The sequence below is a fragment of the Scylla paramamosain genome, chromosome 2 (assembly GCF_035594125.1).
Source record: "Scylla paramamosain isolate STU-SP2022 chromosome 2, ASM3559412v1, whole genome shotgun sequence".
Classification (NCBI taxonomy): Eukaryota; Metazoa; Arthropoda; class Malacostraca; order Decapoda; family Portunidae; genus Scylla; species Scylla paramamosain.
Genome location: NC_087152.1, coordinates 22482028 through 22626206, shown reverse-complemented (window position 1 = coordinate 22626206; position 144179 = coordinate 22482028). Strand labels below are relative to the sequence as shown.

Here is a 144179-nt window from a genome sequence, read left to right as displayed (position 1 = left end):
TCTACGTAAAACACGGAAAAGACACGTTTTTAGTAATTTTGTTTTGGATTCCCATATAGATTGACTTCCATGTTATTTATCGTGTTGGTTCCCAAGATGCTGAAAAACACTCATAAGACCGTTTTCTGGCAAAGACGTTTAATTTACCGTTATAGGTGGCTTTGCATGCACTTTACGGGTTTGGTACATAACAGTTTGAAAAAAAAGCTAAGTTTAACTTTTTTGATAATGTTCTTATTTCACATAATTTCCTGAATTTTGCTCGAATTTTGGCATATCGGTACTTGTGATGATGAATAAGAAAGAAAAAAAATATCGTATTTTTTTTATTTATTTATTGTTTTCTCAATAAAGAGTTTTATTTGTGGCTCTTAGCTTTTTGGTAATAATTATTAATGAACATAAAAACACTCATAATACACGTTCCTCGTAATCTCCTTTCGTTTCCCAAAAATAGTGTTCTTTGCATTTGGTTAAAGCGTTTTTATTGGTAACATGATCAGAAACACTCAAAATACATGTTTTTGGTAATGTTATTTTTTCACCATAAAGACTGTTTTGCATGCAAAAACACTTAAAGGCAAGTTCTTGGTAAAACTTCGTTTTCCTCCAATGTTATATGATTGCCCTCCTTTTTCGTGCTTTATTTTCTATCACGATCAAAACACTCAAAAGACACTTTTCTGGTAAAGTCTTTTTTTTCCCCACAAATCTATTTTCGCATGCAATTTGGGGTTTTGCTAACTAAGAATGTGAAAAGCACTCAAAATACACGAATTTATTAAGGTTGTTCTATTTCTCAATTAGGAGTGTTATACATGAGTTTTAGCATTTCTGCATCTAGGAAACCTCTCCATATACACGAGATTTTGCGTTTTTTGCCTTTTGGTTCTTTTGAACTATAAAACACTCATTATACACTTTTCTTGCAATGTCCTTTTGTTTCCCAATATAGAGTGGTTTGAATCAATTTTCGCGTTTTTAGTAGGTAACAAGCTCACAAACACTCAAAATATACCTTTTTAGTAACGTTTTTCTATTTCTTGATATTCGTTGCTTTGCATCCGTTTTATCGTTTTTCTACGTAAAACACTGAGAAGACACGTTTCCAGCAACTTTTTTTTGGATTCCCATATAGAGTGAGTTCCTTATTATTTATCGTTTTGGTGCCTAACATGCTAAAAAAAAAACACTCAAACCACATATTTCTGGTAAGGTCGTTTAATTTCCTCATATAAGAGTCTTTGCATGCACTTTAAGGTTTGGTACATAACAGTCCGAAAAAAACAAAGCTGAAATTAACTTTTTTGATAATATTATTTTATCATATGATTGCCCTGAATTTTCCAGGAATTTTGGCAACTCGGTTCCTATGAATATAAATAAAAAAAAAAAAAAAAAAAAAAATTCCTATATTTTGTATTTTTTTTTATTTGTTATTTTCTAAATAAAGAGTGTTATTTGTGGGTTTTAGCTTTTTAGTACTTAAGGAACTTAAAAAAAAAACACTTATAATACACATTTCTCGTAATGTCCTTTTCTTTCCCAAACATAATGTTCTTTGCATGTATTTAAGCGTTTTTATAGATAACATGATCAAAAACACTCAAAATACATGTTTTTGGTAATGTTATTCTGTTTCTCCATAAAGTTTGTTTTGTATGCGTTTTAGCGGTTTGGTATATAAGTAGATGAAAAACACTTAAAGGCAAGTTCTTGGTAAAAATTCGTTTTACTCCAATGTAATGTGATTGCCCTCCTTTTTAGTACTTTATTGCCTATCACGCTCAAAAACACTCAAAAGACACTTTTCTGGTAAATCATTTTTTTTTCCCACAAATCTATTTTCGCATGAAATTTGGAGTTTTGGTAACTAAGAATGTTAAAAGCACTCAAAATACACGCATTTAGTAAGGTTGTTCTGTTTCTCAATTAGGAGTGTTATACATGAGTTTTAGCATTTTGGTATCAAGGAAACCTCTCCATGTACACGAGATTTTGCGTTTTTTGCCTTGTGGTTCTTTTAAACTATAAAACACTCATTATACACTTTTCTTGCAATGTTTTTTTGTTTCCCAATATAGAGTGCTTTGCATCAATTTTCGCGTTTTTTGTTGGTAACAAGCTCAAAAACACTCAAAATATACCTTTTTAGTAACGTTTTTCTATTTCTTGATATTGGTTCCTTTGCATCCGTTTTAGCGTTTTTCTATGTAAAACACTGAGAAGACATGTTTTCAGTAACTTTGTTTTGGATTCCCATATAGAGTGAGTTCCTTATTATTTATCGTTTTGGTGCCTAACATGCTAAAAAACATTCAAAACACATATTTCTGATAAGGTCGTTTAATTTCCTCATATTGGAGGCTTTCCATGCACTTTAGGGTTTCGTATATAACAGTCGGAAAAAAAAAGAGCTGAAATTAACTTTTTTGATAATATTCTTTTATCACATAATTGCCCTGAATTTCCCCAGAATTTTGGCATCTCGGTACCTATGAAGATGAATAACAAAAAAAAAAAAAAAAATCGTATTTTTTTTATTTTTTTTTTATTTTTCTTATTTTCTAAATAAAGAGTGTTATTTGTGGGTTTTAGCTTTTTGGTACTTAAGGAACTTAAAAAAAAACACTCATAATACACGTATCTCGTAATGTCCTTTTGTTTCCTAAACATAATGTTCTTTGCATATACTTAAGCGTTTTTATAGATAACATGATGAAAAACTTGTTTTTGGTAATGTTATTCTGTTTTTTCCATAAAGTTTGTTTTGCATGCGTTTTAGCGGTTTGGTATATAAGGGGTTATAAAACACTTAAAGGCAAATTCTTCGTAAAAGTTGGTTTTATTCCCATGTAATGTGATCGTTCTGCTTTTTAGTGCTTTGTTGTATATCACGCTGAAAAACACTCAAAAGACACTTTTCTAATGTCATTTTTTTTTCAAACATGAAGCTACTTTCGCATGTAATTAGGTATTTTCTTAACTAAGAATGTGAAAAACACTCAAAATACACAATTTGGTAAGGTAGTTCTGTTTATCGATTAAAAGTGTTATTCAAGCATCTAGTCATTTTGATATGTAAGAAATTTCTCTATATACACGAGTTTTTGCGTTTATTGCCTTGTGGTTCTTTTAAAACTATAAAACACACATTATATACGTTTCTCGTAATGTCCTTTTGTTTCCTAATATAGAGTGCTTTACATCCATTTTTGCATTTTTTTGTAACAAGCTCAAAAATACTCAAAATATATTATTTTTGGTAATGTTATTCTATTTCTTCATATAGAATGGTTTTTATCCACTTTTACGTTTTTCTACTTAAAACACTGAAAAGACACGTTTTCAGTAATTTTTTTGGGGGGGGATTCACATATTGACTGACTTCCATATTATTTATCGTTTTGGTGCCTAACATGAAAACATATACACGTATATGTTACGTGTATACGAAAACGTATTTGTTAATGTTCTTCTGTTTCTCCATAAAATGTATTTAGCATGTGTTTTAGCGTTTTGGTATGTAAGGAGCTCAAAAACACTTAAAGGCCAGTTCTTGGTAAAATTTGGTTTTATTCCCATGTAATGTGATTGCCCTGGCTTTTAGTGCTTTATTGTGTAACACGCTCAAAACACTGAAAAGACATGCAAAGCCTCCTATTGGAGGAAATTAAAGACCTTACTAGAAATCTGTCTTTTAAGTGTTTTTCAGCATGTTAGGCACCAAAACGATAAATAATAAGGAACTCACTCTATGTGTGAATCCAAAAGAAAATTACTGAAAACGTGTCTTCTCAGTGTTTTACGTACAAAAACGCTAAAACTGATACAAACCAACCAATATCAAGAAGCAGAAAAACATTACCATAAATGTATATTTTGAGTGTTTTTGAGCTTGTTACCTACAAAAAAACGCGAAAATGGATACAAAGCTCTCTATATTGGGAGTCAAAGGGACATTGCGAGAAAAATGTATAATGAATGTTTTATAATTCAAAAAACCACAAGGCAAAAAACGCAAAAACTCGTGTGAATGCTGAAACTCATAAATAACACTCTTAATTGAGAAACAGAGCAACCTTACTAAATGCATGTCAAAAACACTAAAAGGCAAGTTCTTCGTAAAAGTTGGTTTTATTCCCATGTAATGTGATTGCAATGCTTTTTAGTGCTTGATTGCCTAACACGCTCAAAAACACTCAAAGACACTTTTCTGGTAATGTCATCTTTTTTCTCACATAAAGCTATTTTCGCATGAAATTTGGGGTTTTGGTAACTAAGAATGTAAAAAAAAAAAAACACTCAAAATACACGCATTTAGTAATGTTGTTCTGTTTCTCGATTATGAGTGTAATTCATGAGTTTCAGTATTTTGGTATCTTAGAAACTTCTCCATACAGTTGAGTTTTTGCGTTTTTTCCTTGTGATTCTGGTGAAACTATAAAACACTCATTATACACGTTTCTCGTTATGTCCTTTTTTTTTTTCCTTATATAGAGTGCTTTGTATCCATTTTCGCGTTTCTTTTCATGTAACAAGCTCAAAAACACACAAAATACACTTTTTTGGTAATGTTATTCTGTTTCTTCATATTGGTTGGTTTGCATCCGTTTTAGCGTTTTCTACTTAAATCTTTTAAAGGACACGTTTCCAGTAATTTTTTTTTTTTTTTGGATTTCCATATAGAGTGACTTTCATATTATTTATCGTTTTGGTGCCTAACATGCTTTTTGGTGCCTTTTACTTCCCAATATAGAGTGCTTTCCATCCATTTTCGCGTTTTTTGTGGGTAATAATTTCAAAAACACTCAAAATATACCTTTATGATAATGTTATTCTATTTCTTCATTTTGGTTAGTTTGCATCCGATTTAGCGTTTTCTACGTAAAACACCGAAAAGACACGTTTTCAGTAATTTTGTTTTGGATTCCCATATAGATTGACTTCCATGGGTTTTATCGTGTTGGTTCCTAACATGCTGAAAAACACTCATAAGACAGTTTTCTGGCAAAGACGTTTAATTTCCCCATATATGTGGCTTTCCATGCACTTTAGGGGTTTGGTACATAAGAGTCCGAAAAAAAAAAAGATAAATTTAACTTTTTTGATAATGTTCTTATTTCATATAATTTCCTGAATTTTGTATGAATTTTGGCATTTCGGTACCTGTGATGATGAATAAGAAAGAACAAAAAATATTGTATTTTTTTTATTTATTTATTGTTTCTCAATAAAGAGTGTTATTTGTGGCTTTTAGCTTTTTGGTAATGAATGAACTTAAAAACATTCATAATACACGTTCCTCGTAATCTCCTTTCGTTTCCCAAAAATAGTGTTCTTTGCATTTGGTTAAAGCGTTTTTATTGGTAACATGATCAGAAACACTCAAAATACATGTTTTTGGTAATGTTATTTTTTCACCATAAAGACTGTTTTGCATGCATTTTAGTGTTTTGGTATAAAAGGAGCTCAAAAACACTTAAAGGCAAGTTCTTGGTAAAACTTCGTTTTCCTCCAATGTTATATGATTGCCCTCCTTTTTCGTGCTTTATTTTCTATCACGATCAAAACACTCAAAAGACACTTTTCTGTTAAAGTTTTTTTTTCCCCACAAATCTATTTTCGCATGCAATTTGGGGTTTTGCTAACTAAGAATGTGAAAAGCACTCAAAATACACGAATTTATTAAGGTTGTTCTATTTCTCAATTAGGAGTGTTATACATGAGTTTTAGCATTTTTGCATCTAGGAAACCTCTCCATATACACGAGATTTTGCGTTTTTTGCCTTTTGGTTCTTTTGAACTATAAAACACTCATTATACACTTTTCTTGCAATGTCCTTTTGTTTCCCCATATAGAGTGGTTTGAATCAATTTTCGCGTTTTTAGTAGGTAACAAGCTCACAAACACTCAAAATATACCTTTTTAGTAACGTTTTTCTATTTCTTGATATTCGTTGCTTTGCATCCGTTTTATCGTTTTTCTACGTAAAACACTGAGAAGACACGTTTCCAGCAACTTTTTTTTGGATTCCCATATAGAGTGAGTTCCTTATTATTTATCGTTTTGGTGCCTAACATGCTAAAAAAAAAAAACACTCAAAACACATATTTCTGGTAAGGTCGTTTAATTTCCTCATATAGGAGTCTTTGCATGCACTTTAAGGTTTGGTACATAACAGTCCGAAAAAAACAAAGCTGAAATTAACTTTTTTGATAATATTATTTTATCATATGATTGCCCTGAATTTTCCAGGAATTTTGGCAACTCGGTGCCTATGAATATAAATAACAAAAAAAAAAAAAAAAAAATTCCTATATTTTGTATTTTTTTTATTTGTTATTTTCTAAATAAAGAGTGTTATTTGTGGGTTTTAGCTTTTTAGTACTTAAGGAACTTAAAAAAAACACTTATAATACACATTTCTCGTAATGTCCTTTTCTTTCCCAAACATAATGTTCTTTGCATGTATTTAAGCGTTTTTATAGATAACATGATCAAAAAAACTCAAAATACATGTTTTTGGTAATGTTATTCTGTTTCTCCATAAAGTTTGTTTTGTATGCGTTTTAGCGGTTTGGTATATAAAGAGCTCAAAAACACTTAAACGCAAGTTTTTGGTATAAATTGGTGTTATTCCAATGTAATAAGATTGGCCTGCTTTTTAGTGCTTTATTGCATATCACGCTCAAAAACAATTAAAAGTTACTTTTCTGGTAATGGCATTTTTTCCTCACATAAAGGTGGTTTTGCATCCAAAGATGGGTTTTGATAACTAAGAATGTTAAAAGCACTCAAAATACACGCATTTAGTAAGGTTGTTCTGTTTCTCAATTAAGAGTGTTATTCATGAGTTTCAGCATTTTGGTATCTAGGAACCTTCTCCATATTCACGAGTTTTTGTGTTTTTTGCCTTTTGGTTCTTTTGAACTATGAAAAATAATTATACATTTTTCTTGCAAAGTCCTTTTGTTTTCTAATATAGAGTGCTTTGCATCAATTTTCGCGTTTTTTGTAGGTAACAAGCTCAAAAACACTCAAAATATACCTTTTTGGTAATGTTTTTTCTATTTCTTGATATTGGTAGGTTTGCATCCGTTTTAGCGATTTTCTACGTAAAACAAAGAAAAAACACGTTTTCAGCAATTTTGTTTTGGATTCTCTTATAGAGTGAGTTCCTTATTATTAATCGTTTTGGTGCCTAACATGCTGAAAAACTCTCAAAAACAGATTTCTGGTAAGGTCGTTTAATTTCCTCATATAGGAGTCTTTGGATGTACTTTAGGGTTTGGTACATAACAGTCCGAAAAAAAAGCTAAAATTTACTTTTATGATCATTTTTGTTTTATCATATAATAGTTATGAATTTTCCCAGAATTTTGGCATCTCGGTACCTATGAAGATTAATAAAAAAAAAATCCTGTTGTTTTATTTTTTTACTTTTTTTTCTAAATAAAGAGTGTTATTTGTGGGTTTTAGCTTTTTGGTACTTAAGGAACTTAAAAACACATATAATACACATTTCTCGTAATGTCCTTTCGTTTCGTAAACATAAGGTTCTTTGCATATATTTAAGCGTTTTTTATAGATAACATGATCAAAAAACTCTTAAAATATATGTTTTTGGTAATTTTATTCTGTTTCTCCATAAAAGGTGTTTTGCATGCGTTTTAGCGTTTTGGTATGTAATGAATTAAAAAACACTTAAAGGCAAGTTCTTGGTAAAAGTATTTTTTATTCCCATGTAATGTGATTGTCCTGCTTTTTAGTACTTTATTGCCTAACACGCTCAAAAACACTCAAAAGACACTTTTTTGGTAATATCTTTTTTTTTTTCCCACATAAAGCTAGTTTTGCATGGAATTTGGGGTTTTGGTAACTAAGAATGTGAAAAAAAAAATTCAAAACACAGGCATTTAGTAAGGTTGTTCTATTTCCTAATTAAAAGTGTTATTCATGAGTTTCAGCATTTTGGTATGTAAGAAACTTTTCTAATACACACATTTGGTAAGGTATTTCTGTTTCAAAATTAAAAGTGTTATTCTTGAGTTTCAGCTTCTCTCTATAAAGAGTTATTTGTGGGTTTTAGCTTTTTGGTACTTAAGGAACTTAAAAACACTCATAACACACGATTTTCGTAATATCCTTTCATTTTCCAAACATAGGGTTCTTTGCATGTATTTAGGCGTTTTTTGGTTAACATGATCAAAAACACTCAATATACATGTTTCTGGTGATGTTATTCTGTTTTTCCATAAAGGGTGTTTCGCATGCGTTTTAGCGTTTTGGTATGTAAGCTCAAAAACACGTAAAGGCAGGTTCTTGGTAAAAGTTGGTTTTATTCCCATATAATGTGATTGCCCTCTTTTTTAGTGCTTTAGTACCTATCACGTTCAAAAACACTCAAAAGACACTTTTCTGGTAATGTCATTTTTTTCCCACATAAAGCTAGTATCGCATGCAATTTTTGGTTTTGGTAACTAAGAATGTGAAAAGCACTCAAAATACATGCATTTGGTATGGTTGTTCTGTATTCTTAATTAAGAGTGTTATATATGAGTTTCAGCATTTTGGTATCTAAGAAACTTCTCCATATACACCGAGTTTTTGCGATTTTTGCCTTGCGGCTGTTGTGAAACTATAAAACACTCATTATACACGTTTCTCGTAATGTCCTTTTGTATCCCAATATAGAGTGCTTTCCATCCATTTTTGCGTTTTTTTAAGGTAAGCTCAAAACACTCAAAATATACCTTTTTGGTAATGTTATTCTATTTCTCCATATTCGTTGGTTTGCATTCGATTTAGCGTTTTTCTTCGAAAAACACTGAAAAGACACTTTTCAGTAATTTTGTGATGGATTCCCACATTGAGTGACTTCCATATTATTTATCGTTTTGGTGCCTAACATGCTGGAAAAAAAAGCACAAAAGACAGGTTTTTGGTAAGGACGTTTAATTTCTCCATATAGGTGGCTTTGCATGCACTTTAGGGTTTGGTACATAACAGTCCGGAAAAAAAGCAATAATTAACTTTTTTCATAATGTTCTTTTTTTCACATAATTTCCCTGAATTTTGCCAGAATTTTGGCATCTTGGTACCTATGAAGATGAATAACAAAAAAATGAATAAATTCCTATCTTTTTATTTATTTATTTTTTTTCTATAAACAGTGTTATTTATGGGTTTTAGCTAAATGGTACTTAAAGAACTTAAAAACATTCGTAATACATGTTTCTCGAAGTGTCCTTTAATTTCATAAACATAAGGTTCTTTGCATGTATTTAAGCGTTTTTATAGGTAACATTATCAAAAACACTGAAAATACATGTTTTTGGTAATGTTATTCTGTTTCTCCATAAAGGGTGTTTTGCATTCGTTTTAGCGTTTTGGTATATAAGGAGCTCAAAAACACTTAAAGGCAAATTCTTAGTAAAAGTTAGTTTTATTCCCATGTAATTGGATTGCCCTGCTTTTTAGTGCTTTATTGGCTATCATGCTAAAAAAAAAAAAAAACATTTAAAAGACACTTTTCTGGTAATGTCATTTTTTTCCCACATAAAGCTACTTACACATAAAATTTGGGGTTTTAGTGACTAAGAATGTGAAAAACACTCAAAATACACGCATTTGGTATGTTTGTTCTGTTTGTCAATTTAGAGTGTTATTCATGAGTTTCAGCATTTTGGTATCTAAGAAACTTCTCCATATATGTGAGTTTTTGCGTTTTTTGCCTTGTGATTCTTGAGAATCTATAAAACACTCATTATACACGTTTCTCGTAATGTCCTTTTGTTAACCAATAGAGAGAGCTTTGCATCCATTTTTGTGTTTTTTGTAAGTAAAAAGCTAAAAAAACACTCAAATTATACCTTTTTGGTAATCTTATTCTATTTCTTCATATTGGTTGGTTTGCATCCGTTTTAGCGTTTTTGTACGTAAAACACGAAAAAGACACGTTTAAAGTAATTTTGTTTTGGATTCCCACATAGAATGACTTCAATATTATTTATTGTTTTGGTGACTAACATGCTCAAAACACTAGAAACACAGGTTTCTCGTAAAGTCGTTTAATTTCCCCATATAGTTGGCTGTGCAGGCACTTCATGGTTTGGTACATAACAGTCCGAAAAAAAAAGCTGAAATTAACTTTTTTGATAATTTTTTTTACACATAATTTCCCTTAATTTTGCCAGAATTTTGGCATCTCAGTACCTATGAAGAAGAATAACAAAAAAAAATCCTATTTTTTAATAATTTCTTTATTTTTTCTCTATAAAGAGGTTTTAGCTTTATGGAACTTAAAAACACGCATAATACACGTTTCTCGTAATGTCCTTTTCTTTCCCAGACATAGGGTTCTTTGCATGTATTTAAACGTTTTTAGAGGTAACATGATCAAAAACACTCAAAATACATGTTTTTGGTAATGTTAATCTGTTTCTCCATAAAGGGTGTTTTGCATGTGTTTTAGCGTTTTGGTATATAAGGAGTTAAATAACACTTAAAGGCAAGTTCTTGGTAAAAGTTGGTTTTATTCCCATGTAATGTGATTGCCCTCCTTTTTAGTGCTTTATTGGCTAACTCTCTCAAAAACCCTCAAAAGACACTTTTCTGGTAATGTCATTTTTTTTTCCCACATAAAGATAGTTTCGCATGCAATTTGGGGTTCTAGTAACTAAGAATGTGAAAAACACTTCATTTACACGCAATTAGTAATGTTATTCTGTTTCTTAATTAAGAGTGTTATTCAGGAGTTTCATCATTTTGGTACCTAAGAAAATTCTCCATATACACTAGTTTTTGCGTTTTTTGCTTCGTGGTTCTTGTGAACCTATAAAATACTCATTATACACGTTTCTCGTAATGTCTTTTTATTTCCCAATATAGAGTGCTTTGCATTACTTTTCGCGTTTTTTTTTTTTTTTTTTTGTTGGTTACAAGCTCAAAAGTACTTAAAATATACCTTTTTGGTAATGTTATTCTATATCTTCATATTGGTCTGTTTGCATCCGTTTTAGCGTTTTTTACGTAAAACACTGAAAAGACACGTTTTCAGTAATTTTGTTTTGGATTCCCATATAGAGTGACTTCCATATTATTTATCGTTTTGGTGCCTAACATGCTTAAAAACACTTAAAAGACAGTTTTCTTTTAAAGTCGTTTAATTTCCCCATATAGATGACTTTGCATGCATTTTAGGGTTTGGTACATAACAGTCCGAAAAAAAAGCTAAAATTAACTTTTTCGATAATGTTCTTTTATGCACATAATTTCCCTGAATTTTAACAGAATTTTGGCATCTCGGTACCTATGAATATGAATAACAAAAAAAACAAAAAAATTTTATTTTCTTTTATTTCATTTATTTATTTGTATTTTTTTTTCTTTCTTCATAAAGAGTGTCATTTGTGGGTTTTAGCTTTTTGGTATTTAAGTAACTTAAAAACTCTTATAATACACGTTTCTCGTAATGTCCTTTCGTTTCCCAAACATAGGATTCTTTGCATGTATTTAAGCGTTTTTATAGGTAACATGATCAAAAACACTCAAAATACATGTTTTTTGTAGTGTTATTGTGTTTCTCCATAAAGGATTTTTTGCATTCGTTTTAGCGTTTTGGTATGTAAGGAGCTCAAAAATATTTAACGGCAAGTTCTTGGTAAAAGTTTGTTTTATTCACATGTAATGTGACTGCCCTTCTTTTAAGTACTTTATCGCCTAACACGCTCATAAACACTCAAAAGACATTTTCTGGCAATATAATTTTTTCCTCACATAAACCTAGTTTCGCGTGCAATTTTGTGTTTTGGTAACTAAGAATGTGAAAAACACTCAAAATACACGCATTTCGTAAGGTTGTTCTGTATCTCAATCAAGAGTGTTATTCATGAGTTTCAGCATTTTGGTATCTAAGAAACTTTTGCCTTGTGGTTGTTGTGAAACTATAAAACACTCTTTATATAGGTTTCTCGTAATGTCCTTTTGTTTCCCAATATAGAGTGCTTTGCATCCATTTTCGCGTTTTTTGTAGGTAACAGGCTCAAAAACACTCAGAATATACCTTTTTTGGCAATGTTATTCTATTTCTTCATATTGGTTTGTTTGCATCCGTTTTAGCGTGTTTCTACTTAAAACACTGAAAAGACAAGTGTTAAGTGATTTTGTTTTGGATTCCCATATAGAGTGACTTCCATATTATTTATTGTTTTGGTGCCTAACATGCTGAAAAACACTCAAAAGACAGGGTTTTGGTAAAGTCGTTTAATTTCCTTATAGAGGTGGCTTTGCATGCAATTTAGGTTTTGGTACATAACTGTCTGAAAAAAAAAACTAAAATTAACTTTTTTTTATAATGTTCTTTTTTCCACATAATTTCCCTGAATTTTGCCAGAATTTTGGCATCTCGGTACCTATGAAGAAGAATAACAAAAAAAAAAAAAAAAAAAAAATTTTTTTCCTCTATAGTATTATTTGTGGATTTCAGATTTTTGGTGCTTAACGAATTTAATAACATTCATAATACACGTTTCTCGTAATGTCCTTTCGTTTTCCAAACATAGGGTTCTTTGCATGTATTTAAGCGTTTTTATAGGTAACATGATCAAAAACACTGAAAATACATGTTTTTGGTAATGTTATTCTGTTTCTTCATAAAGGGTGTTTTGCATGCGTTTTAGTGTTTTGGTATGTTAGGAGCTCAAAAACACTTCTATCTTCTTCTTCTAAAGACTTCTATCAGGTCCACTCTTAAGGGGAGCGCCCACCTCCACCTGCAAAGTGGCTGATTTTAACCGTAGACTTTTTTCCCATTGTTTCATCTTCTTTGTCATTAAAAATATAATACTCGTTGAAATTTTTATTAATCTATAACGAACTGCGCATGTGCAGTGAATTCTTTTCAAAGTTGTTAAAAAAATTGGATAAAAAATTTTAGAGTCGATGGATCACATTGAAATCGTGCATGGTAGCAGCTAGAAAGATTATGCAGGTTCGGTAAGAAGGTTTTGTCCAAATCTATATTATAAAGTAATCAAAACATTAGTCAAACATAGAGGAAATTTTTTTGTGCATAAGAAAAATCACAAGAAAAAAACCTACTTGAAAAATGAAAATTTCTTCTTACCGATCGTGTGTCACAGTCCCGTCTACTTACATGACAAAAATGGTGATTATGGGACAATAAATAACCCAGTCATTACAGGAAAACCTCAAAAAAGCATGTTTTTCAGGAGAGGCAAAAATAGATCAACTTTCAATAAGATGCCCAAAAATCAGTAGAAACAAGGCTAGCTACCCCTAAAACTTTTTCATTTTCTTTCTTGCTGAGTCAGAGAGAGAGCAGGATTTATAGGGGTTTCATTTATATATTGTTATATTTGTAAATCATTGCTATTAGAGGCTTTCTATGCAATGCTGAAACATTGCAAGGCTCAGCGTGTGGTGCCTATAGCTTTTATCGCCTTTTTATACCCTTCCCTGTACTTTGATTTTATTTGATCAGGTTAGTGATGTAAGTGAAACATAAAAGTATTGCTGAATATCTAGTTATTTATTTATTTATATATTTTTGGCCTTTACCGACTAGATAGTCTCACCCCTGGGGTATCATGGAAGTAGTTGCGTCATCGGAAAGGGATATATATTTTTCCTTTTTTCTTTCCAGCATAGATTTTGCTGTAGAGAAGGACAAATTGTAAGCCATTGATAGAGAAATAAGCAATTCTCTCTATGGCAGCTTGTCGCGCGCGGCCATCGAGACGCCACCACAACACGGCGAAAATCAGAGGGGGGGGTGGGGAAACCGCTCTCTACCTAAGGCTAAGCTTGTCAGATCCGTGATTATTGTATACCAAACGTTTCCCCTATCATGTGGGATGAATTTAAGCCAAAAAAAAAAAAAAAAAAGTGAAAAAAAAATAATTTTCAATGGAATTGGAGGTGGGCGCTCCCCTTAACCTACGTCTCTCTAAAGAATGTAAATTTAACAGCTTGAATCTCGCTTCGTAAGGAATACTCCTCATCTTCCTGTATCCTTTTAGTCATTCTCCTTTGAAGTGATTCTAATAGACTTTTATTCTTCCTGTGATGTGGTGACCAGAATAGGACAGCGTAGTCTAGATGAAGTCTGACCAGCGCTAAATGTAACTTTAATATTACTTAGGGGATTTTACTTTTAGCACTCCTGAAAATGAATCATAATACACTATTTGCTTTGTTTCTGGCCTCTTTGCATTGCTTTCTTAGACGGAGTTCAGAGCTAACTTTAAATCTCAAATCTTTTTCTAACCCTGAACCTACCAGAACTTGGTTGTTCATTGTGTAACTACTGTGTGGGTTTCTTCTACTTACGCTAAGTGCTTTGCATTTGTTGATATTAAACTGCATTTGCCATCTTTCTGTCCATTCGTTCATCCTATCCAAATCTGCCTGCAAGGCGATGGTATGCGATTCTGACCTAATTAATCTACATACTCTCGTGTCATCCGCAAATTTACTAACAACACTACTAATTCCACTATCCAAGTCATTGACATATATTACAAACAACACCGGCCCTAATACTAATAATCCCTTTGTCACCCCACTAATTACTTGACCCCACTCGGAATTAGAGCCGTTTATTACAACACTCTGTCGCCTGCCGTTTGGCCATGACCTTATCCAGATTACTTATAACCTTTTTCCAATTCTTAAATACTGTGGAATATATTTCATCTGGTCCTGGTGACTTGAACTTTTCAGCTTATCTATCTCCCGTTCCACTATCTCTTTAGTTATGGTAATATCTGTCAGCTTCTCATTTTCTTCTACTCTAAATATCTTGTCACTATTCGGCAAATCCTGCATGTTTTCCTGGGCAAAGACAGTTAAGAAATACTCGTTCACAATTTTACTAATCTCCTCCCAACAACTATGCAGGTCCCATTCTGCTGTCTTTAAGGAACTATTGTTTCTCTATTCTTCGTCTTATATGCCTGATAAAATCCCTTGGGGTCCATCTTCGCATGGCTGGCTACCTTTAATTCATAACTATTTTTAGCTTTCCTTGTTAAACTCCTGACTTTTCTAATTCATTATATTATGGCCTTAAAACCACTTCCCCTGTCTTTAATCTCATATATACTTCTCTTTCGCCCTATGTAATATTTTAACCTCAGTCATCCATTTAGGATCATTCTTCTGCGATCTTATTCTTCTGTAAGGGATATTCCTTAACTGTCCTGAATGTAATTTATCAACGAAATATTTATTTCGCTTCTCTATAAAGGGTGTTTTGCTTGAGGTTTAGCGTTTCTGTACATAAGAACCTTTAAAACAGATTTTTAATAATGCTATTTTGTATTTCTTTATGGAGCGCTTTCCATGCTTTTCAGCGTTTTGGTGTCTAACACGTTCAAAAACACTCAAAACACACGTTGATGATAATGTCGTTTCGTTTCCCGATAAAGGTGGCTTCCAATGCATTTTGTCTTTTGGTACTTAACAATATAAAAAAAAACAAGTTTAAGTAAAAGTTTTCGGTAGAGTTATTTTTCCATATAAAGTTCTAATCATGTGTTTTTGAGTCTGGGTACCTAAAAAGCTCAAAATCTCTCATAATACACTTTTCTCGTAATGTCCTTTCTTTTCTCCATGTAGGATGCTTTGCGTGTAATTTGGCACTTTTATACTTAACAAGCACAAAAACAATCAAAATACCAGTTTTTGGTAATGTTAATTTGTTTCTCCGTAAAGGTTGTTTTGCACGCTTTTCAGCGATTTCGGATGTAAGAAGGTGAAAAACACTCTAAAGACACTTTCTTGGTAATGTTATTTTATATTGCCAAATAGGGTGCTTTCAATGCTTTTTAGCATTTTGATTCCTAACACTCAAGTAAACACTCAAAAGACACGTTTCCTGTAATATCGTTTTGCTTATTCATATAGGGATCTGCATGCATTATGATGTTTTGCTACATAATGTGAAAAACGCTCAAAATAAAGATTTTAGATAATGTTCTTTTTCTCTATATAGGGTGCTATTCATCCTTTTTAGCGTTTTGGTACTTAGGAAGCTTACTTAGGAAGCTCAGAAACAGAAATAAAACTTGTTTCTCCAAACGTCTTTCCATTTCCTCATATAGGATGCTTCGTATGTATTTTGACGTTTTGATACATAAAAAAAAGAGAAAAAAAACACTCAAAAACACGTTTTTGGTGATGTTCTGTTTCTCTATTAAGAGATATAGAATATATTTAATTTTCATTCAGGCGGTTTAGTGTTTGGTACCTAAGAGACTCAAAACTCTGATAATGCACGTTTCTCGTAATGTCCTATCGTTTCCTCATACAGGGTGCTTTACATGCATTTTTAAGATGATGTACGTAACAGACTCAAAAAGACTCAAAATACACGTTTTTGGTAAGTTTTTTTTTTTTTCTGTTTGGTAAGATTATTCGTGTTTGTTGCACGTGTTTTAGCGTTTTGGAACGTAAAAAGTTTAAAACACTTAAAAGACATGCTTATTATTTTGCATTTCTGTATAAGGTGCTTTCCATGCTATTTAGCTTTTTCGTGCCTAACACGCTGAAAAACACATAAAAACACATTTCTTACATTGTTGTTTAATTTTCTCGTATAGCGAGCAAACATTATAGTGTTTTGCTACCTGACAATGTGAAAAACATCCAAATTACACGATTTTGGTAATGTTTATTCTTTCTCCTTTTTTGTGTTTTGGTACCTGAGAAGCTAAAAAAAAAAAAAAAAAAATCATAATACACGTTTTTTGTCACGTCCTTTCGTTTCCTCATATAGGCTGTTTTTGCTGTTTTGGTACCTAGCAGGGTGTTTGCATGTATTTTGACATTTTAGTTCGTAAGAACCTAAAAAAAAACACTCTAAAGACACGTTTTAGTAAAGTTGTTTTGTATTCCCCTATGGGGTGATTTCGTTGCTTCTTACTGATTTGGTGCCTAACACGCCCAAAAAAAATAACAAAAGAGAAGTTTCTAGTGATTTCGTTTCGTTTCTTCATATAGGTTGCTTTACATGCATGTTGGCGTTTTGGAAATTATCAATGTAAAAAAATACCCGTTTTTGGTAAGTTTGTTCTTTTTCTTCAGAGCACTATTGAAGTACTGATTTGGTACTTAAGAAAGTAATAAAAAAAAAAAAACACTACAAACATTTCTCGTAATGTCCTTTTTATTTCCATATCCAGGGTGATTTGTTTGATGACAGGCGATTTTGTACATAATAAGCTAAAAAAATATTAAAAAAAACACAAAATATACGTTTTTGGTTAGTGTATTCTGTTTCTCTATATATTGTATTTTCATACGTTTTTAAAGTCGTTTCATATATCTATATATGGGTCTTTGCATGAATTTTGGTTTTTTGGTAAGTAACAATGTCATGCAAACGTGCAAAATGCACGTTTTTTTTTTTTGGCAGTATTGTTTTGTTTCTCCATATAGAGTGTTTTTCATGCGTTTTACCCTTTTGATACTAAGAAAATAAAAAAAAACACTCATAATACACGTTTCTCGTAATGTCTTTTAATTTTTCTCATATAGGATATTTCCGATTCATTTAGGCGTTTTTTTACGTAACAATCTTACAAAAGACTCAAAAAACTTGTTTTGTATGTGTTTTAGCGTTTTCGTACATAAGAAGCTTAAAAACACTTAAAGACAAGTTATTGGCAAAAGTTGGTTTTATTCCCATGCTTTTTAGTGCTTTATTGCCTAAAACGCTCAAAAAAACTCGACACTTTTCTGGTAATATATTTTTTTTAACACATAAAGCTAATTTCCCATGCAATTTGGGGTTTTGGTAAGTAAGAACGCTAAAAATATTCAAAATACACCCATTTGGTAATGTTGTTCCGTTTCTCAATTAAGAGTGTTTATGAATTTCAGCATTTTGGTATCTAAGAAACATCTCCATATACACGAGTTTTTGCGTGTTTTGCCTTGTGGTTCTTGTGAAACTATAAAACACTCATTATACACGTTTCTCGTAATGTCATTTTCTTTCCCAATATAGAGTGCTTTGCAACTATTTTCGCGTTTTCTGTAAGTAACAAGCTCAAAAACACTCAAAATATAACTTTTTAGTAATATTATTCTATTTCTTCATATTGGTTGGTTTACATACGTTTTAATTTTTTTCTAAGTAAAACACTAAAAAGACACGTTTTTAGTAATTTTGTTTTGGATTCCCATAAAGAGTGACTTCCATATTATTTATCGTTTTGGTGCCTAACTTGCTGAAAAACACTCAAAAGACAGGTATCTGGTAAAGTCGTTTAATTTCCTCATGTTGGTGGCTTTGCATACACTTTAGGGTTTGGTACATAACAGTCCGAAAATAAAAAAAAAAGCTAAAATTAACTTTTTTCATAATATTATTTTTTTCACCTAATTTCCCTGAATTTTGCCAGAATTTTGGCATCTCGGTACTTATGAAGATAAATAACAAAAAAAAAATCCTAGTTTTTATTTATTTATTTATTTTCTCTATAAATAGTGTTATTTGTGGGTTTTAACTCTTTTCGTACTCATGAAACTTAAAAACACTCAAAATACACGTTTCTCGTAATGTCCTTTCGTTTCCCAAACATAGGTTCTTTGCATGTATTTAAGCGTTTTTATACGTAAGAGATCAAAAACGCTGAAAATTCATGTTTTTCGTAATGTTATTTTGTTTCTCAATAAAGGGTGTTTTGCATGCATTTTAGCGTTTTGGTATGTAAGGAGCTGAAAAACACTTAAAGATAAGTTCTTGGTAAATGTTGGTTTTATTCCCATGTAATGTCATTGCCCTGCTTTTTTGTGCTTTATTGCCTAACACGCTCAAAAACACTCATAAGAAACTTTTTTTTCTGGTAATGTCATTTATTTCCAACATAAAGCTAGTTTCGTATGTAATTTCGGGTTTTGGTAACTAAGAATGTGAAAAACACTCATTTGGTAAGGATGTTCTGTTTCTCAATTAAGAGTGTTATTCATGAATTTCAGCATTTTGGTATCTAAGAAAAATCTCCATATACACGAGTTTTTGCTTGTTTTGTCTTGTGGTTCTTGTGAAACTATAAAACACTCATTACAAACGTTTCTCGTAATGTCCTTTTGTTTCCCAATATAGAGAGATTTGCATCCATTTTCCCTCAAAAACACAAAAAATACCTTTTTGGTAATATTATTCCATTTCATGATATTGGTGTATTTTCATTCGTTTTAGCACTTTTCTACGTAAAACACTGAAAAGACACGTTTTCAGTAATTTTGGTTTGGATTCCCATACAGAGTGACTTCCATATTACTTATTGTTTTGGTGCCTAACATACTGAAAAACAGGCAAAAGACAGGTTTCAGGTAAAGTCGTTTAATTTCCCCATATAGGTGGTTTAACATGCACTTTAGGGTTTGGTACATAACGGTCTGAAAAAAAGCTAAAATTAACTTTTTTGATATTCATTTTTCACATAATTTCCCTAAATTTTGCCAGAATTTTGGCATCTCGGTACCTATAAAGATCAATAACAAAAAAAAATTTTTTTTTTCTCTTTCTCTTTCTCAAATTTTTTTCTCTATAAAGAGTGTTATATGTGGTTTAAGCTTTTTGGTACTTAAGGAACGTAAAAACACTCAGAATACTCGTTTCTCGTAATGTCCTTTTGTTTCCTAAAGATAAGGTTCTTTGCATGTATTTAAGCGTTTTTATAGCTAACATGGTCAAAAACACTCAAAATATACCTTTTTGGTAATGTTATTCTATTTCTTCATATTGGTTGGTTTCCATCCGTTTTAGCGTTTTTCTACGTAAAACACAGAAAAGACACGTTTTCAGTAATTTTGTTTTGGATTCCCATATAGAGTGACTTCAATGTTATTTATCGTTTTTGATGCCTAACATGCTGGAAAACACTCAAAAGACAGGTTTCTTGTAAAGTCGTTTAATTTCCCCATATAGGTGGCTTTGCATACACTTTAAGGTTTGGTACATAACAGTCCAAAAAAAAAGCTAAAATTAACCTTTTTCATAATATTCTTTTTTCACGTAATTTTCCTGAATTTTGCCAGAATTTTGGCATCTCGGTACCTATGAAGATCAATAAAAAAAAAGCTATTTTTTTTTCTCCATAAAGAGTGTTATTTGTGGGTTTTAACTTTTTAGTACTTAAGGAAGGAGGCAGTAGACACCTGCCGAAACGATAATTACTCCCAGTGAGGTCTAAAGCACTGTTCAGGGGGTGCTGTGAACTTATCATTAAACCCAGCTGTGACCTCACTGAACGTTTCCCTTTGTGTCTCACAACACAAGGGGGTAGTCACAGCCTGCCCTCTAAAGACAACTCTCTTCCTCCACACAAAACTACAAGCACCTAATAACACACACACCCTTCACTCAAAAAATTTTAAAATCATGGCGACTCCTACACCAGCCTCGGAGTCCCCATCTGGGGAGGGGACCATAAATGTCCCCAGGTCGGACTGCCTTTCCGTCGACGACCCTAAGTGTCTTGACACCCCCCTCAACTTTTTCTTCATTAACTTCTGCAACATTCGCGGTCTAAGATCTAATTTTCAATCTGTAGAACACCACCTCTCCTCTTCTAAACCTCATCTTCTTTTCCTCACTGAAACTCAGGTGTCTGAGGCAACTGACAGTAGCCCCTTTTCTGTTCCCTCCTACTTTCTCTATCCTCATTTTCGATCCAAAGCTGGATGCTGCGTTTATGTGCGCAATGACTTAACCTGCTCTCGTGCCCACGCTCTTGAATCTTCCAAGTTTTCCACCATCTGGCTACGACTACAGAGTCATTCTCATACTAAATTTATCTGTGCTGTATACCTCTCTCCTAACTCCTCTGACTATAAGAAATTCTTTGACTACTTAACTTCCAAAGTGGAGCACATTCTGACCCTCTTCCCTTTTGCAGAGATCTCCATTCTTGGAGACTTCAATGTTCACCACCAGCTTTGGCTTTCCTCTCCCTTCACTGACCATCCTGGTGAACTAGCCTACAACTTTGCTATCCTCCATGACCTAGAGCAATTGGTGCAATACCCTACTCGTATTCCTGACCGTCTTGGAGATACGCCCAACATTCTTGACCTTTTCCTGACCTCTAATCCTTCTGCTTATGCTGTCACCCTTTCTTCTCCGTTGGGCTCCTCCGATCACAATCTCATATCTTTATCTTGTCCTATCACTCCAATCCCTCCTCAGGATCCCCCTAAGCGAAGGTGCCTCTGGCGTTTTGCCTCTGCTAGTTGGGGGGACCTGAGGCGGTATTTTGCTGATTTTCCTTGGAATGACTACTGCTTCCGTGTCAGAGACCCGTCTTTGTGTGCTGAGCGCATAACAGAGGTGATAGTGTCTGGCATGGAGGCGTACATTCCTCACTCTTTTTCTCGTCCTAAACCTTCTAAACCTTGGTTTAACACAGCTTGTTCTCGTGCTATACATGATAGAGAGGTGGCCCACAAAAGGTACTTAAGCCTTCCTTCACCAGAATCTCATGCACTTTATATTTCTGCCCGGAACCATGCCAAGTCTGTTCTCCAACTAGCCAAAAACTCCTTCATTAACAGAAAATGTCAAAACCTTTCAAGATCTAACTCCCCTCGTGATTTCTGGCATCTAGCCAAAAATATCTCCAATAACTTTGCTTCTTCTTCTTTCCCTCCTCTACTTCAACCAGATGGCACCACTGCTATCACATCTATTTCTAAAGCTGAACTCTTTGCTCAAACCTTTGCTAAAAACTCTACCTTGGACGATTCTGGGCTTGTTCCTCCCTCTCCTCCACCCTCTGACTACTTCATGCCTCGTATTAAAATTCTTCGTAATGATGTTTTCCATGCCCTCGCTGGCCTAAACCCTCGGAAGGCTTATGGACCTGATGGGGTCCCTCCTATTGTTCTCCGAAACTGTGCCTACGTGCTTGCACCTTGCCTAGTCAAACTCTTTCAGCTCTGTCTGTCAACATCTACCTTTCCTTCTTGCTGGAAGTTTGCCTACATTCAACCTGTTCCTAAAAAGGGTGACCGCTCTAATCCCTCAAACTACCGTCCTATTGCTTTAATTTCCTGCTTATCTAAAGTTTTTGAATCTATCCTCAACAGGAAGATTCTTAAACATCTATCACTTCACAACCTTCTATCTGATCGCCAGTATGGGTTCCGTCAAGGCCGCTCTACTGGTGATCTTCTGGCTTTCCTTACTGAGTCTTGGTCATCCTCTTTTAGAGACTTTGGTGAAACTTTTGCTGTTGCCTTGGACATATCAAAAGCCTTTGATAGAGTCTGGCACAAAGCTTTGATTTCCAAACTACCCTCCTACGGTTTCTATCCTTCTCTCTGTAACTTCATCTCAAGTTTCCTTTCTGACCGTTCTATTGCTGCTGTGGTAGACGGTCACTGTTCTTCTCCTAAATCTATTAACAGTGGTGTTCCTCAGGGTTCTATCCTGTCACCCACTCTCTTCTTATTATTCATTAATGATCTTCTAAACCAAACTTCTTGTCCTATCCACTCCTATGCTGATGATACCACCCTGCACTTTTCCACGTCTTTTCATAGACGTCCAACCCTTCAGGAGGTAAACATATCACGCAGGGAAGCCACAGAACGCCTGACTTCTGATCTTTCTAAAATTTCTGATTGGGGCAGAGCAAACTTGGTATTGTTCAATGCCTCAAAAACTCAATTCCTCCATCTATCAACTCGACACAGTCTTCCAGACAACTATCCCCTCTTCTTCAATAACACTCAACTGTCCCCCTCTTCTACACTGAACATCCTCGGTCTGTCCTTTACTTATAATCTGAACTGGAAACTTCACATCTCATCTCTAGCTAAAACAGCTTCTATGAAGTTAGGTGTTCTGAGACGTCTCCGCCAGTTTTTCTCACCCCCCCAGCTGCTAACTCTGTACAAGGGCCTTATCCGTCCATGTATGGAGTATGCTTCACATGTCTGGGGGGGTTCCACTCATACTGCTGTTCTAGACAGGGTGGAATCAAAAGCTTTTCGTCTCATCAACTCCTCTCCTCTAACTGACTGTCTTCAGCCTCTCTCTCACCGCCGCAATGTTGCATCTCTAGCTGTCTTCTACCGCTATTTTCATGCTAACTGCTCTTCTGATCTTGCTAACTGCATGCCTCCCCTCCTTCCGCGGCCTCGCTGCACAAGACTTTCTTCTTTCTCTCACTCCTATTCTGTCCACCTCTCTAACGCAAGAGTTAACCAGTATTCTCAATCATTCATCCCTTTCTCTGGTAAACTCTGGAACTCCCTGCCTGCTTCTGTGTTTCCACCTTCCTATGACTTGAATTCCTTCAAGAGGGAGGTTTCAAGACGCTTATCCACCAATTTTTGACCACTGCTTTGACCCTTTTAAGGGACTGGCATTTCAGTGGGCATTTTTTTTTATTGGATTTTTGTTGCCCTTGGCCAGTATCCTTCCTACATAAAAAAAAAAAAAAAAAAAACACTCATAATACACATTCCTCGTAATGTCCTTTCATTCTCAAACATAGGGTTCTTTGCATGTATTTAAGCGTTTTTATTGGTAACAAGCTCAAAAACACTCAAAATACATGTTTTTGATAATGTCATTCTGTTTTTATATAGAGGGGGATTTGCATGGGTTTTAGCGTTTTGGTATGTAAGGAGCTCAAAAAACTTAAAGGCAAGTTCTTGGTAAAAGTTGGTTATATTCCCATGTAATGTGATTGCCCTGCTTTCTAGTGCTTTATTGCCTAACACGCTGAAAAATACTAAAAACACACTTTTCTAGTAATTTCTTTTTTTTTTCCACATTTTCGCATGTAATTTGGGGTTGGACCACTAAGAATGTGAAAAAAAAACACTCAAAATACACTCATTTCCTATTATTGTTCTGTTTCTCAATTAAGAGTGTTATTCATGAGTTTCAGCATTTTGGTATCTAAAAATTCTTCTCTATATATACGAGTTTTTGCGTTTTTTGCCTTATGGTTCTTGAAAACTATTAAAACATTCATTATACAATTTTCTTGTAATATCCTTTGTTTCCCAATATAGACTGCTTTGCATTCATTTTATGCGTTTTTTTGTAGGTAACAAGCTCAAAAACACTCAACTTTTTTGTAATGTTATTCTATTTCTTCATATTGGTTGGTTTGCATCGTTTTAGCGTTCTACGCTAAAACTGAAAGGACACGTTTTCAGTAATATTGTTGAAATTGCTGAAAACACCCAAAGACACGTTTCTTGTAAAGTCGTGTAATTTCCCCATATAGGTAGCTTTGCATGCACTTCCGGGTTTCGTAAATAACTCCGGAAAAAGCTAAAATTATTTTTTTTATGTATTTTTCACATAATTTCCCTGAATTTTCTCAGAATTTTGGCATCTCGGTACCTATGAAGATGAATAACAAAAAAAAAAATCTATTTTTTTTTTCTCCATAAAGAGTGTTATTTATGGGTTTTAGTTTTTTGGTACTTAAGGAACTTAAAAATACTCATAATACTCGTACACGACTTTCGTAATGTCCTTTCGTTTCACAAACATAGGGTTCTTTGCATATATTAAAGCGATTATATTAAAGGTAACATGATCAAAAACACTCAAAATACATGTTTTTGGTAATGTTATTCTGTTTCTCCATAAAGGTTGTTTTGCATGCGTTTAGCGTTTTGGTATGTAATGAGTTAAAACAACACTTAGAGGCAAGTTCTTCGTAAATTTTGGTTTTATTCCAGAGTAATGTGATTGTTCTGCTTTTTAGTGTTTTGTTGCATATAACGCACAAAAACACTCAAAAAACACTTTTCTGGTACTGTCATTTTTTTTCGCACATAAAGCTAGTTTCGCATGTAATTTGGGAATTTCGTAACTAAGAATGTGAAAAACACTCAAAATACACACATTTGGTAAGGCAGTTCTGTTTTTTCAATTAAAAGTGTTATTCATGAGTTTTAGCGTTTTGGTATGTAAGAAACTTCTCTATATACACGAGTTTCTGCGTTTTTTGCCTTGTGGTTCTTGTGAAACTATAAAACACTCATTATACATGTTTCTCGTAATGTCCTTTTCCTTCCCGATATAGAGTGCTTTTCATCCATTTGCGCGTTTTTTGTAGGTAAAAAGCTCAAAAACACTTTTTGGTAATGTTATTCTATTGCTTCATATATGTTAGTTTGCATCCGTTTTAGCGTTTTTCTACGTAAAACACTGAAAAGACACGTTTTCAATAATTTTGTTTTGGATTCACATATTGACTGACTTCCATATTATTTATCGTTTTGGTGCCTAACATGCTCAAAAACACTGAAAAGACAGGTTTCTGGTAAAATAGTTTAACTTCCTTATATAGGTGGCATGCACTTTAGAGTTTGGTACATAAAAATCCGAAAAAAAGAGCTATAATTAACTTTTTTATAATGTTCTTTTTTTCCCATCAATTCCCTGAATTTTGGCAGAATTTTGGCATCTTGGTACCTATGAAAATCAATATAAAAAAGATATTTTTTTATTTATCTATTTTTTCTGTATAAAGAGTGTTATTTGTGGGTCTTAACATTTTGGTACTTAAGGAACACTTAAAAACACTTAAAAACACTTAAAACACATGTTTTAAGTAATGTTATTCTGCTTATCAATAAAGGAGTTTTCTTCCATGCGTTTTAGCGTTTTGGTTTGTAAGGAGGTCAAAAACACTTCAAGGCAAGTTCTTGATAAAAGTTTATTTTATTCCCCTGTAATGTGATTGCCCTGTTTTTTTTTTTTTTTTTTTGTGTGTGATTTATTGCCTAACACGCTCAAAAACAGTCAAAAGACACATCTAGTAATGTCATTTTTTTTCTAACATAGTTTCGCGTGCTATTTGGGGTTTTGCTAAGAATGTGAAAAATACTCAAAATACACGCATTTGGTAAGGTTGTTCTGTTTCTCAATTAATATTGTTATTCATGAGTTTCAGCATTTTGGTATCTAAGAAACTTCTTTATATACACGAGTTTTTGCGTTTTTTGCCTTGTGGTTCTTGTGAACCACAAGTTCTTTTGTTAAAAAATAATAAGACCTACGTTTCTCCTAATGTCTTTTTGTTTCCCAATAGGGAGTGCTTTGCATCCATTTTCGCGTTTTTTGTAGGTAACAAGCTCAAAAACACTCAAAATGTACCTTTTTGGTAATGTTATTTTATTTCTTCTTATTGGTTGGTTTACATCCGTTTTAGCATTTTTCTACGTAAAACACCAAAAAGACACTTTTCAGTAATTTTGTTTTAGATTCCCATATAAAATGACTTGCATGCACTTTAGGGTTTGGTACATAACAGTACGAAAAAAAAAAGCTAAAATTAACTTTTTTGATAACTGACTAATAATTTCCTGAATTTTGCCCAAATTTTGGCATCTCGGTAACTGTGAAGATGAAAAAGAAAGAAAAAAAAAATTTTATTCATTTATTTATTTTTTTCTCAATAAAGAGTGTTATTTGTTGCTTTTAGCATTTTGGTAAATAATCATTTTAAAAACACTGATAATACATGTTTTTCGTAATGTACTTTCGTTTCCCAAAAATAAGGTTCTTTGCATGTATTTAAGCGTTTTTATTAGTAACATGATCAAAAAACACTCAAAATATATGTTTTTGGTAATGTTATTCTCTTTCTCCATAAAGTGTGTTTTGCATGCGTTTTAGCGTTTTGGTATATAAAGAGCTCAAAACACTTAGAGGCAAGTTGTTGGGAAAATTTATTTTATTTCCATGTAAAGTGATTTCTCTGCTTTTTAGTGTTTTATTGCCTATCACGCTCAAAAACACTCAAAAGACACTTTTCTGGTAATGTCATTTTATTCTCACATAAAGCTGGTTTCACATGCAATTTGGGAATTTGGTAACTAAGAATGTGAAAAGCACTCAAAATACACGCATTTAGTAAAGTTGTTCTGTTTCTCAATTTAGAGTGTTATTCATGAGTTTCAGCATTTTGGTATCTAAGAAACTTCTCCATATACACGAGTTTTTGCGTTTTTTGGCTTGTGGTTCTTTTGAACTATAAAACATTCATTATACACTTTTCTCGCAATGTCCCTTTGTTTCCCAATATAGAGTATCAATATAGATCATCAATTTTCGCGTTTTTTTTTTGCAGGTAACAAGCTCAAAAACACTCAAAATATACCTTTTTCGTAATGTTTTTCTACTTCTTGATATTGGTTGGTTTCCATCTTTTTCAGCGATTTTCTACGTAAAACACTGAGAAGACACGTTTTCAGTAATTTTGTTTTGGTTTGCCATATAGAGTGAGTTGCTTATTATTTATCATTCTGGTGCCTAACATGCTGAAAATCACTCAAAACACAGATTTCTGTTAAGGTTGTTTAATTTCCTCATATGGGAGGCTTTGCATGCACTTTAGTGTTTGGTACATAACAGACCGAAAAAAAGCTAATATCAACTTTTTTTTATATAATTCTCTTATCATATAATTGCCCTAACTTTTCACAGAATTTTGGCATCTCGGTACCTATGAAGGTGAATAATAAAAAAAAAAGAAAAATCCTTTTATTTATTTATTTTATTCATTTTTTCTTAAAAACGAGTGTTATTTGTGGGTTTTTAGCTTTTTTGTAATTAAGGAACTTAAAAACTCATAATACACGTTTTTCGTAATGTCCTTACGTTTCCCAAACATAACGTTGTTTGCATGTATTTAAGCGTTTTTAAAGATAACATTATAAAAAAACACTCAAAATACATGTTTTTGGTAATGTTATTCTGTTTCTCCATAAAGTTTATTTTCCGTGCGTTTTAGCGGTTTGGTATGTAAAGAGCTCAAAAACACACATTGGTAAGTTTTTGGTAAAAGTTGGTTTTATTCCCATGTAATGTGATTACCCTGCTTTTTAGTACTTCATTGCCTAACACGCTCAAAAACAATTAAAAGACACTTCTGGTAATGTCTTTTTTTTCCGTCATTAATCTAGTTTTTTATGCTATTTTGGGTATTGCTAACTAGGAATATGAAAAACACTCAAAACAGGCATTTGCTAAGGTTGTTCTGTTTCTCAATTAAGATTGTTATTCATGAGTTTCAGCATTTTGGTATCTAAGAATCTTCTTTATATACACGAGTTTTTGCGTTTTTCTACGTAAAACACTTAGAGGATACATTTTCAGTAATTTTGTTTTGGATTCCCATATAGAGTGAGTTCCTTATTATTTATCGTTTTGCTGCCTAACATGCTAAAAAAACACACAAAAGACATTTCTGGTAAGGTCGTTTAATTTCCTCATATAGGAGGCTTTGCATGCACTTTAGGGTTTTGTACATAACAGTCCGAAAAAAAAGCTAAAATTAACATTTTTGATAATATTCTTTTGTTCATATTATTTTCCTGAATTTTCCCAGAATTTTGGCATATCAGGACCTATGAAGATGAAAAAAAAAATTCTTATTTTTTTTTTCTAAATAAAGAGTGTTATTTGTGGGTTTTAGCTTTTTGGTACTTAAGGAACTTAAAAAAAAAAACACTCATAATACACGTTTCTCGTAATGTCCTTTTGTTTCCCAAACATAATGTTCTTTGCATGTATTTAAGCGTTTTTATAGATAACATGATAAAAAACACGCAAATTACATGTTTTTTGGTAATGTTATTCTGTTTCTCCATAAAGTTTGTTTTGCATGCGTTTTAGCTGTTTGGTATATACCAAACCGCTAACATGCATGCAAAACATTTAAAGGCAAGTTCTTTGGTTTTATTCCAATGAAAAGTGATTGCCCTGCTTTTTAGTGCTTTATTGCCTATCACGCTCAAAAATACTCAAAAGACATTTTTCTGGAAATGTCATGTTTTCCAACATAAATCTGGTTTCGCATGAAATTTAGGTTTTTGGTAACTAAGAATATGAAAAACACTCAAAATACACGAATTTGGTAAGGTTGTTCTGTTTCTCAATTAAGAGTGTTATTCATGAGTTTCAGCATTTTGTTATCTAGGAAACTTCTCCATATACACGAGTTTTTTTCGATTTTTGCCTTGTTGTTCTTTTGAACTATAATACACTCATTATACACTTTTCTAGCAATGTCCCTTTGTTTCCCAATATAGAGTTCTTTGTATCAATTTTAGCGTTTTTTTTCTAGGTAACAAGCTCAAAAACACTCAAAATATACCTTTTTGGTAATGTTTTTTCTATTTCTTGATATTGGTTGGTTTGCATCCATTTTAGCGTTTTTTCTACGTAAAACACTGGGAAGACACGTTTTCAGTAATTTTGTTTTGGATTCCCATATAAAGTGAGTTCCTTATTATTTATCATTTTGGTGCTTAACATGCTGAAAAACACTCAAAAGACAGATTTCTGGTAAGGTCGTTTAATTTCCTCATAAAGGAGGCTTTGCATGCAGTTTAGGGTTTCGTACATAACAGTCCGAAAAAAACAGCTAAAATAAACTTTTTGGATAATATTCTCTTATCATATAATTGCCTTGAATGTTCCCAGAATTTTGGCATTTCGGTACCTATGAAGATGAATAGCAAAAAAAAAAAAACCTATTTTTTAATTTTTTAATTTTTTAATTTTTTTTTCTAAATAGAGTGGGTTTTAGGTTTTTGGTACTTAAACTTAAAAACACTGATAATATACGTTTCTCGTAATGTCCTTTTGTTTCCCAAACATAAGGTTCTTTGCATGTATTTAAGCGTTTTTAGAGATAACATGATCAAAAATACTCAAAATACATGTTTTTGGTAATTTTATTCTGTTTCTCCATAAAGTTTGTTTTGCATGCGTTTTAGCAGTTTGGTGTATAAGGAGCTCAAAAACACTTAAAGGCAAGTTCTTGATAAAAATGGTTTTATTCAAATATAATGTGATTGCCCTGCTGTTTAGTGCTTTATCGCCTATCAGGCTCAAAAACACTCAAAAGACTTTTTTTTCTGGTAATGTCATTTTTTTCTCACCTAAAGCTGGTTTCGCATGCAATTTGGGGTTTTGGTAACTAAGAATGTGAAAAGCTCTCAAAATACACGCATTTAGTAACGTTGTTCTGTTTCTCAATTAGGAATGTTATTCATGAGTTTCAGCATTTTGGTATCTAGGAAACTTCTCCATATCCACAAGTTTTTGCGTTTTTTGCCTTTTGGTTCTTTTGAACTATAAAACATTCATTATACACTTTTCTTGGAATGTCCTTTTATTTCCTAATATAGAGAGCTTTGCATCAATTTTCGCGTTTTTTGTAGGTAACAATCTCAAAAACACTCAAAATATACCTTTTTGGTAATGATTTTCTATTTTTTTATATTGGTTGGTTTGCATCCGTTTTAGCGTTTTTCTACGTAAAACACTGAGAAGACACGTTTTCAGTAGTTTTACTTGGATTCCCGTATAGAGTGATTTCCTTATTTATTTATCATTTTGGTGGCTAACATTCTGAAAAACACTCAAAAGAAAGATTTATTTTAACGTCGTTTAATTTTCTCATATAGGAGAAGGGTTTGCATGCATTTTAGGGTTTGGTATATAGTGCAAAAAAAAAGCTAAAATTAACTTTTTTGATAATTATCTTTTATCATCTAATAGCCCGGAATTTTCCCAGAATTATGGCATCTCGGTACCTATGAAGATGAATAACAAAAAAAAAATAAAATCCTATTTTTTTATTTTTTTATTTATTTATTTTTTTCTAAATAAAGAGTGTTATTTGTGGGTTTTAGCTTTTTGGTACTTAAGGAACTAAAAAACAATCATAATACATATTTCTCGTAAGGTCCTTTCGTTTCCCAAACATAAGGTTCTTTGCATGTATTTAAGCGTTTTATATAGATAACATGATCAAAAACACTCAAAATACATATTTTTGGTAATGTTATTCTGTTTCTCCATAAAAGGTTTTTTGCATGCGTTTTAGCGTTTTCGTATGTAATGAGCTCAAAAACACCTAAAGGCAAGTTCTTGGTACAAGTTGGTTTTATTCCCATGTAATGTGATTGCCCTGCTTTTTAGTGGTTTATTGCCTAACACGGTCAAAAACACTCGAAAGACATTTTCTGGTAATATTATTTTTTTCCCACATGAAGCTATTTTCGCATGGAATTTTGGGTTTTGGTAACTAAGAATTTGAAAAACACTCAAAATACAGGCATTTAGTAAAGTTCTGTTTCTTAATTAAAAGTGTTATTCATGAGTTTCAACATTTTGGTATGTAAGAAACTTCTCTAATACACACATTTGGTAAGGTAGTTCTGTTTCTCAATTCAAAGTGTTATTCATGAGATTCAGCATTTTGCTATGTAAGAAACTTCTTTATGTACACGAGTTTTTGAGTTTTTTGCCTTGTGGTTCTTGTAAAACTATAAAATACTCATTATACACGTTTCTCATAATGTCCTTTTCTTTCCTAATATAGAGTACGTTTCATCCATTTTCGAATTTTTTTGTAGGTGACAAGCTCAAAAACACATCAAAATATGTCTTTTTGGGAATGTTATTCTATTTCTTCATATTGGTTGGTTTGCATCTGTTTTAGCGTTTTTCTACGTAAATCACTGAAAGGACACGTTTTCAGTAATATTGTTAAAATTGCTGAAAAAACACTCAAAAGACAGGTTTCTAGTAAAGTCGAGTAATTTTTCCATATAGCGGCTTTGCATGCACTACAGGGTTTGGTACATAACGCCGGAAAAAACTAAAATAATTTTTTTTATAATGTTTTTTTTTATTTGTCTGAATTTTTCCAGAATTTTGGTATCTCGGTACCTATGAAGATGAATAACAAAATTTGTTTTTTTCTCTATAAAGTGTTATTTGTGTGTTTTAGCTTTTTGGTACTTAAGGAACTTAAAAACACTCATAATACACGATTTTCTTAATGTTTTTTCTTATACAAACATAGGGTTCTTTACATGTATTTAAGCATTTTTATAAGTAACATGATCAAAAACACTCAAAATACATATTTTTGGTAATGTTATTCTGTTTCTCCATAAAGGGTGTTTTACATACGTTTTAGCGTTTTGGTATGTAAGGAGTTAAAAAAACACTTAAAGGCAAGTTCTTATTAAAAATTGGTTTTATTCCAATGTAATGTGATTGCCCTGCTTTTTAGTGCTTCTTTGCCTAACACGCTCAAAAACACTCAAAAGACATTTTTCTGGTAATATCTTTTTTTTCCCACATAGAGCTGGTTTCGCATGCAATTTGGGGTTTTGGTAACTAAGAATGTTAAAAGCACTCAAAATACACACATTTAGTAAGATTATTCTTTTTCTCAATTAAGAGTGTTGTTCATGAGTTTCAGCATTTTGGTATCTACGAAACTTCTTCATATACAATAGTTTTTGCATTTTTTGCCTTGTGGTTCTTTAGAACTATAAAACACTCATTATACACTTTTCATGCAATGTCCTTTTCTTTCCCATTATAGAGTGTTTTGCATCAATTTTCGTGTTTTTTATAGGTAACAAACTGAAAAACACTCAAAATATACCTTTTTGATAATATTTTTCTATTTCTTTATATTGGTTTGTTTGCACCCGTGTTAGCGTTTTTCTACGTAAAACACTGAGAAGACACGTTTTCAGTAATTTTGCTTTGAATTCCCATATAGAGTGAGTTCCTTATTATTTATTGTTTTGGTGCCTAACATGCTGAACAACTCTCAAAAGAGAGATTTCTGATAAGGTCGTTTAATTTCCTCATATAGGAGGCTTTGCATGCACTTTAGGGTTTGGTATATAACAGTCCGAAAAAAAAGCTAAAATTAATTTTTTTGATAATATTCTTTTATCATATAATTGCCCTGAATTTTCCCAGAATTTTGGCATCTCGGTACCTATGAAGATAAAAAAAATAAATAAAAAAAATTCTATTTTTTTAAATTTTTTATTTATTTATTTATTTTTTCTCAATAAAGAGTGTTATTTGTGTGATTTACCTTTTTGGTACTTAAGGCTATTAAAAACACTCATAATACACGTTTCTCGTAATGTCCTTTCGTTTCCCAAACATAAGGTTCTTTGCATGTATTTAAGCGTTTTTATAGATAACGTGATCAAAAACACTCAAAATACAAGGTTTTGGTAATTGTTTTCTGTTTCTCCATAAAGTGTGTTTTGCATGCGTTTTAGTAGTTTTGTATATAAGGAGCTCAAAAACATTTAAAGGCAAGTTCTTGGTAAAAAAAATGTTTTATTCCAATGTAATGTGATTGTCCTGCTTTTGAGAGCTTTATTACCTATCACGTTAAAAAAAAAATACATTCAAAAGATACTTTTCTGGTAAAGTCATTTTTTCCCCACAAAGCTATTTTTGCATGTAATTTGGGTTTTTTAGTAACTAAGAATGTGAAAAGCACTCAAAATACACGCATTTAGTAAGGTTGTTCTGTTTCTCAATTAAGATTGTTATTCATGAGTTTCAGCATTTTCATATCTAAGAAATCTCTCCATATACACGAGTTTTTGCGTTGTTTGCTTTGTGGTTCTTTTGAACTATAAAACACTCATTATACACTTTTCTTGCAATGTCCTTTTGCTTTCCAAGTATAGAGTGCTTTGCATCAATTTTCGCGTTTTTGTAGGTAAAAAGCTCAAAAACACTCAAAATATACCTTTTTGGTAAAGTTTTTCTATTTCTTGATATTGGTTGGTTTGCATCTGTATTAACGTTTTTCTACGTAAAACACTGAGAAGACACGTTTTCAGTAACTTTGTTTTGGATTCCCATATAGAGTGAGTTCCTTATTATTTATCGTTTTGGTGCCTAACATGCTAAAAAAACACACAAAACACAGACTTCTGGTAAGGTCGTTTAATTTCCTCATATTGGAGGCTTTGCATGCACTTTAGGGTTTGGTACATAACAGTCCGAAAAAAAAAAGCTGAAATTAACTTTTTTGATAATATTCTTTTATCACATAATTGCCCTGAATTTTCCCAGAGTTTTGGCATCTCGGTACCTATGAAGATGAATAACAAAAAAAAAATAATGGTATTTATTTTATTTTTTATTTTTTATTTTAAATAAAGTGTGTTTTTTGTGAGTTTTAGCTTTTTGGTACTTAAGGAACTTATAAAAAAAAAACTCATAATACACGTTACTCGTAATGTCCTTTTTTTCCCAAACATAATGTTCTTTGCATGTACTTAAGCGTTTTTATAGATAACATGATCAAAAACACTCAAAATACATGTTTTTGGTAATGTTATTCTGTTTCTCCATAAAGTTTGTTTTTCATACGGTTTAGCGGTTTGGTATAAAAGGGGTTAAAAAACACTTAAAGGCAAATTCTTCGTACAAGTTGGTTTTATTCTCATGTAATGTGATTATTCTGCTTTTTATTGTTTTGTTGCATATCACGCTCAAAAACACTCAAAAGACACTTTTCTGGTAATGTCATTTTTTTTTTCCCAAATGAAACTAGTTTCGCATGTAATTTGGCATTTTTGTAACTAAGAATGTGAAAAACACTTAAAATACACAATTTGGTAAGGTTGTTCTGTTTTTTGATTAAAAGTGTTATTCATGCATTTCATCATTTTGGTATGTAAAAATTTTTCAATATACATGAGTTTTTGCGCTTATTGCCTTGTGGTTCTTTTAAAACTATAAAACACTCATTATACACGTTTCTCGTAATGTCCTTTTGTTTCATAATATAGAGTGCTTTACATCCATTTTTGCATTTTTTGTAGGTAACAAGCTCAAAAGCATTCAAAATATATCTTTTTGGTTATGTTATTCTATTTCTTCATATAGGATGGTTTATATCCGCTTTAACGTTTTTCTACGTAAAACACTGAAAAGACAAGTTTTCAGTAATTTTGTTTTGGATTCACATATTGACTGATTTTCATATTATTTATCGTATTGGTGCCTAACATGCTGAAAAACATTGAAAAGACAGGTTTTTGGTAAAGTCGTTTAACTTCCCTATATAGGTTTTGGTACATAACAATCAGAAAAAAAAAGCTATAATTAACTTTCATGATAATGTTCTCTTTTTCACATAAATTCCCTGATTTTTTGCAGAATTTTGGCAATTCGGTACCTATGAAGATGAAAAACAAAACAAAAACAAAAATTCACTTTTTTATTTTTTTATTTATTTTTTATTTTTTTCTAAAAAGTGTTATTTGTGGGTTTTAGCTTTTTTGATACTGAAGGAACATAAAAATCACATAATACACGTTTCTCGTAATGTTCTTTCTTTTCCCAAACATAAGGTTCTTTGCATGTACTTAAGCGTTTTTTTTAGATAACATGATCAAAAACACTCAAAATACATGTATTTGGTAATGTTATTTTGTTTCTCCATAAAATGTATTTTGCATGCGGTTTAGCGTTTTGGTATGTAAGGAGCTCAAAAACACTTAAAGCCCATTTCTTGGTAAAATTTGGTTTTATTCCCATGTAATGTGATTAACCTGGCTTTTAGTGCTTTATTGCGTAACACGCTCAAAGACACTGAAAACACATGCATAGCCTCCCAAATGAGGAAATTAAAGACGTTACCAGATATCTGTCTTTTGAGTGTTTTTCAGCATGTTAGGCACCAAAACGATAAATAATAAGGAACTCACTCTATGTGGGAATCCAAAAGAAAATTACTGAAAACGTGTCTTCTCAGTGTTTTACGTAGAAAACATTGCGAGAAAAATGTATAATGAATGTTTTATAATTCGAAAAATCCAAAAGTCAAAAAACGCAAAAACTCGTGTAAATGCTGAAACTCATGAATAATATTCTTAATTGAGAAACAAAGCAACCTTACTAAATGCGTGTCAAAACACTAAAAGGCAAGTTCTTCGTAAAAGTTGGTTTTATTCCCATGTAATGTGATTGCCCTGCTTTTTAGTGCTTTATTGCCTAACACGCTCAAAAACACTCAAAGACACTTTTCTGGCAATGTCATTTTTTTCCCGCATAGAGCTAGTTTCGCATGGAATTTGGGGTTTTGGTAACTAAGAATGTAAAAAAACACTCAAAATACACGCATTTAATAAGGTTGCTCTGTTTCTTGATTAAGAGTGTTATTCATGAGTTTCAGTATTTTGGTATCTTAGAAACTTCTCCATACTGTCGAGTTTTTGCGTTTTTGGCCTTGTGATTCTAGTGAACTATAAAACACTCATTATACACGATTCTCCTTATGTCCTTTTTTTTTTTCCTTATATAGAGTGCTTTGCATCCATTTTCGAGTTTCTTTTTATGTAACAAGCTCAAAAACACACAAAATATACTTTTTTGGAAATGTTATTCTATTCCTTCATATTGGTTGGTATGCCTGCGTTTTAGCGTTTTTCTACGTAAATCTTTTAAAAAACACGTTTCCAGTAATTTTGTTTTGGATTTCCATATAGAGTGACCTTCATATTATTTCTCGTTTTGGTGACTAACATGCTTTTTTGGTGCCTTTTGCTTTCCAATATAGAGTGCTTTCCATCCATTTTCGCGTTTTTTGTAGGTAACAATTTCAAAAACACTCAAAATATACCTTTTTGGTAATGTTATTCTATTTCTTCATTTTGGTTAGTTTGCATCCGTTTTAGCGTTTTCTACGTAAAACACCGAAAAGACACGTTTTCAGTAATTTTGTTTTGGATTCCCAAATAGATTGACTTCCTTGGGTTTTATCGTGTTGGTTCCTAACATGCTGAAAAACACTCATAAGACAGTTTTCTGGCAAAGACGTTTAATTTCCCCATATAGGTGGCTTTGCATGCACTTTAAAGGTTTGGTACATAAGTCCGAAAAAAAAAAAAGCTAAATTTAACTTTTTTGATAATGTTCTTATTTCATATAATTTCCTGAACTTTGCCCGAATTTTCGCACCTCGTTACCTGTGAAGATGAATAAGAATGAAAAAAAAATCGTATTTATTTATTTATTTTTTCTCAATAAAGAGTGTAATTTTGTGGCTTTTAGCTTTTTCGTAATTAATGAACTTAAAAAAACACTCATAATACATGTTTCTCGTAATGTCCTTTCATTTCCCAAAAATAGTGTTCTTTGCATGTATTTAAGCGTTTTTATGGTAACATGATCAAAAACACTCAAAATACATGTTTTTGGTAATGTTATTCTAATTCACCATAAAGTGTGTTTTGCATGCGTTTTAGTGTTTTGGTATATAAGGAGCTCAAATACACTTAAAGGCAAGTTCTTGTTAAAAATTGGTTTTATTATAATGTAATGTGATTGCCCTGCTTTTTAGTGCTTTATTGCCTAACACGCTGAAAAACACTCAAAAGACATTTTTCTGGTAATGTCATTTTTTTTCCCACAAAAAGCTGGTTTCGCATGCAATTTGGAGTTTTGGTAACTAAGGATGTGAAAAGCACACAAAATACACGCATTTAGTAATATTGTTTTGTTTCTCAATTAAGAGTGTTGTTCAAGAGTTTCAGCATTTTGGAATGTAAGAAACTTCTCTATATACAAGAGTTTTTACGTTTTTGCCTTGTAGTTCTTGTGAAACTATAAAACACTCATTATACTCGTTTCTCGTAATGTCCTTTTGCTTCCCAATATAGAGTGATTTCCATCCATTTTCGCGTTTTTTATAGGTAACAATTTCAAAAACACTTAAAATATACCTTTTTGGTCATGTTATTTTATTTCTTCATATTGGTTGGTTTACTTCCGTTTTAGCGTTTTTCTACGTAAAACACAGAAAAGACACGTTTTTAGTAATTTTGTTTTGGATTTCCATATAGATTGACTTCCATGTTATTTATCGTGTTGATTCCTAACATGCTGAAAAACACTCATATGACCGTTTTCTTGCAAAGACGTTTAATTTCCCCATATAGGTGTCTTTCCATGCACTTTAGGGGTTTGGTACATAACAGTTCGAAAAAAAAAGCTAAATTTAACTTTTTTGATAATTTTCTTGTTTCACATAATTTCCTGAAATTTGCCCGAATTTTGACATTTCGGTACCTGTGAAGATGAATAAGAAAGAAAAAAAATATTGTATTTTTTTTTATTTATTTATTGTTTCTCAATAAAGAGTGTTATTTGTGGCTTTTAGCTTTTTGGTAATTAATGAACTTAAAAACAGTCATAATACACGTTTCTCGTAATCTCCTTTCGTTTCCCAAAAATAGTGTTCTTTGCATTTATTTAAGCGTTTTTATTGGTAACATGATCAAAAACACTCAAAATACATGTTTTTGGTAATGTTATTCTGTTTCACCATAAAGAGTGTTTTGCATGCGTTTTAGTGTTTTGGTATATAAGGAGCTCAAAAACACATAAAGGCAAGTTCTTGGTAAAAATTCGTTTTCCTTCAATGTAATTTGATTGCCCTCCTTTTTAGTGCTTTATTTTCTATCACGCTCAAAAACACTCAAAAGACACTTTTCTGGTAAAGTCTTTTTTTTTCCACAAATCTATTTTCGCATGCAATTTGGGGTTTTGCTAACTAAGAATGTGAAAAGCACTCAAAATACACGCATTTATTAAAGCTGTTCTGTTTCTCAATTAGGAGTGTTATACATGAGTTTTAGCATTTTTGTATCTAGGAAACCTCTCCATATACACGAGATTTTGCGTTTTTTCCTTGTGGTTCTTTTGAACTATAAAATACTCATTATACACTTTTCTTGGAATGTTGTTTTGTTTCCCAATATAGAGTGCTTTGCATCAATTTTCGCGTTTTTTTTTTTGTAGGTAACAAGCTCAAAAACACTCAAAATATACCTTGTTGTTAATGTTTTTTCTATTTCTTGATATTGATTGCTTTGCATCCGTTTTAGCGTTTTTCTACGTAAAACACTGAGAAGACACGTTTTCAGTAACTTTTTTTTAGATTCCCATATAGAGTGAGTTCCTAATTATTTATCGTTTTGGTGCCTAACATGCTAAAAAAAAAACACACAAAACACATATTTCTGGTAAGGTCGTTTAATTTCCTCATATAGGAGTCTTTGCATGCACTTCAAGGTTTGGTACATAACAGTCCGAAAAAAAAAGCTGAAATTAACTTTCTTGATAATATTCTTTTATCATTTCATTGCCCTGAATTTTCCCAGAATTTTGGCATCTCGGTACCTATGAATATGAATAACAACAAAAAAAAAAAAATCCTATTTTTTTAATATTTTTATTTTTTATTTTCTAAATAAAGGGTGTTATTTGTGGGTTTTAGCTTTTTGGTACTTAAGGAACTTAAACATTCATAATACACGTTTCTCGTAATGTCTTTTTGTTTCCTAAACATAATGTTCTTTGCATGTAATTAAGCATTTTTATAGATAACATGATCAAAAACACTCAAAATACATGTTTTTGGTAATGTTATTCTGTTTCTCCATAAAGTTTATTTTGTATGCGTTTTAGCGGTTTGGTATATAAGGACCTCAAAAACACTTAATGGCAAGTTTTTGGTATAAATTGGTGTTATTCCAATGTAATATGATTGCTCTGCTTTTTAGTGCTTTATTACCTTTCACGCTCAAAAACTCTTAAAAGACACTTTTCTGGTAATGTCATTTTTTTCTCACATAAAGGTGGTTTTGCATGCAATTTCTAGTTTTGGTAACTAAGAATGTGAAAAGCACTCAAAATACACGCATTTAGTAAGGTTGTTCTGTTTCTCAATTAAGAGTGTTATTCATAAGTTTCAGCATTTTGGTATCTAGGAACCTTCTCCATATACACGAGTTTTTGTATTTTTTGCCTTTTGGTTCGTTTGAACTATAAAAAACTCATTATACACTTTTCTTGCAAAGTCCTTTTGTTTTCGAATATAGAGTGCTTTGCATCAATTTTCGCGTTTTGTGTAGGTAACAAGCTCAAAAACACTCAAAATATACCTTTTAGGTAACGTTTTTCTATTTCTTGATATTGGTAGGTTTGCATCCGTTTTAGCGTTTTTCTACGTAAAACAAAGAAAAAACACGTTTTCAGCAATTTTGTTTTGGATTCTCATATAGAGTGAGTTCCTTATTATTTATCGTTTTGGTGACTAACATGCTGAAAAACACTCAAAAAACAGATTTCTGTTAAGGTCTTTTAATTTTCTCATACAGGAGTCTTTGGATGCACTTTAGGGTTTGGTACATAACAGTCCCCCCAAAAAAAGCTAAAATTTACTTTTTTGATAATTTTTGTTTTAACATATAATAGCCCTGAATTTTCCCAGAATTTTGGCATCTCGGTACCTATGAAGATGAATAACAAAAAAAAAATCCTATTTTTTTATTTTCTTAATTTTTTTCTAAATAAAGAGTGTTATTTGTGGGTTTTAGCTTTTTGGTACTTAAGCAACTTAAAAACACTTATAATACACATTTATCGTAATGTCCTTTCGTTTCTTAAACATAAGGGTTTTTGCATGTATTTAAGCGTTTTTATAGATAACATGATCAAAACCACTCAAAATATATGTTTTTGGTAATTTTATTCTCCTTCTCCATAAAAGGTGTTTTGCATGCGTCTTAGCGTTTTGGTATATAATTAGCTCAAAAACACTTAAAGGTAAGTTCTTGGTAAAAGTTGTTTTTATTCCCATGTAATGTGATTCCCCTGCTTTTTAGTGCTTTATTGCCTAACACGTTCAAATACACTCAAAAGAAACTTTTCTGGTAATATCATTTTTTTCCCCACATAAAGCTAGTTTTGCATGGAATTTGGGGTTTTGGTAACTAAGAATGTGAAAAAAAAACTCAAAACACAGGCATTTAGTAAGGTTGTTCTATTTCTAAATTAAAAGTGTTATTCATGAGTTTCAGCATTTTGGTATGTAAGAAACTTTTCTAATACACACATTTGGTAAGGTATTTCTGTTTCAAAATTAAAAGTGTTATTCATGAATTTCAGCTATTTGATATGTAAGAAACTTCTTTATGTACACAAGTTTTTGAGTATTTTACCTTTTGGTTCTTGTCAAACTATATAACACTCATACACGTTTCTCGTAATGTCCTCTTCTTTGCTAATATAAAGTGCTTTCCATCCATTTTTGCATTTTTTGTAGGTAACAAGCTCAATATATCATTTTGGTAATGTTATTCTATTTCTTCATATTGGTTGGTTTGCATACGTTTTAGCGTTTTTCTACGTAAATCACTGAAAAAACATGTTTTAAGTAATATTGTTGAGATTGCAGAAAAACACTCAAAATACAGGATTCTCGTAAAGTCGTGTAATTTCCCCATATAGGTGGATTTGCATGCACTTGAGAGTTTGTACATAATTCCAGAAAAAAAAAGCTAAAATTATTTCTTTTATAATGATTTTTTTTACAAAATTTCCATGAATTTTGCCATCTCGGTACCTATGAAGATGAATAACAAAATTTTTTTTTCTCTCTATAAAGTGTTATTTGTGGGTTTTAGCTTTTTCGTACTTAAGGAACTTAAAAACACTCATAATACACGATTTTCGTAATGTCCTTTCATTTTCCAAACATAGGGTTCTTTGCATGTATTTAGGCATTTTTATAGGTAACATGATCAAAAACGTGCAAAATACATGTTTCTGGTAATGTTATTCTGTTTCTCCATAAAGGGTGTTTTGCATGCGTTTTAGCGTTTTGGTATGTAATAAGCTCAAAAACACGTAAAGGCAGGTTCTTGGTAAAAGTTGGTTTTATTCCCATATAATGTAATTGCCCTCCTTTTTAGTGCTTTAGTGCCTATCACGCTCAAAAACACTCAAAAGACACTTTTTTGGTAATGTCATTTTTTTCCCACATAAAGTTAGTTTCGTATGCAATTTTTGGTTTTGGTAACTAAGAATGTGAAAAGCACTCAAAATACATGCATTTGGTAAGGTTGTTCTGTATTCTTAATTAAGAGTGTTATTTCTGAGTTTCAGCATTTTGGTATCTAAGAAACTTCTCCATATACACCGAGTTTTTGCGATTTTTGCCTTGTGGCTGTTGTGAAACTAAAAAACACTCATTATACACGTTTCTCGTAATGTCCTTTTGTATCCCAATATAGAGTGCTTTCCATTTATTTTCGCGTTTTTTTGAGGGTAAGAAGCTCAAAAACACTCAAAATATACCTTTTTGGTAATGTTATTTTATTTCTCCATATTCGTTGGTTTGCATCCGATTTAGCGTTTTTCTACGTAAAACACAGAAAAGACACTTTTTCAGTAATTTTGCGAGGGATTCCCACATTTAGTGACTTCCATATTATTTATCGTTTTGGTGCCTAACATGCTGAAAAAAAAAACACAAAAGACAGGTTTCTGGTAAGGTCGTTTAATTTCCCCATATAGGTGGCTTTGCATGCACTTTAGGGTTTGGTACATAACAGTCCGAAAAAAAAAGCTAAAATTAACTCTTTTTCATAATGTTCTTTTTTCACATAATTTCCCTGAATTTTGCCAGACTTTTAGCATCTCGGTACCTATGAAGTTAAATAAAAAAAAATCCTATCTTTTTATTTATTTATTTTATTTTTTCTCTATAAAGAGAGAAAGGTTTTAGCTTTTTGGTACTTAAAGAACTTAAAAACACTCATAATACACGTTTCTCGAAATGTCCTTTCGTTTCCCAAACGTAAGGTTCTTTGCATGTATTTAAGCGTTTTTATAGGTAACATGACCAAAAACACTCAAAATACATGTTTTTGGTAATGTTATTCTGTTTCTAAATAAAGGGTGTTTTGCATGCGTTTTAGCGTTTTGGTATATAAGGAGCTCAAAAACACTTAGAAAAAACACTTGGTAAAAGTTGATTTTTTTCCCATGTTATGTGATTCCCCTGCTTTTTAGTGCTTTATTGCCTATCATGCTAAAAAAAAAAAAAACACTTAAAAGACACTTTTCTGGTATTCATTTTTTTTTCCCACATAAAGCTACTTTCACATGCAATTTGGGGTTTTGGTAACTAAGAATGTGAAAAACACTCAAAATACACGCATTTGGTAAGGTTGTTCTGTTTCTCAATTAAGAGTGTTATTCAGGAGTTTCACCATTTTGGTGTCTAAGAAACTTCTCCATATATACGAGTTTTTGCGTTTTTTGCCTTGTGCTTCTTGAGAATCTATAAAACACTCATTATACACGTTTCTCGTAATGTCCTTTTGTTAACCAATATAGAGAGCTTTCCATCCATTTTCGCGTTTTTTTTTTTTTTTTTTTTTTGTAAAAAGCTCAAAAATACTCAAAATATACCTTTTTGGTAATCTTATTCTATTTTTTCATGTTGGCTGGTTTGCATCCGTTTTAGCATTTTTCTACTTAAAACACAGAAAAGACACGTTTTCAGTAATTTGTTTTGAATTCCCAAATAAAATGAATTCCATATTGTTAATTGTTTTGGTGACTAACATGCTGAAAAACACTAGAAAAACAGGTTTCTCGTAAAGTCGTTTAATTTCCCCATATAGTTGGCTTTGCATGCACTTTAGGGTTTTGTGCATAACAGTCCGAAAAAAAAGCAAAAATTTAATTTTTGATAATGTTCTTTTTTCATATAATTTCCCTGATTTTTGCCAGAATTTTGTGATCTCGGTACCTATGAAGAAGAATAACAAAAAAAAATCCTATTTATTTATTTACTTTTTTTTTTCTCTATAAAGAGGTTTTAGCTTTTTGGTACTTATGGAACTTAAAAACACTCATAATACACGTTTCTCGTAATGTCCTTTCGTTTCCCAGACATAGGGTTTTTTGCATGTATTAAAGCGTTATTAGAGGTAACATGATCAAAAACTCTCAAAATTCATGTTTTTTGGTAATGTTAATCTGTTTCTCCATAAAGGGTGTTTTGCATGCGTTTTAACGTTTTGGTATATAAGGATCTCAAAAACACTTAAAGGCAAGTTCTTGGTAAAAGATGGTTTTATTCCCATGTAATGTGATTGCCCTCCTTTTTAGTGCTTTATTGCCTAACACGCTCAAAAACACTCAAAAGACACTTTTCTGGTAATGTCATTTTTTTACCACATAAAGCTAGTTCTGCATGCAATTTGGGGTTTTGGTAACTAAAAATGTGAAAAACAGTCAAAATACACGCATATCGTAAGGTTGTTCTGTAGTCTCAATTAAGAGTGTTATTCCTCAGTTTCAGCATTTTGGTATCTAAGAAACTTATCCATATACACGAGTTTTTACGTTTTTTGCCTTGTGGTTCTTGTGAAACTATAAAACACTCATTATACAAGTTTCTCGTAATGTCCTTTTGTATCTCAATATAGAGTGCTTTCTATCCATTTTCGCGTTTTTTGTAGATAAGAAGCTCAAAACACTGAAAATATACCTTTTTTGGTAATGTTATTCTATTTCTTCATATTCGTTGGTTTGCATCCGTTTTAGCGTTCTTCTGCGTAAAACACTGAAAAGACACTTTTTCAGTAATTTTGTGATGGATTCCCATATTGAGTGACTTCGATATTATATATCGTTTTGGTGCCTAACATACTGAAAAACACTCAAAAGACAGGTTTCTGGTAAATTCGTTTAATTTCCTCATATAGGTGGCTTTGCATGCACTTTAGGGTTTGGTACATAACAGTCCGAAAAAAAAGCTAAAATTAAATTTTTTTCATAATTTTCTTTTTTCACATAATTTTCCTGAATTTTGCCAGAATTTTGGCATCTTGGTACCTAAGAAGATGAATAACAAAATAAATAAATAAATTCCTATCTTTTTATTTATTTTTTTTTCTATAAACATTGTTATTTATGGGTTATAGCTAAATGGTACTTAAAGAACTTAAAAACACTCGTAATACATATTTCTTGAAATGCCCTTTAATTTCCCAAACATAAGGTTCTTTGCATGTATTTAAGAGTTTTATAGGTAACATGATCAAAAACACTCAAAATACATGTTTTTGGAAATGTTATTTTGTTTCTCCATAAAGGGTGTTTTGCATTCGTTTTAGCGTTTTGGTATAAAAGGAGCTCAAAAACACTTAAATGCAAGTTGTTAGTAAAAGTTAGTTTTATTCCCATGTAATGTGATTGCCCTGCTTTTTAGTACTTTATTGCCTATCATGCTAGAAAAAAAAAAAAAACACTTAAAAGACACTTTTCTGGTAATGTCATTTTTTTCCCACATAAAGCTACTTTCACATAAAATTTGGGGTTTTGGTAACTAAGAATGTGAAAAACACTCAAAATACACGCATTTGGTAAGGTTGTTCTCTTTCTCAATTTAGAGTGTTATTCAGGAGTTTCAGCATTTTGGTATGCGTTTTGGTATATAAGGAGGTAAAAAACACTTAAAGGCAAGTTCTTGGTAAAAGTTGGTTTTATTCCCATGTAATGTGATTGCCCTCCTTTTTAGTGCTTTATTGCCTAACTCTCTAAAAAAAACCCTTAAAAGATACTTTTCTGGTAATGTCATTTTTTTTCCCACATAAAGCTAGTTTCGCATGCAATTTGGGGTTCTAGTAACTAAGAATGTGAAATACACTCAAAATACACGCATTTAGTAATGTTATTCTGTTTTTTAATTAAGAGTGTTATTCAGGAGTTTCAGCATTTTGGTATCTAAGAAACTTCTCCATATACACTAGTTTTTGCGTTTTTTGCTTCTAGGTTCTTGTGAAACTATAAAATACTCATTATACACGTTTCTCGTAATGTCTTTTTTATTTCCCAATATAGAGTGCTTTGCATCCATTTTCACGTTTTTTTTTTTTGTTGGTCACAAGCTCAAAAATACTTAAAATATACCTTTTTGTTAATGTTATTCTATTTCTTCATATTGGTCTGTTTGCATCCGTTTTAGCGTTTTTTACATAAAACACTGAAAAGACACGTTTTCAGTAATTTTGTTTTGGATTCCCATATAGAGTGACTTCCATATTATTTATCGTTTTGGTGCCTAACATGCTGAAAAACACTCAAAAGACAGTTTGTAAAGTCGTTTAATTTCTCCATATAGATGGCTTTGCATGCACTTTAGGGTTTGGTACATAACAGTCCGAAAAAAAAGCTAAAATTAACTTTTTCGATAATGTTCTTTTATCCACATAATTTCCCTGAATTTTAACAGAATTTTGGCATCTCGGTACCTCTGAAGATGAATAAAAACAAAAAGTTATTTTCGTTTATTTCATTTATTTATTTTTATTTATTTTATTTTATTTATTTTTTTTTTTTTCTTCATAAAGAGTGTTATTTGTGGGTTTTAGCTTTTTGGTATTTAAGTAACTTAAAAACACTAATAATACACGTTTCTCGTAATGTCCTTTCTTTTCCCAAACATAGGATTCTTTGCATGTATTTAAGCGTTTTTATAGGTAACATGATCAAAAACACTCAAAACACATGTTTTTTTAATGTTATTGTGTTTCTCCATGAAGAATTTTTTGCATTCGTTTTAGCGTTTTGGTATGTAAGGAGCTCAAAAATATTTAATGGCAAGTTCTTAGTAAAAGTTTTTTTTTATTCACATGTAATGTGATTGCCCTTCTTTTAAGTACTTTATTGCCTAACACGCTCATAAACACTAAAAAAAACATTTTCTGGCAATATAATTTTTTCCCCACTAGTTTCGCATGCAATTTCGTGTTTTGGTAACTAAGAATGTGAAAAACACTCAGAATACACGCATTTCGTAAGGTTGTTCTGTATCTCAATCAAGAGTGTTATTCATGAGTTTCAGCATTTTGGTATCTAAGAAACTTTTGCCTTGTTGTTGTTTTTGAAACTATAAAACACTCATTATACAGGTTTCTCGTAATGTCCTTTTGTTTCCCAATATAGAGTGCTTTGCATCCATTTTCGCGTTTTTTGTAGATAACAGGCTCAATAACACTCAAAATATACCTTTTTTGGCAATGTTATTCTATTTCTTCATATTGGTTTGTTTCCATCCGTTTTAGCGTGATTCTACGTAAAACACTGAAAAGACAAGTGTTAAGTGATTTTGTTTTGGATTCCCATATAGAGTGACTTCCATATTATTTATTGATTTGGTGCCTAACATGCTGAAAAACACTCAAAATACAGGTTTCTGGTAAAGTCGTTTAATTTTCCTATAGAGGTGGCTTTGCATGTAATTTAGGTCATGGTACATAACTGTCTGAAAAAAAAAGCTAAAATTAACTTTTTTGATAATGTTCTTTTGTCCACATAATTTCTCTGAATTTTGCCAGAATTTTGGCATCTCGGTACCTATGAAGAAGAATAAGAAAAGAAAAAAAAAGAAAATTACTTTTTTTTTCTCTCTATAAAGAGTGTTATTTGTGGATTTTAGCTTTTTGGTGCTTAAGGAATTTAATAACATTCATAATACACGTTTCTCGTAATGTCCTTTCGTTTCCCATACATAGGGTTCTTTGCATGTATTTAAGCGTTTTTATAGGTAACATGATCAAAAACACTCAAAATACATGTTTTTGGTAATGTTATTCTGTTTCTTCATAAAGGGTGTTTTGCATGCGTTTTAGTGTTTTGGTATGTTAGGAGCTCAAAAACACTTAAAGGCAAGTTCTTGGTAAAAGTTGGTTTTATTCCCATGTAATGTGATTGCCCTGCTTTTTAGTGCTTTATTGCCTAACACGCTCAAAAACACTCAAAAGACACTTTTCTGGAAATGTCTTTTTTTTTTTTCTTTCCACATAAGCTAGTTTCGTATGCAATTTTGGGTTTTGATAACCAAGAATGTGAAAAACACTCAAAATACACGCATTTGCTAAGGTTGTTCTGTTTCTCAATTAAGAGTGTTATTCATGAGTTTCAGGGTTTTGGTATCTAAGAATCTCAAAAACACTTATAATGCACGTTTCTCGTAATGTCCCTTTTTTTCCTCATTTAGGGTGCTTTGCATGCATTTTGGCATTTTTTTTTCACGGAATACCTGAAAAACATTGAAAATACACCCTTTTGGTAATAAGAACATAAGAACATAAGAAATAAGTAAATATGCAAGAAGGCATCAGGCATACACGTGGCAGTACTTGTATGAAATATGCCTACGTATTTCCACCTATCATCCCCATTTATAAATGTGTAATTTTCTCTTACAGTTGCCAAATGTCTCAGCACTAACAGCTTGATTACTAAGTCCGTTCCAATCATCTACTACTGTATTTGAAAACCAATTCCTTCCTGTTTCCTTTTTGAACATCAAGTTTTCAGGCTCAAGCCTGAAAACTTGATGTTCTATTTTTCTTGTTCTATCATGGTTACAGATTCTAAGAATTTTCATTATGTTCCCCTTGTTATAACCCATATACCACTTAAAGACTTCTATCAGGTCCACTCTTAACCTACGTCTCTCTAAAGAATGTAAATTTAACAGCTTGAATCTCGCTTCGTAAGGAATACTCTTCATCCCCTGTATCCTTTTAGTTATTCTCCTTTGAAGTGATTCTAATAGACCTTTATTCTTCCTGTGATGTGGTGACCAGAATAGGACAGCGTAGTCTAGATGAAGTCTGACCAGCGCTAAATGTAACTTTAATATTACTGGGGGGTTTTTACTTTTAGCACTCCTGAAAATGAATCATAATACAAATAAAATTAACTATTTGACTTTGTTTCTGGCCTCTTTGCATTGCTTTCTTAGACGGAGTTCATAGCTAACTTTAAATCTCAAATCTTTTTCTAACCCTGAACCTACCAGAACTTGATTGTTCATTGTGTAACTATTGTGTGGGTTTCTTCTACTTACGCTATGTGCTTTGCATTTGTTGATATTAAACTGCATTTGCCATCTGTCTGTCCATTCGTTCATCCTATCCAAATCTGTCTGCAAGGCGATGGTATGCGATTCTGACCTAATTAATCTACATACTCTCGTGTCATCCGGAAATTTACTAACAACACTACTAATTCCACTATCCAAGTCATTGACATATATTACAAACAACATCGGCCCTAATACTAATAATCCCTTTGTCACCCCACTAATTACTTGACCCCACTCGGATTTAGAGCCGTTTATTACAACACTGTCGCCTGCCGCTTGGCCATGACCTTATCCAGATTACTTATAACCTTTTCCAATTCTTAAATACTGTGGAATATATTTCATCTGGTCCTGGTGACTTGAACTTTTCTGCTTATCTATCTCCTGTTCCACTATTTCTTTACTTACGGTAATATCTGTCAGCTTCTCATTTTCTTCTACTCTAAATATCTTGTCACTATTCGGCAAATCCTGCATGTTTTCCTGGGCAGACAGTTAAAAAATACTCGTTCACAGTTTTACTAATCTCCTCCCAACAACTAAGCAGGTCCCATTCTGCTGTCTTTAAGGAACTATTGTTTCTCTATTCTTCGTCTTATATGCCTGGTAAAATCCCTTGGGGTCAATCTTCGCTTGGCTGGCTACCTTTAATTCATAACTATTTTTAGCTTTCCTTGTTAAACTCCTGACTTTTCTAATTCATTATATTATGGCCTTAAAACCACTTCCCCTGTCTTTAATCTCTTATATACTTCTCTTTCGCCCTATGTAATGTTTTAACCTCTGTCATCCATTTAGGATCATTTTTCTGCGATCTTATTCTTCTGTAAGGGATATTCCCTAACTGTCCTGAATGTAATTTATCAACTAAATATTTATTTCGCTTCTCTATAAAGGGAGCGCTTTATGGAGCTTTCTTTATGGAGCGCTTTCCATGCTTTTCAGCGTTTTGGTGTCTAACACGTTGAAAAACACTCAAAAGACACGTTGATGATAATGTCGTTTCGTTTCCCGATAAAGGGGGCTTCCAATGCATTTTGTCTTTTGGTTCTTAACAATATGAAAAAAAAGTTTAAGCAAAAGTTCTCGGTTGAGTTATTTTTCCATATAAAGTTCTAATCATGTGTTTTTGAGTCTGGGTACCTGAAAAGCTCAAAATCTCTCATAATACACTTTTCTCGTAATGTCCTTTCTTTTCTCCATGTAGGATGCTTTGCGTGTAAATTGGCACTTTTATACTTAACAAGCACAAAAACAATCAAAATACAAGTTTTTGGTAATGTTAATTTGTTTCTCCGTAAAGGTTGTTTTCCATGCTTTTCAGCAATTTCAGATGTAAGAAGGTGAAAAACACTCTAAAGATACTTTCTTGGTAATGTTATTTTATATTGCCAAATAGGGTGCTTTCAATGCTTTTTAGCATTTTGATTCCTAACACTCAAGTAAACACTCAAAAGACACGTTTCCTGTAATATCGTTTTCCTTCTTCATATAGGGATCTGCATGCATTATGATGTTTTGCTACATAATGTTAAAAAAAACGCTCAAAATAAAGATTTTAGGTAATGTTGTTCTTTTTCTCTATATAGGGTGCTATTCATCCTTTTTAGCGTTTTGGTACTTAGGAAGCTTACTTAGGAAGCTCAAAAGCACAAATAAAACTTGTTTCTCCAAACGTCTTTCCATTTACCTATATAGGATGCTTCCTATGTATTTTGACGTTTTAATATATAAAAAAAGAAAAAAAAAACACTCAAAAATACGTTTTTGGTGATGTTCTGTTTCTCTATTAAGAGATATAGAATATATTTAATTTTCATTCAGGCGGTTTAGTGTTTGGTACCTAAGAGACTCAAAACTCTGATAATGCACGTTTCTCGTAATGTCCTATCGTTTCCTCATACAGGGTGCTTTACATGCATTTTTAAGATGATGTACGTAACAGACTCAAAAAGACTCAAAATACAAGTTTTTGGTAAGGTTTTTTTTCTGTTTGGTAAGATTATTCGTGTTTGTTGCACGTGTTTTAGCGTTTTGGAACGTAAAAAGTTTAAAACACTTAAAAGAAATGCTTATTATTTTGCATTTCTATATAAGGTGCTTTCCATGCTATTTAGCGTTTTCGTGCCTAACACGCTGAGAAACATAAAAACACATTTCTTACATTGTTGTTTAATTTTCTCGTATAGCGAGCAAGCATTATGGTGTTTTGCTACCTGACAATGTGAAAAACATTCAAATTACACGATTTTGGTAATGTTTTTTTCTTTCTCGATTTTTGCGTTTTGGTACCTGAGAAGCTAAAAAAAAAATAAAACTCGTAATACACGTTTTTTGTCATGTCCTTTCGTTTCCTCATATAGGCTGTTTTTGCTGCTTTGGTACCTAACAGGGTACCAGTGTTTGCATGTATTTTGACATTTTAGTTCGTAAGAACCTAAAAAAAAAAAAACTCTAAAGGCACGTTTTAGTAAAGTTGTTTTGTATTCCCCTATGGGGTGATTTCGTTGCTTCTTACTGATTTGGTGCCTAACACGCCCAAAAAATAACAAAAGACAAGTTTCTAGTGATTTCGTTTCGTTTCTTCATATAGGTTGCTTTACATGCATGTTGGCGTTTTGGTAATTATCAATGTAAAAAAATACCCGTTTTTGGTAAGTTTGTTCTTTTTCTTCAGAGCACTATTGAAGTACTGATTTGGTACTTAAGAAAGTAATAATAAAAAAAAAAAAAAAAACATTTCTCGTAATGTCCTTTTTATTTCCATATGCAGGGTGATTTGTTTGATGACAGGCGATTTTGTACATAATAAGCTCAAAAAAAAAAAAAAAACACAAAATACACGTTTTTGGTTAGTGTATTCTGTTTCTCTATATATGGTATTTTCATACGTTTTTAAAGTCGTTTCATATATCTATATATGGGTCTTTGCATGAATTTTGGCTTTTTGGTAACTAACAATGTCATAACACTCAAAATGCACGTTTTTTTTTTTGGCAGTATTGTTCTGTTTCTCCATATAGAGTGTTTTTCATGCGTTTTACCCTTTTGATACCAAGTAAATAAAAAAAACACTCATAATACACGTTTCTCGTGATGTCTTAATTTTTCCCATATAGGATATTTCCGATTCATTTAGGCGTTTTTTACGTAACAATCTTACAAAAGACTCAAAATAATTGTTTTATATGCGTTTTAGCGTTTTCGTATGTAAGGAGCTTAAAAACACTTAAAGGCTAGTTATTGGTAAAAGTTGGTTTTATTCCCATGTAATGTGATTGCCCTGCTTTTTAGTGCTTTATTGCCTAACACGCTCAAAAAAACTCAAGACACTTTTCTGGTAATATATTTTTTTTTCACACAAAGCTAGTTTCGCATGCAATTTGGGGTTTTGGTAAGTAAAAATGTTAAAAATATTCAAAATACACCCATTTGGTAAGGTTGTTCTGTTTCTCAATTAAGAGTGTTCTTCATGAATTTCAGCATTTTGGTATCTAAGAAACATCTCCATATACACGAGTTTTTGCGTGTTTTGCCTTGTGGTTCTTGTGAAAAATATAAAACACTCATTATACACGTTTCTCGTAATGTCCTTTTCTTTCCCAATATAGAGTGCTTTGCAATTATTTTCGTGTTTTCTGTAGGTAACAAGCTCAAAAACACTCAAAATATAACTTTTTAGTAATATTATTCTATTTCTTCATATTAGTTGGTTTGCATCCGTTTTAATGTTTTTCTAAGTAAAACACTAAAAAAACACGTTTTCAGTAATTTTGTTTTGGATTCCCATAAAGATTCCACATTATTTATCGTTTTGGTGCCTAACTTGCTGAAAAACACTCAAAAGACAGGTATCTGGTAAAGTCGTTTAATTTCCTCATGTAGGTGGCTTTGCATACACTTTAGGGTTTGGTAATGTCCTTTCGTTTCCCAAACATAGGGTTCTTTGTATGTATTTAAGCGTTTTTATACGTAAGATATCAAAAACACTGAAAATTCATGTTTTTCGTAATGTTATTTTGTTTCTCAATAAAGGGTGTTTTCCATGCATTTAGCGTTTTAGTATGTAAGGAGCTGAAAAACACTTAAAGACAAGTTCTTGGTAAATGTTGTTTTTTTTCCTATGTAATGTCATTGCCCTGCTTTTTTGTGCTTTATTGCCTAACACGCTCAAAAACACTCAAAAGACACTTTTTTTCTGGTAATGTCATTTATTTCCAACATAAAGCTAGTTTCGCATATAATTTCGGGTTTTGGTTACTAAGAATGTGAAAAATACTCAAAATACACTCATTTCCTAAGATTGTTCTGTTTCTCAATTAAGAGTGTTATTCATGAATTTCAGCATTTTAGTATCTAAGAAAAATCTCCATATACACGAGTTTTTGCGTTTTTTGCCTTATGGTTCTTGAAAACTATTAAAACATTCATTATACAATTTTCTTGTAATATCCTTTTGTTTCCCAATATAGACTGCTTTGCATTCATTTTTGCGTTTTTTGCAGGTAACAAGCTCAAAAACACTCAACTTTTTTGTAATGTTATTCTATTTCTTCATATTGGTTGCTTTGCATCCGTTTTAGCGTTCTACGCTAAAACTGAAAAGACACGTTTTCAATAATATTGTTGAAATTGCTGAAAACACCCAAAGACACGTTTCTTGTAAAGTCGTGTAATTTCCCCATATAGGTGGCTTTGCATGCACTTCCGGGTTTCGTACATAACTCCGGAAAAAGCGAAAATTATTAGCTATTATTAAAATTTATGTTTTTTTTTCACATAATTTCCCTGAATTTTCTCAGAATTTTGGCATCTCGGTACCTATAAAGATGAATAACAAAAAAAAAAAAATCTATTTTTTTTTTATTTTTTTTTTCTCTATAAAGAGTGTTATTTGTGGGTTTTAGATTTTTAGTACTTAAAAATACTCATAATACACGATTTTCGTAATGTCCTTTCGTTTCACAAACATAGGGTTCTTTGCATGTATTTAAGCGATTTTATAGGTAACACGATCAAAAACACTCAAAATACATGTTTTTGGTAATGTTATTCTGTTTCTCCATAAAGGTTGTTTTCCATGCGTTTAGCGTTTTGGTATGTAAGGAGTTAAAAAACACTTACTCGTAAAGGCAAGTTCTTCGTAAAATTTGGTTTTATTCCAGTGTAATGTGATTGTTCTGCTTTTTTAGTGTTTTGTTGCATATAACGCTCAAAAACACTCAAAAGACACTTTTCTAGTAATGTAATTTTTTTCCCACATAAAGCTAGTTTCGCATGTAATTTGGGATTTTGATAAGAATGTGAAAAACACTCAAAATGCACACATTTGGTAAGGTAGTTCTGTTTTTCAATTAAAAGTGTTATTCATGAGTTTTAGCGTTTTGGTATGTAAGAAACTTCTTTATATACACGAGTTTTTGCGTTTTTTGCCTTGTGGTTCTTATGAAACTATAAAACACTCATTATACACGTTTCTCGTAATGTCCTTTTGCTTCCCAATATAGAGTGCTTTCCATCCATTTGCGCGTTTTTTGTAGGTAAAAGATCAAAAACACTTTTTGGTAATGTTATTCTATTTCTTCATATTTGTTGGTTTGCATCCGTTTTTGCGTTTTTCTACGTAAAACACAGAAAAAGACACGTTTTCAGTAATTTTGTTTTGGATTCACATATTGACTGACTTCCATATTATTTATCGTTTTGGTGTCTAACATGCTGAAAAACACTAAAAAGACAGGTTTCTGGTAAAGTTGTTTAACTTCCTTATATAGATGGCATGCACTTTAGAGTTTGGTACATAAAAACCAAAAAAAAGAGCTATAATTAACTTTTTTGATAATGTTCTTTTTTCCACATAAATTCCCTGAATTTTGGCAGAATTTTGGCATCTTGGTACCTATGAAAAACAATATAAAAAAAAAGCTATTTTTTTGTTTATTTATTTTTTTCTCTATAAAGAGTGTCATTTTTGGGTTTTAACGTTTTGGTACTTAAGGAACACTTAAAAACACTTAAAACACATGTTTTTAGTAATGTTATTCTGCTTCTCCATAAAGGAGTTTTTTGCATGCCTTTTAGCGTTTTGGTTTGTAAGGTCAAAAACACTTCAAGGCAAGTTCTTGGTAAAGTTAATTTTATTCCCATGTAATGTGATTGCCCTGTTTTTTTTATTTTTTTTTTTTTTGTGATTTATTGCCTAACACGCTCAAAAACACTCAAAAGACACTTCTAGTAATGTCATTTCTTTTTCCAACATAGTTTCGCGTGCTATTTGGGGTTTTGCTAAGAATGTAAAAACACTCAAAATATACGCATTTGGTAAGGTTGTTCTGTTTCTCAATTAATACTGTTATTCGTGAGTTTCATCATTTTGGTATCTAAGAAACTTCTTTATATACACGAGTTTTTGCATTTTTTGCCTTGTGGTTCTTGTGAACCACAAGTTCTTTTGCTCAAAAATAATAAGACACTCATACACGTTTCTCGTAATGTCTTTTTGTTTCCCAATATGGAGTGCTTTGCATCCATTTTCGCGTTTTTTGTAGGTAACAAGCTCAAAAACCCTCAAAATGTACCTTTTTGGTAATGTTATTTTATTTCTTCTTATTGGTTGGTTTGCATCTGTTTTAGCGTTTTTCTAAGTAAAACACCGAAAAGACACTTTTTCAGTAATTTTGTTTTAGATTCCCATATAGAATGACTTGCATGTTATTTACCGTTAGGGTGCCTAACAAGCTGAAAAACACTCATAAGACAGTTTTCTGGGAAAGACGTTTAATTTCCCCATATAGGTGGCTTTGCATGCTCTTTAGGGTTTGGTACATAACAGTACGAAAAAAAAGCTAAAATTAACTTTTTTGATAATTGACTCATAATTTCCTGAATTTTGCCCAAATTTTGGCATCTCGGTACCTGTGAAGATGAAAAAAAAGAAAAAAAATATCGTATTTTTTTATTTAATTATTTTTTTTTTTTTTCTCAATAAAGAGTGTTATTTCTGGCTTTTAGCTTTTTGGTAAAGATCTTAATAACACTGATAATACACGTTTCTCGTAATGTCTTTTAGTTTCCCAAAAATAGGGTTCTTTGCATGTATTTAAGCGTTTTTATTGGTAACATGATCAAAAACACTCAAAATATATGTTTTTGGTAATGTTATTCTCTTTCTCCATAAAGTGTGTTTTCCATGCGTTTTAGCGTTTTAGTATATAAGGAGCTCAAAACACTTAAAGGCAAGTTCTTGGTAAAAATTGATTTTATTTCCATGTAAAGTGATTCCCCTGCTTTTTAGTGCTTTATTGCCTATCACGCTCAAAAACACTCAAAAGACACTTTTCTGGTAATGTCATTTTTTTCCCACATAAAGCTAGTTTCACATGCAATTTGGGATTTTGGTAACTAAGAATGTGAAAAGCACTCAAAATACACGCATTTAGTTAAGTTGTTCTGTTTCTTAATTAAGAGTGTTATTCATGAGTTTAAGCATTTTGGTATCTAGGAAACTTCTCCATATACAGGAGTTTTTGCGTCTTTTGGCTTGTGGTTCTTTTGAACTATAAAACATTCATTATACACTTTTCTTGCAATGTCCCTTTGTTTCCCAATATAGAGTGCTTTGTATCAATTTTCGCGTTTTTTTTTGTAGGTAAGAAGCTCAAAAACACTCAAAATATACCTTTTTTGTAATGTTTTTCTACTTCTTGATATTGGTTGGTTTACATCCGTTTTAGCGTTTTTCTTCGTAAAACACTGAGAAGACACGTTTTCAGTAATTTTGTTTTGGTTTGCCATATAGAGTGAGTTCTTCATTATTTATCGTTTTGGTGCCGAACATGCTGAAAAACACTTAAAACACAGATTTCTGGTAAGGTCGTTTAATTTCCTCATATGGGAGGCTTTGCATGCACTTTAGTGTTTGGTACATAACTGTCCGAAAAAAAGCTAATATCAACTTTTTGATATAAATTTCTTATCATATAATGCCCTAATTTTTCCCAGAATTTTGGCATCTCGGTACTTATGAAGGTGAATAACAAAAAAAAAAAAGTAAAAAAGAAAATCCTTATACTTATTTATTTTTTTATTTTTTATTTTTTTTCTAAATAACGAGTGTTATTTGTGGGTTTTAGCTTTCTGGTAGTTAAGGAACTTAAAAACACTCATAATACACGTTTCTCGTAATGTCCTTACGTTTCCCAAACATAAGGTTCTTTGCATGTATTTAAGCGTTTTTATAAATAACATTATCAAAAACACTCAAAATACAGGTTTTTGGTAATGTTATTCTGTTACTCCATAAAGTTTGTTTTCCATGCGTTTTAGCGATTTGGTATGTATGGAGCTCAAAAACACATATTGGCAAGTTTTTGGTAAAAGTTGGTTTTATTCCCATGTAATGTGATTGCCCTGCTTTTTAGTACTTCATTGCCTAACACGCTAAAAAAAAATTAAAAGACACTTCTGATAATGTCATTTTTTTCCCTCATAAAGCTAGTTTCTTATGCTATTTTGGGTATTGCTAACTAAGAATACGAAAAACACTCAAAATACAGGCATTTCCTAAGGTTGTTCTGTTTCTCAATTAAGATTGTTATTCATGAGTTTCAGCATTTTGGAATCGAAGAAACTTCTTTATATACACGAGTTTTTGCGTTTTTCTACGTAAAACACTGAGAAGATACATTTTCAGTAATTTTGTTTTGGATTCCCATATAGAGTGAGTTCCTTATTATTTATCGTTTTGGTGCCTAACATGCTGAAAAACACTCAAAAGACAGATTTCTGGTAAGGTCGTTTAATTTCCTCATATAGGAGGCTTTGCATGCACTTTAGGGTTTGGTACATAACAGTCCGAAAAAAAAGCTAAAATTAACTTTTTTGATAATATTCTTTTGTTCATATAATTTTCCTGAATTTTTCCAGAATTTTGGCATCTCGGTACCTATGAAGATGAAAAAAAAATCCTATTTTTTTTTTTTATTTTCTAAATAAAGAGTGTTATTTGTTGGTTTTAGCTTTTTGGTACTTAAGGAACTTAAAAAAAACACTCATAATACACGTTTCTCGTAATGTCCTTTTGTTTCCCAAACATAGTGTTCTTTGCATGTATTTAAGCTTTTTTATAGATAACATGATAAATATCACCCAAATTACATGTTTTTGGTAATGTTATTCTGTTTCTCCATAAAGATTGTTTTGCATGCGTTTTAGCGGTTTGGTATATAAGGAGCTCAAAAACATTTCAAGGCAAGTTCTTGGTAAAAATTGGTTTTATTCCAATGAAAAGTGATTGCCCTGCTTTTTAGTGCTTTATTGCCTATCACGATCAAAAACACTCAAAAGACATTTTTCTGGAAATGTCATGTTTTCCCACATAAATCTGGTTTCGCATGAAATTTGGGTTTTTGGTAACTAAGAATATGAAAAAAACTCAAAATACATGAATTTGGTAAGGTTGTTCTGCTTCTCAATTAAGAGTGTTATTCATGAGTTTCAGCATTTTGATATCTAGGAAACTTCTATAATACACTCATTATACACTTTTATAGCAATGTCCCTTTGTTTCCCAATACGAGTATAGAGTGCTTTGTATCAATTTTAGCGTTTTTTTGTAGGTAACAAGCTCAAAACACTCAAAATATACCTTTTTGGTAATGTTTTTTCTATTTCTTGATATTGGTTGGTTTGCATCCATTTTAGCGTTTTTCTACGTAAAACATTGGGAACACACGTTTTCAGTAATTTTGTTTTGGATTCCCATATAAAGTGAGTTCCTTATTATTTATCATTTTGGTGCTTAACATGCTGAAAAACACTCAAGACAGATTTCTGGTAAGGTCGTTTAATTTCCTTATATAGGAGGCTTTGCATGCAGTTTAGGGTTTGGTACATAACAGTCCGAAAAAAACAGCTAAAATCAACTTTTTTGATAATATTCTCTTATCATATAATTGCCTTGAATTTTCCCAGAATTTTGGCATTTCGGTACCTATGAAGATGAATAACAAAAAAAAAATCCTATTTTTTTTTATTTTTTATTTATTTATTTTTTTCTAAATAAAGAGTGGGTTTTAGATTTTTGGTACTTAAACTTAAAAACTCTCATAATATACGTTTCTCGTAATGTCCTTTTGTTTCCCAAACATAAGGTTCTTTGCATGTATTTAAGCGTTTTTATAGATAATATGATCAAAAATACTCAAAATACATGTTTTTGGTAATTTTATTCTGTTTCACCATAAAGTGTATTTTGCATGCGTTTTAGTGTTTTGGTATATAAGGAGCTCAAAAAGACTTAAAGGCAAGTTCTTATTAAAAATTGGTTTTATTCAAATGTAATGTGATTGCCCTGCTTTTTAGTGCTTTATTGCCTATCAGGCTCAAAAACACTGGTAATGTCATTTTTTTCTTACATAAAGCTGGTTTTGCATGCAATTTGAAGTTTTGGTAACTAAGAGTGTGAAAAGCTCTCAAAATACACGCATTTAGTAAGGCTGTTCTGTTTCTCAATTAGGAATGTTATTCATGAGTTTCAGCATTTTGGTATCTAGGAAACTTCTCCATATCCACAAGTTTTTGCGTTTTTTGCCTTTTGGTTCTTTTGAACTATAAAACACTCATTATACACTTTTCTTGCAATGTCCTTTTATTTCCTAATATAGAGTGCTTTGCATCAATTTTCGCGTTTTTTGTAGGTAACAAGCTCAAAAACACTCAAAATATACCTTTTTGGTAATGTTTTTCTTTTTTTTTTTTTAATTGGTTGGTTTGCATCCCTTTTAGCGTTTTTCTACGTAAAACACTGAGAAGACATGTTTTCAGTAGTTTTGTTTGGATTCCCATATAGAGTGAGTTCCTTATTTATTTATCGTTTTGGTGCCTAACATTCTGAAAAACACTCAAAAGACAGATTTCTTTTAAGGTCGTTTAATTTCCTCATATAGGAGGCTTTGCATGCACTTTAGGGTTTGGTATATAACAGTCCGAAAATAAAGCTAAAATTAACTTTTTTGATAATTTTCTTTTATCATATAATAGCCCTGAATTTTCCCAGAATTTTGGAATCTCGGTACCTTTGAAGATGAATAACGAAAAAAAACAAAATCCAATTTTTTTATTTTTATTTATTTATTTTTTCTAAATAATGAGTGTTATTTGTGGGTTTTAGCTTTTTGGTACTAAAAAAACACTCATAATACATATTTCTCGTAATGTCCTTTCGTTTCCAAAACATAACGTTCTTTGCATGTATTTAAGCGTTTTTATAGATAACATGATCAAAAACACTCAAAATACATATTTTTGGTAATGTTATTCTGTTTCTCCATAAAAGGTGTTTTGCATGCGTTTTAGCGTTTTGGTATGTAATGAGCTCAAAAACACCTAAAGGCAAGTTCCTGGTAATAGTTGGTTTTACTCCCATGTAATGTGATTGCCCTGCTTTTTAGTGGTTTATTGCCAACACGCTCAAAAACACTCGAAAGACATTTTCTGGTAATATTTTCTTTTTTTCCCACATAAAGCTAGTTTCGCATGGAATTTGGGGTTTTGGTAACTAAGAATGTGAAAAACACTCAAAATACAGGCATTTAGTAAGGTTGTTCTGTTTCTTAATTAAAAGTGTTATTCATGAGATTCAGCATTTTGGTATGTAAGAAACTTTTTTATGTACACGAGTTTTTTATGTACACGAGTTATGTACACGAGTTTTTTGCCTTGTGGTTCTTGTGAAACTGTAAAACACTCATTATACACGTTTCTCGTAATGTCCTTTTCTTTCCTAATATAGAGTGCGTTTCATCCATTTTCGCATTTTTTTGTAGGTGACAAGCTCAAAAACACATCAAAATATATCTTTTTGGTAATGTTATTCTATTTCTTCATATTGGTTGGTTTGCATCCGTTTTAGCGTTTTTCTACGTAAATCACTGAAAAGACACATTTTCAGTAATATTGTTGAAATTGCTGAAAAAAAAAACACTCAAAAGACAGGTTTCTGGTAAAATCGAATAATTTCTCCATATAGGTGGCTTTGCATGCACTTCAGGGTTTGGTACGTAACTCCGGAAAAAAGCTAAAATTATTTTTTTTATAATTATTTTTTTTTACAAAATTTTCCTGATTTTTTCCAGAATTTTGGTACCTATGAAGATGAATAACAATTTTTTTTTTCTCTATAAAGTGTTATTTGTGTGTTTTAGCTTTTTTTGGTACTTAAGGAACTTAAAAACACTCATAATACACGATTTTCTTAATGTCCTTTTCTTATACAAACATAGGGTCCTTTACATGTATTTAAGCGTTTTTATAAGTAACATGATCAAAAACACTCAAAATACATATTTTTGGAAGTTATTCTGTTTCTCCATAAAGGCTGTTTTACATGCGTTTTAGCGTTTTGGTATGTAAGGAGTTTAAAAAAACACTTAAAGGCAAGTTCTTCGTAAAAGTTGGTTTTATTCCCAAGTTGTGTGATTTTTCTGCTTTTTAGTGCTTTGTTGCATATCACGCTCAAAAACACTTAAAAGACATTTTTCTGGTAATGTCATTTAAGCGTTTTTATTGGTAACATGATCAAAAACACTAAAAATACATGTTTTTGGTAATGTTATTCTTTTCACCATAAAGTGTATTTTGCATGCGTTTTAGTGTTTTGGTATATAAGGAGCTCAAAAAGACTTAAAGGCAAGTTCTTATTAAAAATTGGTTTTATTCCAATATAATGTGATTGCCCTTCTTTTTAGTGCTTTATTGCCTAACACGCTCAAAAACACTCAAAAGACATTTTTTTCTGGTAATGTCATTTTTTTCCCACATAAAGCTGGCTTCGCATGCAATTTGGGGTTTTGGCAACTAAGAATGTGAAAAGCACTCAAAATACACACATTTAGTAAAATTGTTCTGTTTCTCAATTAAGAGTGTTGTTCATGAGTTTCAGCATTTTGGTATCTACGAAACTTCTTCATATACACTAGTTTTTGCAATTTTTGCCTTGTGGTTCTTTTGAACTATAAAACACTCATTATACACTTTTCTTGCAATGTCCTTTTCTTTCCCATTATAGAGTGCTTTGTATCAATTTTCGTGTTTTTTATAGGTAACAAGCTCAAAAACACTCATTGTTATCGGTGGTATTGGAATTTTAGATTTATCAATTTATCAGTTATTGGTTATTGGGCAATAAATTTATTGCCAATTATCAGTCATCACTGATAAGGTTATTGTTACCGATTTATCAGTTATCATGATTAATTTTTTTTGTCATCACGACCTGCTATATATATATATATATATATATATATATATATATATATATATATATATATATATATATATATATATATATATATATATATATATATATATATATATATATATATATATATATATATACACCACTTTCAAATTTTTCAACATTTATTTAGTTCTTGAAGTAATCATATTCATTTCTCTAGTGCTACTTCCAAGTTTCTCTCACTCTATCACTTTGTTCTACGACTACCCATCTTTGTTTCTTTATCCTCTTGTCCCATTTCCAACATATGCTATTTCTGAGCTCCATTTGTCAATCTTGACTCCGTCATATTCATGTTAATAATCAGATTGGCTCCATTATATTCAGAATTTTCTGATAATTCTCCACTTTTCATTTTGCATGATTATCTTCATGACTGTAGCATCATTTACAGACATATATTTTTTTTGGTCATTTAGCATATAATTTACATAAAATGATATACAAAATTAGAGCTAGTGTGTGTGTGTGTATATGTGTGTGTGTGTGTGTGTGTGTGTGTGTGTGTGTGTGTGTGTGCAGTTGATAAAGACATGCTGTTGCTACAATGAGACAGATCATTTGTTGTGGGGGCTGTTGAACCACACTTAACAAGCTGAGGGAAGTGTAAAATATGTGGTCATTTATATATTTTGGTTGTGTGCAAGTACTGTGAGACAAGTCATAAAGGTTCACATGACTGCTGTACTGACAGGTGTGACCCTTTTATTCAGTGTGGAGCCTGCAGGGGCTGACAGATGATATGGAGTGTTTAAGTCACTATAACAGCAGTTTTGTTTTGTATCTGATGAAATTTTTAAGGATGCTAATGAAGGTCAGTATTGACTTTTTTTTAAGGAGGCAAGATAAAAGATATTTTGTAGCTTTATTCATCCATATACAGTATGTACAGTATTAGTAACAAGGGGAACCCACCAACCTCCTTGTAATCTCCTAAATTTCATTTTCATCTTCCTTTTTCCATTCTCCCTTTATTGCATATTTTCAGAAGTTCTTATATCCTTACCCACTGTCTTTTTTCTCTTCACCTCCCCTTTCCTTCTGTTCCATTTCCTGGTGATGGCACAGAATTATCAACAACAAGCTTTTGATGGCTGAGGATGAAGCCCGAATGAACCAGATATAGGCCAGGTCATTAGCAGCAGGCATGGCCGCCGTGCCCTCCAAGCCCGGGTGTTGAACCTGAGACCAAGCCAGGTAGGTGTGTGGCCTGTACACCTAGCCACTTGTACTTCTTGTGCTTCACTTCCTATGCTGTCACATGAAACATATTTATTCCTTGTTTTCACAATGTTTCACTCTTAATTTTTGTACTTGTGTTTTGCTATGTATGTATGGCAGCATGTCCTCAAAACACTAAGCAACATAAGAGGAAAGGAAATGAGGTGGTGATTTATTATTTCTCTTATATGACAATAAAAAAGTTGTCAAAGGCATGTCAAGTTTGTGTGCAGGATTCTGTATTTGAGTGTCGAAGCATGTGTAAATTCACTTGATAAGTATTTAGCTTTTTAAATTGATGTTTGGATGATAATGTGAAGGTTAACATGGCATTGTACTAATCTCCTAAAAAAAAGGCTGGGAACCATCTGTTCATAATGTGTGTAGGAGGCTCAAGGTATCAGGTGTTTAAGCTTTTAGATTGTGATTTGATAGGAGGAGTTATGTTAAGAAGGTCACATGACCTTGGTTGTCCATGTTGTATAGAATGTTTTCCAATTAAATTTCTTTCAGTCTCCCTATCTTTTTTACAGAGATGTAGTTTAGATATTTGATTCCAAAGTCAGTTAAGTTTTTCTTTTTTCATTCCTGATCAACTCTGTGCTCTTTCATAAGAGGCATTGATCTGTGCCTTTTCATAGAAGCATGGTCCATGACCTAGTGACATGCAAGGTTTATTGAAGGGACCTGAAAAAGAACCATTTTACAGTGATGAAGTTATTCCTTTGAAAGTATTGATGGCTGATCTCTTTCTATAGGTGAGGGTTAGTGTTCTCTACTGTACCAAATACTGAACTGTCTTTTGTACTATTTCTCCATCTGTATCCTACCCAGTAATGGTAATAGACTGAGGAACTCCCCACCTTTGTTAATTTTTACTAAGTATTGTCCTAGTGGTAATCAGATGCAGCATTGATTTGCTTAGGAGTTGGGTATCTGAGAATGAGTGGTTATTGGCACCAAGTGCAGCTCAGTTGTGGGTAACTCCAGTTGTTGGGAGCATTCCATGGTACACAGATGGTGGGATAGTCTTGCCTTGGACTCTTACAAATGTGTACTATGTCCCAGTGAGTTTTGTTTTTATTTGACATGAATCCCAAGTTTATTTAGGCATTTCAGGGACTTATTGTGGGTGATGGAGATCTCCACAGCACTCTTCTCTTGCTGGGTGGGTAGCTGTAGAAAAATTCATATGAATACAGATGTCAGATGTAGGTAAAATAGAGAAATGTTGATTTGATTGTGAACTAAATCCCACAACTTATATCATCTTTGATAAGAAAGGTTTCATTTAGACCATGAAAATTGGATAAATGAAGCTGAACATTATTTTACTGCAACAAGAAGGCACACAAAGTGAAGGAGATCGCATACTTGACTTTAGTTTGTTGTTCCTTTGATGGGGAACTTGTATCATTGTTAAAAGCTTAAATCCTGTAAAATAGCATGGATCCATCTGAATCTTTATTCAGTCAAAAGTTTATATGATGTGTAGACTATTCTAGCTTGTCAGCCTGGAGCCTGGAGCCTGCTTGTTGTAGAGTTGTCCTATGTTCTGTAGATTTGCTTGATATTATAAACAATTATGATAAAATTTTTGTAAACAATTTTGTTCTTTATTTCTGTCAGTATCAGATTCAGTATTTTCTCCATCTTATGGCAGCATATATTTTCAACACAGAGTGAGGGCAGTGTCATTCCTCCTGTCCACTACCCCAACTTCTACTCCCAACACTACCACAGCAATGAGCGGTCTGGTGTGGTGGCTGAGGATTCTTTTGAAGAGGACAACGCTTCTGCTTCATCTGAGCAGGTCAGAAGGTGGATGGCAGCAGTATTAGTAGCAGACTGGTGTTACCTTGATGCTACTGCTACATTTCATTATTTGCATAGTTTTTTCAGTTGTCATGGACTTTGTGTAATATATATAAAAGTATATGAAGCTCAAGAAACTTGTTGATAAGGTTTATGTTCAGCATACAAATTGTAGGATGCAAAGACAAGGATTGAAATATCATTGCCACAATTCCTGACAAAGCATTTGGTGCCACAGAATATTCAGCAATGTAATGTTTGTTTGGCAAACAAACCAGTTTCCCTGAATGATAGCTTTATTTCTGCAAGTTAATACAGTCTCTCTATGGGGGAGAGTTTGGAGACAAAAGCCAAGCATATATATATATATATATATATATATATATATATATATATATATATATATATATATATATATATATATATATATATATATATATATATATATATATATATATATATATATATATATATATATATATGTGGTTTGTGAGCCAAGCATACTGATCATTACACTATCATGTGTAGTTTTAATATGTAATTTAGATCAAGGACAGTGCAGTGATAGAGGAAAAATTGTTCACTAGATTTTTTCAGAGAAGTTTTATGACATAAAGGATTAATTGAACGATCAGTATATATATTGGCTTACTAGCTGCATCTCTTTAACACAGAAGTGCATCGCTGTTGTGGGAGGGAAGATATGCAGTGTTGCCCTGCCATCTGTGGGAGTTACATTCCAGAGCTTCCTGCAAATAGTTAAAATCTGTGAATATGGGAAACCATCCCTATAAGGATCAGAACTACCTATATTTATAGTTTAAACCTTAAACTATGCATCTCACATTTACTAAGCAATTCACTTTAAGACAATAAAAAACAGTTATTATATGTATAGTACATGATATTTTAATTAAAAAATACAGTGCACTATAAAATAAAACGGGAATAAGTTGATATGTACAATAAACCCTTGATATAATGAACTTCTATTTACCAAATTTCAGGTAAAACAACCTATTTAAGGCTGCTGTCTGCTGCCTCTCTCTCTCTCTCTCTCTCTCTCTCTCTCTCTCTCTCTCTCTCTCTCTCTCTCTCTCTCTCTCTCTCTCTCTCTCTCTCTCTCTCTCTCTCTCTCTATACACATATATAGCAAATTTTCATCTCAAGTGACCCACTCTCCCCCCATATGTGTTCATTATATCTTGGGTTACTGTAATTTATAACTGAAAGAATAATTTGGGCTCTTTGGGCTGAAAGACTGAGCTGGTGGTGACACCTGGCAACTCTGAAAACTCCCCATTAGTTAGGTTAGGTTAGGGAAAACTCTGCAAATATGCAAAACCATGAATATGTGAGGGAACGCTGCTATAGGCTATCTCTTATTTGTTGTAGATGTATTCCATTCTATTGGCATAGAACGATAGGAAAATGGCATCAAGGAAGTAGGGATGCCACCAAACTAAGGAAATAGAACAGTCAAAATTTAGTCATTGCTCTGTTTTGTGAATTGGTAGATATTGTGCCTGGTGGCTCCACTTCACCATTCCTCAAATCAGGGCGGTCAAGTTCTCAACTTAAGCCAAAAGTATTCTAAAAAAGTAACTTAAGAAAAAATATGTATTTAGTACAGTCCATGTAATGAAAAGGAACTAATCATGATTAAACAAAGAACTCTATGTTCTCCTTTATGAAAGAGAGAAATTCATATATTATAAATATGGGAGGTATGTATATTACAGTCCTTGTATTGAAGGGGAACTCATCATGATTGAATGGATAACTATGTTCTCTTTTATGAAAGAGTGAGAAATTCATATATTATAAATATGGGAGGTCTATATATTACAGTCCCTGTACTGAAGGGGAACTCTTCATGATTGAATGGATAACTATGTTCTCTTTTATGAAAGAGTGAGAAATTCATATATTATAAATATGGGAGGTATATATATTACACTCCCTGTATTGAAGGGGAACTCATGATTGAATGGATAACTATGTTCTCTTTTATGAAAGAGTGAGAAATTAATTATGAGCGAAACAAAGTTTACTATGGAGGTTGTTGTTTCGTTTTGAGGGGCCTGGCTCGGTCTGACCATAACCCTATTCAATCGCTAATATCTCCAGAACTACGTGGCTGATCGTAACAAAATTAGCATCATATAATAGCACACCTCTATCAATTTTTTATGATATAGCTTTCATCTCTTCTATTGGGTGAAGTTAACTTACTAAAAGTAGAAGGGTGTCAGAAATGGGATTTCTCAAAAACTACTCAACCAGTTTTAATGAAACTTAAGAGGTGTCATGTTATAATTTTAATAAAATTCCTTACGTCAACTTTGAAGTAGCACTGTACATGCACAAAGTCAAAATTACAACTTTTTAAGTAATTAACTGATCAAGCTCAAAGTTTTGTTGGTAATAAGAGTAATACAAGTTATGATGAAAAATCATGTGAAATTTGCAACACTACTGTGCATATGCAAAATACAATACAAAACTTTTTGTAAAGTGACCATCAGTTTTCTGCAATTTTCACCAATTTTCTTTTGTCTCAATGAGAGCGGATAGATACCACTGAACACAAAATGAAATTTCCTATCAAGTGGTATATAGCACAACCACTGGGCTCTTGTAGAGTTTTGAGCTAGAGTGATTTGAATATTAGGCAAGTGCATGATGTGTGGGGTGCCTGAAGTTGCCTCTCTCTCTCTTTCTCTCTCTCTCTCTCTCTCTCTCTCTCTCTCTCTCTCTCTCTCTCTCTCTCTCTCTCTCTCTCTCTCTCTCTCTCTCTCTCTCTTCTTGAAATACCCCTTCCACTGATGCATTACTGACATCTTTGCTCGTTAATCGCCTTCCAAGGCATTTTACTGGTATATTATAACTTTTCTTCATTAAATTGTGTAACATTTGCTGTCTTAGATATAATTTTCTATCTGTACAACATCACCTCTCCTCTAGTAAACCTCATCTTTATTTATGATATGCATGTACAGTATTATGAATAAAATAATAAAAAATAATTAGGTAAAAACCAACTTAAAATTTTCTTGATGTGTCCTGTTGGTGATGCTCATCAAGGCTAGTGTCTTCTGGTATCAACCCTAAGTCTCTTGAGACCCCCCCTCAACTTTTTCTTCATTAATTTCTGCAACATTCACAGTCTTAAATCTAGTTTTCAATTTCTAGAACACAATCTCTCCTCTACTAAACCTCATCTTCTTTTCCTCACTGAAACATAGGTGTCTGAGGCAACTTACAATAGCCCCTTTTCTGTTCCCTCCTACTTTCTTTATTCTCATTTTCCATCCAAAGCTGAATGTTGCGTTTATGTGCGCAATGACTTAACCTGCTGTTGTGCCCACACTCTTGAATATTCCGAGTTTTTCACCATCTGGCTACTATTACAGAGTCACTCTCAAACTAAATTTATCTGTGCTGTATACCTCTCACCTAACTCCTCAGACTATAAGAAATTCTTTGACTACTTAACCTCCAAAGTGGAGCACATTCTGACTCACTTCCCTTTTGAAGAGACCTCCATTCTTGGAGACTTCAATGTTCACCACCAGCTTTGGGTTTCCTCTCCCTTCACTGACCATCATGGTGAACTAGCCTTCAACTTTGCTATCCTCCAATTGGTGCAACACCCTGCTCATATCCTTGACCGTTTTGGAGATACACCCAACATTCTTGACCTTTTCCTAACCTCTAATCCTTCTGCTTATGCTGTTACCCTATCTTCTCCATTGGGCTCCTCCAATCACAATCTCATATCTGTATCTTGTCCTATTGCTCCAATCCATCCTCAGGATCTCCTAAGGAGAGGTGCCTCTGGTGTTTTGCCTCTGCTAGTTGGGGGGAACTGAGGAGGTATTTTGCTGAATTTCCTTGGAATGACTACTGCTTCTGTGCCAGAGACTGTGTGCCGAGCGCATAACGGAGGTGATAGTGTCTGGCATCGGGCCCTACATTCCTCACTCTTTTTCTCGACCTAAACCTTCCAAACCTTGGTTTAACACAGCCTGTTCTCCTGCTATTCATGATAGAGAGGTAGCTCACAAAAGGTACTTGAGCCTTCCATTACCAGAATCTCTTGCACTTTATATTTCTGCCCATACCTAAACTTTCCAAACCTTGGTTTAACACAGCATGTTCTCCTGCTATTCATGATAGAGAGGTAGCTCACAAAAGGTACCTGAGCCTTCCATTACTAGAATCTCTTGCACTTTATATTTCTGCCCGGAACCATGCCAAGTCTGTTCTCCGACTAGCCAAAACTCCTTCATTAATAGAGTGTCAAAATCTTTCAAGATCTACCTCCCCTCGTGATCTCTGGCACATAGCCAAAAACACCTCCAATAACTTTGCTTCTTCTTTCCCTCCTTTATTTCAACCAGATGGTACCACTGTTATCATATCTATCTCTAAAGCTGAACTCTTTGCTCAAACCTTTGCTAAAAACTCTACCTTGGACAATTCAGGGCTTGTTCCTCCCTCTCCTCCATCCTCCATGCTACCTATTAAAATTCTTCACAATGATGTTTTCCATGCCCTTGCTGGCCTAAACCCTCGGAAGGCTTATGGACCTGATGGGGTCCCTCCTATTGTTCTCCAAAACTGCTCCTCTGTGCTTGCACCTTGCCTAGTCAAACTCTTTCATCTTTGTCTATCAACATCTATCTTTTCTTCTTGCTGGAATCTTGCCTACATTCAGCCTATTCCTAAAAAGGGTGACCGTTCTAATCCCTCAAATACCCATCCTGTTGCTGTAATTTCCTGCTTATCTGAAGTTTTTAATGCATCAACAGGAAGATTCTTAAACATCTATCACTTCACAACCTTCTATCTGATCAACAGTATGGGTTCCGTCAATGCCACTCTACTGGTGATCCGGCTTTCCTTACTGAGTCTTGATTATCCTCTTTTAGAGATTTTGGTGAATCTTTTGCTGATGCCTTAGACATATCAAAAGCTTTTGATAGAGTGGCACAAAGCTTTGATTTCCAAATTACCCTCCTACAGCCTCTATCCTTCTCTTGGTAACTTGATCTCGAGTTTCTTTTCTGACCATTCTATTGGTACTGTGGTAGATGGTCACTGTTCTTCTCCTAAATCTATTGACAATGGTGTTCCTCAGGGTTTTGTCCTGTCACCCACTCTCTTCCTATTATTCATCAATGACCTTCTAAACCAAACTTTTGTCCTATCCATTCCTATGCTGATGATACCACCCTGCACTTTTCCGCGTCTTTTTGTAGATGTCCAATCCTTAAGGAAGTAAACAGTTCACACAAGGAAGCCACAGAATTCCTGACTTCTGATCTCTCCAAAATTTCTGACTGGGGGAGAGTGAACTTAATATTGTTCAGTGTCCCAAGAATTCAATTCCTCCGTCTATCAACTCGACACAACCTTCCAGACAACTATCCCCTCTTCTTCAGTGACACTCAACCGTCCCCCTTCTCTACACTGAACATCCTCAGTCTGTCCTCTGTCCTTTAATCATAATCTAAACTGGAAACTTCACATCTCATCTCTAGCTAAAACAGTTTCTGTGAAGTTAGGCATCAGTCTTCTTCACCAGTTTTTCTCACCCCCACCCCTCCTTATCCGTCCATGTATGTAGTATGCTATCTTTTAGATAGGGTGTAATCAAAAGTTTTCCATCTCATCAACTCCTTTCCTCTAACTGACCGTCTTCAGCCTCATTCTCATTGCTGCAATGTTGCATCTCTTGCTATCTTCTACTGCTATTTTCATGCCAACTGCTCTTCTTATCTTGTGAAGTGCATGCCTCCCCTCCTCCCTTGGTTTTGCTGCATAAGACTTGCTTTTTTCTCTCATCCCTATTCTGTCCATTTCCCTAATGCAAGTTAACCAGTATTCTCAATCATTCATCCCTTTCTCTAGTAAACCTTGGAACTCCCTGCCTGCCTCTGTATTTCCACCTTCCTATGACTTGAACTCTTTCAAGAGTGAGGTTATACCAAACCGCTAAAACGCATGCAAAACAAACTTTATGGAAAAAACAGAATAACATTACCAAAAACAAGTTTTTCATCATGTTATCTATAAAAACGCTTAAGTATATGCAAAGAACATTATGTTTAGGAAACAAAAGGACATTACGAGGTACGTGTATTATGAGTGTTTTTGTTTTAAGTTCCTTAAGTACCAAAAAGCTAAAACCCACAAATAACACTCTTTATTTAGAAAATAAGAAAAAAATAAATAAATAAAAAAATATGATTTTTCTTTTTTTTTTTGTTATTTATCTTCATAGGTACCGAGATGCCAAAATTCTGGGGAAATTCAGGGCAATTATGTGATAAAAGAATATTATCAAAAAAGTTAATTTCAGCTCTTTTTTTTTTTCCGACTGTTATATACGAAACCCTAAAGTGCATGGAAAGCCTCCAATATGAGGAAATTAAACGACCTTATCAGAAATATGTGTTTTGAATGTTTTTTAGCATGATAGGCACCAAAACGATAAATAATAAGGAACTCACTCTATATGGGAATCCAAAACAAAGTTACTGAAAACATGTCTTCTCAGTGTTTTACATAGAAAAACGCTAAAACGGATGCAAAGGAACCAATATCAAGAAATAGAAAAACGTTACTAAAAAGGTATATTTTGAGTGTTTTTGAGCTTGTTACCAACAAAAAACGCGAAAATTGATGCAAAGCACTCTATATTGGGAAACAAAAGGACATTGCAAGAAAAGTGTATAATGAGTGTTTTATAGTTTAAAAGAACCACAAGGCAAAAAACGCAAAATCTCGTGTACATGGAGATATTTCCTTGATACCAAAATGCTAAAACTCATGTATAACACTCCTAATTGAGAAACAGAACAACCTTACTAAATGCGTGTATTTTGAGTGCTTTTAACATTCTTAGTTACCAAAACTCCAAATTTCATGCGAAAATAGATTTGTGGGAAAAAAAAAATGATTTACCAGAAAAGTGTCTTTTGAGTGTTTTTGAGCGTCATAGGCAATAAAGTACTAAAAAGGAGGGCAATCACATTACATTGGAGTAAAACGAATTTTTACCAAGAACTTGCCTTTAAGTGTTTTTGATCTACTTATATACCAAAACACTAAAACGCATGCAAAACACACTTTATGGTGAAACAGAAAAACATTACCAAAAACATGTATTTTGAGTGTTTTTGATCACGTTACCAATAAAAACGCTTAAAAACATGCAAAGAACACTATTTTTGGGAAACGAAAGGAGATTACGAGAAACGTGTATTATGAGTGTTTTTAAGTTCATTAATTACCAAAAAGCTAAGAGCCACAAATAAAACTCTTTATTGAGAAAACAATAAATAAAAAAAAAATACGATATTTTTTTTCTTTCTTATTCATCATCACAAGTACCGATATGCCAAAATTCGAGCAAAATTCAGGAAATTATGTGAAATAAGAACATTATCAAAAAAGTTAAACTTAGCTTTTTTTTCGGACTGTTATGTACCAAACCCGTAAAGTGCATGCAAAGCCACCTATAACGGTAAATTAAACGTCTTTGCCAGAAAATGGTCTTATGAGTGTTTTTCAGCATCTTGGGAACCAACACGATAAATAACATGGAAGTCAATCTATATGGGAATCCAAAACAAAATTACTAAAAACGTGTGTTTTCCGTGTTTTACGTAGAAAAACGCTAAAACGGATGCAAACCAACCAATATGAAGAAATAAAATAACATTACCAAAAAGGTATATTTTTAGTGTTTTTTAATTTGTTACCTACAAAAAACGCGAAAATGGATGGAAAGCACTCTATATTCGGAAGCAAAAGGACATTACGAGAAACGTGTATAATGAGTGTTTTATAGTTTCACAAGAACTACAAGGCAAAAAACGTAAAAACTCGTGTATATAGAGAAGTTTCTTACATTCTAAAATGCTGAAACTCTGGAACAACACTCTTAATTGAGAAACAGAACAATCTTACTAAATGCGTGTATTTTGAGTGTTTTTCACATTCTTAGTTACCAAAACCCCAAATTGCATGCGAAACCAGCTTTATGTGGGTAAAAAATGACATTACTATAAAAAATGTCTTTTGAGTGTTTTTGAGCGTGTTAGGCAATAAAGCACTAAAAAGCAGGGCAAACACATTACATTGGAATAAAACCAATTTTTAACAAGAACTTGCCTTTAAGTGTTTTGAGCTCCTTATATACCAAAACACTAAAACGCATGCAAAATACACTTTATGGTGAAACAGAAGAACATTACCAAAAACATGTATTTTGAGTGTTTTTGATCATGTTACCAATAAAAACGCTTAAATACATGCAAAGAACCCTATTTTTTGGGAACGAAAGGACATTACGAGAAACGTGTATTATGAGTGTTTTTAGGTTCCTTAAGTACCAAAAAAAGCTAAAACCCACAAATAACACTCTTTATAAAGAAAAAAAATAAAAAGATTATTATTATTATTATTTTATTTATTTATTTTTTTATTCATCTTCATAGGTACTAAGATGCCAAAATTCTGGCAATATTCTTTCGGAATCGAAAACAAAATTACTGAAAACGTATCTTTTCGGTGTTTTACGTAGAGAAAACAGAGAATAGACCCGTCAAATCCTCAAGAATATGTAAATGAATTAAATTCTTTTTACTCTAGATTTGATATTCATGATTTTAATGAAGAATGTAACAATATTATGTCACTTGCAAATAGTATTGAGTCAGACCATATAACTATCACAGAAGAAGATACAAGACGCTCTTTGAAACGAATTAAGTGTGGTAAAGCTGGTGGTCCAGATGGTATAGGTTCAAGGTTATTGAAAAACTGTGCAGAACAACTTGTTAATCCAGTTTGTAAACTTTACCAAGCTTCACTTGATCAGTCCGTAATTCCAGATGTGTGGAAGAAATCTGAAGTTATTCCAGTGCCTAAAACCAACAACCCAAAAGAGCTAAATGATTTAAGACCTGTCGCACTAACCCCAATTCTTATGAAATGTTTGGAGCACAATGTAAAACCACATCTCTGTAAATATTTAGACTCAGAGCGAGATAACTTTCAATTTGCTTATTGTGAAAACAGATGTGTTCAAGATGCTATATTAACGTTACTTCACCCTATCCATGAACACTTAGAGAATCGAAATACACAGGTTCGCATTCTTTTTATAGATTTTAGTAGCGCTTTTAACACCATCCAACCCCACATATTGTTACAAAAGTTACTAGCATTAAATGTAAACAGAAAACTCATTAAATGGATACATAGTTACCTAACAATGCGTTCACAATATACAAAACTTAAAAATGTTAAATCAGACATTGCTATAACAAATACAGGGGCACCCCAAGGTTGTGTTCTGGCTCCACTACTTTTTGTATTGTACACAAATGACTGCAGAAGTAAATATAAAAGTTGTTCTATAATTAAATATGCAGATGACACGGCAATAGTGGGAAAAATCAATAATGATGATTCACGAGAGTTCCTGAAGCAAGTTGAAGACTGTTACATGGTGCAATAATAACTTTTTTAAATCTAAATGTAAAGAAAACAAAAGAAATGATAATTGATTTCCGTACAATTAACACAACTCCAGATCCACTAGTCATAGCCAATGAGCAAGTTGAAAGAGTACATGAATATAAATATCTTGGCGTAATAATTGATGACAAATTAACAGGATCTTCAAATACAATTAAATTATACAAAAAATGTAAACAGAATTAATTTTCTAAGAATATTGAAAAACATCCATATAGATCAATCAATATTATCACTATTTTATAAATCAGTAATTGAATCCATTTTGAGCTTTGCTATTACAGTATGGTATGGATCCTTAACATGTAAAGATAGAAATAAACTCAAAAGAATTGTAAAGAACGCTGGTAAACTTAAAGCTAGAACTGATTCCCTAGATGATATATATATTATGATGGTGATAAAACAACTAAATAAAATTATGAATGATGTCCAGCATCCACTGCACTGCCAATACAAGTTCCTGAGATCTGGTAAAAGACTTGCCCTCCCAAAGCTGCAAACTACTAGATTTAAAAATACCTTTATTCCTAAGAGTATAGATCTCTTCAATTCCTTTGCTTCCCGCTAACTTTTGTTTTATGTGTGTGTGTGTATTTTTAATGATGTATTATTTTTAGTATATTATATTATATTATGTGGATGAGCTACTGAGCAAGCCAAGAAGATTTTCATGTTGTATGTAATTCAATGTGACAATAAAGCTTACTTACTTACTTACTTACTAAAACGCTAAAACAGATGAAAACCAACCAATATGAAGAAATAGAATAACATTACCAAAGAGGTATATTTTGAGTGTTTTTGAGCTTGTTATCTACAAAAAACGCGAAAATGGATGCAAAGCACTCCCTATTGGAAAAAAAAAAAAAAAAGGACATTACGAGAAACATATATAATGAGTGTCTTATTATTTTCGGGCTGAAGTACTTGTGGTTCACAAGAACCACAAGGCAAAAAACGCAAAAACTCGTGTATATAAAGGCGTTTCTTAGATACCAAAATGCTGAAACTCATGAATAAAAATCTTAATTGAGAAACAGAACAACATTACCAAATGCGTGTATTTTGAGTGTTTTTTCATATTCTTTTCCAAAACTCTAAATATCATGCGAAACTAGCTTTATGTGGGAAAAAAATGACATTACCAAAAGTATCTTTTCAGTGTTTTTGAGCGTGTTAGGCAATAAAGCACTAAAAAGCAGGGCAATCATATTACATTGGAATAAAACCAACTTTTACCAAGAACTTGCCTTAAAGTGTTTTTCAGCTCCTTACATACCAAATCGCTAAAACGCATGGAAAACACTCGTTTATGGAGAAGCAGAATAACATTACCAAAAATAAGTGTTTTGAGTGTTTTTTATCATGTTACCTATAAAAACACTTAAATACATGCAAAGATCCCCATATTTTGGAAACGAAAGGATATTACGAAAAATGTGTATTGTGAATGTTTTTAAGTTCCTTAAGTACCAAAACGTTAAAACCTACAAATAACACTCTTTATAGAGAAAAAAATAAATAAAAAAATAGCATTTTTATTTTTTTGTTATTGATGTTCATAGGTACCAAGATGTCAAAATTCTGCCAAAATTCAGGGAAATTATGTGGAAAAAACATTACCGAAAAAGTTCATTTTACCTTTTTTTTCGGAGTTATGTTCCAAACCAAAAAGTGTATGCAAAGCCACCTATCTGATGAAATTTAATGACTTTACAAGAAACCTGTCTTTTGAGTGTTTTTCTGCATGTTAGGCACCAAAACGATAAATAATATGAAAGTCACTCTATATGTAAATCCAAAAGAAAATGACTGAAAACGTGTCTTTTAAAAGATTTACGCAGAAAAACGCTAAAACGGATGCAAACCAAACTAATATGAAGAAATAGAATAACATTACCAAAAAAAGTATATTTTGTGTGTTTTTGAGATTGTTACATAAAAAAAACGCGAAAATGGATGCAAAGCACTCTATATAAGGAAAAAAAATGACATAACGAGAAACGTATATAATGAGTGTTTTATAGTTTCACCAGAATCACAAGGCAAAAAACGCAAAAACTCGACTGTATGGAGAAGTTTCTAAGGTACCAAAATACTGAAACTCATGAATAACACTCTTAATCAAGAAACAGAACAACCTTACTAAATGCGTGTAGTTTGAGTGTTTTTTTACGTTCTTAGTTACCAAAACCCCAAATTCCATGCGAAACTAGCTTTTATGTGGAAAAAGAATGACATTACCAGAAAAGTGTCTTTGAGTGTTTTTGAGCGTGTTAGGCAATAAAGCACTAAAAAGCAGGGCATTCACATTACATGGGAATAAAACCAACTTTTACGAAGAACTTGCCTTTTAGTGTTTTTGACACGCATTTAGTAAGGTTGCTCTGTTTCTCAATTAAGTGTTATTCATGAGTTTCAGCATTTTGGTATATAGGAAACTTCTCCATATACACGAGTTTTTTTCGTTTTTTGCCTTGTTTTTTTTTTTTTTTAATTATAAAACATTCATTATACACTTTTCTCGCAATGTCCCTTTGTTTCCCAATATAGAGTGCTTTGTATCCATTTTTGCGTTTTTTTTTTTTGTAGGTAACAAGCTCAAAAACACTCAAAATATACATTTTTTTGGTAATGTTTTTCTGCTTCTTCATATTGGTTGGTTTGTATCAGTTTTAGCGTTTTTCTGCGTAAAACACTGAGAAGACACGTTTTCAGTAATTTTCTTTTCGATTCCCAAATAGAGTGAGTTCCTTATCATTTATCGTTTTAGTGCCTAATATGCTGAAAAACAAAAGACAGATTTCTGGTAAGGTCTTTAATTTCCTCATATGGGAGGCTTTGCATGTCTTTTCAGTGTTTTTGAGCGTGTTACGCAATAAAGCACTAAAAGCCAGGGCAATCACATTACATGGGAATAAAACCAAATTTTACCAAGAACTTGCCCTTAAGTGTTTTTGAGCTCCTTACATACCAAAACGCTAAAACGCATGTAAAATACATTTTATAAAGAAAAGGAATAACATTACCAAATACATGTATTTTGAGTGTTTTTGATCATGCTATCTATAAAAACGCTTAAATACATGCAAAGAGAACCTTATGTTTGGAAAACGAAAGGACATTACGAGAAATGTCTATTATGAGTGTTTTTTAAGTTCCTTCAGTACGAAAAAGCTAAAACCCACAAATAACACGTTTTACAAAAAAATATATATAAAAGAAAAAATTAAAAATTGGGAATTTTTTTTTTTTTCATCTTCATAGGTACCGAATTGCCAAAAATTTTGCCAAAATTCAGGGAATTTATATGAAAAAAGAACATTATCGTGAAAGTTAATTATAGTTTTTTTTTCTGATTGTTATGTACCAAAACCTAAAATGCATGCAAAGCCACCTATATAGGGAAGTTAAACGACTTTACCAGAAACCTGTCTTCTCAGTGTTTTTCATCATGTTAGGCACCAATACGATAAATAATATGAAAATCAGTCAATATGTGAATCCAAAACAAAATTACTGAAAACGTGTCTTTTCGGTGTTTTACGTAGAAAAATGCTAAAGCGGATGCAAACCATCCTATATGAAGAAATAGAATAACATTACCAAAAAAATATATTTTGAGTGTTTTTGAGCTTGTTACCTACAAAAAATGCAAAAATGGATGTAAAGCACTCTATATTAGGAAACAAAAGGACATTACGAGAAACGTGTATAATGAGTGTTTTATAGTTTTAAAAGAACCACAAGGCAATAAACGCAAAAACTCGTGTATATTCGATAAACGAAACTACATTACCAAATTGTGTATTTTGAGTTTTTTTCACATTCTTAGTTACAAAATTGCCAAATTACATGCGAAACTAGCATCATTTGGGAAAAAAATGACATTACCAGAAAAGTGTCTTTTGAGTGTTTTTGAACGTGATATACAACAAAGCAATAAAAAGCAGAATAATCATATTACATGAGAATAAAACCAACTTTTACGAAGAATTTGCCTTTAAGTATTTTTTAACCCCTTATATACCAAACCACTCAAACGCATGCAAAACAAACTTTATGGAGAAACAGAATAACATTACCAAAAACATGTATTTTGAGTGTTTTTGATCATGTGATCTATAAAAAGCGCTTAAGTACATGCAAAGAACATTATGTTTGGGAAACAAAAGGACATTACGAGAAACGTGTATTATGAGTGTATTTATAAGTTCCTTAAGTACCAAAAAGCTAAAACCCACAAATAACATTCTTTATTTAGAAAATAAAAAATAAAAAATAAAATAAATAGGATTTTTTTTTTTTTTTTTTTTTTTTTTGTTATTCATCTTCATAGGTACCGAGATGCAAAAATTCTGGGAAAATTCAGGGCAATTATGTGATAAAAGAATATTATCAAAAAAGTTAATTTCAGCTTTTTTTTTTTTCGGACTGTTATGTACTAAACCCTAAAGTGCATGCAAAGCCTCCAATATGAGGAAATTAAACGACCTTAGCAGAAATCTGTGTTTTGTGTGTTTTTAAGCATGTTAGACACCAAAACAATAAATAATAAGGAACTCACTCTATATGGGAATCCAAAACAAAGTTACTGAAAACGTGTCTTCTCAGTGTTTTACGTAGAAAAACGTTAAAACGGATGCAAACCAACCAATATCAAGAAATAGAAAAACGATACCAAAAAAGTATATTTTGAGTGTTATTGAGCTTTTTACCTACAAAACCGAGAAAGCAAAAGCACTCTATATTGGGAAACAAAAGGACATTGCAAGAAAAGTGTATAATGAGTGTTTTATACTTCAAAAGAACCACAACGCAAAAACTCGTGTATATGGAGAGATTTCTTTTATACCAAAATGTTGAAACTCATAAATAATACTCTTAATTGAGAAACAGAATACCCTTACTAAATGCGTGTATTTTGAGTGCTTTTCACATTCTTAGTTACCAAAAACACCAAATTACATGCAAAAAATAGCTTTGTGGGGAAAAAAAACGACTTTACCAGAAAAGTGTCTTATGAGTGTTTTTCAACGTAATAGGTAATAAAGCTCTCAAAAGCAGGACAATCACATTACACTGGAATAAAACCATTATTTACCAAGAACTTGGCTTTAAGTGTTTTTGAGCTCCTTATATAAAAAACTGATAAAACGCATGCAAAACACACTTTATGGAGAAACAGAATAACATTACAAAAACTTTGTATTTTGAGTGTTTTTGATCATGTTATCTATAAAACCGCTTAAATACATGCAAAGAACCTTATGTCTGGGAAACAAAAGGACATTACGAGAAACGTGTATTATGAGTGTTTTTAAGTTCCTTAAGTACCAAAAAGGTAAATCCCACAAATAACACTCTTTATTGAGAAAAAAAATAAATAAATAAATAAAAAAATTAAAAAATAAGATTTTTTATTTTTCTTCATAGGTACGGAGATGCCAAAATTCTGGGAAAATTCAGGGCAATTATGTGATAAAAGAATATTATCAAAAAAGTTAATTTTAGCTTTTTTTTCGGCCTGTTATGTACCAAACCCTAAAGTGCATCCAAAGCCTCCTATATGAGGAAATTAAACGACCTTAAAAGAAATCTGTCTTTTGAGTGTTTTTCAGAATGTTAGGCACCAAAACGATAAATAAATAAAGAACTCACTCTATATGGGAATCCAAACAAAACTAATGAAAGAGTGTCTTCTCAATGTTTTACGTAGAAAAACTCTAAAACGTATACAAACCAGCCAATTTAAAAATAATAGAAAAACATTACCAGAAAGGTATATTTTGAGTGTTTTGAGCTTGTTACCTATAAAAAACACGAAAATTTATGCAAAGCACTCTATATTAGGAAATAAAAGGACATTGCAAGAAAAGTGTATAATGAGTGTTTTATAATTCAAAAGAACCAAAAGGCAAAAAACGCAAAAACTTCTGGATATGGAGAAGTTTCCGAGATACTAAAATGCTGAAACTCATGAATAACATTCCTAATTGAGAAACAGAACAACCTTACTAAATGCGTGTATTTTAAGAGCTTTTCACATTCTTAGTTACCAAAACCCCAAATTGCATGCGAAACCAGCTTTATGTGAGAAAAAAATGACATTACCAGAAAAAAGTCTTTTGAGTGTTTTTGAGTCTGATATGCAATAAAACACTAAAAAGCAGGGCAATCACATTACATTTGAATAAAACAAATTTTAATAAGAACTTGCCTTTAAGTCTTTTTGAGCTCCTTATATACCAAAACACTAAAACGCATGCAAAATACACTTTATAATGAAAAAGAATAAAATTACCAAAAACATGTATTTTGAGTATTTTTGATCATGTTATCTCTAAAAACGCTTAAATGCATGCAAAGAACCTTATGTTTGGGAAACAAAAGGACATTACGAGAAACGTATATTATGAGTGTTTTTAAGTTTAAGTACCAAAAACATAAAACCCACTCTTTATTTGGAAAAAAAGAAATAAATAAAATAATAAAAAAATTGGATTTTTTTTATTTTTTTTATTCATCTTCATAGGTACCGAAATGCCAAAATTCTGGGAAAATTCAAGGCAATTATATGATAAGAGAATATTATCAAAAAAGTTGATTTTAGCTTTTTTTTTCGGACTGTTATGTACCAAACCCTAAACTGCATGCAAAGCCTCCTATATAAGGAAATGAAACGACCTTACCAGAAATCTGTCTTTTCAGTGTTTTCAGCATGTTAAGCACCAAAATGATCAATAATAAGGAACTCACTTTATATGGGAATCCAAAACAAAATTACTGAAAACGTGTGTTCCCAGTGTTTTACGTAGAAAAACGCTAAAATGGATGCAAACCAACCAATATCAAGAAATAGAAAAAAACATTACCAAAAAGGTATATTTTCAGTGTTTTTGAATCGTTTCATATGATCTATATATGGGTCTTTGCATGAGTTTTGGCTTTTTGGTAACTAACAATGTCATAACACTCAAAATGCACTTTTCTTTTTTTTTGGCAGTATTGTTCTGTTTCTCCATATAGAGTGTTTTTCATGCGTTTTACCCTTTTGATACCACGAAAATCAAAAACACTCATAAAACACGTTTCTCGTAATATCTTTTAATTTTTCCCATATACGATATTTCCGATTCATTTAGGCGTTTTTTTTACGTAACAATCTTACAAAAGACTCAAAATACTTGTTTTGTATGCGTTTTAGCGTTTTCGTATGTAAGGAGCTTAAAAACACTTAAAGGCATGTTAATGGTAAAAGTTGGTTTTATTCCCATGTAATGTGATTGCCCTGCTTTTTAGTGCTTTATTGCCTAACACGCTCAAAAAAACTCGACACTTTTCTGGTAATATTTTTTTTCACACAAAGCTAGTTTTGCATGCAATTTGGGGTTTTGCTAAGTAAGAATGTTAAAAAGATTCAAAATACACCCATTTGGTAAGGTTGTTCTGTTTCTCAATTAAGAGTGTTCTTCATGAATTTCAGCATTTTGGTATCTAAGAAACATCTCCATATACACGAGTTTTTGCGTGTTTTGCCTTGTTGTTCTTGTGAAACTATAAAACACTCATTATACACGTTTCTCGTAATGTCCTTTTCTTTCCCAATATAGAGTGCTTTGCAACTATTTTCGCGTTTTCTGTAGGTAACAAGCTCAAAAACACTCAAAATATAACTTTTTAGTAATATGATTCTATTTCTTCATATTGGTTTGTTTGCATCCGTTTCAATGTTTTTCTAAGTAAAACACTAAAAAAGACACGTTTTCAGTAATTTTGTTTTGGATTCCCATAAAGAGTGACTTCCATATTATTTATCGTTTTGGTGCCTAACTTGCTGAAAAAAACTCAAAAGACAGGTATCTGGTAAAGTCGTTTAATTTCCTCATGTAGGTGGCTTTGCATACACTTTAGGGTTTGGTACATAACAGTCCGAAAAAAAAGCTAAAATTAACTTTTTTCAAAATATTATTTTTTCAAATAATTTCCCTAAATTTTGCCAGAATATTGGCATCTCGGTACCTATGAAGATAAATAACAAAAAAAAAAATCCTAAATTTAATTTATTTATTTATTTTCTCTATAAAGACTGTTATTTGTGGGTTTTAACTCTTTTCGTACTCATGGAACTTAAAAACACTCATAATACACGTTTCTCGTAATGTCCTTTCGTTTCCCAAACATAGGGTTCGTTGCATGTATTTAAGCGTTTTTATACGTAAGAGATCAAAAACACTGAAAATTCATGTTTCTCGTAATGTTATTTTGTTCCTCAATAAAGGGTGTTTTGCATGCATTTTAGCATTTTAGTATGTAAGGAGCTGAAAAGCACTTAAAGACAAGTTCTTGGTAAATGTTGGTTTTATTCCCATGTAATGTCATTGCCCTGCTTTTTTGTGCTTTATTGCCTAACAAGCTCAAAAACACTCAAAAGACACTTTTTTTCTGGTAATGTCATTTATTTCCAACATAAAGCTAGTTTCGCACGTAATTTCGGGTTTTGGTAACTAAGAATGCGAAAAACACTCAAATACACTCATTTGGTAAGGTTGTTCTGTTTCTCAATTACAAGTGTTATTCATGAATTTCAGCATTTTGGTATCTAAGAAAATCTCCATATAGACGAGTTTTTGCGTTTTTTGCCTTATGGTTTTTGAAAACTATTAAAACATTCATTATACAATTTTCTTGTAATATACTTTTATTTCCCAATATAGACTTCTTTGCATTCATTTTTGCGTTTTTTGTAGGTAACAAGCTCAAAAACACTCAACTTTTTTGTAATGTTATTCTATTTCTTCTTATTGGTTGGTTTGCATCCGTTTTAGCGTTCTACGCTAAAACTGAAAAAACACGTTTTCAGTAATATTGTTGAAATTGCTGAAAGACACGTTTCTTGTAAAGTCGTGTAATTTTCCCCATATAGGTGGCTTTCCATGCACTTCCAGGTTTCGTACATAACTCCGGAAAAAGCTAGAATTATTATTTTTTTTTTTCACATAATTTCCCTGAATTTTCTCAGAATTTTGGCATGTCGGTACCTATAAAGATGAATAACAAAAAAAAATCTATTTCTTTATTATTTTTTTCTCAATAAAGAGTGTTATTTGTGGGTTTTAGATTATTGGTACTTAAGGAACTTAAAAATACTCATAATACACGATTTTCGTAATGTTCTTTCGTTTCACAAACATAGGGTTCTTTGCATGTATTTAAGCGATTTTATAGGTAACATGATCAAAAACACTCAAAATACATGTTTTTGGTAATGTTATTCTGTTTCTCCATAAAGGTTGTTTTTCATGCGTTTAGCGTTTTGGTATGTAAGGAGTTAAAAAAAAATTGAAGGCAAGTTCTTCGTAAAATTTGGTTTTATTCCAGTGTAATGTGATTATTTTGCTTTTTAGTGTTTTGTTGCATATAACGCTCAAAAACACTCAAAATACACTTTTCTGGTAATGTCATTTTTTTCCCACATAAAGCTAGTTTCGCATGTAATTTGGGATTTTCGTAACTAAGAATGTGAAAAACACTCAAAATACACACATTTGGTAAGGTAGTTCTGTTTTTCAATTAAAAGTGTTATTCATGAGTTTTAGCGTTTTGGTATGTAAGAAACTTCTCTATATACACGAGTTTTTGCGTTTTTTGCCTTGTGGTTCTTGTGAAACTATAAAACACTCATTATACACATTTCTCTTTTGCTTCCCAATATAGAGTGCATTCCATCTTTTTGCGCGTTTTTTGTAGGTAAAAAGCTCAAAAACACTTTTCGGTAATGTTATTCTATTTCTTCGTATTTGTTGGTTTGCATCCGTTTTAGCGTTTTTCTACGTAAAACACTGAAAAGACACGTTTTCAGTAATTTTGTTTTGGATTCACATATTCACTGACTTCCATATTATTTATCGTTTTGGTGCCTAACATGCTCAAAAACACTGAAAAGACAGGTTTTTGGTAAAGTCGTTTAACTTCCTTATATAGGTGGCATGCACTTTAGAGTTTGGTACATAAAGATCCGAAAAAAGAGCTATAATTAAATTTTTTGATAATGTTCTTTTTTCCACATAAATTCGCTGAATTTTGGCAGAATTTTGGCATTTTGGTACCTATGAAAATCAATATGAAAAAAAAGCTATTTTTTTTTTTTTTTTTTCTCTCTCTATAAAGAGTGTTATTTTTGGGTTTTAACGTTTTGGTACTTAAGGAACACTTAAAAACACTTAAAAACACTTAAAACACATGTTTTTAGTAATGTTATTCTGCTTCTCCATAAAGGAGTTTTTTGCATGCGTTTTAGCGTTTTGGTTTGTAAGGAGGTCAAAAACACTTCAAGGCAAGTTCTTGGTAAAAGTTGATTTTATTCCCATGTAATGTTATTGCCCTTTTTTTTTTTTTTTTTTTTTTGTGTGTGTGTGTGTGTGTGTGTGTGATTTATTGCCTAACACGCTCAAAAACACTCAAAAGACACATCTAGTAATGTCATTCTTTTTCCAACATAGTTTCGCGTGCTATTTGGGGTTTTGCTAAGAATGTGAAAACACTCAAAATATACGCATTTGGTAAGGTTGTTCTGTTTCTCAATTAATATTGTTATTCATGAGTTTCAGCATGTTGGTATCTAAGAAACTTCCTTATATACACGAGTTTTTGCGTTTTTTTGCCTTGTGGTTCTTCTGAACCACAAGTTCTTTTGCTCAAAAATAATAAGACACTCATTATACACGTTTCTCGTAATGTCTTTTTGTTTCCCAATATGGAGTGCTTTGCATCCATTTTCGCGTTTTTTGTAGGTAACAAGCTCAAAAACACTCAAAATGTACCTTTTTGGTAATGTTATTTTATTTCTTCTTATTGGTTGGTTTGCATCCGTTTTAGCGTTTTTCTACGTAAAACACCGAAAAGACACTTTTTCAGTAATTTTGTTTTAGATTCCCATATAGAGTGACTTGCATGTTATTTACCGTTAGGGTGCCTAACAAGCTGAAAAACACTCATAAGACAGTTTTCTAGCAAAGACGTTTAATTTCCCCATATAGGTGGCTTTGCATGCACTTTAGGGTTTGGTACATAACAGTACGAAAAAAAAAGCTAAAATTAATTTTTTGATAATTGACTCATAATTTCCTGAATTCTGCCCAAATTTTGGAATCTCGGTACCTGTGAAGATTAAAAAGAAAGAAAAAAAATATCGTATTTTTTTATTTTATTGTATTTATTTATTTTTTTTTTTTTCTCTATAAAGAGTGTTATTTGTGCCTTTTAGCTTTTTGGTAAATAATGATCTTAAAACACTGATAATACACGTTTCTCGTCATGTCCTTTCGTTTCCCAAAAATAGGGTTCTTTGCATGTATTTAAGCGTTTTTATTGGTAACATGATCAAAAACACTCAAAATATATGTTTTGGTAATGTTATTCTCTTTCTCCATAAAGTGTGTTTTGCATATATTTTAGCGTTTTGGTATATAAGGAGCTCAAAACACTTAGAGGCAAGTTCTTGATAAAAAATTTATTTTATTTCCATGTAAAGTGATTCCCCTGCTTTTTAGTGCCTTATTGCCTATCACGCTCAAAAACACTCAAAAGACACTTTCCTGGTAATGTCATTTTTTTTCCCACATAAAGCTAGTTTCACATGCAATTTGGGATTTTGGTAACTAAGAATGTGAAAAGCACTCAAAATACACGCATTTAGTAAAGTTATTCTGTTTCTCGATTAAGAGTGCTATTCATGAGTTTCAGCATTTTAGTATCTAGGAGACTTCTCCATATACACGAGTTTTTGCGTTTTTTGGCTTGTGGTTCTTTTGAACTATAAAACATTCATTATACGCTTTTCTTGCAATGTCCCTTTGTTTCCCAATATAGAGTGCTTTGTATCAATTTTCGCGTTTTTTTGTAGGTAACAAGCTCAAAAACACTCAAAATATACCTTTTTGGTAATGTTTTTCTACTTCTTGATATTGGTTGGTTTGCATCCGTTTTAGCGTTTCTCTACGTAAAACACTGAGAAGACACGTTTTTAGTAATTTTTTTTGGGTTTGCCATATAGAGTGATTTCTTTATTATTTATCGTTTTGGTGCCTAACATGCTGAAAAACACTCAAAACACAGATTTCTGGTAAGGTCGTTTAATTTCCTCATATGGGAGGCTTTGCATGCACTTTAGTGTTTGGTACATAACAGTCCGAAAAAAAGCTAATATCAACTTTTTTATAAAAATCTCTTATCATATAATTGCCCTAATTTTTCCCAGAATTTTGGCATCTCGGTCCCTATGGAGGTGAATGAAAAAAAAAAGAAAGAAAGAAAATTTTTTTTTATTTTTTTTTATTTTTTTATTTCTTTCTAAATAACGAGTGTTATTTGTGGGTTTTAGCTTTTTGGTAGTTAAGAAACTTAAAAACACTCATAATACACGTTTCTCGTAATGTCCTTACGTTTCCCAAACATAAGGTTCTTTGCATGTATTTAAGCGTTTTTATAGATAATATTATCAAAAACACTCAAAATACATGTTTTTGGTAATGCTATTCTGTTTCTCAATAAAGTTTGTTTTCCATGCGTTTTAGCGGTTTGGTATGTATGGAGCTCAAAAACACATATTGGCAAATTCTTGGTAAAAGTTGGTTTTATTCCCATGTAATGTGATTGCCCTGCTTTTTAGTACTTCATTGCCTAACACGCTCAAAAATACTTAAAAGACACTTCTGATAATGTCATTTTTTTCCCTCATAAAGCTAGTTTCTTATGCTATTTTGGGTATTGCTAACTAGGAATATGAAAAACACTCAAAATACAGCATTTGCTAAGGTTGTTCTGTTTCTCAATTAAAATTGCTATTCATGAGTTTCAGCATTTTGGTATCTAAGAAACTTCTTTATATACACGAGTTTTTGCGTTTTTCTACGTAAAACACTGAGAAGATACATTTTCAGTAATTTTCTTTTGGATTCCCAGAGTGAGTTCTTTATTATTTATCGTTTTGGTGCCTAACATGCTGAAAAACACTCAAAAGACAGATTTCTGGTAAGGTCGTTTTATTTCCTCATATAGGAGGCTTTGCATGCACTTTAGGGTTTGGTACATAACAGTCCGAAAAAAAAAGCTAAAATTAACTTTTTTGATAATATTCTTTTGTTCATATAATTTTCCTGAATTTTCCCAGAATTTTGGCATCTCGGTACCTATGAAGATGAAAAAAATTCCTATTTTTTGTTTTTATTTTCTAAATAAAGAGTGTTATTTGTTGGTTTTAGCTTTTTGGTACTTAAGGAACTTAAAAAAAAAACACTCATAATGCACGTTTCTCGTAATGTCCTTTTCTTTCCCAAACATAATGTTCTTTGCATGTATTTAAGCGTTTTTTATAGATAAAATGATAAAAACACCCAAATTACATGTTTTTGGTTATGTTATTCTATTTCTCCATGAAGTTTGTTTTCCATGCGTTTTAACGGTTTGGTATATAAGAAGCTCAAAAACATTTAAATGCAAGTTCTTGGTAAAAATTGGTTTTATTCCAATGAATAGTGATTGCCCTGCTTTTTAGTGCTTTATTGCCTATCACGCTCAAAAACACTCAAAAGACATTTTTCTGGAAATGTCATGTTTTCCCACATAAATCTGGTTTCGCATGAAATTTGGGTTTTTGGTAACTAAGAATATGAAAAACAGTCAAAATACACGAATTTGGTAAGGTTGTTCTATTTCTCAATTAAGAGTGTTATTCATGAGTTTCAGCATTTTGGTATCTAGGAAACTTCTCCATATACACGAGTTTTTGCGTTTTTTGCCTTGTTGTTCTTTTGAACTATAATACACTCATTATACACTTTTCTAGCATTGTCCCTTTGTTTCCTAATATAGAGTGCTTTGTATCAATTTTAGCGTTTTTTTTGTAGGTAACAAGCTCAAAAACACTCAAAATATACCTTGTTGTTAATGTTTTTTTCTATTTCTTGATATTGGTTAGTTTGCATCCATTTTAGCGTTTTTCTACGTAAAACACTGGGAACACACGTTTTCAGTAATTTTGTTTTGGATTCCCATATGAAGTGAGTTGCTTATTATTGATCATTTTGGTGCTTAACATGCTGAAAACAATGAAAAGACAGATTTCTGGTAAGGTCGTTTCATTTCCTTATATAGGAGGGTTTGCATGCAGTTTAGGGTTTCGTACATAACAGTCCGAAAAAAAAAGCTAAAATCAACTTTTTTGATAATATTCTCTTATCATATAATTGCCTTGAATTTTCCCAGAATTTTGGCATTTCGGTACCTATGAAGATGAATAACAAAAAAAAAATCCTATTTTTTTATTTTTTTATTTATTTATTTATTTTATTTTTTTTAAATAAAGAGTGGGTTTTAGATTTTTGACACTTAAACTTAAAAACTCTCATAATATACGTTTCTCGTAATGTCCTTTTGTTTCCCAAACATGTATTTAAGCGTTTTTATAGATAACATGATCAAAAATACTCAAAATACATGTTTTAGGTAATTTTATTCTGTTTCACCATAAAGTGTATTTTGCATGCGATTTAGTGTTTTGGTATATAAGGAGCTCAAAAAGACTTAAAGGCAAGTTCTTATTAAAAATTGGTTTTATTCAAATGTAATGTGATTGCCCTGCTTTTTAATGCTTTATTGCCTATCAGGCTCAAAAACACTCAAAAGACTTTTCTGGTAATGTCATTTTTTTCTCACATAAAGCTGGTTTCGCATGCAATATTGGGTTTTGGTAACTAAGAATGTGAAAAGCTCTCATAATACACGCATTTAGTAAGGTTGTTCTGTTTCTCAATTAGGAAGGTTATTCATGAGTTTCAGCATTTTGGTATCTAGGAAACTAAGGAAAACTAAACTAAACTAGGATAATATCCATAAGTTTTTGCATTTTTTGCCTTTTGGTTCTTTTGAACTATAAAACACTCATTATACACTTTTCTTGCAATGTCCTTTTATTTCCTAATATAGAGTGCTTTGCATCAATTTTCGCGTTTTTTGTAGGTAACAAGCTCAAAAAAACTCAAAATTTACTTTTTTGGTAATGTTTTTCTATTTTTTTTTTTTTTTAATTGGTTGGTTTGCATCCGTTTTAGCGTTTTTCTACGTAAAACACTGAGAAGACACGTTTTCAGTAGTTTTGTTTGGATTCCCATATAGAGTGAGTTCCTTATTTATTTATCGTTTTGGTGCCTAACATTCTGAAAAACACTCAAAAGACAGATTTCTTTTAAGTTCGTTTAATTTCCTCATATAGAAGGCTTTGCATGCACTTTAGGGTTTGGTATATAACAGTCCGAAAAAAAACTAAAATTAACTTTTTTGATAATTTTCTTTTATCATATAATAGCCCGGAATTTTCCCAGAATTTTGGCATCTCGGTACCTATGAAGATGAATAACAAAAAAAAAGATCCTATTTTTTTATTTTTATTTATTTATTTTTCTAAATAATGAGTGTTATTTGTGGGTTTTAGCTTTTTGGTACTTAATGAACTAAAAAACACTCATAATACATATTTCTCGTAATGTCCTTTCGTTTCCCAAACATAAGGTTCTTTGCATGTATTTAAGCGTTTTTATAGAGAAAATTATCAAAAACACTCAAAATACATATTTTTGGTAATGTTATTGTTTCTCCATAAAAGGTGTTTTGCATGTGTTTTAGCGTTTTGGTATGTAATGAGCTCAAAAACACCTAAAGGCAAGTTCTTGGTAAAAGTTGGTTTTATTCCCATGTAATGTGATTGCCCTGCTTTTTAGTGGTTTATTGCCTAACACGCTCAAAAACACTCGAAAGACATTTTCTGGTAATTTTTTTTTTTTTTCCACATAAAGCTAGTTTCGCATGGTATTTGGGGTTTTGGTAACTAAGAATGTGAAAAACACTCAAAATACAGGCATTTAGTAAGGTTGTTCTGTTTCTTAATTAAAAGTGTTTTTCATGAGATTCAGCATTTTGGTATGTAAGAAACTTCTTTATGTACACGAGTTTTTTTTTGTTTTTTGCCTTGTGGTTCTTTTAAAACTATAAAACACTCATTATACACGTTTCTCGTAATATCCTTTTCTTTCCTAATATAGAGTGCGTTTCATCCATTTTCGCATTTTTTTGTAGGTGAGAAGCTCAAAAACACATCAAAATATGTCTTTTTGAAAATGTTATTCTATTTCTTCATATTGGTTGGTTTGCATCCGTTTTAGCGTTTTTCTACGTAAATCACTGAAAAGACACGTTTTCAGTAATAGTGTTGAAATTGCTGGAAAAAACACTCAAAAGACAGGTTTCTGGTAAAGTCGAGTAATTTCTCCATATAGGTGGCTTTCCATGCACTTCATGGTTTGGTACATAACTCTGGAAAAAAGCTAAAGATATTTTTTTTTAAATGAATTTTTTTTACTTTTTTTTCTTTGAATTTTTCCAGAATTTTGGTACCTATGAAGATGAATAAAAATTTTTTTTTCTCTATAAAGTGTTATTTGTGTGTTTTAGCTTTTTGTTACTTAAGGAACTTAAAAACACTCATAATACACGATTTTCTTAATGTCCTTTTCTTATACAAACATAGGGTTCTTTACATGTATTTAAGCGTTTTTATAAGTAACATGATCAAAAACACTCAAAATACATATTTTTGGTAGTTATTCTGTTTCTCCATAAAGGGTGTTTTACATGCGTTTTAGCGTTTTGGTATGTAAGGAGTTAAAAAAACATTTAAAGGCAAGTTCTTCGTAAATGTTAGTTTTATTCCCAAGTTATGTGATTTTTTTGCTTTTTAGTGCTTTGTTGCATATCACGCTCAAAAACACTTAAAAGACATTTTTTCTGTTAATGTCATTTAAGCGTTTTTATTGGTAACATGATCAAAAACACAAGAAATACATGTTTTTGGTAATGTTATTCTGTTTCACCATAAAGTGTATTTTGCATGCGTTTTAGTGTTTTGTTATATAAGGAGCTCAAAATTGGTTTTATTCCAATGTAATGTGATTGCCCTCCTTTTTAGTGTTTTATTGCCTAACACGCTCAAAAACACTCAAAAGACATTTTTTCTGGTAATGTCATTTTTTTCCCACATAAAGCTGGCTTCGCATGCAATTTGGGGTTTTGGTAACTAAGAATGTGAAAAGCACTCAAAATACACACATTTAGTAAGATTGTTCTGTTTCTCAATTAAGAGTGTTGTTCATGAGTTTTAGCATTTTGGTATCTACGAAACTTCTTCATATACACTAGTTTTTGCATTTTTTGCCTTGTGGTTCTTTTGAACTATAAAACACTCATTATACACTTTTCTTGCAATGTCCTTTTCTTTCCCATTATAGAGTGCTTTGCATCAATTTTCGTGTTTTTTATAGGTAACAAGCTCAAAAACACTCAAAATATACCCTTTTGGTAATGTTTTTCTATTTCTTTATATTGGTTTGTTTGCACCCGTTTTAGCGTTTTTTTTACGTAAAACACTGAGAAGACACGTTTTTAGTAATTTTGTTTAGAATTCCCATATAGAGTGAGTTCTTTATTATTTATTGTTTTGGTGCCTAACATGCTGAACAACACTCAAAAGAGAGATTTCTGATAAGGTCGTTTAATTTCCTCATATAAGAGGCTTTGCATGCACTTTAGGGTTTGGTACATAACAGGCCGAAAATAAAGCTAAAATTAAATTTTTTGATAATATTCTTTTATCATATAATTGCCCTGAATTTTCCCAGAATTTTGGCATCTCGGTACCTATGAAGATAAATAAAGAAAAATAAAAAAATCCTATTTTTTTTATTTTTTATTTATTTATTTATTTTTTCTCAATAAAGAGTGTTATTTGTGGGATTTACCTTTTTGGTACTTAAGGAACTTAAAAACACTCATAATACACGTTTCTCGTAATGTCCTTTCGTTTCCCAAACATAAGGTTCTTTGCATGTATTTAAGCGTTTTTATAGATAACATGATCAAAAACACTCAAAATACAAGGTTTTGGTAATGTTATTCTGTTTCTCCATAAAGTGTGTTTTGCATGCGTTTTAGCAGTTTTGTATATAAGGAGCTCAAAAACATTTAAAGGCAAGTTCTTGGTAAAAAAAATGTTTTTATTCCAATGTAATGTGATTGTCCTGCTTTTGAGTGCTTTATTACCTATCACGTTGAAAAACACTCAAAAGACACTTTTCTGGTAAAGACTTTTTTTTTTCCCCACAAAGCTATTTTTGCATGTAATTTGGGGTTTTTGGTAACTAAGAATGTGAAAAGCACTCAAAATACACGCATTTAGTAAAGTTGTTCTGTTTCTCAATTAAGAGTGCTATTCATGAGTTTCAGCATTTTAGTATCTAGGAGACTTCTCCATATACACGAGTTTTTGCGTTTTTTGGCTTGTGGTTCTTTTGAACTATAAAACATTCATTATACACTTTTCTTGCAATGTCCCTTTGTTTCCCAATATAGAGTGCTTTGTATCAATTTTCGCGTTTTTTTGTAGGTAACAAGCTCAAAAACACTCAAAATATACCTTTTTGGTAATGTTTTTCTACTTCTTGATATTGGTTGGTTTGCATCCGTTTTAGCGTTTTTCTACGTAAAACACTGAGAAGACACGTTTTCAGTAACTTTGTTTTGGATTCCCATATAGAGTGAGTTCCTTATTATTTATCGTTTTGGTGCCTAACATGCTTAAAAACACACAAAACACAGATTTTTGGTAAGGTCGTTTAATTTCCTCATATTGGAGGCTTTGCATGCACTTTAGGGTTTAGTACATAAAAGTCCGAAAAAAAAAAAAGCTGAAATTAACTTTTTTGATAATATTCTTTTATCGCATAATTGCCCTGAATTTTCCCAGAATTTTGTCATCTCGGTACCTATGAAGATGAATAACAAAAAAAAAAAAATCCTATTTATTTTATTTTTTTATTTTTTTATTTTCTAAATAAAGAGTGTTATTTGTGAGTTTTAGCTTTTTGGTACTTAAGGAACTTATAAAAACACTCATAATACACGTTTCTCGTAATGTCCTTTTGTTTCCCAAACATAATGTTCTTTGCATGTACTTAAGCGTTTTTATAGATCACATGATCAAAAACACTCAAAATACATGTTTTTGGTAATGTTATTCTGTTTCTCCATAAAGTTTGTTTTGCATGCATTTTAGCGGTTTGGTATATAAGGGGTTAAAAAATACTTAAAGGCAAATTCTTCGTAAAAGTGATGAAATTATTCCTTTGAAAGTATTGATGGCTGATCTCTTTCTATAGGTGAGGGTTAGTGTTCTCTACTGTACTAAATACTGAACTGTCTTTTGTACTATTTCTCCATCTGTATCCTACCCAGTAATGGTAATGGACTGAGGAACTCCCCACCTTTGTTAATTTTTACTAAGTATTGTCCTAGTGGTAATCAGATGCAGCACTGATTTGCTTAGGAGTTGGGTATCTGAGAATGAGTGGTTATTGGCACCAAGTGCAGCTCAGTTGTGGGTAACTCCAGTTGTTGGGAGCATTCCATGGTACACAGATGGTGGGATAGTCTTGCCTTGGACTCTTGCAAATGTGTACTATGTCCCAGTGAGTTTTGTTTTTATTTAACATGAATCCCAAGTTTATTTAGGCATTTCAGGGACTTATTGTGGGTGATGGAGATCTGCACAGCACTCTTCTCTTGGTAGGTGGGTAGCTGTAGAAAAATTCATATAAATAGAGATGTCAGATGTAGGTAAAATAGAGAAATGTTGATTTGATTGTGAACTAAATCCCACAACTTATATTATCTTTGATAAGAAAGGTTTCGTTTAGACCATGAAAATTGGATAAATGAAGCTGAGCATTATTTTACTGCAACAAGAAGGCACACAAAGTGAAGGAGATCGCATACTTGACTTTAGTTTGTTGTTCCTTTGATGGGGAACTTGTATCATTGTTAAAAGCTTAAATCCTGTAAAATAGCATGGATACATCTGAATCTTTATTCAGTCAAAAGTTTATATGATGTGTAGACTATTCAAGCTTGCCAGCCTGGAGCCTGGAGCCTGCTTGTTGTAGAGTTGTCCTATGTTCTGTAGATTTGCTTGATATTATAAACAATTATGATAAAATTTTTGTAAATAATTTTGTTCTTTATTTCTTTCAGTATCAGATTCAGTATTTTCTCCATCTTATGGCAGCATATATTTTCAACACAGAGTGAGGGCAGTGTCATTCCTCCTGTCCACTACCCCAACTTCTACTCCCAACACTACTATAGCAATGAGCGGTCTTGTGTGGTGGCTGAGGATTCTTTTGAAGAGGACAAAGCTTCTGCTTCATCTGAGCAGGTCAGAAGGTGGATGGCAGCAGTATTAGTAGCAGACTGGTGTTACCTTGATGCTACTGCTACATTGCATTATTTGCATAGTTTTTTTTTCAGTTGTCATGGACTTTGTGTAATATATATAAAAGTATATGAAGCTCAAGAAACTTGTTGATAAGGTTTATGTTCAGCATACAAATTGTAGGATACAAAGACAAGGATTGAAATATCATTGCCACAATTCCTGACAAAGCATTTTGTGCCACAGAATATTCAGCAATGTAATGTTTGTTTGGCAAACAAACCAGTTTCCCTGAATGATAGCTTTATTTCTGCAGGTTAATACAGTCTCTCTATGGGGGAGAGTTTGGAGACAAAAGCCAAGCATATATATATATATATGTGGTTTGTGAGCCAAGCACACTGATCATTACATTATCATGTGTAGTTTTAATATGTAATTTAGATCAAGGACAGTGCAGTGATAGAGGAAAAATTATTCACTAGATTTTTTCAGAGAAGTTTTATGACATAAAGGATTAATTGAACGATCAGTATATATATTGGCTCACTAGCTGCATCTCTTTAACACAGAAAGCTTTCACTAATTATCTTGGCCCAATTCATTAAGTGCATCGCTGTTGTGGGAGGGAAGATATGCAGTGTTTCCCTGCCATCTGTGGGAGTTACATTCCAGAGCCTCCTGCAAATAGTTAAAATCTGTGAATATGGGAAACCATCCTTATAAGGATCAGAACTACCTATATTTATAGTTTAAACCTTAAACTATGCATCTCACATTTACTAAGCAATTCACTTTAAGACAATAAAAAACAGTTATTATATGTATAGTACATGATATTTTAATTAAAAAATACAGTGCACTATAAAATAAAAGAGGAATAAGTTGATATGTACAATAAACCCTTGATATAATGAACTTCTATTTACCAAATTTCAGGTAAAACAACCTATTTAAGGCTGCTGTCTGCTGCCTCTCTCTCTCTCTCTCTCTCTCTCTCTCTCTCTCTCTCTCTCTCTATACACATATATAGCAAATTTTCATCTCAAGTGACCCACTCTCCCCCCATATGTGTTCGTTATATCTTGGGTTACTGTAATTTATAACTGAAAGAATAATTTGGGTGCTTTGGGCTGAAAGACTGAGCTGGTGGTGACACCTGGCAACTCTGAAAACTCCCCATTAGTTAGGTTAGGTTAGGGAAAACTCCACAAATATGCAAAACCATGAATATGTGAGGGAACGGTGATATATGCTATCTCTTATTTGTTGTAGATGTATTCCATTCTATTGGCACAGAACAATAGGAAAATGGCATCAAGGAAGTAGGGATGCCACCAAACTTTATGAGACTAGACATAACCTTGCACATAGAATTGCTGAACATAAAGGTATTTCTCCTTGAACTAATAATCAACCAGCTGTTCCATCATTTTCAGCAATAAGTTCCCATTCACATGAATATGATCATCCCTTTTTGTGACAAAGATTTCAGAATACTACACAAGACCGAGTCCAATATGGATACAAAATTATTAGAGGCAATATATATTACACACATAAATCCAGTACTGAATAATAACTTAACATCAAGTCAATCACATATTGTAAGATAATGTTTCGGAGGCCCGTTCCAATACCATTATCATAGTGTAGGAACCCAACTATTTCAGTCCCTCTCTCATTGCCATACAGGCAAGATGTGTGTGGATACTTATTGTTTTCTGTCAATCCAGTTTATAATCTTGGTGCTTGTAGTGTTTTGTTTTTTGTGTGTAGTGCCATATGATGTGAATTTTATACAACTTTTACATAGTATTTTATTGTTTTTTTTAGCTTGAAGGTGCCTGCAGAAATAGGCAAAACAGCAACTGACGAAAGAATAAAGTTGAAGGAAACTGGAGTTTCCCTGCAAAACAAGTTATCAAGAAGACCTATACAATGTGTGTGTGTATATATATATATATATATATATATATATATATATATATATATATATATATATATATATATCCTTATCATAATGCTCTTCATTGGCACTTGAAGCATGCATCACACTTTTGTATGATTGATCGTATAATTTTTTCTGAGTGGCCCAATCACCCACACTATCACATTCACTATCCAAGTCCTTCCTTCAGCCTTGACACACGCACTGTAATGATGGAACAGTATGTCACAACTAGATAAGTGTAATCAACTAGGTTAACACACACACACACATACAAGTATTTTTGAGGGCTTCAAGGAAGAGGATCTCAATGTAGCTCATATAAATACATGAATGTGGATAACTAAAGAAGAAAATGTGAAAATACAAGAGGCTTAACAGCGATGATAAAGGCATGGAAGGAAGAAACAGAAGTGGGTGGCGACAATGTAAAAAAAGATATCCAGTGATATAATAGAGATGGAAAAGGAAAAAGAAAACAAAGAACTGAGAAGAGGTGACAAAAATAGTGGACTTAAATAAGAAATACTGTGAAGAGATTAAGAAACTCAAGAAAGAGAATGAAGAATTAAAGAAAACTTTGCAAGAGAGGTTAGGATTGGAGGAGTGAGAGTTAGTTACAGAGGAAGTCAAAGGTTGGAAAGAGAGAGAACAGCAAAAGGTGGACATGGAGGACATAACAAGGCAACAGCAACAGAAACAACAAGGATATGGAAAAGCAAGTGATTAAAATAATAAAGGAAAAAAGTAATCTTGTGAGAGACACAGTACAGAGAAAGATGTGTATGGTGGTATTTGGGGTCAAGGAAAAGAACCTACCCATGAAAACAGCTAGAAAGAAAGAAGTGAAAAAAACTAAGGAAATTATAGCAGAAGTGGCAGAGGAAGGAGAGGGGAGAGTCGAACAAATTGAAGAGGTTTACAGGATCGGAAAGTATGACAAAAATAGAACAAAGCCAATGTAAAACAAGAATCATGTCACAAACAGCAGCAGAACATGTCTTGCAAAGAACAGGAAAATTGGCAAAAGCAAAAGGATTGAAGGAAATATGGATAAAAAGAGACATGAACAAAGAATAGAGAAGTAAACTAAAAGTCAAAAAGTGAATAGAGAACAGGAAAGTTGTGGACATGAAAGTGAGGAAATGGTGGCACAAAGATGCCACACAAGACCACCAAACAGAAGTTTAAAGATTATGTATACTAATGTAGATGGTTTGGTGTCCAGCCTACTGGAACTTGAAGACTATTTAAAGAACAATAAACCAGATGTGGTATGTTTAACAGGAACCAAACTAGAAGAGGAAATAAAGTTGGGATTTGCAAAGGAAGGATACAGTACATGGAAGAGGGACAGAAAAGGAAAGGGAAGAGAAGTGATGATATTGGTAAAAAAGGATATTGTTGTTGAGGAAGTGGATGGTGATGGAATGGTAGAAACAATGAGTGTTGTGATTAAGATCAAAAGATGTGAAAAAAGGAAAATCATTGTGAAATACATACCACCAAAAACTAATGCATGGTAGACTAATAAATTCAAAAGTATGCAACTAGAAACAAAAAAATAGTATGGAGGAAATGATAAGGAAAGGTAACAAAGTACTCTTAGTAGGTGACTTCAACACTAAAAGAATTAACTGGGAGGAGATGGAAGTAACAGAAAATGTTGGGTCATGGAGTGAAGAACTTATGCAAACCATGACGGTGAATACAACGAGACAGTGGGTGAATGAGCCTATAAGATGTAGAAGAGAAGAAGAACCATCACAGCTGGATTTAGTGTTTATGAAAACCCCAGAAAGTAGACCAAGTATACATTGTCTGAGTTCAATGGGAAGAAGTCATTATGTGACAATAGAGATAGTACTACAGGAGGAAACAGCGTTGCACAGGAAAGAACAATACAGAAATTGGAGACAGAACTATGCTAAGGCAAACTTTGCAGAGCTTAGTAAGTTTTATTGAAAAATTAAATGGAAAGAGCAATTTGAAGGTAAAGTAGTGCAAGAAAAATATGAGATATTTTTGAGCAAGTATAGAGAGGGGATGCAACAGTTTGTAGGGTTATAAAATGAAAATTGGGAAACATGAACGGTATAATGGCAGGTGTGTAGAAGCAAATAAGAACATGGAAGAAAATGGCTATGGCCTGTTTTAAGACTATACAAGTGGAAATACCCTGGTCTGAGGCAATTTTCTCTCTCTCTCTCTCTCTCTCTCTCTCTCTCTCTCTCTCTCTCTCTCTCTCTCTCTCTCTCTCTCTCTCTCTCTCTCTCTCTTTCTCTTTCTCTCTCTCTCTCTCTCTCTCAAACAAAAAATAAAAAGGTGGAGAAACAAGGGGAAAGGGAGATGAATGAACAGAAGGTAGCCAAAATCAAATTTGTACATTTGTGTGTGTTTGCATTTGTTTCTTATTTGTATTTTCACAGATTGACCCAAATCTAAATTACCATTTTTAATGAGAGAGAGAGAGAGAGAGAGAGAGAGAGAGAGAGAGAGAGAGAGAGAGAGAGAGAGAGAGAGAGAGAGAGAGAGAGAGAGAGAGAGAGAGAGAGAGAGAGAGAGAGAGAGAGAGAGAGAAATCACAAATACTTACTAACCTGGAAAGTGGAGTCCTTGATGATAAATTGGCTGGGATCAGCAGGGTGAACTGTGGCAGAAGTTTGGTGCATGGCAAATATGGCTTCAGGATGAGTAAATGGAGAGGCAGGAGGGAGTGATGGTTGTGGGGGAGATGATGAGTGAGCAGAAGGTGAGAAGGATGAGGAGAAAAAAGGTGATGGTGCAGAGAATGATGAGGAATGGACTAATGGGGGAAGAGGAAATGTGAGATAATTTTGAGGACTGGAAGGCAGTAATAACAGGTGGTGTAGTGCTGAGGTGAGTATGGTCTGAGGCATGGCCAGGAGCTGCTGTATGACCAGATTTCTGAGTTTCCAGTGAAAGTGTCTGGCCAAGAGTTGGAGATCTGGCAGAGAAGCTGTGGCCAGAGGAAGGAGGCTTGGCTGCTGCACTAGACCCATAGACCACATCTTTGGAGTGGCTTTGGCCTTGAGGTGCAGCCAGGTAGCTGTAGCTCACCACCTGCCAGAGAAAAGCTTTTTTAACCTCACTGCCTGTCAGGGAAGAGCTTTTTTAATTTCCATTTTAATCTTACATGATTAAGGTCATATGATTAATAGTTATACCATCTTCTGTATATCTAGCCTGGAGGTTGAGATGTGATGGAATGATTCCAAATGTGAATGTATACCATATTAAATCCTTGTCTCTACTTTCCTCCAAATGAGATCCATGGGCCTTGTATAAAAAAGTTGGGAGTCCAATCTTTTAAAACTAGTAACTCTAATATTAGAGATTTGAGAGACAGAATAAAGCATAATTAAAGCTTTGATAAGCATTTATAAATCTGTACATTCTTTCAATTTTTTTTCACCATTTTTGAATGGCATATTGGAGTGATTTGAGTCAGAAATAACAATTTTGAACACTTTTGTTTCTATTTGTTGGTAATGTGTAATACCACTGATGAGAGACAAACTTTGTGCTTGGAAGGAAAGAACTGACACCCTTGCTCTATAAATTCTGCTTCACTGCATGCCACAAGTTTTATAATTTATATCAGAACTATTTCTAGACTAACCACTTCATAAGCATAATCATTTTGTCATCACAGTTTTCACTATGCTGCCTTATCACCATTGTGCTACAGTGATCTCAGATGCTTCTGATTTCATAATGAAAGTTAGGGCTCACTTTAAAACCAGTTGACAACTGATAGTCTAAATTCCAATCCAAGAAATGAATTTTGTATCATCAATGAATGAAAGTGCTTGATTGTTCTACAAGTTTGGTGAGGATTGAGGTTGCTGGTTAGTTCTGGGGAGTAGATTAGTAAAATTCTGAAGAAGTATTTTTTAACTGTCTTCACCCAGGAAAACATGCAGGAAATGCTGGATAGTGAGATTTTTAGAGCAGAAGAGAATGAGAAGCTGAAAGATATTACCATAATTAAGGAGATAGTGGAACAGGTGATAGATAGGCTAAGAAAGTTCAAGACACCAAGACCAGATGAAATATATCCCAGAGTAGTTGGGTTTAGGAATGGGGATAAAAACCCAGGGAGGAGTTAGGATTCTTTTAATCTCTAACGTTTCAGCTGAATAGCCATCCTCAGAGAGACTGATTTACATGAGTGAAAACACACTATTTATAACAACATACAAAATTTTCTCATTTGACATTCGTACAGAGTATTGCCATCCTGGCGTGTACCTCACCTAATTTTATTTTCCTAGTCAGGAAGTTGTTGCTGCAAATTCTGAACGCTCTTAAGTAAAAAACAATAATCACACCAGATTTGACTCTCATGCTGTGGGCTGAAAGGTAGTGAATGAAATCGTCCTTATTGGACGTTCATTCACTACCCACAGCATGAGAGTCAAATCTGGTGTGATTATTTATTTTTACTTAAGAGCGTTCAGAATTTGCAGCAACAACTTCCTAGAGCAAGAAATACGATATATCATATCAACTTTCAAAAAGCTGGGTTATCCCGAAGGGCTCCTTGTTAGGCTTAAGAATAAGGCAAAGAAAATAACAACTGAAAACAAAGAGAATAAAGATCCCTGTACAACCAGCGAAAGAGAGAGGTATACATGTGTACCAAATTCGGACAAGGCTTCCATAATTAATAAATATTTGTCTTGAACAGGATTAAAAATAGCAACATTAGCGGGAGAGAAAATTGGTGAGCTAACGAGGACTAAAGACACCGGACTTGTTAATAATAACAGCGTAGTGTACAGCATACCATGCAAAGGTTGTACAAAGCAGTACATAGGAGAAACAGGCAGGGGACTTAAAACAAGAATAGCAGAGCATAGGAAAGGTGTTTTAAAACACAACACATCAAACTCCCTTGTATTGCACATAGAAAAATGTAAACACTTACCAAAATGGGAAGAGGCTAAAGAAATTAAAGTTGGATTGAAGAAAAGAATGAGAAAAGCTATAGAGGCAGCCCTCATAACAACTAGGGAAGTCATTAATCACAGAGAAGGTTTTATCAGGTGGGTGGGTAATTCCGCCAGATTGGCCCTCAGGTCAGGTACAAGGAAAATCCCCAGTAAAGGCTCGTCACGTAGGCAGATAATGCCACCTGACTAGGAAAATAAAATTAGGTGAGGTACACGCCAGGATGGCAATACTCTGTACGAATGTCAAATGAGAAAATTTTGTATGTTGTTATAAATAGTGTGTTTTCACTCATGTAAATCAGTCTCTCTGAGGATGGCTATTCAGCCGAAACGTTAGAGATTAAAAGAATCCTAACTCCTCCCTGGGTTTTTATCCCCCTTCCTAAACCCAACTACTTGTCAACATGAACAGTTCATATCCCAGAGTACTTAAGGAATGCAAAGAAGTTATTAGTGAACTGTTAGTTTCTGCCTTTAGGAAATCACTTGAGATACCGGTAATGTGGAGGCAAGTGAATATAGTACCCAGCTTTAAGAAAGGAGATTTAAGCTTAACTTCTGTTGTAGAAAAAATAATGAAGTCAGTAATAGTAAAGAACATTAGGGAACATTTAGACAAACATAACTTGATAAATTGGTCACAGCATAGCTTCACAAAGGGGAAGTCTTACCTGACAAACTTGTCAAGATTTTACTGTAAAGTTTACATGGCAGGAGATAATGGTGATAGTTATGACATCCTATATCTGGACTTCAGTGAAGTGTTTGACAAGGTACCCCATCAGAGGCTCCTGAGAAAGGTTAGGGCACACGGAATAGATGGGAAGGTGTTAGGGTGGATAAGGTTGTGGCTAAGTGACAGGCGACAGAGTCGTAATAAACAGCTCTAAATCCGAGTGGGATTAAGTAATTAGTGGGGTGCCACAGGGATCAGTATAAGGGCCATTGATGTTTTTAATATACATCAGTGACTTGGATAGTGGAATTAGTTGTGACGTTAGTAAATTTGAGGATGACACGAAGATAGGTAGATTAATTAGATTAGAATTGGATGCCATCCCCTTGCAGGCAGATTTGGATAGGATGAACAAATGGACAGACAGATGGCAAATGCAGTTTAATATCAAGAAATGCAAAGTACTTAGCATAAGTAGAGGAAATCCACACAGAAGGTACACAATAAACAATGAATCTCTGGTAGGTTTAGGGTACAAAAAGATTTAGAATTTATAGTTAGCTCTAAATTCCATATAAGAAAGCAATGCATAGAGGCCAGAAACAGGGCAAATAGGATATTAGGATTTATTTTTAAGAGTGTTAAAAGTAGAAGTCTCGAAGTAATATTAAAGTTATATTTGGTGCTGGTCAAACCTCATCTATATTATGCTGTGCAGTTCTGGTCCCCCATATTACAGGAAGTATATAGGTCTTTTAGAATCAATACAAAGGAGAATGGCTAAAAGGATACAAGGAGTGAGGAGTATTCCTTACAAAGAGAGATTGAAGCTGTTAAATTTACATTAAGAGAGATGTAGGTTGAGAGGGGACCTGATAGAAGTCTTTAAATGCTATAAGGGTTACAACACAGGGGATATAAGCAAAATTCTTAGGATTAGTAACCAGGATAGATCAACAAATAACAGTTTTAAGCTTGAAAAATTTAGTTTAAAAAAGAGATAGGAAGGAATCAGTTCTCAAATAAAGTGGTAGATGAATGGAACGGACTCAGTAATCAGGTTGTTGGTGCTGGGTCATTAGGAAGCTTTAAGAGAAAATTAGAGATTTATGGATGGGGAGAGATAGGTGGAAATAGGTAAGTATATTCCATACAGGAACTGCCACATGTATGCCTGATGGTTTCTTGCAGCTTCCATTTTTTATGTTCTTATATTCTTATGAGTATGTATCTTGAACCTAGATTTAGGAAAAAATTGCTTGTCTTATTATCACAGGGATATTGATCATAGAAAAGAAACACTCATCTTTTGTACTTACATTTTTTTTTTTTTTTTTTTTTTTTGTGAATGTGAAAGAAAATGCCCTGACAGAATTATTTTTTCTTTTTAAGGAACATAATGAAAAAAGTTATATTTGCAACTGTCATGTTTGGAATGATTGGGTTAACTATAATTAGCCTTAGTTTGTGTTGGCTACACACACTGGATCATGTGTGTTGCTGCTGTGATTATTAATGAGTGTAATTTCCAGAAATGTGATTTCAGTACTCAACTAGCAAGTCAGTTAAACACACATGATTTATTCAAAGCAAAAGACTATTCAGTGTGTTTGAAGACTACTTGATATTGATAATAAAACCCATCTTAATGCTTACTTTCAGGTTTTTTTTTCTGATTTTATTTTCAGACAAGGATATGTTCACATTGTTGTTGTTGTTGAGGAGAAACTGTTGTCTTAGTGAGCTATGAAAGCCCTGACCCATTCATAGCTATGAATGTTCCATGGTTCTTAGTTGCGAATGATTTTGCTTTAAAAAATTACCAGCACTAAGATGTTCATAGCCCACTAAGATAAATCTTAGAAGCATCTGGGAATGTGGCTTCTGGCTCCTCAGGGGTATGTTGTTGTCCGTCATAATAATGAAAGGCTTATGTGTTGTGTAAAAGTAAAATTAAGATAGCAGCCTGTTATTTATGGATAGCAAGCAGGCTGGAGGGAGGGAGAGTGTGAAGTGTGTGGGTGTCGTGGCGGGGAAGTGTCTCAGTGTGACACGTGAATCACTGCATGAGCTGTCATTGGCTGACTCTTCTCGTGCTGCTGTGGCGAGGGAGTTATTCTCTCTGGCCCCAGCAACTGATAGCTATCACTCAAGCGTGACAAAAAGGTTCTGTGGATAATTTCACTTGGATGGATTTTGACCCTAATGTGGGGTCCATTCTGATGTCTGCACTCTCTCTCGTCACGTTAGGAAGGTTGGGGAAGACAATGCAATAAAATAGTAATTTTGACCACAAGGGCACATAGATCACTCTGGCTCTGGGAACCTCATATAATATCTGATGCAATATGATCATAGGATAGTGCAATTAATTTTTTTTTTTTTCCCCTTTCCCCCCCCTTTTTTCTTTTCTTTTTTTTTTTTTACGTAGGAGGGACACTGGCCAAGGGCAACAAAAATCCAATAAAAAAAAAGCCCACTGTGATGCTAGTTCCAGAAAAGGGTCCAAACCAGTAGTCAAAAATTAAAGGATAAGTGTCTTGAAACCTCCCTCTTGAAGGAATTCAAGTCATAAGAAGGTGGAAATACAGAAGCAGGTAGGGAGTTCCAGAATTTACCAGAGAAAGGGATGAATGATTGAGAATACCAGTTAACTCTTGCATTAGAGAGGTGGACAGAATAGGGGTAAGAGAATGAAGAAAGTCTTATGCAGCAAGGCTGCAGGAGGAGGAGAGGCATGCAGTTAGCAAGATCAGAAGAGCAGCTAGCTTGAAAACTGCAGTAGAAGATAGCTAGAGATGCAATATTGCAGCGATGAACAGAGGCTGAAGACAGTCAACTGGAAGAGAGGAGTTGATGAGACGAAAAGCTTTTGATTCCACCCTGTCTAGAAGAGCAGTAATAGTAGAACCTCCCAGACGTGTGAAGCATACTCCATACATGCACGGATAAGGCCCTTGTATAGAGTTAGCAGTGGGAGGGGTGAGAAAAACTGGCAGAGATGTCTCAGAACGCCTAACTTCATAGAAGCTGTTTTTAGCTAGAGATGAGATGTGAAGTTTCCAGTTCAGATTATAAGTAAAGGACAGACCGAGGATGTTCAGTGTAGAAGAGGGACAGTTGAGTGTCACTGAAGAAGAGGGGATAGTTGTCTGGAAGGTTGTGTCGAGTTGATGGATGGAGGAATTGAGTTTTGAGACAATAAACAATACCAAGTTTGCTCTGCCCCAATCAGAAATTTTAGAAAGATCAGAACTCAGGTGTTCTGTGGCTTCCCTGCGTTAAATGTTTACTTCTTGAAGGGTTGGACGTCTATGAAAAGATGTGGAAAAGTGCTGGATGGTATCATCAGTGTAGGAGTGGATAGGACAAGAAGTTTGGTTTAGAAGGTCATTGATGAATAATAAGAAGAGAGTGGGTGCCAGGACAGAATCCTGAGGAACACCACTGTTAATAGATTTAGGAAAAAAAAGTGACCATCTAACACAGCAGCAACAGAATGGTCAGAAAGGAAACTTGAGATGAAGTTACAGAGAGAAGAACACAAGCCATAGGAAGGTAGTTTGGAAATCAAAGCTTTGTGCCACACTCTATCAAAAGCTTTTGATATATCCAAGGCAACAGCAAAAGGTTCACCAAAATCTCTAAAAGAGATGACTGAGACTCAGTAAGGAAACCCAGAAGATCACCAGTAGAGCGGCCTTGACAGAACCCATACGGCAATCAGATAGAAGGTTGTGAAGTGACAGGTGTTTAAGAATCTTCCTCTTGAGGATAGATTAAAAAACTTTAGATAGGCAGGAAATTAAAGCAATAGGACGGTAGTTTGAGGGATTAGAATGGTCTTCCTTTTTAGGAACAGGCTGAATGTAGGCAAACTTCCAGCACGAAGGAAAGGTAGATGTTGACAGAGTTGAAAGAGTTTGACTAGGCAAGGTGCAAGCACGGAGGCACAGTTTTGGAGAACAATAGGAGGGATCCCATCAGGCAACCTGTCTTTATATACCTTTCAAATCAGTAATTAATTAGAAAGTTATTATAATATCTGTACCACTATTTCTTACCATAGATAGTATACATTTAGTTCAGATAACACTCCATTCTTGGCATCACACTTATTGAAACATCACACAACATCTCTATAATGGTCAGAAACAAATCCATGTAGCCATGCACGGTGTGCACTGTGTTGTGTATTTACCTAGGTGTAATTTACAGGGCCCGAGCTACACTCATGTGGTCCCATCTCCATACCTATACATATCTAATTTTTCCTTTAGTTTGTGTACACTTGTTGCCAAAACTATACATATCTTCTTTTAGTCCATTCCAAACTTCAGTGTGTCTTTGTGGAAAACTATTCTTTGTGTTGTTTAGACATCTTCTTTTCCTTGCTTATGTGAGTGTCCCATTCTACTGTCATGACTGCTTGTCTCTTTTAGTAATGGTTTTGTCATTACCAACTTCATTTTGTTTGCCAACTTGTAGATAGTTATCAAATCTCTTTCTCTCCTTTGTTCCAGTATTGGTAAATCTATTTTTTCTAATCTTTCTTCATAACTTAATTCCTCAAATTCTGCCACCATTTTTGTTGCTATTGTTTGTATTCTTCCTAACTTGTTTACATGCTTCTTACATAGAGACTACACTACTGCTGCATATTCCAATCTAGGTCTTATTATCATAGGGATTATTTTTCTCATCTTACTTTTGTTCATGAGGTAAGAAGCTGTACTATGTTTCATAGTAATCTGTAAATGTTCTCCATATTCTACCTATATGCTTCTCTGGTTGGAAGTTATCTGGCTTTACTACTCCTAGATCCTTTTCTTCCTGGATCCTTTTAATATATTCGTTTTCTACCTTGTATGTCCAATGTGGTCTTCTATTCACTTCTGCACATCTCCATCATATGACATTTGCTTACATCGAATTTAACTTCCCATTTTTTGCTCCATTCACAAATTTTATTGGTCATTTTGTAGATATTCACAGTCTTTGCAACTTTTTATTTCTTTCTGTAATTTAGCATTATCTGCAAATAGGCTGTTGTAGCTATCAATTTTTTCAAGAATATCATTTATATAAACAATGAACAATACCATATTGGTGGTAGTACTGACCCTTGTGGCACACCACTCTTTACTGTTTTCCAAACCAACTTTTCATCATTAGCTACTGTTCTCATTTCTCATCATTTGAAGTAATTTTCTATCCACTTTATACTTGTCCCATGTAGTCTCTTAATATTTTCAAGTTTCCACATAAGTCTTTCATGGGGGAACCTTGTCAAAAGCTTTTTATCAGATCTAGTTATATACTCGTACAGTCCACAAATGCTTCTCTTTCTTACATGATGTCATCACTCTTGAGCTGAAGCTTAATAGATTTGTTACACATGATTTTCTTTTCCTGGAGCCATATTGTTTGTCTGTTATTATTCCTTCTTTTATAAGAATTCTGCTGCCCATTGTGTGTGTGTGTGTATGTGTGTGTGGGGAGGGGGACAGAATTTGATGACACTGACATTACAGTTGTTACTCTTCCTTCATAATGTGCAATTAGTGATTGGGTGCCAATTATACCAGAGACACTCTTCAGTGAATTCTTTCACTCATAATACCCCATAATCAATGATCTAGTGCCTCTAAATATTACAGTAATAAAATTATTTTGTAATCACCTTTCAAAAAGCATTACCTACTCAGCTAGACTACCAGTATGCAGAAACTTCTGCTAGCCCCTAAGCAACGGGTGTTTTGTGCAGAAACCTCTTCTTGTAATGAGTTTTTAGAGAAAAATAACTCTTATTCCTAGTTATATCTCATTTAGTACAGATTCTAGAATAATGAAACTTACAGCATAAGAAGCACCTATCCTTCTCCATTCTAGTGGTACTTTTGTCTGACTCATTATTTTAGTTCAACAGGAAGTAAAGGTGTGTTCATTATGCTGGATATAGTACTGGCTACAGCTCACTTGCCCCACCTGCCCTCACTGCTTTCCCCACATATCAAAAGGAATGTTCTTCCACTGTGACTCCTTGTCTAACAGCACTTAATGGGAGTGGATGAGGTTAGCTTGCATTTGCACTTAGCCATTCATTAGGATGAGGGCAGATCACCTCCTTCCATGATACTTGCCTTGTATAGAATACCAGATGGCAAGTCACTAAAAGTGGTAGGGAGCAGCTTTGTAAATGTTGCTAAGTTATGTTAAAAATATCTCTCTCCCACTTTCATTTTGATTTAAGGATTGAAAATCATGAGGCACATACATTCATTACCCATCAGAGCCCTGAGATGCACACCACTGTGTTGCTTGTTGCTCAGGGGGTTAAAATTATTGATACCTGAGAGATGTTACTCTAAAAACTGGAAAAATAAATAACAGGCAGCTCTAAATAAATTATATACTGTCGACAAATAACAACAGTAGCTTATGTAAAAAGGAACATAAATGCTTAGTACACATTTTTAGACCTCAGCTACGATGTGAAAACATGAGCTAAAGCTAAACTAGATGTGATGTACTTTATGATTATGTCAGCTTTAAGCTTGTCAGATCTGGTTTCAATCCCTGGTCACATCCACTTCCCATGTTTATAAATTTATTTTTTTTTTCATAATTTTTAATTTTGTAATAGGAAATGTATTTCTTTGTTTAACTATGACATTGGCAACATGGTGGTGGGATGGTCTTAAAAGATTTCATATAGGGGAAAGAATAAAGCCTAGTAAGAACTTATGATGGCATTGTTTTGTTGAGTCAAACAGGAAATGAGTGTCCCACCCAAAAAAGGGAGAAAACATGAATGGAGCAGGGGCTTCCTAGTGAATACTCTGGTAAACCTTGCAAGACCAGAACCACACTTCCCAGACACACACTTTGGATTGTTTGGATACTTATTGTAGCACATTAAATTAATGAAACATCAGAAATTAACCTAGAAGGAAGAGCCATGTAATGCAGTGATAGGACACAAATATGAGCCAAAGCTAGATTAGCTGTGAGGTACCTCATGGTCCAGTTAGTTAAGGCTTGGTATTCTGGTATGTTCATTCCTGGTTCAGTCCCTGATCACATCTACCTCCCTTTTTTTTTTTTTCTTCCCCTTCATGTAGGAGTGGCACAGGCCAAGGGAAACAAAAATTCCAGCAAAAAAAAAAAAAAAAAAAAAAAAAAAACAGCCACTGAGGTGCCAGTCCCCAAACAGTCAAAAATGTTAGTCAAAAATACAAGTTAAGTGTCTTGAAACCTCACTCTTGAAAGAGTTGAAGTCATAGGAAGGTGGAAATACAGAGGCAGGCAGGGAGTTCCAAGGTTTACTAGAGAAAGGGATGAATGATTGAGAATACTGGTTAACTTGCATTAGGGAAATGGACAGAAGAGGAATGAGAGAAAAAAGCAAGTCTTATGCAGCAAAACCAAGGGAGGAGGGGAGGCATGCACTTCATAAGATAAGAAGAGCAGTTGGCATGAAAATAGCAGTAGAAGATAGCAAGAGATGCAACATTGCAGCAATGAGAATGAGGCTGAAGACGGTCAGTTAGAGGAAAGGAGTTGATGAGATGGAAAACTTTTGATTACACCCTATCTAAAAGATAGCATACTACATACATGGACGGATAAGGAGGGGTGGGGGTGAGAAAAACTGGTGAAGAAGACTGATGCCTAACTTCACAGAAACTGTTTTAGCTAGAGATGAGATGTGAAGTTTCCAGTTTAGATTATGATTAAAGGACAGAGGACAGACTGAGGATGTTCAGTGTAGAGAAGGGGGACGGTTGAGTGTCACTGAAGAAGAGGGGATAGTTGTCTGGAAGGTTGTGTCGAGTTGATAGACGGAGGAATTGAATTCTTGGGACACTGAACAATATTAAGTTCACTCTCCCCCAGTCAGAAATTTTGGAGAGATCAGAAGTCAGGAATTCTGTGGCTTCCTTGTGTGAACTGTTTACTTCCTGAAGGATTGGACATCTACAAAAAGACGCGGAAAAGTGCAGGGTGGTATCATCAGCATAGGAATGGATAGGACAAAAGTTTGGTTTAGAAGGTCATTGATGAATAATAGGAAGAGAGCGGGTGACAGGACAAAACCCTGAGGAACACCATTGTCAATAGATTTAGGAGAAGAACAGTGACCATCTACCACAGTACCAATAGAATGGTCAGAAAAGAAACTCGAGATCAAGTTACCAAGAGAAGGATAGAGGCTGTAGGAGGGTAATTTGGAAATCAAAGCTTTGTGCCACTCTATCAAAAGCTTTTGATATGTCTAAGGCATCAGCAAAAGATTCACCAAAATCTCTAAAAGAGGATAATCAAGACTCAGTAAGGAAAGCCGGATCACCAGTAGAGTGGCATTGACGGAACCCATACTGTTGATCAGATAGAAGGTTGTGAAGTGATAGATGTTTAAGAATCTTCCTGTTGATGCATTAAAAACTTCAGATAAGCAGGAGATTACAGCAACAGGATGGTTATTTGAGGGATTAGAACGGTCACCCTTTTTAGGAATAGGCTGAATGTAGGCAAGATTCCAGCAAGAAGAAAAGATAGATGTTGATAGACAAAGATGAAAGAGTTTGACTAGGCAAGGTGCAAGCACAGAGGAGCAGTTTTGGAGAACAATAGGAGGGACCCCATCAGGTCCATAAGCCTTCCGAGGGTTTAGGCCAGCAAGGGCATGGAAAACATCATTGTGAAGAATTTTAATAGGTAGCATGGAGGATGGAGGAGAGGGAGGAACAAGCCCTGAATTGTCCAAGGTAGAGTTTTTAGCAAAGGTTTGAGCAAAGAGTTCAGCTTTAGAGATAGATATGATAACAGTGGTACCATCTGGTTGAAATAAAGGAGGGAAAGAAGAAGCAAAGTTATTGGAGATGTTTTTGGCTAGGTGCCAGAGATCACGAGGGGAGGTAGATCTTGAAAGATTTTGACACTCTATTAATGAAGGAGTTTTGGCTAGTCGGAGAACAGACTTGGCATGGTTCCGGGCAGAAATATAAAGTGCAAGAGATTCTAGTAATGGAAGGCTCAGGTACCTTTTGTGAGCTACCTCTCTATCATGAATAGCAGGAGAACAGGCTGTGTTAAACCAAGGTTTGGAAAGTTTAGGTATGGGCAGAAATATAAAGTGCAAGAGATTCTGGTAATGGAAGGCTCAAGTACCTTTTGTGAGCTACCTCTCTATCATGAATAGCAGGAGAACAGGCTGTGTTAAACCAAGGTTTGGAAGGTTTAGGTCGAGAAAAAGAGTGAGGAATGTAGGGTCCGATGCCAGACACTATCACCTCCGTTATGCGCTCGGCACACAGTCTCTGGCACAGAAGCAGTAGTCATTCCAAGGAAATTCAGCAAAATACCTCCTCAGTTCCCCCCAACTAGCAGAGGCAAAACACCAGAGGCACCTCTCCTTAGGAGATCCTGAGGATGGATTGGAGCAATAGGACAAGATACAGATATGAGATTGTGATTGGAGGAGCCCAATGGAGAAGATAGGGTAACAGCATAAGCAGAAGGATTAGAGGTTAGGAAAAGGTCAAGAATGTTGGGTGTATCTCCAAAACGGTCAAGGATATGAGCAGGGTGTTGCACCAATTGGAGGATAGCAAAGTTGAAGGCTAGTTCACCATGATGGTCAGTGAAGGGAGAGGAAACCCAAAGCTGGTGGTGAACATTGAAGTCTCCAAGAATGGAGGTCTCTGCAAAAGGGAAGTGAGTCAGAATGTGCTCCACTTTGGAGGTTAAGTAGTCAAAGAATTTCTTATAGTCTGAGGAGTTAGGTGAGAGGTATACAGCACAGATAAATTTAGTTTGAGAGTGACTCTGTAATAGTAGCCAGATGGTGAAAAACTCGGAATATTCAAGAGTGTGGGCACAACAGCAGGTTAAGTCATTGCGCACATAAACGCAACATTCAGCTTTGGATTGAAAATGAGAATAAAGAAAGTAGGAGGGAACAGAAAAGGGGCTATTGTAAGTTGCCTCAGACACCTATGTTTCAGTGAGGAAAAGAAGATGAGGTTTAGTAGAGGAGAGATTGTGTTCTAGAAATTGAAAACTAGATTTAAGACTGTGAATGTTGCAGAAATTAATGAAGAAAAAGTTGAGGGGGGGCCTCAAGAGACTTAGGGTTGATACCAGAAGACACTAGCCTTGATGAGCATCACCAACAGGACACATCAAGAAAATTTTAAGTTGGTTTTTACCTAATTATTTTTTATTATTTTATTCATAATACTGTACATGCATATCATAAATAAAGATGAGGTTTACTAGAGGAGAGGTGATGTTGTACAGATAGAAAATTATATCTAAGACAGCAAATGTTACACAATTTAATGAAGAAAAGTTATAATATACCAGTAAAATGCCTTGGAAGGCGATTAACGAGCAAAGATGTCAGTAATGCATCAGTGGAAGGGGTATTTCAAGAAGAGAGAGAGAGAGAGAGAGAGAGAGAGAGAGAGAGAGAGAGAGAGAGAGAGAGAGAGAGAGAGAGAGAGAGAGAGAGAGAGAGAGAGAGAGAGAGAGGCAACTTCAGGCACCCCACACATCATGCACTTGCCTAATATTCAAATCACTCTAGCTCAAAACTCTACAAGAGCCCAGTGGTTGTGCTATATACCACTTGATAGGAAATTTCATTTTGTGTTCAGTGGTATCTATCCGCTCTCATTGAGACAAAAGAAAATTGGTGAAAATTGCAGAAAACTGATGGTCACTTTACAAAAAGTTTTGTATTGTATTTTGCATATGCACAGTAGTGTTGCAAATTTCACATGATTTTTCATCATAACTTGTATTACTCTTATTACCAACAAAACTTTGAGCTTGATCAGTTAATTACTTAAAAAGTTGTAATTTTGACTTTGTGCATGTACAGTGCTACTTCAAAGTTGACGTAAGGAATTTTATTAAAATTATAACATGACACCTCTTAAGTTTCATTAAAACTGGTTGAGTAGTTTTTGAGAAATCCCATTTCTGACACCCTTCTACTTTTAGTAAGTTAACTTCACCCAATAGAAGAGATGAAAGCTATATCATAAAAAATTGATAGAGGTGTGCTATTTGATGATGCTAATTTTGTTACGATCAGCCACGTAGTTCTGGAGATATTAGCGATTGAATAGGGTTATGGTCAGACCGAGCCAGGCCCCTCAAAACGAAACAACAACCTCCATAGTAAACTTTGTTTCGCTCATAATTAATTTCTCACTCTTTCATAAAAGAGAACATAGTTATCCATTCAATCATGAGTTCCCCTTCAATACAGGGAGTGTAATATATATACCTCCCATATTTATAATATATGAATTTCTCACTCTTTCATAAAAGAGAACATAGTTATCCATTCAATCATGAAGAGTTCCCCTTCAGTACAGGGACTGTAATATATAGACCTCCCATATTTATAATATATGAATTTCTCACTCTTTCATAAAAGAGAACATAGTTATCCATTCAATCATGATGAGTTCCCCTTCAATACAAGGACTGTAATATACATACCTCCCATATTTATAATATATGAATTTCTCTCTTTCATAAAGGAGAACATAGAGTTCTTTGTTTAATCATGATTAGTTCCTTTTCATTACATGGACTGTACTAAATACATATTTTTTCTTAAGTTACTTTTTTAGAATACTTTTGGCTTAAGTTGAGAACTTGACCGCCCTGATTTGAGGAATGGTGAAGTGGAGCCACCAGGCACAATATCTACCAATTCACAAAACAGAGCAATGACTAAATTTTGACTTCTCTATTTCCTTAGTTTGGTGGCATCCCTACTTCCTTGATGCCATTTTCCTATCGTTCTATGCCAATAGAATGGAATACATCTACAACAAATAAGAGATAGCCTATAGCAGCGTTCCCTCACATATTCATGGTTTTGCATATTTGCAGAGTTTTCCCTAACCTAACCTAACTAATGGGGAGTTTTCAGAGTTGCCAGGTGTCACCACCAGCTCAGTCTTTCAGCCCAAAGAGCCCAAATTATTCTTTCAGTTATAAATTACAGTAACCCAAGATATAATGAACACATATGGGGGGAGAGTGGGTCACTTGAGATGAAAATTTGCTATATATGTGTATAGAGAGAGAGAGAGAGAGAGAGAGAGAGAGAGAGAGAGAGAGAGAGAGAGAGAGAGAGAGAGAGAGAGAGAGAGAGAGAGAGAGAGAGAGAGAGAGAGAGAGAGAGAGGCAGCAGACAGCAGCCTTAAATAGGTTGTTTTACCTGAAATTTGGTAAATAGAAGTTCATTATATCAAGGGTTTATTGTACATATCAACTTATTCCCGTTTTATTTTATAGTGCACTGTATTTTTTAATTAAAATATCATGTACTATACATATAATAACTGTTTTTTATTGTCTTAAAGTGAATTGCTTAGTAAATGTGAGATGCATAGTTTAAGGTTTAAACTATAAATATAGGTAGTTCTGATCCTTATAGGGATGGTTTCCCATATTCACAGATTTTAACTATTTGCAGGAGGCTCTGGAATGTAACTCCCACAGATGGCAGGGCAACACTGCATATCTTCCCTCCCACAACAGCGATGCACTTCTGTGTTAAAGAGATGCAGCTAGTAAGCCAATATATATACTGATCGTTCAATTAATCCTTTATGTCATAAAACTTCTCTGAAAAAATCTAGTGAACAATTTTTCCTCTATCACTGCACTGTCCTTGATCTAAATTACATATTAAAACTACACATGATAGTGTAATGATCAGTATGCTTGGCTCACAAACCACATATATATATATATATATATATATATATATATATATATATATATATATATATATATATATATATATATATATATATATATATATATATATATATGCTTGGCTTTTGTCTCCAAACTCTCCCCCATAGAGAGACTGTATTAACTTGCAGAAATAAAGCTATCATTCAGGGAAACTGGTTTGTTTGCCAAACAAACATTACATTGCTGAATATTCTGTGGCACCAAATGCTTTGTCAGGAATTGTGGCAATGATATTTCAATCCTTGTCTTTGCATCCTACAATTTGTATGCTGAACATAAACCTTATCAACAAGTTTCTTGAGCTTCATATACTTTTATATATATTACACAAAGTCCATGACAACTGAAAAAACTATGCAAATAATGAAATGTAGCAGTAGCATCAAGGTAACACCAGTCTGCTACTAATACTGCTGCCATCCACCTTCTGACCTGCTCAGATGAAGCAGAAGCGTTGTCCTCTTCAAAAGAATCCTCAGCCACCACACCAGACCGCTCATTGCTGTGGTAGTGTTGGGAGTAGAAGTTGGGGTAGTGGACAGGAGGAATGACACTGCCCTCACTCTGTGTTGAAAATATATGCTGCCATAAGATGGAGAAAATACTGAATCTGATACTGACAGAAATAAAGAACAAAATTGTTTACAAAAATTTTATCATAATTGTTTATAATATCAAGCAAATCTACAGAACATAGGACAACTCTACAACAAGCAGGCTCCAGGCTCCAGGCTGACAAGCTTGAATAGTCTACACATCATATAAACTTTTGACTGAATAAAGATTCAGATGGATCCATGCTATTTTACAGGATTTAAGCTTTTAACAATGATACAAGTTCCCCATCAAAGGAACAACAAACTAAAGTCAAGTATGCGATCTCCTTCACTTTGTGTGCCTTCTTGTTGCAGTAAAATAATGTTCAGCTTCATTTATCCAATTTTCATGGTCTAAATGAAACCTTTCTTATCAAAGATGATATAAGTTGTGGGATTTAGTTCACAATCAAATCAACATTTCTCTATTTTACCTACATCTGACATCTGTATTCATATGAATTTTTCTACAGCTACCCACCCAGCAAGAGAAGAGTGCTGTGGAGATCTCCATCACCCACAATAAGTCCCTGAAATGCCTAAATAAACTTGGGATTCATGTCAAATAAAAACAAAACTCACTGGGACATAGTACACATTTGTAAGAGTCCAAGGCAAGACTATCCCACCATCTGTGTACCATGGAATGCTCCCAACAACTGGAGTTACCCACAACTGAGCTGCACTTGGTGCCAATAACCACTCATTCTCAGATACCCAACTCCTAAGCAAATCAATGCTGCATCTGATTACCACTAGGACAATACTTAGTAAAAATTAACAAAGGTGGGGAGTTCCTCAGTCTATTACCATTACTGGGTAGGATACAGATGGAGAAATAGTACAAAAGACAGTTCAGTATTTGGTACAGTAGAGAACACTAACCCTCACCTATAGAAAGAGATCAGCCATCAATACTTTCAAAGGAATAACTTCATCACTGTAAAATGGTTCTTTTTCAGGTCCCTTCAATAAACCTTGCATGTCACTAGGTCATGGACCATGCTTCTATGAAAAGGCACAGATCAATGCCTCTTATGAAAGAGCACAGAGTTGATCAGGAATGAAAAAAGAAAAACTTAACTGACTTTGGAATCAAATATCTAAACTACATCTCTGTAAAAAAGATAGGGAGACTGAAAGAAATTTAATTGGAAAACATTCTATACAACATGGACAACCAAGGTCATGTGACCTTCTTAACATAACTCCTCCTATCAAATCACAATCTAAAAGCTTAAACACCTGATACCTTGAGCCTCCTACACACATTATGAACAGATGGTTCCCAGCCTTTTTTTTAGGAGATTAGTACAATGCCATGTTAACCTTCACATTATCATCCAAACATCAATTTAAAAAGCTAAATACTTATCAAGTGAATTTACACATGCTTCAACACTCAAATACAGAATCCTGCACACAAACTTGACATGCCTTTGACAACTTTTTTATTGTCATATAAGAGAAATAATAAATCACCACCTCATTTCCTTTCCTCTTATGTTGCTTAGTGTTTTGAGGACATGCTGCCATACATACATAGTAAAACACAAGTACAAAAATTAACAAAGTACACGAGACTTACCGTAGGTCAGTTGAAGTGTGCTTCTAATTTTTCGAGGCAAATCACCTCTGCTGGTGCGGAGATTTCACATGAGAGAGAGTGCGTCACGCGCTGCCGGCAGACTTTAAAGCAAGGACTCGACATCCACATGATGAACCAATTAGGAAATTAAGTAACCTGTAGAGCTTAAGGTAGGGAGGGAGAGGAGGGCATGTGAAATCTCCGCACCAGCAGAGGTGATTTGCCTCGAAAAATTAGAAGCACACTTCAACTGACCTACGGTAAGTCTCGTGTACTTTGTTAATTTTACTTCGGCAAAATCACCTATCTGCTGGGCAGACATTTCCCATGAGGCTTTGAAGCCATGTGGATGACGAGGGAGGATGCAATAGTAGAGAGGAAAAAGGAAATGCCCCACAAGAAACAGTACTATAACTATTATTCCATGGAAGGATCTTGTACATGAGACAATCATACAATTGGTGTATAAAATAAGGTACATTGCATCCAACTTAATCCAATCTACAAACAATGTTGAAATATGGTAACAGTTCACATCATAAGGTAAACCTAAGGTACTAGATACTAAATACTTAAAATATCCGTGTACTGCAACACTGGAGTGCAGCAACAAACCCAAATCATATCTTATTCTAGCACTGCATCCTGAAAGAGGTCAGAAGCAGCCACAATGTTCTTATTATAATATTTTGCAAAGGTAGATTCCCTAGACCAGCCCGCCTTAGCCATAATGCATGCGACAGGGACAGCCGCCACTCCAGCTTTTGAAGCTGCTGCTGGCCGCACACTACCAGCGGAAAACTTTGAGATGTCTATGCCGGACATGCGGAGAATGGTCCTGACCCAACGGGCAATAGTGTCTTTGGAAACTGATTTGTGGGGTTTTATGAAGCTAATGAGGAGCCTGGCATCAGTGTGCATCTCATCCTGTCTAAGCTCTTTAGTCACATCAATGTACCTCAGGAGAGTGCTACAGACACATAATCGTGGATCCTTAGGGTAACGATGGAATGTGACCCTGTTGATGTTAAAATTTGGTCTGGATTGTTTAAGAGTGCCCCCAACTGTACTGAAATGGAGTGTTCATTAATGAGCATGTCTCTGATTAACAGTAGTTGTAAAGTTTGAATTCTGGCAGCTTGAGTTAAGTCCATCATCATAACCGATTTTAGCGTTAATTCTTTAAGGGTTAATGCATGTAAGGGGAACATGGACCTTAGTTGCTCTAAGACAGGTTGGACGTCCCAAGTGTCAGTGTACCTGGGCTGAGGAGTTCTAAGATTGAAAACCCCTCTCATGAATCGGATGACCAAAGGGTGATTTCCTGCCCTGCATCCGTCCACCACAATGCCGAGAGAAGACAGGGCACCCCTCGCAGTGTTCACACACTCATAACCCACACCCCTGTCAAAGGTTTCCGTCAAAAAATTTACAATGTGACCTACAGTTGGAGAAGTGGGATCGACATTCCGTCTACCACAAAACAACGACCACCTCTGGACATGTGGGCGGTATTGCCTCTCAGTACCTGGTTTCCAGGAGGCAAGTATGATGTCCGCAGCCGCCGGCGAAACTCCTCGTTTCTGCAAGTTTTCCCTGACAGAAGGCATGCCATGAGCCTCGTGTGGGACATGATGGGGTGTGGATCTGTTGTGGACGGGTGTGTTAGAACATTCCTCCTGTTCGTTATCAAACGTGGGAAGTCTATTAGCAACTGGAGCAGCATGCCCATCCAAAACTGGGACGGCCACAGAGGAACCACCATCCAGCCTCGTGCTTGCTCTGCACGTAACTTCTGAAGGCACCTAGCAATTAATAAGAATGGGGGGAAAATGTAAGACAAATCAAAGTTTGACCAGTCCAAGGAAAAAGCATCAAAATATTTAGCCTCCGGATCTGGCAACCACGAACAGAATGTATTAACCTGTTTGTTAAGCCTTGAGGCAAATAAATCAATGGACGGTGTCCCAAAAACATTACACAAGGTAGTAAAAATGTGTGAGTCGAGTTTCCACTCATGTCTGTCATTAATCTTGCGAGAGGCTACATCAGCCAAGGTGTTGTCCTTCCCCGGTATGTGCGAGCATGTAACCCATGAGTCATGTTCCAGACACCAATCCCAAATCTGGGTAGCAACATCATTACAGGACTTGGACTTTGTGCCTCCCATTTCATTGACATAGTTTATGGCAGTGGTATTATCACAAAAAACTCTAACATGTCTACCTTCCAGCTCATGTTCAAATGCTTGCAAAGAGAATAGAATGGCTTTCATCTCCAGGATGTTAATGTGAAGCTCCTTTTCATCCAGGGACCAAGTACCACTTGTAATCTGACACCCCAAATGACCCCCCCAACCAAGGCTGGAGGCATCAGTAAATAAATCGATGTCAGTACCTGGCCTAAAAATGTGTCTGTGGTGTCTGTCCACATTGTCTAACCACCAGGAAAGGTCTAGTTTCATGTCTGCAGTAATATTCAAAGGCCTGTCAAAATTACCATACTCCTGTTTCAAAGCGGCAATTTTTCCCCCCTCCAACTTCCTGTAGTGAAGTTTACCTAACTCCACTGCTGGGATCGCAGCCACCATGAGGCCAATCACCCTGGCCACCTCTCGAATGGGGGCAACATCTTTACACAAAAATTCTGCACATCCTTGGCGAATGTTGATTAGTCTACGCTCAGGTAAAGAGGCAGTCATGAACTTGGTGTTAATAACATTGCCTAGGTATTCAATACATTGTGTGGGGGTGAGAACAGACTTCTCCATATTGATACAAAAGCCTAACCTCTGCAACAGAGAAATGGTGGCCTGAATCGCCTGAAGACATCCTGAGTAAGAGTTACTGCAAATTAATGTGTCATCTATAAAGCTGGTGATAGTGTATCCTTCCTGCCTTAAAGTAGCAAATACTGGCTTCATCAGTTTGGTGAAAAGCCGAGGTCCCTCAGAAATGCCATTAGGGAGGCAGGTGAATTAATAGATAACACCTTGCCATGTAAAACATAAAAATCATTGTTGCTCAAGGGGATCGAGAGGCAGAGGACGCTTCACCAGACTCCGACAAGGCTGCCGCACTGCGATAAGGAGAACAAAGCCGTAAGCTTCCCATACAGTTCCATCGTCAGTGGAGACCGATAAACCAATAATACAACTCGCCCCAAAAACGGGTAACGAAGTTGAAGGCACTGTACCTGCGTAACAAGTATCGTGGCCTTATCTGAAAGAAAACAGCAAAAACTTGGGAGACCGTATGACCCAGAATGACCGTGTCTGCCCGACGCGGCGATCAGCAAACAACTGCCGGCAGCGCGTGACGCACTCTCTCTCATGGGAAATGTCTGCCCAGCAGATAGGTGATTTTGCCGAAGTAAAATTAAGAGTGAAACATTGTGAAAACAAGGAATAAATATGTTTCATGTGACAGCATAGGAAGTGAAGCACAAGAAGTACAAGTGGCTAGGTGTACAGGCCACACACCTACCTGGCTTGGTCTCAGGTTCAACACCCGGGCTTGGAGGGCACGGCGGCCATGCCTGCTGCTAATGACCTGGCCTGTATCTGGTTCATTCGGGCTTCATCCTCAGCCATCAAAAGCTTGTTGTTGATAATTCTGTGCCATCACCAGGAAATGGAACAGAAGGAAAGGGGAGGTGAAGAGAAAAAAGACTGGGTAAGGATATAAGAACTTCTGAAAATATGCAATAAAGGGAGAATGGAAAAAGGAAGATGAAAATGAAATTTAGGAGATTACAAGGAGGTTGGTGGGTTCCCCTTGTTACTAATACTGTACATACTGTATATGGATGAATAAAGCTACAAAATATCTTTTATCTTGCCTCCTTAAAAAAAAGTCAATACTGACCTTCATTAGCATCCTTAAAAATTTCATCAGATACAAAACAAAACTGCTGTTATAGTGACTTAAACACTCCATATCATCTGTCAGCCCCTGCAGGCTCCACACTGAATAAAAGGGTCACACCTGTCAGTACAGCAGTCATGTGAACCTTTATGACTTGTCTCACAGTACTTGCACACAACCAAAATATATAAATGACCACATATTTTACACTTCCCTCAGCTTGTTAAGTGTGGTTCAACAGCCCCCACAACAAATGATCTGTCTCATTGTAGCAACAGCATGTCTTTATCAACTGCACACACACACACACACACACACACACACGCACACACACACTAGCTCTAATTTTGTATATCATTTTATGTAAATTATATGCTAAATGACCAAAAAAAATATATGTCTGTAAATGATGCTACAGTCATGAAGATAATCATGCAAAATGAAAAGTGGAGAATTATCAGAAAATTCTGAATATAATGGAGCCAATCTGATTATTAACATGAATATGACGGAGTCAAGATTGACAAATGGAGCTAAGAAATAGCATATGTTGGAAATGGGACAAGAGGATAAAGAAACAAAGATGGGTAGTCGTAGAACAAAGTGATAGAGTGAGAGAAACTTGGAAGTAGCACTAGAGAAATGAATATGACTACTTCAAGAACTAAATAAATGTTGAAAAATTTGAAAGTGGTGTATATATATATATATATATATATATATATATATATATATATATATATATATATATATATATATATATATATATATATATATATAGCTGGTCGCGATGACGAAAAAAATTAATCATGATAACTGATAAATCGGTAACAATAACCTTATCAGTGATGACTGATAATTGGCAATAAATTTATTGCCCAATAACCAATAACTGATAAATTGATAAATCTAAAATTCCAATACCACCGATAACAATGAGTGTTTTTGAGTTTGTTACCTATAAAAAACACGAAAATTGATGCAAAGCACTCTATAATGGGAAAGAAAAGGACATTGCAAGAAAAGTGTATAATGAGTGTTTTATAGTTCAAAAGAACCACAAGGCAAAAAATGCAAAAACTAGTGTATATGAAGAAGTTTCGTAGATACCAAAATGCTGAAACTCATGAACAACACTCTTAATTGAGAAACAGAACAATTTTACTAAATGTGTGTATTTTGAGTGCTTTTCACATTCTTAGTTACCAAAACCCCAAATTGCATGCGAAGCCAGCTTTATGTGGGAAAAAAATGACATTACCAGAAAAAAATGTCTTTTGAGTGTTTTTGAGCGTGTTAGGCAATAAAGCACTAAAAAGGAGGGCAATCACATTATATTGGAATAAAACCAATTTTTAATAAGAACTTGCCTTTAAGTCTTTTTGAGCTCCTTATATACCAAAACACTAAAACGCATGCAAAATACACTTTATGGTGAAAAAGAATAACATTACCAAAAACATGTATTTTTAGTGTTTTTGATCATGTTACCAATAAAAACGCTTAAATGACATTACCAGAAAAATATCTTTTAAGTGTTTTTGAGCGTGATATGCAACAAAGCACTAAAAAGCAGAAAAATCACACAACTTGGGAATAAAACCAACTTTTACGAAGAACTTGCCTTTAAGTGTTTTTTTAAACTCCTTACATACCAAAACGCTAAAACGCATGTAAAACAGCCTTTATGGAGAAACAGAATAACTACCAAAAATATGTATTTTGAGTGTTTTTGATCATGTTACTTATAAAAACGCTTAAATACATGTAAAGGACCCTATGTTTGTATAAGAAAAGGACATTAAGAAAATCGTGTATTATGAGTGTTTTTAAGTTCCTTAAGTACCAAAAAGCTAAAACACACAAATAACACTTTATAGAGAAAAAAAAATTGTTATTCATCTTCATAGGTACCAAAATTCTGGAAAAATTCAGGGAAATTTTGTAAAAAAAAAAAAAAAAAAAAAATAATTTTAGCTTTTTTCCGGAGTTATGTACCAAACCCTGAAGTGCATGCAAAGCCACCTATATGGAGAAATTATTCGACTTTACCAGAAACCTGTCTTTTGAGTGTTTTTTTTTTCAGCAATTTCAACAATATTACTGAAAATGTGTCTTTTCAGTGATTTACGTAGAAAAACGCTAAAACGGATGCAAACCAACCAATATGAAGAAATAGAATAACATTACCAAAAAGATATATTTTGATGTGTTTTTGAGCTTGTCACCTACAAAAAAATGCGAAAATGGATGAAACGCACTCTATATTAGGAAAGAAAAGGACATTACGAGAAACGTGTATAATGAGTGTTTTACAGTTTCACAAGAACCACAAGGCAAAAAACTCAAAAACTCGTGTACATAAAAAAGTTTCTTACATACCAAAATGCTGAATCTCATGAATAACACTTTTAATTAAGAAACAGAACAACCTTACTAAATGCCTGTATTTTGAGTGTTTTTCACATTCTTAGTTACCAAAACCCCAAATTCCATGCGAAACTAGCTTTATGTGGGAAAAAAAAAAATATTACCAGAAAATGTCTTTCGAGTGTTTTTGAGCGTGTTAGGCAATAAACCACTAAAAAGCAGGGCAATCACATTACATGGGAATAAAACCAACTTTTACCAGGAACTTGCCTTTAGGTGTTTTTGAGCTCATTACATACCAAAACGCTAAAACGCATGCAAAATACCTTTTATGGAGAAACAGAATAACATTACCAAAAATATGTATTTTGAGTGTTTTTGATCATGTTATCTATAAAAACGCTTAAATACATGCAAAGAACGTTATGTTTTGGAAACGAAAGGACATTACGAGAAATATGTATTATGAGTGTTTTTTTAGTACCAAAAAGCTAAAACCCACAAATAACACTCATTATTTAGAAAAAAATAAATAAATAAAAATAAAAAAATTGGATTTTTTTTTTTTTGTTATTCATCTTCAAAGGTACCGAGATTCCAAAATTCTGGGAAAATTCCGGGCTATTATATGATAAAAGAAAATTATCAAAAAAGTTAATTTTAGCTTTATTTTCGGACTGTTATATAACAAACCCTAAAGTGCATGCAAAGCCTCCTATATGAGGAAATTAAACGACCTTAAAAGAAATCTGTCTTTTGAGTGTTTTTCAGAATGTTAGGCACCAAAACGATAAATAAATAAGGAACTCACTCTATATGGGAATCCAAACAAAACTACTGAAAACGTGTCTTCTCAGTGTTTTACGTAGAAAAACGCTAAAAGGGATGCAAACCAACCAATTAAAAAAAAAAAAAGAAAAACATTACCAAAAAGGTATATTTTGAGTGTTTTTGAGCTTGTTACCTACAAAAAAAACGCGAAAATTGATGCAAAGCACTCTATATTAGGAAATAAAAGGACATTGCAAGAAAAGTGTATAATGAGTGTTTTATAGTTCAAAAGAACCAAAAGGCAAAAAACGCAAAAACTTGTGGATATGGAGAAGTTTCCTAGATACCAAAATGCTGAAACTCATGAATAACATTCCTAATTGAGAAACAGAACAACCTTACTAAATGCGTGTATTTTGAGAGCTTTTCACATTCATAGTTACCAAAACCTCAAATTGCATGCGAAACCAGCTTTATGTAAGAAAAAAATGACATTACCAGAAAAAAGTCTTTTGAGTGTTTTTGAGCCTGATAGGCAATAAAGCACTAAAAAGCAGGGCAATCACATTACATTTGAATAAAACCAATTTTTAATAAGAACTTGCCTTTAAGTCTTTTTGAGCTCCTTATATACCAAAACACTAAAACGCATGCAAAATACACTTTATGGTGAAACAGAATAAAATTACCAAAAACATGTATTTTGAGTATTTTTGATCATATTATCTATAAAAACGCTTAAATACATGCAAAGAACCTTATGTTTGGGAAACAAAAGGACATTACGAGAAACGTATATTATGAGAGTTTTTAAGTTTAAGTACCAAAAATCTAAAACCCACTCTTTATTTAGAAAAAAAATAAATAAAATAAATAAATAAAAAAATAAAAAAATAGGATTTTTTTTTTTGTTATTCATCTTCATAGGTACCGAAATGCCAAAATTCTGGGAAAATTCAAGGCAATTATATGATAAGAGAATATTATCAAAAAAGTTGATTTTAGCTGTTTTTTTTCGGACTGTTATGTACCAAACCCTAAACTGCATGCAAAGCCTCCTATATAAGGAAATTAAACGACCTTACCAGAAATCTGTCTTTTGAGTGTTTTTCAGCATGTTAAGCACCAAAATGATAAATAATAAGGAACTCACTTTATATGGGAATCCAAAACAAAATTACTGAAAACGTGTGTTCCCAATGTTTTACGTAGAAAAACGCTAAAATGGATGCAAACCAACCAATATCAAGAAATAGAAAAAACATTACCAAAAAGGTATATTTTGAGTGTTTTGAGCTTGTTACCTACAAAAAAACGCTAAAATTGATACAAAGCACTCTATATTGGGAAACAAAGGGACATTGCTATAAAAGTGTATAATGAGTGTATTATAGTTCAAAAGAACAAGGCAAAAAACGCAAAAACTCGTGTATATGGAGAAGTTTCCTAGATACCAAAATGCTGAAACTCATGAATAACACTCTTAATTGAGAAGCAGAACAACCTTACCAAATTCATGTATTTTGAGTGTTTTTCATATTCTTAGTTACCAAAAACCCAAATTTCATGCGAAACCAGATTTATGTGGGAAAACATGACATTTCCAGAAAAATGTCTTTTGAGTGTTTTTGAGCGTGATAGGCAATAAAGCACTAAAAAGCAGGGCAATCACTTTTCATTGGAATAAAACCAATTTTTACCAAGAACTTGCCTTTAAATGTTTTTGAGCTCCTTATATACCAAACCGCTAAAACGCATGCAAAACAAAGTTTATGGAGAAACAGAATAACATTATCAAAAACATGTAATTTGGGTGATATTTATCATGTTATCTATAAAAAAGCTTAAATACATGCAAAGAACACTATGTTTGGGAAACAAAAGGACATTACGAGAAACGTGTATTATGAGTGTTTTTTTTAAGTTCCTTAAGTACCAAAAAGCTAAAACCCACAAATAACACTCTTTATTTAGAAAATAAAAACAAAAAATAGGATTTTTTTTTTCATCTTCATAGGTACCGAGATGCCAAAATTCTGGAAAAATTCAGGAAAATTATATGAACAAAAGAATATTATCAAAAAAGTTAATTTTAGCTTTTTTTTCGGACTGTTATGTACCAAACCCTAAAGTGCATGCAAAGCCTCCTATATGAGGAAATTAAACGACCTTACCAGAAATCTGTCTTTTGAGTGTTTTTCAGCATGTTAGGCACCAAAATGATAAATAATAAGGAACTCACTCTGTATGGGAATCCAAAACAAAATTACTGAAAATGTATCTTCTCAGTGTTTTACGTAGAAAAACGCAAAAACTCGTGTATATAAAGAAGTTTCTTCGATTCCAAAATGCTGAAACTCATGAATAACAATCTTAATTGAGAAACAGAACAACCTTAGGAAATGCCTGTATTTTGAGTGTTTTTCGTATTCTTAGTTAGCAATACCCAAAATAGCATAAGAAACTAGCTTTATGAGGGAAAAAAATGACATTATCAGAAGTGTCTTTTAATTTTTTTTTAGCGTGTTAGCGTGTTTTGGTACTTAAGGAACACTTAAAAACACTTAAAAACACTTAAAACACATGTTTTTAGTAATGTTATTCTGCTTCTCCATAAAGGAGTTTTTTGCATGCCTTTTAGCGTTTTGGTTTGTAAGGTCAAAAACACTTCAAGGCAAGTTCTTGGTAAAAGTTAATTTTATTCCCATGTAATGTGATTGCCCTGTTTTTTTTTTTTTTTTGTGATTTATTGCCTAACACGCTCAAAAACACTCAAAAGACACTTCTAGTAATGTCATTTCTTTTTCCAACATAGTTTCGCGTGCTATTTGGGGTTTTGCTACGAATGTGAAAAACACTCAAAATATACGCATTTGGTAAGGTTGTTCTGTTTCTCAATTAATACTGTTATTCGTGAGTTTCATCATTTTGGTATCTAAGAAACTTCTTTATATACACGAGTTTTTGCATTTTTTGCCTTGTGGTTCTTGTGAACCACAAGTTCTTTTGCTCAAAAATAATAACTCATACACGTTTCTCGTAATGTCTTTTTGTTTCCCAATATGGAGTGCTTTGCATCCATTTTCGCGTTTTTTGTAGGTAACAAGCTCAAAAACCCTAAAAATGTACCTTTTTGGTAATGTTATTTTATTTCTTCTTATTGGTTGGTTTGCATCCGTTTTAGCGTTTTTCTACGTAAAACACCGAAAAGACACTTTTTCAGTAATTTTGTTTTAGATTCCCATATAGAATGACTTGCATGTTATTTACCGTTAGGGTGCCTAACAAGCTGAAAAACACTCATAAGACAGTTTTCTGGCAAAGACGTTTAATTTCCCCATATAGGTGGCTTTGAATGCTCTTTAGGGTTTGGTACATAACAGTACGAAAAAAAAGCTAAAATTAACTTTTTTGATAATTGACTCATAATTTCCTGAATTTTGCCCAAATTTTGGCATCTCGGTACCTGTGAAGATGAAAAAAAAGAAAAAAAATATCGTATTTTTTTATTTATTTTTTTTTTTTTTTCTCAATAAAGAGTGTTATTTCTGGCTTTTAGCTTTTTGGTAAAGATCTTAATAACACTGATAATACACGTTTCTCGTCATGTCCTTTCGTTTCCCAAAAATAGGGTTCTTTGCATGTATTTAAGCGTTTTTATTGGTAACATGATCAAAAACACTCAAAATATATGTTTTTGGTAATGTTATTCTCTTTCTCCATAAAGTGTGTTTTGCATGCGTTTTAGCGTTTTGGTATATAAGGAGCTCAAAACACTTAAAGGCAAGTTCTTGGTAAAAATTGATTTTATTTCCATGTAAAGTGATTCCCCTGCTTTTTAGTGCTTTATTGCCTATCACGCTCAAAAACACTCAAAAGACACTTTTCTGGTAATGTCATTTTTTTTCCCACATAAAGCTAGTTTCACATGCAATTTGGGATTTTGGTAACTAAGAATGTGAAAAGCACTCAAAATACACGCATTTAGTAAAGTTGTTCTGTTTCTTAATTAAGAGTGTTATTCTTGAGTTTAAGCATTTTGGTATCTAGGAAACTTCTCCATATACAGGAGTTTTTGCGTTTTTTGGCTTGTGGTTCTTTTGAACTATAAAACATTCATTATACACTTTTCTTGCAATGTCCCTTTGTTTCCCAATATAGAGTGCTTTGTATCAAGTTTTGCGTTTTTTTTTTTGTAGGTAACAAGCTCAAAAACACTCAAAATATACCTTTTTTGTAATGTTTTTCTACTTCTTGATATTGGTTGGTTTACATCCGTTTTAGCGTTTTTCTTCGTAAAATACTGAGAAGACACGTTTTCAGTAATTTTGTTTTGGTTTGCCATATAGAGTGAGTTCTTCATTATTTATCGTTTTGGTGCCTAACATGCTGAAAAACACTTAAAACACAGATTTCTGGTAAGGTCGTTTAATTTCCTCATATGGGAGGCTTTGCATGCACTTTAGTGTTTGGTACATAACTGTCCGAAAAAAAGCTAATATCAACTTTTTGATATAAATTTCTTATCATATAATGCCCTAATTTTTCCCAGAATTTTGGCATCTCGGTACCTATGAAGGTGAATAACAAAAAAAAAAAAAAAGAAAATCCTTATACTTATTTATTTATTTTATTTTATTTATTTTTTTTTCTAAATAACGAGTGTTATTTGTGGGTTTTAGCTTTCTGGTAGTTAAGGAACTTAAAAACACTCATAATACACGTTTCTCGTAATGTTCTTACGTTTCCCAAACATAAGGTTCTTTGCATGTATTTAAGCGTTTTTATAGATAACATTATCAAAAACACTCAAAATACAGGTTTTTGGTAATGTTATTCTGTTACTCCATAAAGTTTGTTTTCCATGCGTTTTAGCGGTTTGGTATGTATGGAGCTCAAAAACACATATTGGCAAGTTTTTGGTAAAAGTTGGTTTTATTCCCATGTAATGTGATTGCCCTGCTTTTTAGTATCAAAAAAGTTAATTTTAGCTTTTTTTTTCAGACCGTTATGTACCAAACCCTCTAGTCGGTAAAGGCCAAAAATATATAAATAAATATATAACTAAATATTCAGCAATACTTTTATGTTTCACTTACATCACTAACCTGATCAAATAAAATCAAAGTACAGGGAAGGGTATAAAAAGGCGATAAAAGCTATAGGCACCACACGCTGAGCCTTGCAATGTTTCAGCATTGCATAGAAAGCCTCTAATAGCAATGATTTACAAATATAACAATATATAAATGAAACCCCTATAAATCCTGCTCTCTCTCTGACTCAGCAAGAGAGAAAATGGAAAAGTTTTAGGGGTAGCTAGCCTCGTTTCTACTGATTTTTGGGCATCTTATTGAAAGTTGATCTATTTTTGCCTCTCCTGAAAAACATGCTTTTTTGAGGTTTTCCTGTAATGACTGGGTTATTTATTGTCCTATAATCACCATTTTTGTCATGTAAGTAGACGGGACTGTGACACACGATCGGTAAGAAGAAATTTTCATTTTTCAAGTAGGTTTTTTTCTTGTGATTTTTCTTATGCACAAAAAAATTTCCTCTATGTTTGACTAATGTTTTGATTACTTTATAATATAGATTTGGACAAAACCTTCTTACTGAACCTGCATAATCTTCCTAGCTGCTACCATGCACGATTTCAATGTGATCCATCGACTCTAAAATTCTTTATCCAATTTTTTTAACAACTTTGAAAAGAATTCACTGCACATGCGCAGTTCGTTATAGATTAATAAAAATTTCAACGAGTATTATATTTTTAATGACAAAGAAGATGAAACAATGGGAAAAAAGTCTACGGTTAAAATCAGCCACTTTGCAGGTGGAGGTGGGCGCTCCCCTTAAGAGTGGACCTGATAGAAATCTTTAGAAGAAGAAGATAGAAGTGTTTTTGAGCTCCTAACATACCAAAACACTAAAACGCATGCAAAACACCCTTTATGAAGAAGCAGAATAACATTACCAAAAACATGTATTTTCAGTGTTTTTGATCATGTTACCTATAAAAACGCTTAAATACATGCAAAGAACCCTATGTTTGGAAAACGAAAGGACATTACGAGAAACGTGTATTATGAATGTTATTAAATTCGTTAAGCACCAAAAATCTGAAATCCACAAATAATACTATAGAGAAAAAAAAATTATTTTTTTTTTTTTTTGTTATTCTTCTTCATAGGTACTGAGATGCCAAAATTCTGGCAAAATTCAGGGAAATTATGTGGAAAAAAAGAACATTATAAAAAAAAGTTAATTTTAGTTTTTTTTTTCGGACAGTTATGTACCAAAACCTAAATTGCATGCAAAGCCACCTCTATAAGGAAATTAAACGACTTTACCAAAACCCTGTCTTTTGAGTGTTTTTCATCATGTTAGGCACCAAAACAATAAATAATATGGAAGTCACTCTATATGAGAATCCAAAACAAAATCACTTAACACTTGTCTTTTCAGTGTTTTAAGTAGAAACACGCTAAAACGGATGCAAACAAACCAATATGAAGAAATAGAATAACATTGCCAAAAAAGGTATATTTTGAGTGTTTTTGAGCCTGTTACCTACAAAAAACGCGAAAATGGATGCAAAGCACTCTATATTGGGAAACAAAAGGACATTACGAGAAACCTATATAAAGAGTGTTTTATAGTTTCACAACAACCACAAGGCAAAAGTTTCTTAGATACCAAAATGCTGAAACTCATGAATAACACTCTTGATTGAGATACAGAACAACCTTACGAAATGCGTGTATTTTGAGTGTTTTTCACATTCTTAGTTACCAAAACACAAAATTGCATGCGAAACTAGGTTTATGTGAGGAAAAAATTATATTGCCAGAAAATGTCTTTTGAGTGTTTATGAGCGTGTTAGGCGATAAAGTACTTAAAAGAAGGGCAATCACATTACATGTGAATAAAACAAACTTTTACCAAGAACTTGCCGTTAAATATTTTTGAGCTCCTTACATACCAAAACGCTAAAACGAATGCAAAAAATCCTTTATGGAGAAACACAATAACACTACAAAAAACATGTATTTTGAGTGTTTTTGATCATGTTACCTATAAAAACGCTTAAATACATGCAAAGAATCCTATGTTTGGGAAACGAAAGGACATTACGAGAAACGTGTATTATAAGAGTTTTTAAGTTACTTAAATACCAAAAAGCTAAAACCCACAAATGACACTCTTTATGAAGAAAGAAAAAAATAAAAATACAAATAAATAAATGAAATAAAAGAAAATAATATTTTTTTGTTTTTTTTTGTTATTCATATTCATAGGTACCGAGATGCCAAAATTCTGTTAAAATTCAGGGAAATTATGTGGATAAAAGAACATTATCGAAAAAGTTAATTTTAGCTTTTTTTTCGGACTGTTATGTACCAAACCCTAAAATGCATGCAAAGTCATCTATATGGGGAAATTAAACGACTTTAAAAGAAAACTGTCTTTTGAGTGTTTTTAAGCATGTTAGGCACCAAAACGATAAATAATATGGAAGTCACTCTATATGGGAATCCAAAACAAAATTACTGAAAACGTGTCTTTTCAGTGTTTTACGTAAAAAACGCTAAAACGGATGCAAACAGACCAATATGAAGATATAGAATAACATTACCAAAAAGGTATATTTTAAGTACTTTTGAGCTTGTAACCAACAAAAAAAAAAAAAAAAAAAAACGCGAAAAGAAATTGAAAGCACTCTATATTGGGAAATAAAAAGACATTACGAGAAACGTGTATAATGAGTATTTTATAGGTTCACAAGAACCACGAAGCAAAAAACGCAAAAACTAGTGTATATGGAGAATTTTCTTAGGTACCAAAATGATGAAACTCCTGAATAACACTCTTAATTAAGAAACAGAATAACATTACTAATTGCGTGTAAATGAAATGTTTTTCACATTCTTAGTTACTAGAACCCCAAATTGCATGCGAAACTATCTTTATGTGGGAAAAAAAATGACATTACCAGAAAAGTGTCTTTTGAGGGTTTTTGAGAGAGTTAGCCAATAAAGCACTAAAAAGGAGGGCAATCACATTACATGGGAATAAAACCAACTTTTACCAAGAACTTGCCTTTAAGTGTTATTTAACTCCTTATATACCAAAACGCTAAAACACATGCAAAACACCCTTTATGGAGAAACAGATTAACATTACCAAAAACATGTATTTTGAGTGTTTTTGATCATGTTACCTCTAAAAACGTTTAAATACATGCAAAGAACCCTATGTCTGGGAAAGAAAAGGACATTACGAGAAACGTGTATTATGCGTGTTTTTAAGTTCCATAAGTACCAAAAAGCTAAAACCTCTTTATAGAGAAAAAATAAAGAAATTATTAAAAAATAGGATTTTTTTTTTGTTATTCTTCTTCATAGGTACTGAGATGCCAAAATTCTGGCAAAATTCAGGGAAATTATGTGTAAAAAAAATTATCAAAAAAGTTAATTTCAGCTTTTTTTTCGGACTGTTATGTACTAAACCATGAAGTGCCTGCAAAGCCAACTATATGGGGAAATTAAACGACTTTACGAGAAACCTGTGTTCCTAGTGTTTTGAGCATGTTAGTCACCAAAACAATAAATAATATTGAAGTCATTCTATGTGGGAATCCAAAACAAAATTACTTTAAACGTGTCTTTTTCGTGTTTTACGTACAAAAACGCTAAAACGGATGCAAACCAACCAATATGAAGAAATAGAATAAGATTACCAAAAAGGTATAATTTGAGTGTTTTTTTTAGCTTTTTACTTACAAAAAACACAAAAATGGATGCAAAGCTCTCTCTATTGGTTAACAAAAGGACATTACGAGAAACGTGTATAATGAGTGTTTTATAGATTCTCAAGAATCACAAGGCAAAAAACGCAAAAACTCATATATATGGAGAAGTTTCTTAGATACCAAAATGCTGAAACTCATGAATAACACTCTAAATTGACAAACAGAACAAACATACCAAATGCGTGTATTTTGAGTGTTTTTCACATTCTTAGTCACTAAAACCCCAAATTTTATGTGTAAGTAGCTTTATGTGGGAAAAAAATGACATTACCAGAAAAGTGTCTTTTAAGTGTTTTTTTTTTTTTTTTTAGCATGATAGCCAATAAAGTACTAAAAAGCAGGGCAATCACATTACATGGGAATAAAACTAACTTTTACTAAGAACTTGCCTTTAAGTGTTTTTGAGCTCCTTATATACCAAAACGCTAAAACGAATGCAAAACACCCTTTATGGAGAAACAGAATAACATTACCAAAAACATGTATTTTCAGTGTTTTTGATCATGTTACCTATAAAAACGCTTAAATACATGCAAAGAACCTTATGTTTTTGAAATTAAAGGACACTTCGAGAAACATGTATTACGAGTGTTTTTAAGTTCTTTAAGTACCATTTAGCTAAAACCCATAAATAACACTGTTTATAGAAAAAAATAGATAAATAAAAAGATAGGAATTTATTTATTTTTTTGTTATTCATCTTCATAGGTACCAAGCTGCCAAAATTCTGGCAAAATTCAGGGAAATTATGTGAAAAAAAGAACATTATGAAAAAAAGTTAATTATAGCTTTTTTTCCGGACTGTTATGTACCAAACCCTAAAGTGCATGCAAAGCCACCTATATGGAGAAATTAAACGTCCTTACCAAAAACCTGTCTTTTGTGCTTTTTTTTTCCAGCATGTTAGGCACCAAAACGATAAATAATATGGAAGTCACTCAATGTGGGAATCCATCACAAAATTACTGAAAAGTGTCTTTTCAGTGTTTTTCGTAGAAAAACGCTAAATCGAATGCAAACCAACGAATATGGAGAAATAGAATAACATTACCAAAAAGGTATATTTTGAGTGTTTTGAGCTTACCTTAAAAAAACGCGAAAATGGATGGAAAGCACTCTATATTGGGATACAAAAGGACATCACGAGAAACGTGTATAATGAGTGTTTTATAGTTTCACAACAGCCGCAAGGCAAAAATAGCAAAAACTCGGTGTATATGGAGAAGTTTCTTAGATACCAAAATGCTGAAACTCATATATAACACTCTTAATTAAGAATACAGAACAACCATACCAAATGCATGTATTTTGAGTGCTTTTCACATTCTTAGTTACCAAAACCAAAAATTGCATGCGATACTAGCTTTATGTGGGAAAAAAATGACATTATCAGAAAAGTGTCTTTTGAGTGTTTTTGAACGTGATAGGCACTAAAGCACTAAAAAAGAGGGCAATAAAATGGAATAAAACCAACAATAAAATTGGAATAAAACCAACTTTTACCAAGAACCTGCCTTTACGTGTTTTTGAGCTTACATACCAAAACGCTAAAACGCATGCGAAACACCCTTTATGGAAAAACAGAATAACATCACCAGAAACATGTATATTGAGTGTTTTTGATCATGTTAACCAAAAAACGCCTAAATACATGCAAAGAACCCTATGTTTGGAAAATGAAAGGACATTACGAAAATCGTGTATTATGAGTGTTTTTAAGTTCCTTAAGTACCAAAAAGCTAAAACCCACAAATAACTCTTTATAGAGAGAAGCTGAAACTCAAGAATAACACTTTTAATTTTGGAACAGAAATACCTTACCAAATGTGTGTATTAGAAAAGTTTCTTACATACCAAAATGCTGAAACTCATGAATAACACTTTTAATTAGGAAATAGAACAACCTTACTAAATGCCTGTGTTTTGAATTTTTTTTTTTTCACATTCTTAGTTACCAAAACCCCAAATTCCATGCAAAACTAGCTTTATGTGGGAAAAAAAATGATATTACCAAAAAAGTGTCTTTTGAGTGTTTTTGAGCGTGTTAGGCAATAAAGTACTAAAAAGCAGGACAATAACATTACATGGGAATAAAAAATACTTTTACCAAGAACTTGCCTTTAAGTGTTTTTGAATTCATTACATACCAAAACGCTAAAACGCATGCAAAACACCTTTTATGGAGAAACAGAATAAAATTACCAAAAACATATATTTTAAGAGTTTTTTGATCATGTTATCTATAAAAGACGCTTAAATATATGCAAAGAACCTTATGTTTACGAAACGAAAGGACATTACGAGAAATGTGTATTATATGTGTTTTTAAGTTCCTTAAGTACCAAAACGCTAAAACCCACAAATAACACTCTTTATTTAGAAAAAAAAGTAAAAAAATAAAAAAATAGGATTTTTTTTTATTAATCTTCATAGGTACCGAGATGCCAAAATTCTGGGAAAATTCATAACTATTATATGATAAAACAAAAATGATCAAAAAAGTAAATTTTAGCTTTTTTTTCGGACTGTTATGTACCAAACCCTAAAGTACATCCAAAGACTCCTATATGAGGAAATTAAACGACCTTACCAGAAATCTGTTTTTTGAGAGTTTTTCAGCATGTTAGGCACCAAAACGATTAATAATAAGGAACTCACTCTATAAGAGAATCCAAAACAAAATTGCTGAAAACGTGTTTTTTCTTTGTTTTACGTAGAAAATCGCTAAAACGGATGCAAACCTACCAATATCAAGAAATAGAAAAACATTACCAAAAAGGTATATTTTGAGTGTTTTTGAGCTTTTTACCTACAAAAAACGCGAAAATTGATGCAAAGCACTCTATATTAGAAAACAAAAGGACTTTGCAAGAAAAGTGTATAATTATTTTTTATAGTTCAAAAGAACCAAAAGGCAAAAAACACAAAAACTCGTGAATATGGAGAAGGTTCCTAGATACCAAAATACTGAAACTCAGGAATAACACTCTTAATTGAGAAACAGAACAACCTTACTAAATGCGTGTATTTTGAGTGCTTTTAACATTCTTAGTTATCAAAACCCATCTTTGGATGCAAAACCACCTTTATGTGAGGAAAAAATGACATTACCAGAAAAGTAACTTTTAATTGTTTTTGAGCGTGATATGCAATAAAGCACTAAAAAGCAGGAAAATCATATTACACTGGAATAACACCAATTTATACCAAAAACTTGCGTTTAAGTGTTTTTGAGCTCTTTATATACCAAACCGCTAAAACGCATACAAAACAAACTTTATGGAGAAACAGAATAACATTACCAAAAACATGTATTTTGAGTGTTTTTGATCATGTTATCTATAAAAACGCTTAAATACATGCAAAGAACATTATGTTTGGGAAAGAAAAGGACATTACGATAAATGTGTATTATGAGTGTTTTTTTAAGTTCCTTAAGTACTAAAGAGCTAAAACCCACAAATAACACTTTTTATTTAGAAAATAACAAATAAAAAAAATAAAAAATATAGGAATGTTTTTTTTTTTTTTTGTTATTTATATTTATAGGCACCGAGTTGCCAAAATTCCTGGAAAATTCAGGGCAATCATATGATAAAATAATATTATCAAAAAAGTTAATTTCAGCTTTGTTTTTTTCGGACTGTTATGTACCAAACCTTAAAGTACATGCAAAGACTCCTATATGAGGAAATTAAACGACCTTACCAGAAATATGTGTTTTGAGTGTTTTTTTTTAGCATGTTAGGCACCAAAACGATAAATAATAAGGAACTCACTCTATATGGGAATCCAAAAAAAAGTTGCTGGAAACGTGTCTTCTCAGTGTTTTACGTAGAAAAACGATAAAACGGATGCAAAGCAACGAATATCAAGAAATAGAAAAACGTTACTAAAAAGGTATATTTTGAGTGTTTGTGAGTTTGTTACTAAAAACGCGAAAATTGATGCAAACCACTCTATATTGAGAAACAAAAGGACATTGCAAGAAAAGTGTATAATGAGTGTTTTATAGTTCAAAAGAACCAAAAGGCAAAAAACGCAAAATCTCGTGTATATGGAGAGGTTTCCTAGATGCAAAAATGCTAAAACTCATGTATAACACTCCTAATTGAGAAATAGAACAACCTTAATAAATTCGTGTATTTTGAGTGCTTTTCACATTCTTAGTTAGCAAAACCCCAAATTGCATGCGAAAATAGATTTGTGGGGAAAAAAAAAGACTTTACCAGAAAAGTGTCTTTTGAGTGTTTTGATCGTGATAGAAAATAAAGCACGAAAAAGGAGGGCAATCATAGTGTATAACATTGGAGGAAAACGAAGTTTTACCAAGAACTTGCCTTTAAGTGTTTTGAGCTCCTTATATACCAAAACACTAAAACGCATGCAAAACAGTCTTTATGGTGAAAAAATAACATTACCAAAAACATGTATTTTGAGTGTTTCTGATCATGTTACCAATAAAAACGCTTTAACCAAATGCAAAGAACACTATTTTTGGGAAACGAAAGGAGATTACGAGAAACGTGTATTATGAATGTTTTTAAGTTCATTAATTACCAAAAAGCTAAAAGCCACAAATAACACTCTTTATTGAGAAACAATAAATAAATAAAAAAAATACAATATTTTTTGTTCTTTCTTATTCATCATCACAGGTACCGAAATGCCAAAATTCATGCAAAATTCAGGAAATTATGTGAAATAAGAACATTATCAAAAAAGTTAAATTTACCTTTTTTTTCGGACTCTTATGTACCAAACCCCTAAAGTGCATGGAAAGCCACATATATGGGGAAATTAAACGTCTTTGCCAGAAAACGGTCTTATGAGTGTTTTTCAGCATGTTAGGAACCAACACGATTAATAACATGGAAGTCAATCTATATGGGAATGAAAAACAAAATTACTAATAACGTGTCTTTTCGGTGTTATACGTAGAGAAACGCTAAAACGGATGTAAAGCAACCAATATGAAGAAATAAAATAGCGTTACCAAAAATGTATATTTTAAGTGTTTTTGAAATAGTTACCTACAAAAAACGCGAAAATGGATGGAAAGCAGTCTATATTGGGAAGCAAAAGGACATTACGAGAAACGTGTATAATGAGTGTTTTATAGTTTCACAAGAACTACAAGGCAAAAAACGCAAAAATTCGTTTATATAGAGAAGTTTCTTACATTCCAAAATGCTGAAACTCTGGAACAACACTCTTAATTGAGAAACAGAACAATCTTACTAAATGCGTGTATTTTGAGGGCTTTTCCCATCCTTAGTTACCAAAACTCCAAATTGCATGCGAAACCAGCTTTATGTGGGACGAAAATGACATTACCGGAAAAATGTCCTTTGAGTGTTTTTAGTGTGTTAGGCAATAAAGCACTAAAAAGTAGGGCAATCACATTAGATTGGAATAAAACCAATTTCTAACAAGAACTCTCCTTTAAGTGTATTTGAGCTCTTTATATACCAAAACATTAAAATGCATGAAAAATACACTTTATAGTGAAATAGAATAACATTACCAAAAACATGTATTTTGAGTGTTTTTGATCATGTTACCAATAAAAACGCTTAAATACATGCAAAGAACTTTATTTTTGGGAAATGAAAGGACATTACGAGAAACGTGTATTATGAGTGTTTTTAAGTTCATTAAGTACGAAAAACTTAAAACCCACATATTATACACTTTATTAAGAAAAAAAAAGAAAAAGAAATAAATGAAAAAATACGATTTTTTTTTCATTCTTATTCATCTTCATAGGTAACGAGGAGCCAAGATCCGGGCAAAGTTCAGGAAATAAGAACATTATGAAAAAAAAGTTAAATTTAGCTTTTTTTTTCGGACTGTTATATACCAAACCCCTAAAGTGCATGCAAAGCCACCTATATGGGGAAATTAAACGTCTTTGCCAGAAAACTGTCTTATGAGTGTTTTTCAGCATGTTAGGAACCAACACGATAAAACCCATGGAAGTCAATCTATATGGGAATCCAAAACAAAATTACTGAAAACGTGTCTTTTCGGTGTTTTACGTAGAAAACGCTAGAACGGATGCAAACTAACCAAAATGAAGAAATAGAATAACATTATCATAAAGGTATATTTTGAGTGTTTTTGAAATTATTACCCACAAAAAACGCGAAAATGGATGGAAAGCACTCTATATTGGGAAGTAAAAGGAACCAAAAAGCATGTTAGGCACCAAAACGATAAATAATATGAAAGTCACTCTATATGGAAATAAAAAAAAAAAAAAAAAATTACTGGAAACGTGTCCTTTAAAAGATTTAAGTAGAAAAACGCTAAAACGGATGCAAACCAACCAATATGAAGAAATAGAATAACATTACCAAAAAAGTGTATTTTGTTTGTTTTTGAGCTTGTTACATGAAAAGAAACGCGAAAATGGATACAAAGCACTCTATATAAGGAAAAAAAAAAGGACATAACGAGAAACGTGTATAATGAGTGTTTTATAGTTTCACCAGAATCACAAGGAAAAAACGCAAAAACTCAACTGTATGGAGAAGTTTCTAAGATACCAAAATACTGAAACTCATGAATTACACTCATAATCGAGAAACAGAACAACATTACTAAATGTGTGTATTTTGAGTGTTTTTTTTTTTTTACATTCTTAGTTACCTAAACCCCAAATTTCATGCGAAAATAGCTTTATGTGAGAAAAAAATGACATTACCAGAAAAGTGTCTTTGAGTGTTTTTGAGCGTGTTAGGCAATCAAGCACTAAAAAGCAGGGCAATCACATTACATGGGAATAAAACCAACTTTTACGAAGAACTTGCCTTTTAGTGTTTTTGACATGCATTTAGTAAGGTTGCTCTGTTTCTCAATTAAGAGTGTTATTTATGAGTTTCAGCATTCACACGAGTTTTTGCGTTTTTTGCCTTGTGGTTTTTTGAATTATAAAACATTCATTATACATTTTTCTCGCAATGTCCCTTTGACTCCCAATATAGAGAGCTTTGTATCCATTTTCGCGTTTTCTTGTAGGTAACAAGCTCAAAAACACTCAAAATATACATTTATGGTAATGTTTTTCTGCTTCTTGATATTGGTTGGTTTGTATCAGTTTTAGCGTTTTTGTACGTAAAACACTGAGAAGACAAGTTTTCAGTAATTTTCTTTTGGATTCACACATAGAGTGAGTTCCTTAGTATTTATCGTTTTGGTGCCTAACATGCTGAAAACACTTAAAAGACAGATTTCTAGTAAGGTCTTTAATTTCCTCATATGGGAGGCTTTGCATGTCTTTTCAGTGTTTTGAGCGTGTTACACAATAAAGCACTAAAAGCCAGGGCAATCACATTACATGGGAATAAAACCAAATTTTACCAAGAACTGGCCTTTAAGTGTTTTTGAGCTCCTTACATACCAAAACGCTAAAACACATGCTAAATACATTTTATGGAGAAACAGAAGAACATTAACAAATACGTTTTCGTATACACGTAACATATACGTGTATATGTTTTCATGTTAGGCACCAAAACGATAAATAATATGGAAGTCAGTCAATATGTGAATCCAAAAAAAAAAAAAAAATTACTGAAAACGTGTCTTTTCAGTGTTTTAAATAGAAAAACGCAAAAGTGGATAAAAACCATTCTATATGAAGAAATAGAATAACATTACCAAAAATGATATATTTTGAGTATTTTTGAGCTTGTTACAAAAAAATGCAAAAATGGATGTAAAGCACTCTATATTAGGAAACAAAAGGACATTACGAGAAACGTGTATAATGTGTGTTTTATAGTTTTAAAAGAACCACAAGGCAATAAACGCAAAAACTCGTGTATATAGAGAAATTTCTTACATATCAAAATGACTAAATGCTTGAATAACACTTTTAATCGATAAACAGAACTACCTTACCAAATTGTGTATTTTGAGTGTTTTTCACATTCTTAGTTAAGAAAATACCTAATTACATGCGAAAGTAGCTTCATGTTTGAAAAAAAAATGACATTAGAAAAGTGTCTTTTGAGTGTTTTTCAGCGTGATATACAACAAAGCACTAAAAAGCAGAACGATCACATTACATGGGAATAAAACCAACTTTTACGAAGAATTTGCCTTTAAGTGTTTTATAACCCCTTATATACCAAACCGCTAAAACGCATGCAAAACAAACTTTATGGAAAAAACAGAATAACATTACCAAAAACAAGTTTTTCATCATGTTATCTGTAAAAACGCTTAAGTATATGCAAAGAACATTATGTTTAGGAAACAAAAGGACATTACGAGATACGTGTATTATGAGTGTTTTTTTTTTAAGTTCCTTAAGTACCAAAAAGCTAAAACCCACAAATAACACTCTTTATTTAGAAAATAAGAAAAAAATAAAAAAATAAAAAAATATGATTTTTTTTTTTTTATTCATCTTCATAGGTACCGAGATGCCAAAATTCTGGGGAAATTCAGGGCAATTATGTGATAAAAGAATATTATCAAAAAAGTTAATTTCAGCTCTTTTTTTTTTTTCCGACTGTTATATACGAAACCCTAAAGTGCATGGAAAGCCTCCAATATGAGGAAATTAAACGACCTTATCAGAAATATGTGTTTTGAATGTTTTTTAGCATGTTAGGCACCAAAACGATAAATAATAAGGAACTCGTTCTATATGGGAATCCAAAACAAAGTTACTGAAAACATGTCTTCTCAGTGTTTTACATAGAAAAACGCTAAAACGGATGCAAAGGAACCAATATCAAGAAATAGAAAAACATTACTAAAAAGGTATATTTTGAGTGTTTTTGAGCTTGTTACCTACAAAAAACGCGAAAATTGATGCAAAGCACTCTATATTGGGAAACAAAAGGACATTGCAAGAAAAGTGTATAATGAGTGTTTTATAGTTTAAAAGAACCACAAGGCAAAAAACGCAAAATCTCGTGTACATGGAGAGGTTTCCTTGATACCAAAATGCTAAAACTCATGTATAACACTCCTAATTGAGAAACAGAACAACCTTACTAAATGCGTGTATTTTGAGTGCTTTTAACATTCTTAGTTACCAAAACCCCAAATTTCATGCGAAAATAGATTTGTGGGAAAAAAAAAAGATTTACCAGAAAAGTGTCTTTTGAGTGTTTTTGAGCGTGATAGGCAATAAAGTACTAAAAAGGAGGGCAATCACATTACATTGGAGTAAAACGAATTTTTACCAAGAACTTGCCTTTAAGTGTTTTTGATCTACTTATATACCAAAACACTAAAACGCATGCAAAACACACTTTATGGTGAAACAGAATAACATTACCAAAAACATGTATTTTGAGTGTTTTTGATCACGTTACCAATAAAAACGCTTAAAAACATGCAAAGAACACTATTTTTGGGAAACGAAAGGAGATTACGAGAAACGTGTATTATGAGTGTTTTTAAGTTCATTAATTACCAAAAAGCTAAGAGCCACAAATAAAACTCTTTATTGAGAAAACAATAAATAAATAAAAAAAATACGATATTTTTTTTCTTTCTTATTCATCATCACAAGTACCGATATGCCAAAATTCGAGCAAAATTCAGGAAATTATGTGAAATAAGAACATTATCAAAAAAGTTAAACTTAGCTTTTTTTTCGGACTGTTATGTACCAAACCCGTAAAGTGCATGCAAAGCCACCTATAACGGTAAATTAAACGTCTTTGCCAGAAAACGGTCTTATGAGTGTTTTTCAGCATCTTGGGAACCAACACGATAAATAACATGGAAGTCAATCTATATGGGAATCCAAAACAAAATTACTAAAAACGTGTCTTTTCCGTGTTTTACGTAGAAAAACGCTAAAACGGATGCAAACCAACCAATATGAAGAAATAAAATAACATTACCAAAAAGGTATATTTTTAATGTTTTTAAATTTGTTACCTACAAAAAACGCGAAAATGGATGGAAAACACTCTATATTCGGAAGCAAAAGGACATTACGAGAAACGTGTATAATGAGTGTTTTATAGTTTCACAAGAACTACAAGGCAAAAAACGTAAAAACTCGTGTATATAGAGAAGTTTCTTACATACTAAAATGCTGAAACTCTGGAACAACACTCTTAATTGAGAAACAGAACAATCTTACTAAATGCGTGTATTTTGAGTGTTTTTCACATTCTTAGTTACCAAAACCCCAAATTGCATGCGAAACCAGCTTTATGTGGGTAAAAAATGACATTACTATAAAAAATGTCTTTTGAGTGTTTTTGAGCGTGTTAGGCAATAAAGCACTAAAAAGCAGGGCAAACACATTACATTGGAATGAAACCAATTTTTAACAAGAACTTGCCTTCAAGTGTTTTGAGCTCCTTATATATCAAAACACTAAAACGCATGCAAAATACACTTTTTGGTGAAACAAAAGAACATTACCAAAAACATGTATTTTGAGTGTTTTTGATCATTTTACCAATAAAAACGCTTAAATACATGTAAAGAAACGTATTTTTGGGAAACAAGAGGACATTACGAGAAACGTGTATTGTGAGTGTTTTTAAGTTCCTTAAGTACCAAAAAAAGCTAAAACCCACAAATAACACTCTTTATAGAGAAAAAAAAAGAAAAAAAATATAATTTTTTTTTTGTTATTCATCTTCATAAGTACTATGATGCCAAAATTCTGGCAATATTCTTTTAGAATCAAAAACAAAATTACTGAAAACGTGTCTTTTCGGTGTTTTACGTAGAATAACGCTAAAACAAATGTAAACCAACCAATATGATGAAATAGAATAACATTACCAAAGAGGTATATTTTTTGTGTTTTTGAGCTTGTTACCTACAAAAAACGCGAATATGGATACAAAGCACTCCTTATTGGGAAAGAAAAGGACATTACGAGAAACATGTATAATGAGTGTCTTATTATTTTCGGGGAAAAGAACTTGTGGTTCACAAGAAGCACA

General features: G+C 33.1%; 2 protein-coding genes across 6 annotated transcripts; both read right to left on the bottom strand.

Annotated features, from left to right (window-relative positions):
* Positions 1-94972: 94972 nt before the first annotated feature.
* Positions 94973-121595, bottom strand: LOC135111844 (uncharacterized). 5 transcript variants are annotated; one of them, XM_064025576.1, is made up of 5 exons: positions 120610-120770; positions 117415-117578; positions 115663-115794; positions 99377-99864; positions 94973-95510 (listed from the first exon to the last, which is right to left on the bottom strand). In XM_064025576.1, the coding sequence occupies exons 4-5, from the start codon at positions 99810-99812 to the stop codon at positions 95494-95496; spliced, it is 453 nt and encodes a 150-aa protein (XP_063881646.1). In that variant the 5' UTR covers positions 99813-99864; positions 115663-115794; positions 117415-117578; positions 120610-120770; the 3' UTR covers positions 94973-95493. The 5 variants fall into 5 exon arrangements, with proteins under 5 accessions (XP_063881646.1, XP_063881633.1, XP_063881639.1 ...); XM_064025563.1 differs by having other exon boundaries at positions 99381-99864; positions 120610-120751; XM_064025581.1 differs by having other exon boundaries at positions 95443-96984; positions 99381-99864; positions 120610-120771.
* Positions 118042-121419, bottom strand: LOC135107081 (uncharacterized). The gene is made up of 5 exons (XM_064016715.1): positions 121401-121419; positions 120900-120976; positions 119339-120235; positions 118630-119219; positions 118042-118483 (listed from the first exon to the last, which is right to left on the bottom strand). Exons 1-5 carry the CDS (start codon positions 121417-121419, stop codon positions 118042-118044), a joined length of 2025 nt encoding a protein of 674 aa, XP_063872785.1.
* Positions 121596-144179: the final 22584 nt, after the last annotated feature.

Bases quoted from the DNA above. Each gene is read 5' to 3' on its own strand.
- LOC135107081 (XM_064016715.1), bottom strand. The intron at 120,236-120,899 runs GTAGGTGTGTGG...GGATGTCTTCAG, and splicing joins TGAACCTGAGACCAAGCCAG to GCGATTCAGGCCACCATTTC. The intron at 119,220-119,338 runs GTTAATACATTC...ATTAATTGCTAG, and splicing joins CCTCAAGGCTTAACAAACAG to GTGCCTTCAGAAGTTACGTG.
- LOC135111844 (XM_064025569.1), bottom strand. From the start codon at position 99,812: ATGTGGTCTATGGGTCTAGTGCAGCAGCCAAGCCTCCTTCCTCTGGCC. The intron at 95,511-99,380 runs GTTAGTAAGTAT...AACTATTTGCAG, and splicing joins TCAAGGACTCCACTTTCCAG to GAGGCTCTGGAATGTAACTC.